Below are 144,179 nucleotides of genomic sequence, written 5' to 3'. Positions count from 1 at the left end.
TCATTCAGAGTAGCTGCTGCTAAGCTTTGGAACAGTCTGCCTGCCGACATTCGCCAAACTTCACAGCTCCTGCCTTTCCGGAAACGAATAAAAACATGGCTCTTCCCCTAGCTCCCCCCCCCTCCACTATCCCCCCCCTAATCAACTCCCATCGCTTCTAACCCAGGAGTAAGCTTTTCAGCGCCAGGATACCTGCCAGGTGACAGCCGCGCTCTATAAGTGTTTTAAATAAATAAATAAAATAAATAAATAATACTGGAGGGCAAGGGTCAAAAGGGGAACCGGATTTCATGGATAGAATTGCCTGGCGCGATTCTTCGAGGGAGATTGGTTTGAAAATACACATTCAAGTTTTGTCCAGATCTGCCGACAGATCTTTATTAGTGAAGGTAGGGATAGGCGGAGGGAAATCTTTTTGTAGTATGAACTTTCCATTAAAAAAAACTGCAATGTCATTACAGAGACTGTGAGAAGGGGCCCTCTGTGCTCTAATGTCCTGAGCTGGCTTTGGAGTTCTTTTAGAGCTTGCGAATACCAGGATGCCTTTTGTTTGGTCTGATTTTATGTGGAACCGGAGGTGCCAACCGATCTTTCAGGGCACACATCCATTGACCAAACAGCTGGGTATCAGTGAAGGGTCTCCTCGCAGATTTAGTCTACACTTCAGTGTTTCAAAGAGCAAATCTGGGTGAGATGTTAATTTCGTCCATCTGGGTTTGACCTGTTGAGGGGCCTTGGTATTATTTTCCCTAGATGGGGGCTTCTTTATTTACAGAATTTCTAAAGGGATGCATTTATGACCGGTCCATTTTTGCTCAAATGGGGATTTAACCTTAAGAGTATTCAGGTTAGAGCAAATACAGTCCAACGTATGGCCTGCACTATGTGTGGCATCTTAGGAGCATTGTTCTAGACCAGGTATATCCATTATCTCCTTGAAACAAGTTGCGCCTTGGTCATTTTGTGATTCCAAGTGCAGATTAACGTCACCTAACACCGTAAGGTTGGACAATCTAAGAGCTACTGTACTGTACTGATTACTACTCCAATGTTATCTAGAAAGTCTTTATAGGGTCCGGGTGGGCGGTAAAGGAGTACTCCGGCAAAGAAAAAGGAGTTATGTAGCTGAAGACAGAAACTGACGCCCTCTGCTCCTATTAAGTCAGATAGTTGAGCTATGGGACACCTGAGGGTGCTACGATAGATTATTGCCAGGCCTCCCCCACGTTGCTCTAATTTGTCCGATTTCTGAATGAGAGATATCCGGGGGAGGGCATTCGCAATATCTGGATTGCACCAGGCCTTTAGCCATGTTTCAGTCACAAAAAGACAATCAAGATTTTCATTAGTTAATAAATCGTAAATATGAAGTGTGTGTTTACTCATGGACCTAGCATTTATGAGGCCACTGCGCAGACTACTGAGCGGGGCAATTCTTTTTTCTAGGGGGGCCTGAGTGTGATCGAACATCTTTTTGCAGGTTTTGCAGCTGATTGGACCCTCCCATGTGGAAGCATCTAATATGTTGTGACACATGGTGCCTGCTGAATTAAATGACAGTAAAAACTCCCTTGTAAGTGAGGGGCCTTACAGAGGAGATGTAGCGTTTCTGGCCCTTGGCCCGGTCCAGGCGCGGACGGGTGCAGATGGGCTTGCCTTTGGCGCACCAGCGGCGCGCATACTGCATGCGTCCACTGCGCGGCAGGCGCCATCTGTAGTTAATATTGCTGTTAGGCAGCCGGTATGAGCAGGAGACTAGACCGTCTCTTTAACAAAATGGCCCCTGCAGAGTGTCCTACTGGAAGTAGGAAAATCTGCGTCAGGCGCTATGTCGCGTTCCCGCCTCCCTCCACACAAACAGCACAAGCTGTGGTGGACCGGGAAGAGGAACGATGGCCACAGTGCTGAAAGCAGTGAGTGTGAATTAAAAACACACAGTAGAATGAGTGAGCATGAAAACTTCCACACTAAGCAATTTTGACTGAGCAATTTAAAATATGCACAAGATCGCAATTTTAAAAGAAATGTCAAAAAGTACTGGTTTCCAAGAGTGTGTCCCCACCGTGCGAGCTCTGCTGCTCATCCCCGATTTAATGAAGCAGCTATTCCTCTGCGTGTTGGCGCCATCTGCAGTTAATGTGGCTGCTAGGCAGCCGGTATGAGCAGGAGACTAGACCGTCTCTTTAACAAAATGGCCCCCGCAGAGTGTCCTACAGGAAGTAGGAAAATCCGAGTTAGGCACTAGGTCGCGTTCCCGCCTCCCTCCACACAAACAGCACAAACTGTGGTGGACTGGGGAGAGGAATGACGGCCACAGTGCTGAAAGCGGTGAGTGTGAATTAAAAACACAGAGTAGAAAGAGTGAGAATAAAAACTTCCACACCAAGCAATTTTGACAGAGCAATTTAAAATATACACAAGATCGCAATTTTGAAAGAAATGTCAAAAAGTACTGGTTGCCAAGAGTGTGTCCCTGATGTCTGAATTCCTAATGCTGATTTTTGTAGTCATAGGCAAGCACAGATCATGCTTCTGCGCCATGGCATAAACCTGTCTCATGTATTGGAGTATTTGTCCAGGAGGGGCATCCAAAGCGCTAAACTCATAGTGGTGAAAGGCTATCACCTTCAATACGAGGTAAGTAGCACAAATGCAGTGGTGGCAGCGTATGGTGAAGGAGTGAACAGGTCCTTTTTAACCTGTGTCGCTGAAGTGAGCACTACAGGCTCACTCATTTGAAAGTTTTGATGCTCTATGCTTACCTCACCCTTGACCTACATCGGTTAAGTGTGTAGTGCTATGAAGTGCATGAGTAGTCTATCTGCGCTGGGTGTATGTGTGCCTTAGAAGGGTATAATGCAAGGACCATGCAGTACTATATGGTGTGCACATGCTAAATACATGTGCTGGGTTTATGTGTGTCTGTAAATGGTACAATACATAAAGAATATAGTGCTGTGCAGTGTGCGCATGTTCGAAACTTGTGATGGGTACATGCGTACCTGTAGGTGGTAAAATACATGAAGGATGTAGTGCTGTGTAGTGTGTGCATGTTGATGCATTTGCTGGGTGTATGTGTGCCTACGAGTGGTACAATACATGAAGGATGTAGTGCTGTGCAGTGTGTGCATGTTGGATGTGTATACTGGGTGTATGTGCACCTGGGAGAGGTACAATACACAAGGGATACAGTGCTGTGCAGTGCCTACCTGGTAAATGTAGGTGATGGCTATATGTGTGCCTATGAGTGGTACAGTATGCGTGGGATACATTGCCGTGCAGTCTGTGTATGCTGCATACATTCATTTGGAGTAAGTGTTACCTGCATATGGTATATTGCATGAAGTACTCTGGGTTCCATTTTGGGAGACCCAGGCCTGCATGGTAAAAACATGAGGAGGTAGAGTAATCCCCCCAGACAAATTTGTGTATTGTTGCATTTCTGTAAGCTGGATGGGACACACTGGGGAGGTGAGAGCCAGGCTTCCCATGTATACACTTCTAAGGGTGTTTATTAGTTCAGTGGGGGTCACGGGGAAGGGGCCTGGGCAAATCTCAGGAAGGAGATGGGGCTGATAAGGTGATCATAAAGAGTAGGCCTAGGGTCCCTGAACTAACCTGCAGATGCACATATCACTGTGACTGACATCTAGTTCTGAACTCTACTCACTCTCATGGTATATGTTATGGGGCTATCAGCTTTGAAATCTCTCCTGCTGTGCTACTTTTCAGGAGGAAGAGAGCACAGTGGAGTGGACACTTCAATAGAAGCAGAACCCCAATATAAATCTTCAAATATTCAGATTATCGTAATTCACATTTGGTATCTAGAAATGGATTATAAGAAGGGGAGATTGAAACCCCAAAATCCTCATATGTCAAGCAGTCAGATGGGCTGGGTGAGGAGGAGAAGCTCAACAGGCTTTCTGCCTGTGACTAGGACTGGGTGCCAAGTCCTGCTAGTTTCTGTGCTGGATGAGGAGGAATCAGCCAGTGAAACCAAGACCACCTGCCCTGGAGTCCAGAGCACCCATGCCTACCTGCCAGCTTGCCAAGACAAGTGTGCCCTGTGAGGAAGAGGAGAGCATTGGAGGGAGCAAGGTCCAGTGAGGAGCCCTGTCGAGTTGACTCCCTTTGTAAGGAAATGTCTGCTGCACCAATTCTGTTATTGGCTATGAGCAGGACAGAGTCAACGACCTCTGTATGCCAGGAGAAGATTGCTATGAATTGTGCTGTGTGTCTCGCTGCGTTGATCGGTCCAGAGCCGGTACATAGTGTTAAGTATGCCAGCAGGGGCTGCTGTGAAAGAAGACTGATGTGCAGTATGGGCCATAGTCTTGTGCAGTAGTGGGTGGTGACCCTGTAGGCAAAGGGTGCTACTGTGAAGGATTTCACCATGTAGATTGGGCATCAGCCCATGTACAATGAGTTACGGTGACCCAGTGTGCAAGAAGTGGAATTCGGGTGCACCAAGAACTGCAAACTATTCGGCCCCTTGAGGGAGAAGTGAGGATGCCGTATGAACATGTGTGCACCATCACCCAGGTGAGGGACCCAGTAAAGGTTTATCACAGCCACCCCCCCAACCAGGAGATGAACCAGACACCTACCCCACAGGAACAGCAGCAGAGAGCCGTGGGTCACTTTGGGAGTACGACTGCGAGTGAGAGAATCTGAATCCCCTGAGGAAAGACATCTGGGCTGCGTGAGGCCAACTCACCTGAACTCAGCTACAGCCACCACAAGAGTCCACGAACCACTATTTCTAGAGCAAGGAGAGAGGGGGTCAAGGAACCATAAAAGAAAAACTAGAATCCCGAACTCAGAGGGGACTGTGTAAATTTTGTGAATGTCGTGTTCATTTTTTGCAGTAGAGGCAGAAATACAAACATTTCCTTTTTTTCACAAAAGTGAGTATTTGGCTGGATTTGATTTATTTCTACTGCTGTGTGCATGTTGAGTAGTGAGCCTTTGTTCACTATACTGATTGCGCTCCCACCCGACGGAGTCTGGAACTGCTCGACCCTGCTAACTACTGAGAGTTTAAGGCATATGTGGGCAAATTGCTCAGGATCCATAGTAGGTCGGCCCCAGGACATCATGAGTAAAAGGCCTATCCTGGAACAATAACAAAATATGGGCATCTTTACCATAGAAAAAATCGCTACATGTATTATAGCTGCATGTGGTGGATGAACATGCTTAGTCCCTTTATCAAGTTTGGAGCTTTTTATGCTTGATAACCAATGTTCACTGAGGGTCCCTGAATCATATACCAGACAGCCCTGGATCTTTCTCTGATACTTCAACCATGCTTATCCTGTTTTTCTTGCTTTAAAATATTTTTCTATATGTAGAAAACATGACTAGGCACAAACACCAACTTAACTATAATGTATACACTTCTGGTTGAGCCATTTGAGGTACTTACGTCCCAGTCATATAGGATATTTGAATATATTGATTATTTTTCATGTTTCACTCACTTGAAATACAACATGTTTCTTGATATGTTTTCTATTTTTACATGAACGTGGTGATTACTTTATGTTATTATTGCATAAACTGCAATGTTGTTTAGTTGCTTTTGAATGAAAATGCTGCACATATATTTTGTAGAACTACCTTGTTCTCAGGCCAAGCTGCCAAGGTAAGGCAATGTTACCTGTACTGAAATGTGTTTGCTTTTGAAGGTGTGCTTGTTTGAGCAGTGTGAGAGGTCACTCGCAGTTTATATCACTGTGGCCTTTCTAGCCAACAGCCTGGCACTGAGTCTTCTTAAAATTGTGACTTGAGGAGCCTGCTTTTTACACTAGGCACACCCCTATCATGATAAGTCTTTCAATAGCCCTTGAATAAATAGCAATTTTCAAATATGTAGGGTAGTGAAAATAAAGTACATTGTGCTACATGATAAAATGGTGTCCCTGGCCAATGGTGGTATTCTTGGTACGCAAAAACAACAGTTGATGGACAGAATGCAGAACAATGTCATACATTCACCCCAGTACCGAGATCTGGGCCTAAATCCATCGTTTTTTTGCACTCCACACCACCCCAGTTCAGACATGGCCATATGCAAATCAGCCTTGACCCTGTGCCTCATGGGAACAGTCCAACCCAAACTGCCAAGCCATCTCTTTCCTGGACCGGAGTAAAGCATCCTAGGACCGGTTTCTGGCTATCAGCCGTCTTCAGCCAGGATAGCTTGACTCCAGTGGTGTGGAGAGCATGGGACTCACGTCTGAGCATACCCATCCCACTCGGGGTGACAAATGCAAAAACAACAGTTGATGGACAGAATGCAGAACAATGTCATACAAGGCAGTAGGCTGTGGCCTAAAGGGCTTCACAAGGCTGAATAGCCATCAGGCGAGGTCCTGGTGAAGCTATTCACTTTTGGCTGGAAAGCTCTGAGTGGCAACATTTTTAAGTTTGCAGCTAAGCAAGGTTCTTCAATGGCCAGATACTTTAGATGCCTTCACCCGGTGAACATGTCTACATTTGCCTGGACTTAGGGCTTCATTATGAGTTTGGCGGTCCCATGGACAGCCATACAGGCAGTAGCAGTCCGAGCGCCATGAGCTCGGTCGTCCGAATGATGTATTACGAGTTAGGCAGATTGCTTTGCGAAGACTGCCGCTGGACCGCCAAGACTGCCAGCAGACCGCAACCACCGGGTTTGCGATCGGGGAAAGGCAGCCACCAAAGGGTGGTACAGGGGAGCTGCAACCACCTGCTTCAAGGTGGCAGCGATGCAGGTTTCGGGTGTGCACTCACCCTTTTCTTCTTCTCCCAGGCAGATTCCAACGTTGAACCCTGTGTGCGGCAATCTACAGGTGAGTCCTTTTCATAACATATACCCAGTGCCAGGAATGTCCACATATGGGCCGAACCCCAGTAATGGGTATATGGTATTGTCCCTCATATATCATGCATATGTGTGCATCCGACACATATGCAGTCGAAATGCACACACAGGCATTAATGTATTTGGTAAAAGTAATCACCACTGCTGCAAGAACCCTGCCTCCACACCCCTTACCCCATGGTTGACTTGTAATACAGCTGTATTTGGATCGCCAGCCCCATGAACGGCTGGCAGGGGCGGATGCAGTCCTACTGCAGCCGGACCACCAAACTTGTAATAAGGCTTTTAGTCATTTATTTACAGCACAGACTTTCCAGCGGGACAAGGCTGCGAGCTATAGTCAAACAGAGCTCCACAAGGCTGGACACTTTCTCCACGACATCCCACTGAAACAGATTTGCTGCTTTGGAAATGCTCTATGTGGGAGCAATCTGAAACTTTGGCCCACTGGCAATGCATCTTTGCTGGCAGGTTTCTCCCATTCATCTGAAGGGCTTTGGCATTGAAAAGTTTCTAAGTATTTGATTGTTAAGGTCGTTAGGAGGTGTACACGTTGAGACAGCAAAGAGTCCCAGGGACTCAAGAACAGAATTTGGGGGTCAAGACTCACACCAGCTGGGTTCAGGGCAAGTCCAGTTGGAACTGGTCTGTGGGCTCTTCAGGAAAAAGGCACCTAGCAGCTTGTTGTGTCCATGTATCATAAATGGGGGTCAGAAATCTTGGAGTCCTCTGTGTTTGCCCTGGGTAGAAGTGAGCAGGCTCAGCTTTTAAGGTCTCTTCACAAGTCTCAAGAGCAAGTGAAGTCCTTCCGTCTTTCACAGGTCTAATATTTTCTAAAGAGGGTACCTAGGGGTGCCACATGTATGTCTGAAACTAGCCTGTGGGTGGATGTGATTCCTGGCCCCTCTATGACCAATAGGGAAAACGTCCCTGTTAGACCTGACATCATTGGCATGAGTCTCTCCTCCATTTTTTCTGTTTGCCTCCTCTGTTTACGATGTTTTTGCTGGAATATTGCTTTGGGCACTGTGCCACTGCTGATCAGTGCCACAGTGCAAGTGCTCCCTATGTGAAATTGATATTGATTGGATTCCATGTTTGGCTTATTTGGTTTACTGTCAGTCCCTAGTAGAGTGCACCAGGAGTGCCAGGGCTTGTGAAAACAAATGCTGCTAGTCGGCTTGCAGCACGTTTTGTGCCACCCACAGAAGCAGCCTGGTAAAATATGTCTAAAGGTCTGCCATTGCTAGACCTACGTGCAGTCTGGTACTGTCACGCGGGCTGCGCAAGTACACCTACTTGCCAGTCCCTAAACCTTCCCTTAACTTCATGTTAGTCGCCCCTATGGTAGGCCCAAGGGCAGGGTGCATTGTAAGCAAGCCCTGATGTGTGTGGCGTGTCCTAATAGTGAATTAGAGCCATCTTCGTTTTTCACTGTTGTAAGGTTACCTGCTCTCCATAAGTTAGAATGGGCTGCCAGGATTATTAACGCTATAATCCTAGCGGGCTCGGGGAGCATGGTACAATGTCGAGTTTGGTACCCCTGAACTCAGAGTTTAATAACGCATCCATTTGGGTGGATGGCTTTTAGACTGTGTTTGAAAATAGCACTTTTAGAAAGTAGCTATTTTCTTCTCCAACTGTCTACCGGTCTCTGCTGGTTCTGGTGTGTGTGACAGGAGCTGGGTGGCTCCAGAGGTCTGAATGGGTCCGTGTGGGGTGAGTGAGGCATTTGCATTGAGAGTAGGGGAAGAGTAGCTCCTGATGGCCTGCCCTGCCTGACACAATGCTGGCTCCACCTCCTGCCAGGCGACTGATGGCTCTGTGCCTGCCAGGGACAATCCTGGCTCCACCTCCTGCCGGGCGACTGATGGCCCTGCCCCTGCCAGTGACAATGCTGGCTCCACCTCCTGCTGGGTGGCTGAAGACCCTGCCCTGCACAGTGAATAGGCCTGGTGCCTCGGCCTGGCAACACCCACAACAAACCCAAGATGGGGGGAATTCCCCTGCATGGACAAAGGGATCAAAGCAGAAAAGGGGTATAAGGGAAGGACCCCTGATCCAAAGATTTAGATCAATTCTGACAAGGAAACCTGAACCAAGGACAAGAAGCCTGCTGATCCAAGGACTTGTCTACCCCTTCTGCCAGTGTGCTGTTTGCTGGGAGGAATCCTGCAGTCACTTCTTTATTTTTGCCATGGAACCAGGAGAGAGGAACTGAGTGTGTACTCTCAAGCTTTGCCAAGGAAATCTCCAAGGGCTGGAAGAGTGCCAGCCTCCTGTTGAAGTCACAGGGCTAAAGGACTTCACCATTTGCTGAAAGTGCTTGTTGCTGGAACCTGAAAGTCCAGCACCTCTGAAGAATCCAGCAATCCCGACGCCGACAGACGCCGCCGAATCCAGCTCGACATCGTGAGTGCAGCTCCAGTGTCCAGCACCTTCGATGCCGGCTGCCGGGCCCGATCGACGCTAGTAGCGAAGCCGCTACCGACGGCCTCGACACCGAGCCCTCTCGACGCCGTGAGCGCTGCTCACTCTTGCAACATCAACATCGACGCCGACGCCGACGCCGTATCCTGCTTCGCCTCGTGAGCGCTGCTCCTGCCTGACATCTGTCGGCGCCGCTGCAGATCGCCCCGACTCCGAGGCCCGATCGACGCCGAAGACTCGACGCCGGGACACCTCGACGCCGTAGATCATCGTTTCTTCGTTTTCCAAGGTACTGTGTTGTGGGGTTCTGTTTCGACTCTGGGCTCGACATATCGCTCCTCGCGGTCGACGCCAAACCTTTGGATTAACTTTGCCTCGATGTCGTGTGACTCCTGTGGGGGTTACATTGTTGCTAAGAACTGTGATTTAAAGAAGAAGAGTCGCTTTTGTTACTAAAGACTTTGTGCTAAGAAGAAACTACACTTGAACTATTATTTTTCCTTCCAAGAGTATTTATTAAGATTGTGGCATATTTTTGTCGTTATTTGGTCTTATGCTAAGCCTTACATAAACAGCCTTATTTTTATAATACTACTGTGTTGTGTCCATTTGTAGTGTATTCACTTTATTACTGCATGTGGTCATAAATGCTTAACGCACTGCCTCTGAGATAAGCCTGTCTGCATTGCCAAGCTACCAAGGGGGTGAGCAGGGGTTATCGGAGTGTGTGATCCCCTTGCCCTGACTAGAGGAGGTGGGTCCCTATTTGTCAGAAGTGTATACCTCTGCCAACTAGAGAGAGCCGATTCTAACATTGGTGGCAGCGGTGGGATTTGAACTTTGCATTTATGACCCAGGTGCAGTGATTAGTGTGCGCTACATAGTGAAAGCAGACCATAGCGCAGCCACAATCTATTTTGGTTGGATATTCTATTTTTGTTCTCCGCTTTCCTGGAGCTTGTTTTTGAACACTGCCAGTTTTTACCATGAGTGATGCCGGAGTCACTACCCCTGTTGTTGTGGAGGAGTTTGATAGGAGTAAGATAAAGGACTACAAGAGGAAGCAATTAGACCATTTTTGCAAGCAATTGAAAGTTCCTACCACAGGCTGCAAAAACAAAGAGGAAGTTCTCAAAGCATTAGAGGCCTGGTTAGAGGCCAGAGATCCCTCTGTTCCGGTGGTGGTACAGCCAGGGGAAGGGGAAGAGGAGGTGCCAGTGAATGGGCCTGGGTCCTCTCCCGGCAGCAGTGTTTCCTCTAAAGGTCTTTCTCCTGAAGAAATAGAAGACAGGGTGAAAGAGCGAGCATACCAGATAGAAATGGCAAAACTTAAGATAGAAGGGCAGTTGGAGTTAGAAAATGCAAGAAGCAGGAGAGAAGCTGATATGGAGATCAAAAGGTTGGAGTTTGAAAGAGAAAAGTTAGCTTTTGAACGTGAGAAAATGGTGAGGGAGATGGAGCTGAAAGCAAAGAGTTTAGAGCTGACTCCCTCTAGTGGCAGCATCCCATCTGTGCCTGCAGAAAGTAGGTTTTATTTTCCCAAAGATGTAATCAAAGATTTTCAGAAGAATGGAGATATTGGCCAATGGTTTAAAGCGTATGTGTTAGCATTGTTGGCCCACCGGGTCCCTGAGAAGGATTGGGGAGCAGTGTTGTGGGGTCGCTTTGTGAATGAGGGGAGAGATACCCTGTTGGGCATGCCTGTTGAGGATAGAATGTCTTATACTCATATGAAAGATGCTTTAATGTTAAGGTATGGCCTAACCCCCGAAAAGTACAGACAAGCCTTTAGAGAATGTAAGAAATTGCCTGGTACTACGTGGGTTTAGTATGTGTCATTTGTTTGCAGAGCCATGGATGGTTGGGTAAAGGGTAGCAAAGTGGAAAGTTATGATGTTCTTTATAATTTGTTTGCTTGGGAGCCCTTGTCTAATAACTGTTTTCCAGAGCTGCCAGCGCACCTTATTGATAGCAAGATATCTAGCCCTAGAAAACTTGCTGAGGAGGCGGACCGCTGGGTCAGTACCAGGATCCACAAGGGTCCAGTGGGAGACTCAGCCAAAGGCGGACAGGGCCCCCAGCAGAAGAGGGGGGGGACAAGGGTAAACAGAGGGAGTTTCAGAAAGGGCCCCAAAGTAATCCCCAAGGGTACCAAGGGAAGGGTTCCCAGCCTCCCCTAGTGAAGAAGCCAGAGGCCCCGACAGGTAAACCTGTTCATAGGGGCCCAATGACCTGCTATGCTTGTAAGCAGGTGGGACACCGTTTTTATGATCCCCAGTGTCCCATGAAGAACTCTAACGTACCACCACGTGCACCCCCCGTCAGTTGGCAAGTGTAGCCCTGGGAGGGGAGGAGATGGTTGCCCCTGGTGGGAGGGGCCCCGCAGAGATGTCCCTGGTCTCTTTAGGAGACATGGAAATGGTCCCTCCACCCTCCCTGCCTAGTACCACTAATAAATATAGGCAGTGGGTGACCATTAATGGCCATAGGGTGGAAGCTCTCAGAGACACCGGAGCAAGTGTGACAGCTGTCAAGTGTCACTTGGTGTCCAGAGAGCAGGTGGTCCCTCATGCATTCTACCCTGTCATAGCTGCTGACAACTCCCAGAGAGAGTGTGAGGTAGCTCAGGTTCCCTTTGAATGGGGGGGGGGTTCAGGTACTCTTCAAGTTGCTGTAAGGCCCGCCATGCCTGTTGATTGTCTCTTGGTCAATGATTTGGAGGACTCCCCTTGGGGTAAGGTGGAGCAAGAGACACATTTGAAAATGTTGGGTGTGCCAGAGTGGGTGTGTGCAACCACTCAATCAATGACAGCAAGTAAGGGTGTTGATGGGGTTCCGGAGCCTGAAAGTATGGCCCAGGATCCAGCTGTGACGAGAAGAGGCAGGGGGCGTGCGAAACCGTCCCCATAGTTCCCACGGTCCAGGAGGAAGCAGACCTTGAGGGGGATGTCCTGGAACCTACAGGGGTACAAGTTGCTGAACTGGGAGACCTGCCCGAGCTGACCCACTGGCAGCAGGATGGTGGTCCCTCCAGGGAAGAATTTTGTGCTGAACAAAAAGTGTGCCCTTCTCTTGTGGGTATGAGGCAGCAGGCCTCAGCCCAGACAACAGGTGATCAGTCAGGGTCACATTTGGTCTACTGGGAGAATGATCTCCTGTATAGCGATCCTAAGGCTGCTGAGCCTGGGTCAGCCCGTATGCTGGTGGTACCCCAGCGCTTCAGAGCCTTCCTACTGGGTTTGGCTCATGACGTTCCGTTAGCTGGACATCTGGGGCAGGACAAGACCTATGACACACTTGTCACCCACTTTTATTGGCCTCAGATGAGAAGGGATACAGATATCCATTGCAAAACCTGTCAAACTTGCCAGGCAAGTGGGAAAAGCGGGCGGAAGCAGAAGGCTCCCCTCCAACCTTTTCCTGTCGTGAGTACCCCGGGTGGGGATTGACATTGTTGGGCCCCTGGACCCCAAGACAGCCATGGGCAACAGGTTCGTCCTGGTCTTGGTGGACCATGCCACCCGGTACCCGGAAGCTATCCCTCTCAGAATAGTGACGGCCCCCGTGGTGGGACGGGCACTGATGGGTGTTTTCTCCCGCATGGGGTTCCCCAGAGAGGTGGTGTCAGACCGGGGCACCAACTTCATTTCCAATTATATGAAGTCTCTGTGGAAGGAGTGTGGGGTAACCTACAAGTTCACCACTCCGTACCACCCTCAAGGTAATGGGTTGGTTGAAAGATTCAACCGAACCCTTAAAGGCATGATTATGGGTCTTGAAGAACCAATGAGGCGTAAATGGGACGTCCTCTTGCCATGCCTGCTGTTTGCTTACCGTGAGGTGCCACAGAAGTCTCTAGGGTTCAGCCCCTTTGAGCTTTTGTATGGACACCCGGTAAGAGGACCTTTGAGTCTGGTCAAAGAAGGCTGGGAGCAATCTCCCAGGAAACCTCCCCAGGATGTATGATACATGCTGGCCTTTAGGAATCAGACTCGGCGCTTCAGTGATCTTGCTCAGGCAAATCTGGAGGCCAGCCAGGAAGAGATGAAGCGGTGGTACGACAGGAGTGCCACTCTGGTGGAGCTTCAGCCTGGTCAGAAAGTTTGGGTCATGTCCCCTGTGGAACCTTGTGCGCTCAAGGACAGGTGGACTGGACCGTTTGAGGTTGTGGAGCGATGTCACCTACATGGTGGACTTGAAGTCTCCTAGGAACCCCTTGCGGGTCCTGCATGTCAACCGTTTAAAGCCCCACTTAGAAAGGTCCGAAGTGGGCATGCTCCTAGCTACAGATGCTGGAATGGAGGAGGAGAGTGAGCCTCTTCCTGACCTCCTGTATGCAAGAAAGCAAGATGGGTTAGTGGATGGTGTTGTCCTCTCTGACACACTGACCCCTGAGCAGCAGAAAGATTGTCGCCAACTGTTGGGACAATTCCCTGATCTGTTCTCCTTGATTCCTGGTGTCCCTCAGTGGTGTGTCCATGATGTGGAGGCCTACAGAGTGACTGACAAGGTCAGAGCATACATCAAGGAGGAGGTCTCCAAAATGTTTGCCTTAGGGGTGGTTGAGTCCTCTAGCAGTCCTTGGGCCAGCCCAGTGGTCTTGGTCCTGAAGGCTGCAGCGCCTGGTGCTTCACCAGAACTTTTGTTCTGTGTGGATTACCGAGGACTCAATTCAGTCACCAAGACTGATGCGCACCCCATCCCAAGAGCTGATGAGCTCATAGATCAGTTAGGGGCTGCCCGGTACCTTAGTACGTTTGATCTAACGTCTGGGTACTGGCAGATCGCCTTGACTGATGGGGCAAAAGAGAGGTCAGCATTCTCCACACCAGATGGGCACTACCAGTTCCGGGTTATGCCCTTTGGGATTAAGAAAGCCCCTGCCACCTTCCAGAGGTTGGTCAACCAGGTATTGGCTGGACTGGAGGATTTCAGTGCCGTCTACCTGGACGACATAGCAGTGTTCAGCACCAGCTGGGAGGAACACTTGCGCCACCTCCAGGAAGTGTTGTTGGCCCTGCGCAGAGCAGGCCTCACAATCAAAGTCAGTAAGTGCCAGATTGGGCAGGGTTCAGTGGTGTACTAGGGGCACCAAGTAGGGAGCAGCAAGGTGGCCCCCCTGCAACCCAAGATTGATACCATCCTGGCTTGGGCACCACCCAAAACCCAGACTCAGGTGAGAGCCTTCTTAGGTCTCACGGGTTACTACAGGAGGTTTGTCAAGGATTATGCCAACATTGTGCACCCCTTGACTTCGCTGACTTCCAGGAAGCAGCCAAGACTTGTGATCTGGACTGACGCCTGTCAGACGGCCTTTGAAACCCTGAAAACTGCAATGTGCACAGCACCCTTACTCCAGGCACCCGACTTTTCTAAAGAATTTGTTGTCCAGACGGACGCTTCAGAGCATGGCGTATAGGCTGTTCTAGCTCAGGTGAATGAAGAGGGCTGAGACTTACCTGTAGCCTTCATCAGTAGGAGGTTACTTCCCAGGGAACAGAGGTGGAGTGCGATAGAGCGAGAAACATTTGCTGTGGTCTGGGCACTGAAGAAGCTAAGACCCTACCTGTTTGGGACTCACTTCCGGGTTCAGACAGACCACAGGCCCCTCAGATGCTTGATGCAGATGAGGGGTGAGAATCCAAACCTGTTGAGGTGGTCCATTTCCCTACAGGGGATGGACTTCACGGTGGAACACCGCCCTGGTATAGATCACGCCAATGCTGATGGTCTGTCCAGATTCTTCCGCCTTAGTGATCAGGACTCCCTAGGGTAAGGGTAGTCCTCCCCACATTTCAGCTGGAGGGGACATGTGTTAGACCTGACATCATTGGCATGAGTCTCTCCTCCATTTTTTCTGTTTGCCTCCTCTGTTTACGATGTTTTTTCTGGAATATTGCTTTGGGCACTGTGCCACTGCTGATCAGTGCCACAGTGCAAGTGCTCCCTATGTGAAATTGATATTGATTGGATTCCATGTTTGGCTTATTTGGTTTACTGTCAGTCCCTAGTAGAGTGCACCAGGAGTGCTGGTCTGTCCAGATTCTTCCGCCTTAGTGATGAGGACTCCCTAGGGTAAGGGTAGTACTCCCCACATTTCAGCTGGACATCATCCACTCCAACCTCATTGAGAGACTGGAGGAGATCGGGGTTACGGGGCCGGCCAGGGACTGGTTAGTCTCTTACCTTAACAACAGACAGCAGGTGGTGGCTCTGCCGCCTTTTAGGTCGGATGTGCGGAAAGTTGGGCAGGGGGTACCGCAGGGCTCGGCCATCAGCCCCATATTATTCAATCTGTACCTCCGCCCTCTGATCCAATTGATAAAATCTTTCGGTATCTCGGTGTTTAATTACGCCGACGATACCCAATTGGTCTTTTCTTTGGAGGGCAAAGACACTGTCTCTTTAGAGACATTCCACCGCTGTTTGACTGCTACATCGAACTGGTTGCGCTCCAACTTCCTCCAGTTTAATGGATCTAAGACGGAGGTGCTCTACTGCTCCAATGACTGTGTACCGCGTGCACTACGGATGATTTCTGGCCCCCTTCCTTCTCCGGGACAGTGACCGCTGCAGAGTCTGCTCGAAATCTGGGGGTCATGTTTGGCCCCAACCTTCAACTGGACCTTTTCGTTAACAAAACCGTAGCCACCTGTATGATGCTGCTTCGGATGTTGCGGAAGGTCCTACCATTACTCCCAGCGCAGGCTAGGCCAGAGGTAGTGCGGGGTCTGATCTTAAGCAGATTGGACTACTGCAACGCACTGCTCCTGGAGGCGCCTAGAACGCTGGTGGGCAAGCTGCAGCGGGTCCAAAATATGGCAGCCAAGCTGGCACTTTCTCGACCGCGCGCTGCCTCTTCTACCATGACACTACAGGATTTACACTGGCTGCCGGTTCATCAGCGGATCCTTTTTAAAGCATCTTGTCTGGTTTTTAGAGCTGTACATGGGCAGGGCCCAGTTTTGTTACAGAACCTTTTCTCCTGGTACTCTACATCTCAGAGCCTACGCTCCTCTTCTGCATGTCTGGTGACGGTCCCCAGAGTTCAGAGGGTAAGGATGGGAGGGCGGTCGTTCAGTTATGCGGCCGCCAGACTCTGGAACTCCCTCTCGCTCTTGTTAAGGAGTCAGGGTGAATTCCCAGCTTTCAAAAAAGGGCTGAAAACTCATTTGTTACCTAGAGTAGCCTGAGTTCCGCATCGGTGGTTCGGCTTGCTGAGTCAAAGCGCCAGGATACCCTCTGGGTGACAGAACAGCGCTATACAAGTATGCAAATACATACATACATACATACATCATTGGCATGAGTCTCTCCTCCATTTTTTCTGTTTGCCTCCTCTGTTTACGATGTTTTTGCTGGAATATTGCTTTGGGCACTGTGCCACTGCTGATCAGTGCCACAGTGCAAGTGCTCCCTATGTGAAATTATTATTAATTGGATTCCATGTTTGGCTTATTTGGTTTACTGTTAGTCCCTAGTAGAGTGCACCAGGAGTGCCAGGGCTTGTGAATACAAATGCTGCTAGTGGGCGTGCAGCACGTGTTGTGCCACCCTCAGAAGCAGCCTGGTAAAATATGTATAAAGGTCTGCCATTGCTAGACCTACGTGCAGTCTGGTACTGTCACGCGGGCTGCGCAAGTACACCTACTAGCTAGTCCCTAAACCTTCCCTTAACTTCATGTTAGTCGCCCCTATGGTAGGCCCATGGGAGGGTGCATTGTAAGCATAAGGTAGGACAAGCCCTGATGTGTGTGGCATGTCCTAATAGTGAATTACAGCCATCTTTGTTTTTCACTGTTGTAAGGTTACCTGCTCTCCATAAGTTAGAATGGGCTGCCAGGATTATTAACACTATAATCCTAGCGGGCTCGGGGAGCATGGTACAATGTCGAGTTTGGTACCCCTGAACTCAGAGTTTAATAACGCATCCGTTTGGGTGGATGGTTTTTAGACTCTGTGTTTGAAAATAGCACTTTTAGAAAGTAGATATTTTCTTGTCCAACTGTCTACCGGTCTCTGCTGGTTCTGGTGTGTGTGACAGGAGCTGGGTGGCTCCAGAGGTCTGAATGAGTCCGTGTGGGGTGAGTGAGGCATTTGCATTGAGAGTAGGGGAGGAGTAGCTCCTGATGGCCTGCCCTGCCTGACACAATGCTGGCTCCACCTCCTGCCAGGCGACTGATGGCTCTGTGCCTGCCAGGGACAATCCTGGCTCCACCTCCTGCCGGGCGACTGATGGCCCTGCCCCTGCCAGTGACAATGCTGGCTCCACCTCCTGCTGGGCGGCTGAAGACCCTGCCCTGCACAGTGAATAGGCCAGGTGCCTCGGCCTGGCAACACCCACAACAAACCCAGGATGGCGGGAATTCCCCTGCATGGACAAAGGGATCAAAGCAGAAAAGGGGTATAAGAGAAGGACCCCTGAACCAAAGATTTAGATCAATTCTGACAAGGAAACCTGAACCAAGGACAAGAAGCCTGCTGATCCAAGGACTTGCCTACCCCTTCTGCCAGTGTGCTGTTTGCTGGGGGGAATCCTGCAGGCACTTCTTTATTTTTGCCAAGGAACCAGGAAAGAGGAACTGAGTGTGTACTCTCAAGCTTTGCCAAGGGAATCTCCAAGGGCTGGAAGAGTGCCAGCCTCCTGTTGAAGTCACAGGGCTAAAGGACTTCACCATTTGCTGAAAGTGCTTGTTGCTGGAACCTGAAAGTCCAGCACCTCTGAAGAATTCAGCAATCCCGATGCCGACGGACGCCGCCGAATCCAGCTCGACATCGTGAGTGCAGCTCCAGTGTCCCGCACCTTCGACGCTGCTCACTCTTGCAACATCAACATCGACATCGATGACGACGCCGTATCCTGATTCGCCTCCTGAGCGCTGCTCCTGCCTGACATCTGTTGACGCCGCTGCAGATCGCCCCGACTCCGAGGCCCGATCGACGCCGAAGACTCGACGCCGGGACACCTCGACGCCGTAGATCATCGTTTCTTCGTTTTCCAAGGTACTGTGTTGTGGGGGTCTGTTTCGACACCGGGCTCGACTTAGCGCTCCTCGCGGTCGACGCCGAACCTCTGGATTAACTTTGCCTCGACGTCGTGTGACTCCTGTGGGGGTTACATTGTTGCTAAGAACTGTGATTTAAAGAAGATGAGTCGCTTTTGTTACTAAAGACTTTGTGCTAAGAAGAAACTACACTTGAACTATTATTTTTCCTTCCAAGAGTATTTATTAAGATTGTGGTATATTTTTGTCGTTATTTGGTCTTGTGCTAAGCCTTATATAAACAGCCTTATTGTTATAATACTACTGTGTCATGTCCATTTGTAGTGTATTCACTTTATTACTGTATATGGTCATAAATGCTTAACGCACTGCCTCTGAGATAAGCCTGTCTGCTTTGCCAAGCTACCAAGGGGGTGAGCAGGGGTTATCAGAGTGTGTGATCCCCTTGCCCTAACTAGAGGAGGTGGGTCCCTATTTGTCAGAAGTGTATACCTCTGCCAACTAGAGACAGTCGATTCTAACATTGGTGGCAGCGGTGGGATTTGAACTTTGCATTTATGACCCAGGTGCAGTGATTAGTGTGCAGTGATTAGTGTGCGCTACATAGTGAGAGCAGACCATAGCGCAGCCACAATCTATTTTGGTTGGATATTCTATTTTTGTTCTCCGCTTTCCTGGAGCTTGTTTTTTAACACTGCCAGTTTTGACCATGAGTGATGCCGGAGTCACTACCCCTGTTGTTGTGGAGGAGTTTGATAGGCGTAAGATAAAGGACTACAAGAGGAAGCAATTAGACTATTTTTGCAAGCAATTGAAAGTTCCTACCACAGGCTGCAAAAGCAAAGAGGAAGTTCTCAAAGTATTGGAGGCCTGGTTAGAGGCCAGAGATCCCTCTGTTCCGGTGGTGGTACCGCCAGGGGAAGGGGAAGAGGAGGTGCCAGTGAATGGGCCTGGGTCCTCTCCCGGCAGCAGTGTTTCCTCTAAAGGTCTTTCTCCTGAAGAAATAGAAGACAGGACGAAAGAGCGAGCATACCAGATTGAAATGGCAAAACTTAAGATAGAAGGGCAGTTGGAGTTAGAAAATGCAAGAAGCAGGAGAGAAGCTGATATGGAGATCAAAAGGTTGGAGTTTGAAAGAGAAAAGTTAGCTTTTGTACGTGAGAAAAGGGTGAGGGAGATGCAGCTGAAAGCAAAGAGTTTAGAGCTGACTCCCTCTGGTGGCAGCATCCCATATGTGCCTGCAGAAAGTAGGTTTTATTTTCCCAAAGATGTAATCAAAGATTTTCAGAAGAATGAAGATATTGGCCAATGGTTTAAAGCGTATGAGTTAGCATTGTTGGCCCACCGGGTCCCTGAGAAGGATTGGGGAGCGGGGTTGTGGGGTCGCTTTGTGAATGAGGGGAGAGATACCCTGTTGGACATGCCTGTTGAGGATAGGATGTCTTATACTCATATGAAAGATGCTTTAATGTTGAGGTATGGCCTAACCCCAGAAAAGTACAGACAAGCCTTTAGAGAATGTAAGAAATTGCCTGGTACTACGTGGGTTGAATATGTGTCATTTGTTTGCAGAGCCATGGATGGTTGGGTAAAGGGTAGCAAAGTGGAAAGTTATGATGCTCTTTATGATTTGATTGCTTGGGAGCACTTGTCTGATAACTGTTTTCCAGAGCTACGTGCGCACCTTATTGATAGCAAGATATCGAGCCCTGAAGAACCGGGTTTTCGTAGAACCCAGCGGTGCCAGGGACACACCCGAAGTCTTCGAGTTCTCCTGTCTTAGACTACAAAGACACGGAATACTTCTGGTTGGCGTCAGAGATCAATTTATTAGCTGCAGCTAGTAACAGTGAACCAAGCAATACAACACGGTGTACAACTCAGGAAACTGCTCAATTGTTGTAGAGCAAGACATCACCTTATATTGGCATTTTCAGCCCATTACAAATGCACACCCATTGCGGCAAATTCTGACCAACCAAGTACATTTTACATACATTATTACATTCCAAAAAGCTCACTTTACATCGTACCAACCCACAAGTTAATTATTAGGACTGTCCCAAATTCGATTACCGCAAGCCGGACAAACCCATAATTGAAAGCACTACCCATGTAATGGAAAGTCGTAAAGGAAAGGAACAATTCAGATGTTGAGTGGGATAAGATATGTGCAAGAGACTAAAGGGTAGCAATATCCTGAACAGTGATTGAAAAACTCAGACAACGATCTACTAAAGAAATTGGCTTCGTGGAAGGGTCAGTTTCAGGTGACTGGGTCAGCATCTTGCAGTTCACTCGCAAGTCGAAAAGGCCATGTTAATATGTACATGAGCAACGAGGCCCATGCAACTTCCACGGCCTACGTGAGGGCAACATAAAATGGCGTCTCGAGCAACGCAAAACAAAATGGAGTCCGGTCATGAAAACTACGGAACCTCAGCCCTCCTTTTGCCATTACGTAGGCAATCACCCAAACTCACGTCAATCTGAATCCAGGTCTATATCTATTCTCATCAGATCATCAAGGTGTTGCTGTAACATCATCTTATTAGCTTTCACTTCTCTCGGTACGGGTCTCACAGAGATCGTAGCACAAAGGCCACAAATGGCTCATTGTCTCATTGATAGTGGCCTCAACCACTCTCGTAAGCTGTCGAACAGCCCTACTATTAGCCATAGGACCACAAAAGGCAAGAAACCCTTAAAGAAGTCTCCAACTTCTTGTGCAGCAGTGTCTTCCGTATCGATAACACCTCTACCATATCTTGTCTTATGGTAGTTGAAAGCAGCTTTGTATGTAGGGGGGAAGCAAAAACGCCACATAACATGTGCCTGAAAAATCAGATGGCAATCATGTATATGCTCTGTCATAACAAACAAAATACGTGCCTTTGGCTGGCACGAACGGTGGAGATTTCTGGGACGTATAGACATAGGTGTGAACACACACACTCTTACCAAACTGAGCTCTCGGATTCTGACCATTGCCTTGCAGACAAAGATGACCTTGGTGGGGTACTATCCAAATAGGAGGAGACCTTTTCTGTCTCTCTTTTTCTGTCAGACTAATACTATATCTTGTCTTGTTCCAACCAACATATGCTCGTACCTCATCTTTAGGGATAGCATTATACGCGTCGATATCTCTAATCATATCGACTATTCCCCGTATCAAAGCATTGTTACTCACATTATCTTTGACGGAACGTACAGGAAATGCTGCATTCGCATAGATAAACATTGACTGGAGTGCCCATACTGACCCATTAGGTGAAAAAGGCAAAACCAAATATGGCATTCCCTTATCTGTTGTATGTGGCATAAGACCACACACCCAACAATTCGTGGTATTTACAACTAGCTGATGTTGATGCAATATCTGTATAAACGAATTATTCACAAATTCTGATCCTCGTGTCTGTTCAGGTTCAGGTAACGTATGAAACTCATGTGGGGGATCAGTAGGGAAAGAAAGAGTAGGTTGGGAGGTAGATGCAAGTGTCTGTTGTGTGACATAGAAAACCCAACCCACACAAGCTATCATAATATTCAGAAGCATTAGAAAAGCACATTATCAAAAAACATTTGTTACAGATCAATGTCCACATTTTTGCACTAAAATCAACTCTTTTAACACCCTTGTCGGACTCAAAAGACTCCATCCTCTAACGTGCTGCTCACGGCTGGTACCTTTTTCACTTAAGTGTGCGCCAAGATCGCACTAACGACCCTAAACCGCAGACCTTGTGTCAATACGCGGCTCACCCCTTAAGGCTGTACCGCGACCCTGCAGCTGAGTCCGACTCGAAAAAGAAAAAAAAGTAAAAAAGTCTCTTGATCTGACAAGGTGTATTTCACTACATAAAAAAATTCCATTTTATTATTCCGTTTCAAATGTCCTTTTTCGATCTCAGATTGTAACGTTCTTTGCCAGGCACAGTCTGATCCTTAAAGAGGAGTTCCGGATTCGTTGTGTCGATTCTCAAGGACGGAGGCACAGGAGCTTGCAGAACATCATCATCCTCGCGTTCTGACTGAGTCCATGTCAAATGTGCATCACTAAAAGGCCCGAATCTAGCAACCCTTTCGCATTCCGAGTCAGCTATTCCATCCCTCACCCACTTATCATACGGTAAGGGCAACTGAACTTTCTTAGTATGGGTGGCATGCACCCAATTCTTTTTACCAGCTACTCTAACAGCAGTCCTAGTGACCAACAACACCAGAAAAGGTCCAGTCCATCTTGGTTCCAAATTTTTGGATCGCTGAAAGTTCTTGACGAGAACTGAATCGCCAGGACGGATCGCGTGGCCTGGATCTGTAGTAACTGTCGGCAAACTGTCATAGACCTGTTGGTGGAGAACACGTAATTTAGCAGTGAAGTCATGTAAGTAATCCACCAACATAGGGTACTCAAGGTCACTATATTTCTTGGGACGAGGCACACTCCAAACATTCGCTGGACGACCAAACACTATTTCATATGGGCTAAGTCCCACACAAGAATGCACAGTCGTCCTTGTTGACAAAAGAGCCAACGGCAAAGCATCCAGCCATGTAAGACCAGTGCTCGCTTGAATCTTAGCTAATTTCAGCTTGAGTGTGCCGTTATAACATTCAACAAGTCCAGCTGACTGGGGGTGATTCGCAGCATGGAACTTTTGACTTATCCCTATTCCAGCGCACACTTTCTTCATGACTTGACCCACAAATTCACTCCCATTGTCCGACCATACAATTCTCGGCAAACCATACCTAGGGAAATACTCTTTGAGCAAAACCTTGGCTGTAGACAAGGCAGTATTATCCTTTAGGGGGTAGGCCTCTATCCATCTGGAAAAGGCACAAATAACCACAAGGACATACTTCAGATTGTTGCATCTCTCCATGTGAATGTAATCTAGCTGTATCACTTCAAATGGATACGTCGGAGGAGCAAAATGACCAGCTGGAGTTGGAGTTCCCTTTCCAGGATTGTACTTCAAACAAATCATACAATGCTTCACCACATTCTCAGCACATTTCGGAATTCCAGCATTCTGCCATACTGGAGCCAACAACTTACATATCCCTTTTGCACTGATATGAGCCATTCCATGAGCCATCGTAACCACTGGAAGCACATACGCATCAGGCAACAACCATCGCTGGTGTTCCGACAACTCAACCCAACAACCTGTCGCATCCAACATACCCGTAGTTTCTCTCCACGTACTCACTTCTTTCTCAGTAGCTTCAGCCTGAATCAACTTCACACTTTCTATTGTGTCCTCGCACATTCCTCTTTCCACAACCCATCTTGCAGGACCTGCCACATACATTCGGCTCATCATGTCTCTCGCCGTTTCCTTCGCAACTTCATCCGCAAACGCATTCCCTCGACCAACATCATCTACAAATTTCTTATGCGCACTACACTTCACAATTGCAATCTGCTTTGGGAGAGTAAGAGATTCGAAAAGTTCATTCACTAACTGCCCATGCTGAATTTTTGTGCCATGGGAAGTAAGGAATCCTCTCTCTCTCCACAAACGTCCAAAACTATGGGCAACACCAAACGCATACTGGCTATCAGTATATACATTCACTCGCTTTCCTTCTGACAATACACACACTTGTGTCAATGCAATTGGCTCTGCTGCTTGAGCTGAATTCTGTGCTATGCGCGCTGTTTCAACAACTGTATGTAAAGTTGTAATAGCATATGCAGCAGTCGTCTCACCATTCGGAAGCTTGAAACACGAACCATCTACCCATAAAGTACCATCAACATTCTCAAGAGGAGTATCTTTAAGATCGATCCTAGCCTTCGTTTCTTCCTCTGTTCGAAGGAAGCAATCATGCTGTTCTTGAGCATCTGTCTCTACAGAAATCGGCAACAGTGTAGCTGGATTCAACACATTACATCTTTTGATGTGTACATGGCTAGCCAACAGTGTCAACTCGTAACCTGACAGACGTGCACCAGTAAGGTGCTGTGCATTTGTTCTGTTCAATAAGGTATTCACTGCATGTGGGACCATCACAATCAACGTATTATCCAATACCAAACCAGCAGACTGTCGGATAGAAACAGCCTCTGCCGCTGTAGCTCTCAAACAACTCGGCAACGCTCTAGCTACTGGATCTAACGTCGCTGAAAAATACGCACATGGACGTTGCTTGTCTCCAAATCTCTGTGTCAAAACTGACAATGCACAACCTTCCTTCTCGTGCACATACAACGTAAAAGGCTTACTGTAGTCCGGAGTACCCAACACCGGAGCCGAACACAATGCATTGCGTAATTCGGAAAAACTTTTCTCACACTCATCAGACCAAGGAAGAGGATACAGAGTATCTTTAAGAGTCAGTGCCAACAAAGGTTTCGCTAAAAGGGAAAAATTCGGAATCCATTGCCTACAATATGAAGTGATACCTAGGAAAGCACGCACTTCTCTCTGTGTGGATGGCACACTCATTTGCGCAATTGCTTGAATTCGTTCTGGGGTCAACCTTCTTCCCTCCTTCGACAAGAGATGACCTAAGTAGGTTACTTCTTGTCGGCAATACTGCAACTTCGAAGGTGACACTTTATGATGAATGTCAGACAAATGTCGTAACAAAGAAAGAGTAGCCTTTTTACAAATCTCTTCCTCATCAGCAGCAACCAACAAATCATCAACGTACTGGATAAGAGTAGCACCAGTAGGCAACACAAAACTATCAAGCTGAGTTTTCATCGCCTGACTATAGATGGAGGGACTTTCACAATAACCTTGGGGAGCTCTCTTAAACCGGAAGCTTCGTCCTCCTAAAGAGAATCCAAAAATATCTCCACTCTCCTCGGCAATCGGAATACTAAAGAAAGCATTCTTTAGGTCGATCACAGAAAACCAAGCTGCCGAAGCTGGAATTAGAGTCAACAAAGCAGTGATATCTGGAACAACAGGAAACTGTGGCACAACAATTTTATTCACTTCTCGAAGGTCAATCACAAACCGATACACATGTGGCTTAGAAGCATCAGTACGCTTAAGGACAGTGTGGAAAAGTAAATTTTGCCATGTTCTGTGTCCCTACGCTTCATCCATCATATGTTATGTGTGCATGACCAATATGCATATGTTATTCCCCATGTCCGATTAAAGGCGCAATTCCAGTTGTGTCCACCTCTGGTATGTCATTTTCCAGTCCTCGTGAATACTACGAATATCAGGCCTATGTAAAGTAATGTTGCCACGTTTCTTAGTATGCACGTTATTCCATTATAAAATCCCCGTTTCCAGGCCTCAAAAGGGCCCGGACCACAGATTCAGCTCCTGTCTCCTGAAAGCCTCGCTGAGGAGCGATACAGCCCCCACCTGTATCCTCGACCCTTCACTTACTTCCTGCCTCGCAGTGCCCGGTGCAGCTTGGCCCTGCCTCTGAGTCTGCCAAAAGTATGTTATAGTTCCAGTTATCAGTTCAGTCCTCCTCCTCTGCATTCCTAAGCTACTGAACTGCATCAATAGTTTCCGTCATTGTCTAGCCTTCTCGTCTCCACGTTAGAGAAATACTGTATTAATGGTCATTTAGTATTCTTCATCACGCACTTCATGTAGAATAATGCATGGTCCAGTCTTAGAATCAAGTTAGCTTTTCCCCTCATGACTTCTAGTTTATATCAACATGTTCCCTAAACATCAGATACCAGATAGGGTTTAGGTACATGTCGCTCCGACCCTTCAGACTCTAGTCTCTGCTCCTAGCACAGAGTTCATAGCCCCCAGCTTCTCCTAGTAACACGTCATTGCCAGTTTTCGCGCACCATTAGGTTAGAGGTCCCGGCTCCTTAGGTAGCCCCCTCCAAAGTTTCCGCCCATTCATGACATATTCTGTTACGTTTGCATCACATGTCTATGTATACTCCCAGTTACACCTCTTTTTACTGTTATCTCTCGCGACTGCTACGCGTCACGCCTTCTGCTCCACCCACTGCTACGCCTACTACAATGTAATGCTATGTGTTTGCGCTATGTATATAAATCAATGTTTTGTTATTGAATGTTAGCGCGCTCATCCCAGACCCAGCCCCGGCAGCTGCCGGGCCTTATTGTCCTATTCCCATGCAGGTTGTCCTGATCCTGTCCTTATGCTGTAATAAACCTGCAGAAACTCCTACTACCTCGAATCTTGACTCTTATTTTATTGAGCTATCTGTTATGCTATAAGTCTAGTCAAAAATAGGGTATTATTTATTTATTTACCACATAATGGCGCCCGAATAGGGACTTGCCCTTTCCCCACGCGTCGGTGAAGCCACGCCGACCCCCTGACCCTCTGCAGTCGTGACGGAACCATACCGTGCACTGGCAGATATTTCTGCTCCAAGTATCCCTCAGGCCCACGGAGGAGACGGAGGAGGCGGTCCAGCATCCAAACGAGACGGTGGAGGAACGCGGCGAGTCCCGACCAGAGCCCAAGCCGAGAGTCCAAGGTCCGAGGTATCCGGAGGCCCACCCGTAACTGAAGTCCGAAGTCCGAAGTCTGTCGTCGTCCAGTCCAGTCCGAGGCCTTCCGTTCCGTGCTGCCCGGTGAGTACCATTGCTGGGGTAGTATCTAGACAGGACCAATCTAAATTGACTCCTGGTCCGTGGGTTGGTGGTACCCAAGCCCACAAACGAAGTGTTCACCTAGGTGGATACGGGTCTTGATGCGTTCCTTTATGGGACCGGTATGTTCCGTACTGTTACAGCAGTGCATCCAGTAACTCTAGTCTGTTCCGTTCTCGAGAATTCTGTTCTGTTTCTGTTTTCAGTATTTTCAGGTAGTATTCTGTTCGAACTGTTATGTTATGATATTGTTTAATGTATTTCCAATGTCGTGGTATGCCTGAATTGTTTTCCCAATTGTTATTGTTCTTCGTGTATTGTATTGTGTTCCGATTCAAGTTTACAATGCCGCTCTTTTCCAAGTTACGTCAGTTAAAAACTAGAAAAGGTCTATTAGAGGAAGCGGTTCCTGTCCCGCCTAGGGACAGTCCAGGTCATTTTATGTATCAGAAATATGGCATAAGCGCCATAATGTATCTAGATTTATGGGTAGAGTATACCAAACAGTTAGAAGAAAAGTATAGATGGCCCGTATCGGGTACATGGGATGCCGAATGTATCATGCGAGTAGAAGAAGCATTATGGAAAAAGAAAGCCAGACAGTCACAGAAAGATGCCATCGAGTTATGGCGCAAGGAAGCGCATAGAAGAACGGAAAAGGAAGTCAGAAAGTCAGAGTTAAGTAGAGAATCCCAAGAACGAGCCCAAGAAAGAGAATTAATCGAGATAGGTGAACAAGTCAAAGCCGAACAGTCAGACAGACAGAGGCATGCCCTTATTAAGGGTATGTATCCTCTTCTTGCCGAAGGAGTGCCAAAAGCGACCCCAGAGGCATCCAGTAATTTCCCGCCGCCATTAATTCCGACCAAGCTACGTCACAAACCGACCGCAGCTGATATTTTTATTTCGTCCTATTTGGACGACACAGTCCCCGAATATGCAAATCCTGTCCGCGCTCCGCCAGTCCCTGTAAACCAGGTAATTCATGCTTCTCCAGACACCGGAGTACCTGTTACGGTACCCCCGGTCCAGCCTACAGTTCCATTTCCCACTCTGCCAGGACGTAGAGCCTCAGTAGACGACTCCAGTCTAGGGGCCGCAGGAGGAGCTACTCCTCAAACCCCGCCGCCACACAAGCGTTTATCAGCACTCGAATTACATGCTCAAGCATCACAGCGTACTCCTAAAAGTAATAAGTCTGTTACAGAAATCAGACAAGCCCTTAACGAATGTGTCTATGATCCAGTCCCAGGCGAATATACTATGGTTTTATATTCCTTACGTGTAAGGAGAGTGACCGAGTATCTAGTCACCTTGCCGAATATGAAAGAAGATCTAGACAGAATATATCGTTTCATCCGTACAGGGGATGATCCAGAAAGTATTGGCGAGATTATGTCTCAAAGGAAAGCCGAGATTCAGCTCATGATATTAAAGTTCCTGATCAATTGTCTAATAAGAGAACAAGATTACCCGTCTAAAGATCCCGCCGAAATGAGAATCCTGACAAGGTGGAGTGATAATATAGCCGAGGGTAAGCACAAGACCGTCAGTGCCATGGAGAGTATGTACAAGAAAATTCGTAAAGAAATAATAAGGTTACACGACCAGCGTAAAGCAGCACAAGTAAGCGAGAAAGAAAGTATCTCTGATCCTGAAGAGGAAGAGAACGAGAATCCCGCCAGAATAGCGTATGTAGGAAAATCTAGATTTCCAGATCGCCATTTACGTCTAGAACCCAAGTCTATTTTTCAACATCTAGCACCAGAACAAGGTTCCCTAGAACAAGTATTTCAAGCTACCGATCACATTCTGAAATCACGAGTCGGTTACAGTGAACTAAGTACTATGCATGAACAAGAACTAGCCCGATCAGCAGTCCGATGGATTACTGATTCTACCACTTTTCCAGACGAAATAGTGGCACAAATGTTTCTGAAATTGCCCCCAGCCGAGCAACGACTGGTGGGTATGTATATGATCCAGCACCTCATTACTCAGTATGAGGGTCAACATTCTGATCCAGGCCCGTTGCACGATATCCTGAACGAGTTACTCCAGTATAGATGGAGAGGTCTAGGTACCGATTTAGTTAGTGTCATTCTAGAACAGCGTCACAAGTATAGAACGTTTTTGAACCCGCATTTTGTTCATGTCTCACCCCCAGAAAGTAAATCATTCTACATAGACAGACAGAATCCGTTACGAGAAGTCCACCCAGTCCAAGGGGCGGGTGGCGTAATGCAACAAGTGTTTGTATACACTCCAATATCAAAGATGGAACTTCTTGAAATGAAGAAATTAATTCCCTGTCATGACAAAGATCCAGCAGGGTTCCATAGAGAATTAAAAGACATGCTCCGTATGGGAGAATACACTTACCCAGATATCATTAAAATGTTAAAGGTCCTGTTACCCGCAGGGGTGTATGAAAAGTTAAAGGAGAAAGAATGGGAGGTGGGAGAGAAAAAGATCGATTGGACAGCTCTAGAAGCTGAAGACAAGGCACGAGTACCAGGTACTGGTCTCGGAGATAAATGTAAAGAATTACCAGAATTATTGATTCAAGTTTTACCCAGATTATTGACAACAAGGAAAGAAGACTGGGATGCAATCTCAGCCTGTAAACAGAAGCAAGACGAGGATATTAGTGATTTTTATTCTAGATTTGAAAAATGTTTCAGTATCAACAGTGGTCTCAAGACAAGTAGTGAGTCATACCCTCATCTTTTCGTCACCAAATTAGTTGAGAATTCAAGTCCACAAATTAAAAATCGAGTTTTGAAAGTCGAAAGCACCTGGCAAGCAAATACTCCGTCCCAGATGCTCCAGATGCTCCAGTATCACCAGAATAGAATCAGGGAAGAGCAAGAACACGAAAGAAAACGTATGAAAGACACAAAAATGAAAGTGCTAGTTGCACAATCTGTTCCTCAAGACAGTCAGAAGAGGGGTCCGAATCAAGCCAGTCATCCTGCAGCTCCCGTTAAAGGGAACTGCAATTATTGTAAACAGCCAGGTCATTTTATAAACGAGTGTGCAGTTCTGAAACACAACATAGCTACTGGTAAGACTAAAGAAAGACCACGTCCGCCTAGACAAGAACAAGTTTCACAGATTCCTCAGCTACAGAATGCACCACAGACAGTTACAGTACCGCAGCCTATTGCTGCAACACAGCATGTTACATCGCAGATGTACCAGTATGCACAGTCTGAGTATCCAGAGTACCAGTCATATTCATGAAACAGCCTAGAGAGGGAGGTAGGCTTGCCTCTCATCGAGATACCGGTAGATCAAGAAGGTCCCTATGTTCACAGTCAAGTATTGGGGAAAGACAGAAAGTTTTTGATCGATACAGGGGCAAGTAGGACCACAATTAGTCATGCCGAAGTTCCAGGGGCTCCACTCTCAGGCTCAAGAAATGTTTCCCTTGGATTTTCAGGAAAGCCAATAGTTAATGAAATATCTAAGCCAGTTACTCTAGAAGTAGGTCCATTGTCCCGTACTACTGATCTGTTACTTACTAAGTCATGTCCAGAAAATCTATTAGGTATTAAGACACTGAAAGAGTTAGGTGCAGTTATTTGCTGTTCCCCAGAGGGAATACGTCTGTTCCTACGTGACTTTAAGGGTCACTATGTGTTACGAGATTTTGATTCAAGATTGTCTAATGTTCCACAGCATTTATGGGCGCAAGGTCCAACTGATGTAGGTTACATGCAAATCACACCCCATCGTGTGACTCTCAAGCCAGGTGTAGTGTTACCACGAATCAGACAGTACAGATTGCCACCTGAGGCTGTAGCAGCCTTATCCAAAATTATTGACGAGCTCATGGCTCAAGGAGTAGTTGTAGAAACTGACTCCAATGTATGTAATTCTCCGATCATTCCAGTCATGAAACGTTCTGATCCAAATGCACCCCCAGTATATCGATTAGTGATTGATTTACGAGAGCTTAATAAATGTATTATTCCTCAGTACCCAGTTGTCCCAGATATTTCTTCCCTGTTAACAGCCATTGATTCCGAAGCCATGTTTTTCACTGTCATAGACCTCAAGAATGCATTTTTTAGTGTTCCAATTCATCCAGACAGCCAGTTTCTTTTTGGATTTTGTTTAAATGGAAGGAGCTATATGTTCACACGCGCTCCTCAAGGTTTCACAGAAAGTCCTAGTATTTACAGTCAGGCACTCAAGAGACAACTAGACAACATTCACATGCCAACTGACACTGCCCTGCTCCAGTATGTCGATGATCTACTGATCACAGCCCGTTCTGAACGTGCTTGCGAGCGAGCATCCCTTACAGTTCTGTATTTTCTAGCTGAGATGGGGCACAAGGTGTCACCTTCGAAGCTTCAATTCTGTGTCCAGCAAGTGGTATACTTAGGACACTTGCTGTCCAAGAGGGGTAGGCAGTTGACACCAGACCGTATCCAGTTAATAGCGAGTCTTCCCCAGCCCAGAACCCAGAAGGAGGTACGTGCTTTTATCGGCCTTACTTCTTATTGTAGACAATGGATTCCCCAGTATGCATTTCTAGCCAAGCCACTGATACAGTTAACGACACAGGAGGCAGCCGTATCGACTGTCCTCCCTTGGACATCTGGACATACACTTAGTTTTAACAAGTTAAAGAAAGCTTTATGCCAAGCTCCAGTTCTAGCTACACCGAACTACAGTAAGCCTTTTACACTTTTTGTTACTGAACGCGAAGGTACAGCATTGTCTGTTCTCACACAAGATCAAGCAGGACAATACAAGCCCTGTGCTTATTTTTCGAGCACATTAGATCCAGTCGCCCAGGCGTTGCCTGCGTGCCTCAAGTCAGTTGCAGCCACAGCACTAGCTATCAGACAAAGTGATTCCATAGTTTTAGGACATTTCTTGACAGTACAAGTCCCACATTCAGTAGAAGTTCTTTTAAACCGAACACAAACTCAGCACTTGACAATTGCACGTTTAACAGGTTATGAATTGACACTGTTCCAGCCACACATAGAAATCAGACGCTGCAACGTTCTGAATCCTGCTACACTGTTACCATCAGTTAATTCAAATCTAGACCCACATGACTGTGTGGAAGTAGTTAACATTACGACAAAGCCAAGACAAGACCTGACAGACATTCCGTTACCAGATCCTGACCTGACACTTTATGTGGATGGTTCATGTATGAGAACTAGTACAGGAGAACTAGTCGCCGCGTATGCAGTGACTACTGACACTGAAGTTATTGAAACACACCGTATTGACACCCTGTCCGCTCAAGCAGCAGAGCTAGTCGCTCTGACACAAGCCTGTATACATGCCAAGAACCTGAAAGTTAATGTTTACACAGATTCACGTTACGCATTCGGAGTTGTACACGACTTCGGAGTGCTCTGGCAGGAGAGAGGTTTCATGACTTCTCATGGAACCAAGATTCAGCATGGTCTCCTTATTCAAGCCCTGTTAGATGCCATACATTTACCGACATCTATTGCTATCATGAAATGCAAAGCACATACGAAAGTCACTGACATTATTTCCCAAGGTAATGATCTAGCAGACCGCACAGCCAAGCTTACAGCACAGACTCCAGACATTCCAGTTAATATGACACATACTCCAGATCCGATTACATGCATGACAGTTAAGGACCCTACACAAGATGTCATAGATATACAGTTACATGCTACTCCCGATGAAATCAAGAAATGGTCCGAACAAGGAGGGGTCCAGACAGATCAAGGATGGTTAACGAAGGGTAGAGCCACATGGTTTCTCCCCGATTCTATGGTTCAAGTCATTATCAATACCGCACATAGTCCAGCCCATTTAGGAGAAAAAGCTATGTTAGACAGTATCCAGAACATTTGGTTCAACAAGCATTTACGAGCTGCAGCCAAGCAGAAAGTCCGTACCTGTATGATATGTTGTCAGTTTAATCCAGGTAAAAGTGTCCCGGTGGAACAAGGTGGTTTCCAGCCCCCTGACCACCCTTTTGAGGTCCTCCAGATGGATTATATTCAGATGGAGCGATGTCGAGGTTTCAAGTATGTCCTTGTAGTAGTATGCGCTTTGTCCAGGTGGACAGAAGCATATCCAGTCCCAGATTACACAGCCGCGACCACTGCCAAGCAGTTGGTTCGTGAATTTTTCCCTAGATACGGACTCCCTAGAGTCGTATATTCTGATAACGGTCAGCCATTCTCCTCAGAGTTAATGAAGCACGTTTCCCTGTTGTTAGGGTACCAGTGGAAGTTTCATTGTGTACGCCATCCAGAAGCAGCTGGACTAGTCGAAAGGCATAATCAGACTCTGAAAATCCGCATTGCAAAAGTCTGTAAGGACAAAGGTGTGGACTGGTTAATAGCTCTGCCAGTCGCTTTATTTTATATGCGTATGGTCGCACATTCCAGATCAGGTCTGTCCCCGTATGAGGTCGTATTCGGCCGCCCCCCTAACATGTGGGGTACTCCTAGACCCCGAAGTATTACCGATGTTTCATGTAATATGCTGACAGATTACCTAGCTTCCTTGATGTCTGCCCTCAACTCATGTCGTTCACAGGTTGCCGCCGCATTTCCAGACAATACCGAGGTGGCACCGCACGAGATCGTTCCAGGCTCCCTTGTGATGATCAGAAATTTCGACAGATCAAGTCCGCTGGAACCACGTTGGAAGGAGCCACGCCAGGTCCTCTTGACCACCCGTACTGCCGTCAAGTTGGAAGGCAGGAAGGGGTGGGTCCACCTTTCTCATGTAAAACTTTTCAATCCATTGAAATCAGTCTCCAAAAACATTTCCAAGGATTTCCAGGATTCAAAGGACTGCCAGAACATTGTTTTAAAGGACTGTCCCGCACAAGACATTATTACAACCCCTCCCTTGTTAGAGAAAACTCCGCAACAGGAGTATAAGTTGAAGCTCAGGTCTAGTAAAATAAGTCAGTCAGTTTGATTGTATAAGTCCTCCCCTAGGTGAAACGGTTAGATTGTTTCTGACATGTATAAAATAGACCCCCATAGTGAGAGAGTCAGTCAAAGTTCAATCAAATGTATCGTTTTTCTGAGTTTCATATTATTTCTCAGCATAATGATTTCCTGCACCAGCTACGCACTTTTCCTGTGTTTTCCAGTTCCTCATGCAAATATGTCTGCTAATGCTACAGTAGAGCACACGTTTAGTGATCTGCCTCCTCACGAATATTCTTACCGCCTCGCTATGCGCAACAACACATTTATCCGTATGTTACATTATTCACACCAGACCAGCAATGCCACTAATTGTTGGGTGTGTGGTCGACTCCCCCCTTTCCAGACACCGAAGGGAGTTCTGCCACTCTTTCCTTATCCATTCTCACACAATGGTTCGTGTGGAGCATGGTCCACGTTAACGTCATCCTCAACAGATATGTCTTTTCTTAACAGTACATGTTTTCCAGACAAGTAAGGTCTCCCCCACAGAACAGGTTTAGATCTGAAAATGAAGTATATAATTTAGGTAATTATTCGTCGAATTTCATGGTCCTGAATGTTCAGTCTGATACTACTCCAGACTTACCTGCTATTTCAGTACTACCAGTCAAAGGCGAATTATGTGTCCGTAGTTATGGTTCTGTACACATAGGTCATAGTGAATGTACTACTGTTATCAAGTATAGTGACAGTGGGAAATCTATTTTCAAAGCTTCACGTCATTCTTATTTTATTTGTGGTCAAACTGCATATGTCCGTCTGCCCCTCGATTGGGAGGGAACCTGTTACATTGCCTTCCTACTGCCACCTGTTTTCCTAGCCCCACCTGACTATCATAGGAATTCCTTCCTAGTACATACCAGACACAAGAGAAATCTCCCGATTGTCGATTATACTGAAACTGCTGCAGAGCAATTCATTGATATTGATAAAGGTGTGTTCCCTTATTTAGGCACAGTTGTAAACAGTAAGCTAATCCGTAGGTTAACAAGAACCCTTGAAGCAGTAGTAGATGAGACTGCCTCCGCTCTAGGTAACTTAACCGAAGAGCAATCTGCTATGAGATTTGTCGTTTTGCAAAATCGTCTCGTCCTTGACGTCATACTGGCCGATAGGGGCGGGGCCTGTAGAGTCCTCGGATCCAGTTGCTGCATTTTTATTCCAAATAACGCGCCGTCTGTTTATTCAGCTATAACCAGACTCCATAAAATTGCCCATCTGTTACATCAAGATCCAGGCACCTGGACATGGTCCGGTTGGTTCTGGAATATAATTTCCGCATGGGGATGGAAAGTCCTGTCCTTTTTAGGTATTGCAGTAGCGATCATATTTAGCTGCTGCCTCTGTATACAATGTGGCCCTGCGATTTGCAGCATGTGTGCTACCTCTTGTATTCCTAGTCCCAAGCCCCGTTCTAAATCCCGTTCCAAGACAATTCGAGACGAGCAAATGATACTGTATGAAATGATAGATGGTATCATGAAAATTGATGTTTCCTGATGGAAACGTAGTGACAAGGAGGGAATGTGGAAAAGTAAATTTTGCCATGTTCTGTGTCCCTACGCTTCATCCATCATATGTTATGTGTGCATGACCAATATGCATATGTTATTCCCCATGTCCGATTAAAGGCGCAATTCCAGTTGTGTCCACCTCTGGTATGTCATTTTCCAGTCCTCGTGAATACTACGAATATCAGGCCTATGTAAAGTAATGTTGCCACGTTTCTTAGTATGCACGTTATTCCATTATAAAATCCCCGTTTCCAGGCCTCAAAAGGGCCCGGACCACAGATTCAGCTCCTGTCTCCTGAAAGCCTCGCTGAGGAGCGATACAGCCCCCACCTGTATCCTCGACCCTTCACTTACTTCCTGCCTCGCAGTGCCCGGTGCAGCTTGGCCCTGCCTCTGAGTCTGCCAAAAGTATGTTATAGTTCCAGTTATCAGTTCAGTCCTCCTCCTCTGCATTCCTAAGCTACTGAACTGCATCAATAGTTTCCGTCATTGTCTAGCCTTCTCGTCTCCACGTTAGAGAAATACTGTATTAATGGTCATTTAGTATTCTTCATCACGCACTTCATGTAGAATAATGCATGGTCCAGTCTTAGAATCAAGTTAGCTTTTCCCCTCATGACTTCTAGTTTATATCAACATGTTCCCTAAACATCAGATACCAGATAGGGTTTAGGTACATGTCGCTCCGACCCTTCAGACTCTAGTCTCTGCTCCTAGCACAGAGTTCATAGCCCCCAGCTTCTCCTAGTAACACGTCATTGCCAGTTTTCGCGCACCATTAGGTTAGAGGTCCCGGCTCCTTAGGTAGCCCCCTCCAAAGTTTCCGCCCATTCATGACATATTCTGTTACGTTTGCATCACATGTCTATGTATACTCCCAGTTACACCTCTTTTTACTGTTATCTCTCGCGACTGCTACGCGTCACGCCTTCTGCTCCACCCACTGCTACGCCTACTACAATGTAATGCTATGTGTTTGCGCTATGTATATAAATCAATGTTTTGTTATTGAATGTTAGCGCGCTCATCCCAGACCCAGCCCCGGCAGCTGCCGGGCCTTATTGTCCTATTCCCATGCAGGTTGTCCTGATCCTGTCCTTATGCTGTAATAAACCTGCAGAAACTCCTACTACCTCGAATCTTGACTCTTATTTTATTGAGCTATCTGTTATGCTATAAGTCTAGTCAAAAATAGGGTATTATTTATTTATTTACCACAACAGGCAAAACAGGACTGTTGCACACATTACTTCTCGTTTCTTCAATTACACCCTTCTCAACCAAATCATAGATAATCGCCAGAAGAGCTCTCTCGCCATCACTAGATATTTTATACTGTGGTATACGAGGTAGCCTAGCATTCGATTTGAGAGTGACAACATACAGTGGAATTTGCAAAAGGCCAACATCATTTGGACCCGTAGCCCAAAGTGTATCAGGAAGCGAACGCAATTCCAGTGGAAGACAATCTTTAGACAAATACATCGGAGAAATCACTCTCTTACCTAAGGTAAGATGTACTCCTGAAGGAGAACAATGTAATGTTGCATACAATCTTTTCAGCAAGTCCAATCCCAACAGATTCTCATTACAACCAGTCGTTAGAATAAGAGAAGTTTCCAATTTACAAGGGCCAATAGAAAGAGGCAAAGGATTAGAAATCGGGTTACAAACTGGGGCACCTGAAAATCCTACGGAAACATTGGTCAAGCCAGACAAAGGTTTAGAGTGCATGATAGAACTCTTCATCGCACCAGTATCCAAAAGAAAAGGTTGTACCACACCTGATGTAGTCACTTCAACATAAGGTCCACTCTGATCTACTGGAACTCACACTACTCAACAATATATACGTTTTCTTATTGTCATACTTTGGTATTCTGGATACGAACCTGAAATCGAGTAAAAAATACGTGCCTATGAAACGCATTACCGTTCGATTTTTAAGGTACTCATTTGTTTATTTGTTTCTCACTCGTTTTGGACCTTGTTCTTTCAACACACATCTCCTTCAGATTGCTTTGATTGAATCGTGTCAACGACATTCATATTATTTTTTTTGTATATATTTTTTTAGTATTGACCAGTATCCCTTGCTAAAGTATCATTTAACATTTATTCGAAATGTATCTATATATTTAATGTCACAAGGCACCGTGAGGGTTATAAGGTTTTACCATTGGTGTAATGCATTAACCAGGATACACAGAGATTGCAATTCATCATGATCGATTAACATGTGACTGTTCATGAAGATTGATGTTTACTTCCTTTGTTTGTACAGAATTTCGAGCCCCTGAAGAAGGGCTTAGAGCCCGAAATGCATTGGCCATATAAATAGAAAATTGACACAAATGCTTGGATGTGATTGTAACATCATAAAGAAAAGATTGGAAATATGAAAACATAACCACAAAGAACTTTGAATAAAACTTTATTTGTGCTAATCAAATTACAATACTCTCACAAATCTTCTTTACTGTGTGCGTTTGGGGACATTACCCTCGATCAGGATAATGCTACAGTGAGCAACCACAACTAAACCATTTCCTAAATTGTAAGGACAATCTCATCTTGTACAAAAGATACATAGATGATATTTTCATTCTATGGAAGGGATCTGAACAATCTCTACTTCAAGCCATATCAAGACTCAACCAAATCAATGACAGGATTCAATTTACCCATCAGATACATACCAATCAAATACCATTTTTGGATGTAATGATTATCAAAGACCAAAGAAAATTGAACACAAGTGTATATACCAAAACTACCGATAGAAACAACCTACTCCACTTTCAAAGCTTCCATCAACATTCACTAAAAAAGCATCTACCGTACTCTCAATTGCTCCGTATCAAACGAATCTCATCGACCGAAGATACCTTTCAAAAAGACATGATCACCACCATGGACAAATTCAGAGAGCGAGGATATCCCCAAGGCATCCTTCAAGATGCAATGGAAAAGACAAAAAAAGTTGATAGAGTTACTCTATTAAAAACCAAAGATAAAAGTACCAGCCACGAAAGAATGGTGTTTATCTCGAAATACTCCACTGAGAGTTACAACATCAAAAGAATTCTATTGAAACATTGGTCGTTACCGTCATTAGAAGAAGATTTCAACGGCATTTTTTCCGCGCCACCAAGATTTGCCTACCAACGTTCTAAAAACATCAAAGAATTGTTGAACCAACCGCAAAACTTTCAAACACCAACATATAAAGGTACGTTACCTTGCCACAACTGCGGCAATTGTAACGCTATCATCAAAGGAAAGGAGTTTCGACATCCAAGCCAAGGAACACCCATAAAACTGAAAGTCAATGCTACCTGCGACAGTAAAAATGTCATATACATGATTAAGTGCCCATGTGGCCTAGCATATGTGGGCAAAACTGAAAGAAAAATCGAGACGAGACTAACAGAACATAAGAGTAACATACGGACCAAAAGTGTTAAATCCCCCTTGGCAGCCCATTTTAACACGCATAATCATACTGCCAGTCAAGTGAGATTTCTGATTTTGGAACAACCAGTAATTTTACCGGGGAGAAACAACAGTCAACATCTATTAAGAAGGGAGATATTTTGGATGAGCTTTCTAAATACCATTCAGCCGAAAGGACTCAATGATCGTTGTGATTTAAATTGTTTTCTATGACATGTTCTATAATACAACATCTATACAGACTGTAACCAGTGTTTATCTGTTATTTTATTTCTTATTTTATTTTATTTTACTCTTTAGACTTGTACAGAGTCGTTTTTTGGATGAGGCGTACAGCGGTTCTAGAACTCATGTATATAAACTTCACATGTTTCATAAATACATACTTTTAACCTTCACACACACATAATAACCGAGTGCCGAGTAATTTATTATTTTTTCTATCGATCTCCCTCGCGTTTTTTCACACGCCCGCACTTAAGTCTTTCTTTCGATGCTGGCACCCATTCAGTGAGTCTATTGTCGACATTCATTGTAAACAGACGTATTTACATCCGTCTCTCACCACTATCATACACTTCAGGGTCACGCTCTCGTGGATGGGATGGCGGCGCCTGGCACTTAATTTTGGTAAGATACGGAGCTTCCGCATGTATACTTTGGGTTATCGTAACGTTTAGCTTACTCGGATACTTATAGGGACATTTTCATGTTTACTTTTACAGAATCCACCAGGGTTCTTTTTCTTACGAAAGCACCAGATGGACGTTTAGACGCTTTAAGGTATTGCTGTTTACATTTTGTGTTTGGCCAGATAGCGGCGATAATCGGTTTTCTACGTTATCTTTCCTCTACGTTTTCTTATTGTCATACTTTGGTATTCTAGATACGGAGCTGAAATCGAGTAAAAAATACGTGCCTATGAAACGCATTACCGTTCGATTTTTAAGGTACTCATTTGTTTATTTGTTTCTCACTCGTTTTGGACCTTGTTCTTTCAACACACATCTCCTTCAGATTGCTTTGATTGAATCGTGTCAACGACATTCATATTATTTTTTTAGTATATTATTTTTAGTATTGACCAGTATCCCTTGCTAAAGTATCATTTAACATTTATTCGAAATGTATCTATATATTTAATGTCACAAGGCACCGTGAGGGTTATAAGGTTTTACCATTGGTGTAATGCATTAACCAGGATACACAGAGATTGCAATTCATCATGATTGATTAACATGTGACTGTTCATGAAGATTGATGTTTACTTCCTTTGTTTGTACAGAATTTCGAGCCCCTGAAGAAGGGCTTAGAGCCCGAAATGCATTGGCCATATAAATAGAAAATTGACACAAATGCTTGGATGTGATTGTAACATCATAAAGAAAAGATTGGAAATATGAAAACATAACCACAAAGAACTTTGAATAAAACTTTATTTGTGCTAATCAAATTACAATACTCTCACAAATCTTCTTTACTGTGTGCGTTTGGGGACATTACCCTCGATCAGGATAATGCTACAGTGAGCAACCACAACTAAACCATTTCCTAATTTTGCTAAGACCAGGCATCTTATGGCTCACTAATCTAGCTTCAAACTTCAAGGGGTTATCAACTGTCGATACACTCGCAAATATACAAGCCCCTCGGCTTCGATTGCTGCAGCATTCGAATCAAACCAAACTAAGAACCAAACAAAGTTGTGGGAGCGACCCACTTATACTTAACCAAAGTGTCTGTCACGTCACCAGAAGACCGTGTATCGTCTCGCTCAACAAAGGATCAATCAAGGGTCCAAGACAGGGCGACAGTCAGGGCAGCAGTCCTTCGTAGCCGTCGGAAAGCAGGAGGCCTCGCAGCAAAGACTTTCGGTCCACGTCGACATACAGGGGTCGATGAAGTGGCGGCCTTCCTCCAGAATTTCCTTACGTGGCTCCTCACGATACTCGGGCTTGGACCGGTACCGCTGAAGTCGCCCCATGTTGGGCGCCAACTGAAGAACCGGGTTTTCTTAGAACCCAGCGGTGCCAGGGAAAAACCCGAAGTCTTCGAGTTCTCCTGTCTTAGACTACAGAGACACGGAATACTTCTGGATGGCGTCAGAGATCAATTTATTAGCTGCAGCTAGTAACAGTGAACCAAGCAATACAACACGGTGTACAACTCAGGAAACTGCTCAATTTTTGTAGAGCAAGACATCACCTTATATTGGCATTTTCAGCCCATTACAAATGCACACCCATTGCGGCAAATTCTGACCAATCAAGTACATTTTACATACATTATTACATTCCAAAAAGCTCACTTTACATCATACCAACCCACAAGTTAATTATTAGGACTGTCCCAAATTCGATTACCGCAAGCCGGACAAACCCATAATTGAAAGCACTACCCATGTAATGAAAAGTCGTAAAGGAAAGGAACAATTCAGATGTTGAGTGGGATAAGATATGTGCAAGAAACTAAAGGGTAGCAATATCCTGAACAGTGATTGAAAAACTCAGACAACGATCTACTAAAGAATTTGGCTTTGTGAAAGGGTCAGTTTCAGGTGACGGGGTCAGCATCTTGCAGTTCACTCGCAAGTCGAAAAGGCCATGTTAATATGTACATGAGCAACGAGGCCCATGCAACTTCGTTCGTTCTTTTACTTCCACGGCCTACGTGAGGGCAACATAAAATGGCGTCTCGAGCAACGCAAAACAAAATGGAGTCCGGTCCCGAAAACTACGGAACCTCAGCCCTAGAAAACTTGCTGAGGAGGCGGACCGCTGGGTCTGTACCAGGGTCCAGTGGGAGACTCAGCCAAAGGTGGAAAGGGTCCCCAGCAGAAGATTGGGGGGGACAAGGGTAAACAGAGGGAGTTTCAGAAAGGGCCCCAAAGTAATCCCCAAGGGAACCAAGGGAAGGGATCCCAGCCTCTCCCAGTGAAGAAGCCAGAGGCCCCGACAGATAAACCTGTTCATAGGGGCCCAATGACCTGCTACGCTTGTAAACAGGTGGGACACCGTTTTTATGATCCCCAGTGTCCCATGAAGAACACTAATGCACCGACACTTGCACCCCCCGTCAGTTGGCGAGTGTAGCCCTGGGAGGGGAGGAGATGGTTGCCCCTGGTGGGAGGGGCCCTGCAGAGATGTCCCTGGTCTCTTTAGGAGACATGGAAATGGTCCCTCCACCCCCTCTGCCTAGTAACACTAATAAATATAGGTAGTGGGTGACCAATAATGGCCATAGGGTGGAAGCTCTCAGAGACACCGGAGCAAGTGTGACAGCTGTCAAGTGTCACTTGATGTCCATAGAGAAGGTGGTCCCTCATGCATTCTACCCTGTTATAGCTGCTGACAACTCCCAGAGAGAGTGTGAGGTAGCTCAGGTTCCCTTTGAATGGGGGGGGGTTCAGGTACTCTTCAAGTTGCTGATTGATTTCTCTTGGGCAATGATTTGGAGGACTCCCCTTGGGGTAAGGTGGAGCGAGAGACACATTTGAAAATGTTGGGTGTGCCAGAGTGGGTGTGTGCAACCACTCGATCGATGACAGCAAGTAAGGATGTTTATGGGGTCCCGGAGCCTGAAAGTATGGCCCAGGACCCAGCTGTGACGAGAAGAGGCAGGGAGCACGGGAAGCCGTCCCCCATAGTTCCCACGGTCCAGGAGGAGGCAGACCTTGAGGGTGATGCCCTGGAACCTACATGGGAACAAGTTGCTGAACTGGGAGACCTGCCCAAGCTGACCCACTGGCAGCAGGATGGTGGTCCCTCCAGGGAAGAATTTTGTGCTGAACAAAAAGTGTACCCTTCTCTTGTGAGTATGAGGCAGCAGGCCTCAGCCCAGACAACAGGTGATCAGTCAGGGTCACATTTGGTCTACTGGGAGAACGATCTCCTGTATAGCGAGCCTAAGGCTGCTGAGTCTGGGTCAGCCCGTGTGCTGGTGGTACCCCAGCACTTCAGAGCCTTCCTACTGGGTTTGGCTCATGACTTTCCGTTAGCTGTACATCTGGGGCAGGACAAGACCTATGATAGGCTTGTCACCCATTTTTATTGGCCTCAGATGAGAAGGGATACAGATATCCATTGCAAAACCTTTCAAACTTGCCAGGCAAGTGGGAAAAGCGGGTGGAAGCAGAAGGCTCCCCTCCAACCTTTTCCCGTTATCAGTACCCCCTTTGACCGTGTGGGGATTGACATTGTTGGGCCCCTGGACCCCAAGACAGCCATGGTCAACAGGTTCATCCTGGTCTTGGTGGAGCATGCCACACGGTACCCGGAAGCCATCCCTCTCAGAACAGTGACGGCCCCCATGGTGGGACGGGCCCTGATGGGTGTTTTTACCCGCATGGGGTTCCCCAGAGAGGTGGTGTCAGACCGGGGCACCAACTTCATTTCCAATTATATGAAGTCTCTGTGGAAGGAGTGTGGGGTAACCTACAAGTTCACCACTCCGTACCACCCTCAAGGTAATGGGTTGGTTGAAAGATTCAACCGAACCCTTAAAGGCATGATTATGGGTCTTGAAGAACCAATGAGGCGTAAATTGGACGTCCTCTTGCCATGCCTGCTGTTTGCTTACCGTGAGGTGCCACAGAAGTCTCTAGGGTTCAGCCCCTTTGAGCTTTTGTATGGACACCCGGTAAGAGGACCTTTGAGTCTGGTCAAAGAAGGCTGGGACTGGGAGCAATCTCCCAGGAAACCTCCCCAGGATGTATACAGTTACATGCTGGCCTTTAGGAACCAGACTCGGCGCTTCAGAGATCTTGCTCAGGCAAATCTGGAGGCCAGCCAGGAAGAGATGAAGCGGTGGTATGACCGGAATGCCACTCTGGTGGAGCTTCAGCCTGGTCAGAAAGTTTGGGTCATGTCCCCTGTGGAACCTTGTGCGCTCAAGGACAGGTGGACTGGACCGTTTGAGGTTGTGGAGAAAAAGAGCGATGTCACCTACATGGTGGACTTGAAGTGTCCCAGGAACCCCTTGCGGGTCCTGCATGTCAACCGTTTAAAGTCCCACTTAGAAAGGTCCGAAGTGGGAATGCTCCTAGCAACAGATGCTGGAATGGAGGAGGAGAGTGAGCCTCTTACTGACCTCCTGTATGCAAGAGAGCAAGATGGGTCAGTGGATGGTGTTGTCCTCTCTGACACACTGACCCCTGAGCAGCAGCAAGATTGCCGCCAACTGTTGGGACAATTCCCTGATCTGTTCTCCTTGATTCCTGGTGTCACTCAGTGGTGTGTCCATGAAGTGGACACCGGGGACAGCAATCCTGTGAAGCACAAGGCCTACAGAGTGACTGACAAGGTCAGAGCATACATTAAGGAGGATGTTTCCAAAATGTTTGCCTTAAGGGTGGTTGAGTCCTCTAGCAGTCCTTGGGCCAGCCCAGTGGTCTTGGTCCCGAAGGCTGCAGTGCCTGGTGCTTCACCAGAACTTCGGTTCTGTGTGGATTACCGAGGACTCAATTCAGTCACCAAGACTGACGCGCACCCCATCCCCAGAGCTGATGAGCTCATAGATCGGTTAGGGGCTGCCCGGTACCTTAGTACGTTTGATCTAACGTCTGGGTACTGGCAGATCGCCTTGACTGATGGGGCAAAAGAGAGGTCAGTATTCTCCACACCAGATGGGCACTACCAGTTCCGGGTTATGCCCTTTGGGATGAAGAATGCCCCTGCCACCTTCCAGAGGTTGGTCAACCAGGTATTGGCTGGACTGGAGGATTTCAGTGCCGCCTACCAGGACGACATAGCAGTGTTCAGCGCCAGCTGGGAGGAACACTTGCGCCACCTCCAGGAATCGTTGTTGGCCCTGCGCACAGCAGGCCTCACAATCAAAGCCAGTAAGTTCCAGATTGGGCAGGGTTCAGTGGTGTACTAGGGGCACCAAGTAGGGAGCGGCAAGGTGGCCCCCTGCAACCCAAGATGGCTTGGGCACCACACAAAACCCAGACTCAGGTGAGAGCCTTCTTAGGTCTCACGGGTTACTACAGGAGGTTTGTCAAGGATTATGGCAACATTGTGCACCCCTTGACTTCGCTGACTTCCAGGAAGCAGCAAAGACTTGTGATCTGGACTGACGCCTGTCAGACGGCCTTTGACACCCTGAAAACTGCAATGTGCACAGCACCCATACTCCAGGCACCCAACTTTTCTAAAGAATTTGTTGTCCAGACGGACGCTTCAGAGTATGGCGTGTAGGCGTGTAGTCCTCCCCACATTTCAGCTGGAGGGGACACGTGCTAGACCTGACATCATTGGCATGAGTCTCTCCTCCATTTTTTTCTGTTTGCCTCCTCTGTTTACGATGTTTTTTCTGGAATATTGCTTTGGGCACTGTGCCACTGCTGATCAGTGCCACAGTGCAAGTGCTCCCTATGTGAAATTGTTATTGATTGGATTCCATGTTTGGCTTATTTGGTTTACTGTCAGTCCCTAGTAGAGTGCACCAGGAGTGCCAGGGCTTGTGAATACAAATGCTGCTAGTGGGCTTGCAGCACGTGTTGTGCCACCCACAGAAGCAGCATGGTAAAATATGTCTAAAGGTCTGCCATTGCTAGACCTACGTGCAGTCTGGCACTGTCACGCGGGCTGTGCAAGTACACCTACTTGCCAGTCCCTAAACCTTCCCTTAACTTCATGTTAGTCGCCCCTATGGTAGGCCCAAGGGCAGGGTGCATTGTAAGCATAAGGTAGGACAAGCCCTCATGTGTGTGGCATGTCCTAATAGTGAATTACAGCCATCTTTGTTTTTCACTGTTGTAAGGTTACATGCTCTCCATAAGTTAGAATGAGCTGCCAGGATTATTAACGCTATAACCCTAGCGGGCTCGGGGAGCATGGTACAATGTCGAGTTTGGTACCCCTGAACTCAGAGTTTAATAACGCATCCGTTTGGGTGGATGGTTTTTAGACTCTGTGTTTGAAAATAGCACTTTAAGAAAGTAGCTATTTTATTTTCCAACTGTCTACCGGTCTCTGCTGGTTCTGGTGTGTGTGACAGGAGCTGGGTGGCTCCAGAGTTCTGAATGAGTCTGTGTGGGGTGAGTGAGGCATTTGCATTGAGAGTAGGGGAAGAGTAGCTCCTGATGGCACAATGCTGGCTCCACCTCCTGCCAGGCGACTGATGGCTCTGTGCCTGCCAGGGACAATCCTGAATCCACCTCCTGCCGGGTGACTGATGGCCCTGCCCCTGCCAGTGACAATGCTGGCTCCACCTCCTGCTGGGCGGCTGAAGACCCTGCCCTGCACTGTGAATAGGCCAGGTTCCTCGGCCTGGCAACACCCACAACACACCCAGGATGGGGGGAATTCCCATGCATGGACAAAGGGATCAAAGCAGAAAAGGGGTATAAGAGAAGGACCCCTGAACCAAAGATTTAGATCAATTCTGACAAGGAAACCTGAACCAAGGACAAGAAGCCTGCTTATCCAAGGACTTGCCTACCCATTCTGCCAGTGTGCTGTTTGCTGGGGGGAATCCTGCTGGCACTTCTTTATTTTTGCCAAGAAACCAGGAGAGAGGAACTGAGTGTGTACTCTCAAGCTTTGCCAAGGAAATCTCCAAGGGCTGGAAGAGTCCCAGCCTCCTGTTGAAGTCACAGGGCTAAAGGATTTTACCATTTGCTGAAATTGCTTGTTGCTGGAACCTGAAAGTTCAGCACCTCTGAAGAACCCAGCAATCCCGATGCCGACGGACGCCGCCGAATCCAGCTCGACATCGTGAGTGCAGCTCCAGTGTCCCGCACCTTCGACACCGGCCGCCGGGCCCGATCGATGCTAGTAGCGAAGCCGCTACCGACCACCTCGACACCGAGCCCTCTCGACGCCGTGAGCGCTGCTCACTCTTGCAACATCAACATCGGCGACGACGCTGTATCCTGCTTCGCCTCGTGAGCGCTGCTCCTGCCTGACATCTGTCGACGCCGCTGCAGATCGCCCCGAGGCCCGATCGATGCCGAAGACTCGACGCCGGGACACCTCGATGCTGTAGATCATTGTTTCTTCGTTTTCCAAGGTACTGTGATGTGGGGGTCTGTTTCGACTCCGGGCTCGACGTAGCGCTCCTCGCGGTCGACGCCGAACCTTTGGATTAACTTTACCTCGACGTCGTGTGACTCCTGTGGGGGTTACATTAATGCTAAGAACTGTGATTTAAAGAAGAAGAGTCGCTTTTGTTACTAAAGACTTTGTGCTAAGAAGAAACTACACTTGAACTATTATTTTTCCTTCCAAGAGTATTTATTAAGATTGTGGTATATTTTCATCGTTATTTGGTCTTGTGCTAAGCCTTATATAAACAGCCTTTTTTTTATAATACTACTCTGTCGTGTCCATTTGTAGTGTATTCACTTTATTACTGTATGTGGTCATAAATGCTTAACGCACTTCCTCTGAGATAAGCCTGTCTGCATTGCCAAGCTACCAAGGGGGTGAGCAGGGGTTATCGGAGTGTGTGATCCCCTTGCCCTGACTAGAGGAGGGGTGTCCCTATTTGTCAGAAGTGTATACCTCTGCCAACTAGAGAAAGCCAATTCTAACAGTCCCCATGGGTAACCCTACCCATTTTTGCAGCAGTTCCTGTGTACCCTACTGCAAACAACCTAAATCCAACATGATTAAGCTTTCTTCCCCACTGCAAAGCTCCTGTGCCAGGGAAATGAAAACCCCCTCTCCTGTGGACACCAAAATAGTTCTGGGGCAGCTCCTCTCTGACTGGGATTGGTGTCTGGCTGCCTAGGTGGACACAAAGTGTGCTGTACAAGTGCACCTAACATTTGCCTGTGACAGGGTAGGCCTCTTTGAAATAATTAGGTTTCTGGGCACCCCCCAGATTGTCCTCCTGCCAGAGGAATAGAGGAACCTCTACACACCCAACACCTTTTTCACAGCTCTAGGTGTAAGTTCACACCTCATCAAGGGGCTATTCAGGTCCTGGGTTACAATTGAAAGCTCATGCAAATAGATTCTACAGGATTTAAGCAGGACAAAGGTGACTTTCTAGAAGTTCCTAAAATATTTATTACAAATATGACTTTACCTATAAATTGTGCACCAGAAAATTCACTTTGTAGCTGTGTCCTAGGCAGAGATAACATTATCCGATTTAAAATGGCTTCCCAATGTTTTCCTATAGTTCACTTATCCCTGCTGCAGTACAAATAGCTGTGATGCCTTTTTACTGTAACAACATGTGTATTATTAAACTTTTACATGTCCTGATTTCAATTATGACATACTTTTAAATACTATTACGTATTTAAGGCATACCTAGGGGTGACTCATTAATATTTGAAAAAAGGGTTTATGCTTGCCTGAAGGGATTATTTTGAAAGGTTGATTTTGCAGAGGTAGGCCTGAATTCAGGTTTGCACTGTCACTGACTTGGGTGGCATAGTGGGTGCTGCAGTCCGCAGTTGTCATTTAACTTACAGAACCTCGGTATACCATATATTAGGGACTTTTAGTTACGTTAAATATGTCAGTTAGTCAATGCCAGACTCAAAACAGCAACCATCCCTGGCAGATTGCTGCTCGCCCGGCCCTGGGAGCCGGGTGAGGGGTGTGGGCGAGCTAGTGAGAAGTTCCGTTCCCGATTCTGTTACTGGGGGTTAAAAATGCAGTACTGCTGCAAAACTGGCCACCACAGCCAGAAAACCAGCCCACCGGTGAAATGCCCGGTGCCTGTTACAGCCAGTCCTGCCCTCCAATTAGGAGTAAAGCTAATTTTAAAATGTTGTTAGGGATCAGATCACATGTACTGTGTCCAGGTTAGCAGAGTACTAGTGCGCAGAGTCAAAAAACTAGCAGCATCAGTCCCAAAAAATGTGGGTGATCATCTAAAAAGAGCAATTGTCCTAAAACCACAAAATCCATCAGGGCAAAAATGTTTGGCTTTGCTGCTTTCTTGTGGAATATACTGCGAATAATAAAGCTAATTTGCTTGAATCTAGATTTTTTTCTTATCTCGGACAGTTGAACAAATGACAGTACAATTTATAGGTGGAATTTTTCAACCAAAGGCTTCAGAGGCACCTTACTCTTGAATTAGCAGCACATTCATTAAAACACTTAATGGCGGTCTGTGACCTTGTAACCCTTTATTCAGTACAATGCCATCAGCCATAATGGGAAGATTGTTCAAAGGCACTTCATTTTTAAGTAGAGTAGCGTTCAGACAATTTAGCTGAAACACTGGAATGAGCCAGACATATAGCACCTTCTGTCTCCTCCACAAACGGATTAACCTTATCAGACAGAGACAAATTATTTTAGACATTCTTAACCTATGTTAAATATAGAGCCGGAACAAACCTCTTCTCTTGTCAGCTAACCACATATTCAAATGTGTGAGGTGTTCTCAGCTCACATTAGTCAGCACTCTACAGCTGTCAGGCCCAGAGGGAATCTCTGTTACTAGGAATATGTGAAACGGATTAGAAGCCCTGCAGAAAGGCATGCGCCTGCACTTAATTTCCTTTTCATTGAGTATTCGTCTATTTATTGAATTTGTAGAACGGTTTCTGATTTTAATTTTTTTTTATGGCTCAACAAGCGCCTATATTGTTTAAGACGGCATGTGTTTTAACCTAAATGGCAAACGGGATTTGTGTTTTTCTAAAATCTTTGGAGAAAATATTTTTTGTTGTTCTCTCTCTGACGCCTTTCTAGCGTCACAGCTTCCTTTTTCAGTCAATGCAGAAAATAGTGGTCATTACTGTATGTGGAAGATTAAGAGGCCAACATGTTTGCCTCGAGGGGAACAGCCATGATAAAGCAAGCTGATAATACGAGCACCCATATGAAGAAGCACTGACAAAGCCTATTAGTCTGTATTATAATTGAAAGTGCCTAGATATTGGCATCCATGCAGTCACCATCCGTCCATCCATCTGGTTGCACAACGTGCAGCAGGAGTTTAATAAAAGGGCCTAGGCGTATTTGTACCCAGCAGCCTTCGGGGAAGTGTCTCCCAGGGCTTTAAGTGGGCCAGGTCCCTCTGGGTCTCAGACCTGGTTGCAATTAAAAACGGATGTTCGATTAATGCACAAGAATGTATGATGTTACAACGTGTGTTAGTACAACGCGTGCTGTTACTTCGCGGTCGTTACAACGACTGCGATGTTCCTATGCTATGCCATTACAATGCAAAGTCTTTACATCGACTTACGCTAGATGGCGTGCTATGATTAGAAAAGTGTAATTTACTATTCCAACTCCAGTCCACTTATCAGTAGGGAAGTTGTTGGGATAGTAAACTACACTATTTGTAATGTTAGCACGCCATCTAGCGCAAGTCGTAAAGACCTGCGTTGTAATGGCATAGCATGGTTACATCGCAGTTGTTGTAACAACTGCGATGTAATAGCATCGCGGTGTACGGTCCGCGATGTTAATGATGTTTCCCATGCAGAATGAATGTAAATGTGTTAATGTAATCCTTGTCAGTGGTTTACTTCCCACTTATATTTCACGTTTTATTTAATCCTATATTCTCTTACAGTTTGAACTAATTCAAGGACCTTGTGTTTCTGCATTTTTTTTCTGTGTAGCATATTACTTACGCTTGTAAAGCTCATACTTCGAACTGAGTTGCCTCCAGGTGTTTATAACAGGCCACGATTGAGAAGAATGGAGTTGAGGCTAAAGGTGGTGCGAGTTTCCAGCAGTGCCCATCAGTGGGTCACACAGGGGTTCCGAGTACATGTGGCCATACAATTCTGGCCTCTCTGCAGAGCTCAAAGGCCTCAGTAATGTAGGTTACCTGTTTAAACCGCACCCTTAATTACATGGGCGTAGGGTACACAGGGGATATATCCCTCCCCCCTTGGTTTCTTGTAGTGGGTGAGACACGGGTGACAAGGGTGGGGAGGACGTGGGGACAAAATAATTTCCCCTCTCTCTTCTGTCAGTCGAAGGGCCATTTGCACTTCAAAACACTACCTACAATAGCCCTGCACTTGACTTGTGACCTTCCTTTTTGTTGTGCTGCAAACCTCCAGGATTTCTGCCTGCAGTCTGCACTTCCAGAACAAAGGGAGAGAGGTAGTTTGTTGATTACTGTCTGCATTCTGCCCCGCCTCAGCCTGGCCCTACCTTATTTGACTGGTTCACACTGCCCAATTCAGCCACTCAAAAGCTAATGTTTTGTTGAAATGTTTATTTTGAGCAGTTGAACCTGGCCCCCGAAATAAGAACAATTAATATCAGACATAGTCTAAGCACACATCTTGGGTAATGTTGTGTTGGTCTGTCCTAGTATTTATGCAGATAACAATTAAAATATCACTATTTTGTCATTTCTTTTATAGCGCTACTCAACCCCATCCAGGGTGCCGGAGCGCTGTATATCATACATACACATTCTACGTTGACAATCAATAATATGTGTTAAACAAATTATAGGATGTGTTACGTAAGATAGTGAGGCGTCACATATCCTTTCCTTCAAAGTTCAGCTACAGTTAGCGGTAATGGAAGACAGAAGCAGGATCTCGGTCCTTGAAAAAGAGCTTCTGCAGTTACAGACAGGCTTTAAAGTACGGGCTGACAAGATAAATAAGGATAAGTGGGAAGTAAGTAAGCTCCGTAATTTTGAATATGGAGAGAAGTGTGGCTCACTCCTGGCATGGAAAGCCAGGATCGAGAGGAGCAGGAACAACATTAGTTCACTAATCCAGCGAGAATCCGGGCTGCCCATAACAGAAGACCTTGAGATCAGGAGAGAGGCTAGAGGATTCATGGAAGATCTATACCGTGAGGAAAACAGGTGTGGGGTGGAGGAGCTGGAAAAATGGTGGGCCCTGAGAGAGTTACCCAGTTGAGTGAATCCGATAGAGCCTCTTTAGTCACGGAGATTACGGAGGGGGAGATACGGGCCCAGTTAAAAAAGATGTCCAGGAATAAGGCCTCTGGTCCGGATGGCCTGCCAGCGGAGGTGTACAAGGATAACTTGGAAGTAGTTATAGCCCCATTATTGGTACTCTTTAATAAAATTTTCTTGGAAGGGGAGTACACCCCATCCTCTTGGTCAGAAGCTACCATCACCTTAATAGCAAAATCCAATAAAGACCCTAAAAAAATAGAGTCATATAGACCCATTTCTCTCCTCAATTCTGACCTGAAAATCTACTCTGGTATACTCTCATCTAGGCTGGCAAAAATAATTAAATCAATAATCCACCCTGACCAGAGGGGTTTCATCCCAGGCCGTCAACTTAACGAACTTACTTTCCAAGTTGTAGGAGCAGTGGACATGGCAATGGACAGAGGACTGCTGCTTGCCATCGCTGCGATCGATGCAGCAAAAGCCTTCGATGATGTTAACTGGCTATTTCTATGGAAAACCATGGCAAAGTTTGGGTTTCCTGATATGTTCATCAAAGGGATTGCGACATTATATAGGGGTCCCCGGGCCAAAGGTTTGGTTAATGGCTGCCTAACCGAATGGTTTAACATCTCAAGGGGAACGAGGCAGGGCCGCCCCCTGTCCCCTGTCCCCTCTTCTCTTTGATATTTATATCGAGCCCTTTGTCTGCTCCCTGAGATCAGATCCGGTAATCTTACCATTCAAAGTGGGTGATCTGGTGCTTAAGACAGCATTATATGCTGATGACCTTCTCCTCTACACGTCCAACCCTGCAGAGGCCATCCCCAGATTATTCGAATTGGCTGAAGATTTTGGTACAGTGTCTGGGTATAGAATTAATAAAGATAAAACAGACATTATGACTTGGAACAGCTTAACCCAGATACCAGAAGCCAAATTAAAAATCAGATACTTGGGAATTTACCTTACCCAAAACTTAGAAGACATTCCGAAAGTAAGTTGGCAGGAGGTGGTAAAGGAAGTAAGGAATCTATTGACTAGATGGAACACTCTACCCCTTAACATCTACGGTAGAGTGAACCTAGTCAAGATGATAATCCTGCCAAAAATTACTTTTCTATTTAACTCCATCCCCCTAATCTTTAATAAAAAGGACATTTCAAACCTTCAAGGAAGGATTGTCTCTTTCATCTGGGCGACTAAGTCACCAAGGATTGCCTGGAGGAAACTAAGAAGGGGATTGAAATTAGGCGGACTGGCTCTTCCCGATTTACTTTTTTATTGTTATGCTTTTCAGTTTAAGAACTTTAGACTTCTGGCTAACGTGTTGGACTTTTCATCCCATGGTAGACTTTTTCAGGCTATGCTATCGGACTTGCCACATGGTTTAGACTTCTTTCTCTATAAATATGGGGATCAGAAGTTTTTTAAAAAGGTCAGTTTGAATCTTTTAAAGACAGCACTCAATACTTGGCAGTCAATGCGTAAAATCTTTGACATACCCTACTACCACTCTCAAGCCCCAATTTGGGATTCCCCTGGTACACCGGATTGCTTGTTAGATAGACTGGCTCTCCCTTTGAGAGCGGCAGGCCTTACGAAGTGCGGGGACCTGTGTAACAACTCGGCACCGTTAAATTGGGAATCCTTATCGAACATAACGGGGGCCTCCATTACAAGATTCAAATATTATCAGTTGTCTTATTGGTGGGGGAGGCAGCGTTGGGTTAATGAAGAGGAGATTCCACATTTGGAATTTATCAATAGGGTGGGGGGGTGGAAAGGGGAAGTTGCGCTCTGGTACAACACACTTGTGGGAGCAAACGACAATCTAGGAGCTGAAACCATCAAGCTTTGGGACAATCTTATAGTGCAAAATCCAGGGGAGGTACTGAAGGTGTGGACAGACTCATTTACACTTTCTCAAAATATCATAAACCGTCCAACCTCAGAAGGAATCACCTATTCACACTCTATAGGGTTTATTGGACTCCAGCGAAGCTCTCTAAGCTCTCAGCAGAAGTATACTTTTGTCCAAGATGTAAGTTTCCAGCTGCAGACGACAGACACATCTTTGTCGATTGCCCTGAAATTACGAGTTACTGGACTGAGGTGTGTGAGTTCCTAGAAGAGGTTATACTATCCCCAATTATTTGCAGCCCTAGATTGATTTTTTTTGGCCTTCCCCCTGATTATGATATTAGAAATTGTACTGTACAGTTTATCTTTTACGTCATTGTTATTGCCAGGAGGGAGATCTGTAGGGAGTGGAAGTCCGTAAATCCCCCCAGATTCGTAGACTGCTTAAGAAATATCATGGCGGTTTGTTGTTTAGACATGTTATGTGGAGGGGAAAGTGCCATTAAGATCTGGTCTGCCTTAAATGCATGGTCTGAGAGATAACATCCAATGAGTCCAATGATTATGCCAGAGGTTAGTGGTCCTGTCCTCCCTAAGTGGCAAGATACATCGTGAATGGGAGTTGGATTAGGAAATAACCTACCTCTGGGCAATCTCCACTGGCTATCCACAGACTCCAGGGAGGGATCGGCTGGTCTGTGATAGTGGCCTGGAGAAAGCCTATTTAGAGTTGATATTTTCTGGTGGCATTTATGAGGACAAAAAAAAAAAGTTCAGTGTGCATTATTAGAAGGATTACAATGTATGAACTGCAAGTAACTAAAGGATCTCTGTGTTAAAAGCAATAACCCACTTATCCATCTACATAAAATAAAAATCTGTCATTTGTGTGTCACGTGATGTGCTTTGCAACAGATATATTAATCCTCTATGCTACTTTGATTCAAAACTGGGACTAGACAAAACACCTGTCTCTTCAGTAAATGCATTGTTATCTTTCCATTATTATTATTTTCTGAGATTTAATAAGGAACAGATATACTAACATGTTTCACCTTGTTGCCATTTTCTTTCTGGCATCTTAATAAATAAATGTATAATTGGAAGCCTAGATCTTGCGCTGGTGTTGCTTCACTTTTTTGGCATTACTCTGAGGCCAGTGTAGCTTGACAGGAATTAGGGTAATGTGATAAAATTTTGGAGATAAAGACATAAGTCTAGTTTGGGAAGTAGGACAGTTTTCAGTGGCAAGCGGCAGGCTTGTGAGGCACCCATATTGATGGCGTGGCCGAAATCCATTCATGACATTATTTTTTGTAGAAAAGCGAATGGCTTAATGTTTTCAGGACCCAGAAGTAATAGTTAGCCAATTAGAATACTTCATTCACTTCCATTGGTCACTGTACCTCGGCCCTCATGGTTGTGGGTTTCGCTGTTCCCTACCGCATCATAATTGGGTCACTGTCTCTACTACAGTGTTTAGTCTTGCCTTGAGCAAGCACTTTCCACCTACGACGGAAGACATGGAGGTCAATGTCAGTCGGTCGACTCCTTGCTCACACAGGTAGCTAATCACATCGGACCTATTAAACATAAAGATGTTGATTCTTCAGGAAAAAGACAGTCATCCCCTTGGGCTAGTGAGGAACCTAAAGTGCTTTGTGAGCACAGTTAGAAAATGGAAAGGGACTGGAGAAGTCATTACCTTTGTAATGACAAAGCGCTCTAGAAGAAGGCTCTAAATATCTACCATCATGTAATTAAGAATGCTCAGTCTGACCTTTTTACAGATCAGATTGACATTTTTCAAAACAAGTTTGGGGAGATATTTAAGAACATTAAAAGGTTTATGATCCCAGAAGCCTTGTTTCAGCCTTTAAAACCTTCTCTTAATTCATGTACCCAATTGTCCAACTACTTCAACACTAAATTCCAAACCATTTTGGATGCTTTACATCTCCAGGATGCATCCTAAATGAAAATCAGTGACCACATGGCACTGCAGGTAGAAATAGTGCCCTCTCATGGCCAATTGCTACAGGAATTTGCCTTTATTTCACTTGAGGAATCTGCTAAGGCCTTGAGTGCATGAAAATCATGGTCGCTAGATGACTGCTGTCCTCCTTACATTCTTGCCACCAATTAAACAGCCATCAACCTTGTTCTAAACCAGCTTCGAAATCAGTCAATTTATTTGGCTACTGTGCCCAGTGGTTGGAAGCAGGCAAATAATGGTTCCCTTCTTAAACAAACCCTAGGCAGGCAAGACCAATCCTGTCAATTTCTGTCCCATTTCTCTGCTGCTATTTTTTAACAAGATTTTAGAAAAGCTCAGTAAACAAGCGGCTCTCTTCTTTTTGAAACAAAATTAGTTTCTTCACCCAACCCAGTTGGGTTCTTCCCAGGTTTAGCACAGAGACCACAATGTTAGAGGCCTCAGATACAATTAGGCTAGCAGTAGATCAAGGAAAGCAGGTGGCTCTGATCCTCCTTGATCTATCTGCTGCTTTTTACCTAATCTCACTTTCAACTCTCCTGCAGCACCTGGAAGCAATAGGTGTCTGTGGTTCTGCTTTGACATGGCTCTGTTCCTTTTTGACAGATTCCAGTCAGTCTGGATGGTCCCCTTTGCCTCTGTCCCTCAGGGGTCTGCACCAAGCCTGCACCAAGCCCCACATTGTTTTCAATGTGTATATGACCCCTTTTGCACTCCTAACTGAATCCTTTGAAATATATACAATATCCCAGGTAATTAATAGGCAGCTGTTTCTCACATTGACAGAAATTCGTCTAATGCACTGTGTAACTTCCTGACCTGCTTGACGTCTGTGTTTCAGTGGATGTGTGGTAGTTTCCCTTAATTTGATACTAGCAAGACAGAAATTCTGCTCAGCTGGGACAATTACCATCCCAAGAGATGCCACATTCAGCCAGGCGTAAAGAAACTGCCCTGGTTGCCTATAAAAGAATATGTGAGGTTCAGAGGTTTGGTTCTGGCACACACAGTGTTTTACCACAAATGACATCAGTATTTGTGAAAAGATTCACACCTTACCAACCATCTGGTTCCCCTTCCACTTCCAGTTCCTTGCTGCTAGTCATTCCTCATTTCCAGCAAAAATTGGAGAAGTAACTCCTTTTCTTAGCCGGCCCCCAGGGAGTGGAATGCCCTCCCAGTTCGGCTCCCTGCATCCGGGCACATTCGGACCTTTAAGAGACTTCTAAGTCCATGGCTCTTTGGTTCTGCCTTTTACTACCTCATTTATTTAGAGCTCAGACCTGCTACTTAGCACTGGGACACTCTATTGAGTAGCTGTTGTGCTTTACAAATCTTTTAATAATAATAATGCAACATTTCTTCAGCAGGTTAGGGTTGAAAGACTTTTTGTCCTTGGAGACAAACAGGATGAATTATTTTTGTGTGGAATTAGAATGTATAAATGTTTACACGTACATAACAAGCATATCCAGTGGTGAAGACGTGTTAAGATAGATGAGGGTGTGGTCTAGGTATTGTTGGATGGAGAAATCTCTTTCCACCAGTAACATAACTTGGTGACAATGGGTTAAAATGCAAACATGTAAAATTAGACCCCACTCCAACAGATAGCTCTCCCAAATCATCAGCGATGCTTGCTACTCTTTAACCTTCCTCAGAATTTTACACACAATTCTGTCTGTCACAGGAGGTGACAGTAGTTACATACCTTTACTTATGATTAGATATAATAAATGTCACTGCCAGCCCATCTCATTGTCTGTTGCTATTAGTGTTCATGATGGCTCCGGTTAGCACAAAACCATATTAAACACAAGCCCCATTAAAACATAATTTTACATTCTAAACACAGTCCAAACAGAGTACCCCACTATAGCACTTATGTGCTATATTTCTAGAATCCTATGTGAATGCAAGTTTGCCTAGGTTTACACTATCCAAAGGCGAGCAGTAGGACACACTTTGTTGACCGTAACGCTGTAATGCTCATATGTTCTCATTTTCCACAGTGATACTTTAAGTTCACATTTGCCAATGTCAGTTAACCCATTGTGGTGTTCTTCATTGCTTTTTCTTTGTGTAGGCGAAACTACCCACTTTTCACCAGCATTCGATTATCTGCACAGTTGAGAAGAAGTTATATATTTGTTTAAAAATAATACGGTGTGTTGTGCAACAGCTCCTCCTCAGACAAATTCATATTTTAGTTGCTCGCTACCAAGACAACGAATGTCATTTCTCTTGACACCTGAGAGTTTTCCTTACTCGTCTCTGTTTGTGTCTGAATAATGCTGTGCTTAATGAGAGGTAAAGGCAAGAACTTTACTACAGCCAGTGTGAGGGCAAAACTTTTTGTTCTAATTCTGGTTCCCCTTCCACTTCCAGCTCCACTCAATGTAGTGTGGTTAGATACATGTCGTTCAATTTAACTTAGCATTAGACACTCCTAAAGTCTTAGAAAGTGGATACTAAGAGGCACATATAAAGTGTCTTTTAGCTCCCCCTTACTTACTATTGGTTGGCTTCATTGTCACCATTTTGTTTCCTGTCCATTGATGAGTGCATTTCTGTGTATACCAGCTACAATTTGTCTCCATGTTTTTGTTTTCTTCACTGAAGCATGGCCCAAGTACTGTTTCTCAATGTCTTCTTATCCCAACCTCCCCTACAAACAATTTTGTGATGATGACACAAATCATTAGTCTAAGTGCAGCACATACAGTTCTAAGAAGAGGAGGTAAAATACATAAGGCCATCAAGCTCCACAGCCACAAATGAGAAGTTATTTAGTTGTATCTATAATACACTATTCCATAAAATATGGCAAATTGTGTTTCGCATTGGCATAGTGAATCAGTAACCCCTCCATTGCTCAATTGTTTGCATTCTGCCAGATCAAGGGCACCTTCACTCAAGCTTCTCCAACCAATCAAAACATGCATCTCTAAATTCTGTAACCTTTGGCCAAATGCTGTCCTCAAAGAGGCCAGGCACCAATAATCCTCCCCCTCAAATCCCAATACTGTCAATGTTCTCAGACAAACAAGAAATACCAACCATACATACGCTTTGAGAAAATGATATCCATATCAGAGCTACCAAATCAGATAACTCCTTTTCTTGGTAGCAATAACTATTCCCCAAAGATTACTTCACTGTTAATATGCAGCTCTCCAAATGTCATTTGAAAAAACAAATAATCATATTCTTGAGCAAGGCTCCAAGCCTTTAATCATTTTTTCAGTTAATTGCTCAGTATTTTAGCTCGAATAATCCTAGCACGAGGCACATTTTATAATTTTTTGTGAGCCTTCCATATAACAACGTTTTTGTGCTCTAGTGCACCCAACATACTACTCTTTCAGGACCTTCCACCCAATGTATTAATTTGTAAGATTCACAAAGAAAAACACAATGGGCAGAAATACAAGCCCCTTGCAACACTTTTGCACCGCCGTTGCATCACTTTTTGTAACGCAGCTTCGGCGTAAACAATGTGACACATTCCGGCCCATTTAAAACGTGACACATCTACGGAGATGAGTCACCTTGTAAAGCCCTGCGTCACATAATACCTGGGTCAGGTATAATGTATGCAGGGTGGGTGTTCCCACGCAGAAAAGCCTCATAGAAGTGACGCAGTGAAATCTACAAGATTTTACTGTGCCACTTCTAGGACGCCACTGCGTCAAAACTCACACCTGCATGGAGCATGCGTAAGGAGTGATGCAGTGTATTGGGAATAGGCCTCCTCATGCATTGCTGGAGTTGTGTCATGCTTGTTACATGACTCCAGCAATGTGTGACTTTTGCGCCAACAGATGCATCAGAATTTCTGATGCATCTGTCAATCCTTGCGCCATGGTGCACTGTATTGTAAATACGGCACATCCATGGTGGCTCAAGGGTTTCGCAAGGAGGGTCAGGGAAACTCTACAGATGTGTCAGTTTCTTGTAAATCTGCCCCTGTGTTTCTGGTGTTCATCACTAACACCTCATGTTAGTGATGAGCTTTGCCCACACACCTAATTCTGCATATCTCACTATGCCTATCTTTTGTGAGTGTCTCATATGTGTCTCGCACAGCACGCTTTTTTACATTGGTAAGCATCTCTCTTCCACACAAACACTGTACATCTCATTTTTATGAACATCCCACATGAGGCTAACTCTTTTTGCAAATTTTTCTCATAGGACGTCTTATATTTTTGTGCAAGATAATGTGGTTTGAGTGCACTATATACTCATGTCATCCATCTGCAATAACACTTCTCATAGATTAGACAGCAAAAGTTTCTGTATTGTGTTGCTATCTTTTAAATGCATTAAGGGTTTCTCCACCCTCCAGCTACAGGAATGCAGGCTATAAATGTGCCCATTTTTGTGAAACTATTATCGATCTCCTTCTTGTGCCCTGCTAAACCAGGGACTTCAAAAAGGGATTCGACTTACTTCAATACTCAAAGCGACACACAGAAACATATACCACACTATAAGACCTACCATCCTTAGGGTTGTCTTCCTCCAAACCTTTTGTCTGCTTACCTCGTCTTTCTGCTAAATCTTTTTGTTGGCTTTAGGGCTCTGAGCACTTTACCAATGCTGACCAGTGCAAAAGTGCATGTGCTTCTCCCCTACTCATGGTAAAATTGGTGTATACACAATTGGCATATTACATTTATTTGTAAGTAGCTTGTCCAGTGGAATACCATATACCCAGGGCCTGTAAATGAAATGATACTAGTGGGCCTGCAGCACTGATTGTGCCACCCACACGTGTAGCCCTTTAAACATATCTCAGGCCTGCCACTGCAGAGCCTGGGTGGGCACTTTTACTGCCATTTCAATTTGGCATTAAATAATATCCCATCTCAAACACAAAAGGGTGGGGAGAGGATGTCTATGATGAAGCATGACACTAATATGTGTGTGAGACATCTTCTTCCATTAGGGATGGCTTCCCTCATGTGACACCCAACCCTTTTCCCATTTAATACCAACTGATAAGACCCCCCCTAATACCTAGAACAGAGTCCTGTTTCTGTATCCGCGATACTGGCACCCGTATTTTTGTGTTAATTGTTTCATGTACTGGAGGAACCTGTGGGTGCTTTTTCCTTCCGCTCTCCCTTTTTGATATGGGCAAACTATTCCTGTGCCTGTCAGACACCGGAAAGACCAATGACTATGATGCAGCAGTAGAAGTATTGCAGGGGCACTTCAAGCCACATCTTTAGGGCATTACAACCAGTGCGACTGTACTGGGCAATGGCCTCAAGGGGGCTCTGACCTCAGGCGGGCGATGTAGTTTTACAATAACATAAGATATAAAAGCACCTGCTGCAGAGTTCCTTGTGTGTTTAGCTTGCAGGCAGCAATAACAATGTCAAGATAACTCTTGTAATTAATGTTCCTGCTAGAAAGAGAGAACACAGTGTTGTCTAGTGGCAGTTTGGACTCGTCGTAAAGGTGTGCTGCAAAGAACAGCTCTGTATTTTATGTAGATAACTGAGTGGATTAGTAAAGCCAGCTTTTATCAGTGATTTAAAACAAATTAAATGCATGTGAGAGAGGGGTTATGGAGAGATGAAGGGCACTTTTGTCAGGTGGTTGTGCGGGAAGCTGAGGAAGAGGTCATGGGAGGGTGGGGGCAACAAAAAAACCTATTTTCGCACAGGGCGCCACCAGCACTAAAGCTGGCCCTGACAGCTCAATCCTGACTATGCACATGCTGTTCTCCAATAGTCGAAACAAAGAGAAAGAGAGTCCATCAACATCTTTTATGCACACCTGCGGGAACAAGTAAGCATGTGCAGTTAGGACAATGGCAACAAAGGAGTGGGAATACAAATCATCCAAGGCTGCTGGTCGGCATGCCTTAGGCAGTGGACCCTCCAGAAGTTACACAGTCAGCCTCAATGAAATCATGGCAATGAGCGGGTCACATGAGCTAGCAGATACCCATGCCACTACGATGGAAACAGCTATGGCTAAAACAGAAATCAAACATAGCGACCTATCAAAACATAACCAAATATTGCTCTCCACGATAGACCATTGCCCCCTCATATGTCCTCCTCGTCCCAGTTCTTACAGAAGTGAGGCAATCCTGCCTCCAGACAGGCTAGTCTCATTTCTTCTATGTTTACTATATAAACCCCTCCCACTGACTGCCATGCCTGTTTTTTTTTCCTGTCTGACCTGCTGTCGAAGTTTTATTCCTCTGTGTCGTAGATGCGGCGAGTGTTTGCTACCTTCTTTTGCTTTTGTCATGCTTATTGTGTACTTTGCAAAGCTGACTTTACTGGTGTTACAGTCCGTTGCTTCACTGCTCTGTTCTCCACGTGCTCCTCATGCATGTGCTTGGCTGGGCAGGGAGCTTTCTCTGCGGTCGGTTGGCAGGCCGTTCCGGTGATGTGGGCTTCCAGCAGCACCCGGACCCCACCACCATGTTATGTGTGTATGTGGCTGTGGGGGAGGTTGCAGGGCTGTGTTTTTTAGCAATTCAAGTCTTGTAGGTTTTGAGACATGGTTGCTGGGAGATTATATATTTGGTAGTTGCTGTGCACTTTCTCTTTGTCTGCTGGTTCCTGTTTGGTGCTTGTTCCTTCTACCTTGGCCATGGGGGATGAGGAGTCCGTCCTGGTGCCTGACAAATCTACTTCCAAACGGAAAAATGTGCAGGACCTGCAGAAGGATGACCAGTTGCAGATTTGCAGGATTTGATTGATTCTGCTGTTTAGGCTGCCCTGATTGAGGCTTATGCCGAGAAATCTAAAGGGGAGGAGGATGAGGATGTGGAAAATTCCCCTAAAGGAAAACATATCCAGGGTAAAGTCTTTTCGGACATGTTGGCCCATATTCGTGAGGTCTTGGAATTTGATTCCAAATCTTTGGTGGATGATATTTTTTATTCCCAGTATAGTCCCTTTTAACCCTGGGTGGTGAACTCCGCTGGCGGAGTTTGCAGAGTTTTCATCACTCCGCGTTATGCGGAGATCGCTGAGTTCCCAAAAACTCGCTCGCGTTCGTCAACGTCAACTTGTCAACCGCGAGGAAGGAAAATCAACCTCCGTCGAAATTTTTTGTCATTAGTGATCATCAACATCAAGTTAGAGAGTGTGAGCGTGTAAAATCAACATCCCAGTGAGATTTCTTAACACGGGGGGCCAGGTTTCTCATTGCGAGCGGTCACATATGCTCGCAAGCTTCCGTTGAGAAACTGCCTGCTCGCGTTGAGAAAGCTGCCGCTCGAGTCAAAATCTACTCGAGCGGCAGAAAAAGAAAGCAGGGACTGCATGCACTGTGCATGGTGCAGTTCGCAATGATTTCACAGTGCAGACAAGCATCCAGCACTGTGTAATCACCGCAAACGGCATTTTTATATCATACTCCGCCGCTTGCGGAGCTCTGCTTAGTGCAGCGGAATTTTATTTGCACTTCGCAGAGTTCCGCGACGTGCAACTCCACGAATTCTGCCCAGGGCTAGTACCTTTGTGGTGGATGACTTGCCTTTGCATGAAGTCATTAAGGATATTCTTGCTAATGGATGGCTTGAGGTTGACAAGCAGGGGAGTTCTTGCTTTCTGGGCAAGAGGTTTCGCTTGGCGGAGTTTGATGTCAGATTCCTCAGGTGCCTAAAATCAATTCTATTTTGTCCTTGATGGCTTCTTCCTCTTCTTATCAAGTATTTTTAGAAGTTGTTAAACTGCCTTCAAGATCAGGGGGACTCCACTCCTATCTGCGTGCAGATGGAGGTCTTGGCGCAGTTTCTGCCGGTTGCCACTTTTCATTCACTGTGAGCCTGCTCCTCAGCAGGGGGGGCAGTGGTGGCTGGTAGATGGCTCCTATGGACAAAGCCTTGATGTCTTGAGGCTGCGCAGAAGGCCTTGATTATAAACTGCCTTTGCAGGGTCTCTTGATTTTTGGGGACAAATTGAACACAATGGTGCAGCGTTCTGCGGAAGAGAAGAAGTTGTTGAATCCTTTTCAGTGTGTCCAGAAGAAGTCCTTTTTCCGTAAGCAGAGCTTTCAGGGTGTTCTCTCCGTTTCTCAGCCCTTTCATGGACGGGCCCATAGTCCAGTACTGCGTTCCATAACAGGTCCTGGCCTCAGCTGCAGCCACAGGGTGCTGGGCAGATGTGCCTATATCAAGGTGCGGGTCCGTCTCCATTTATTCCTGGATCAAGGGTCGACTCTGACCAATGTGTCCTGTCAGTCATCAGTTAGGAGTACCAGATACTGTTCCCGGGCCCTCCCCCTCAGACCTGTTATCTGGTCACCCTGTTGTCAAAAGACCCAGTGAAGAGAACTGCTATGTTGTTTGATGGGAGCATTTTGCTGGTGAAGAGCGCTGTTCTCACGGTTCCAGAGGTGGAATAGGGCCTTGGTTTCAATTTCACGCTCTTCTTAGTCTCAGAACCAGATGGTTTGTACTTCCCGATTCTAAATCTCAAAGGCTCTGAACAAGTTGGTGTTGCGGGCTCCCTTTCGGATGTCCACCTTTGCAGTCCATCATGCCCCTCATCCAAGAGAGCAAATTTCTGGCTTCCCTTGACTTGAAAGATGCCAATTTTCACGTCCCTGTCCATCCTCTAGCCACTAGGTCATTGTTAAATGGTATTGTTCACATAGTACACAAGGCAAAACCTTTACTACTGTATTTGTCAGAGAATAGACAAGGTTAAATCATACAAGACCACCAGAGCACTCTAATAATTGCATCGGTTCCCTGTTCAACAAAGAATCACCATATGTGATACATACTCAGGTCAAAACGTTAGTAAACCTGGGCGTAATTGAACATGAGGAGAGCTCTTGTATCCAAACTATGCCGAACCCACTGGCCTTCAGGAGGGTAATGAAAACTAAACACCTCAAGGAAACCTCTGACTCCAGAGTAACTGGGCCTTTTTCCCATCCCAGCATAGGGATATACATATAGATATATATATTCATTGGAAAAAAACAAAGGTTACAGGGAAGTTGTAGTTAGGTACAGATTTTGCACAGAAACATAGAAATTCACCAGGTGTGGATATACTTAAGAAACTGTAACTTGCGTCCTTGCCATGCACAGTTTTCTCGTCAATAATTCTATTATAAATGCTACAGGGATATTTTCAATGATATCTTATAAGTTGTAATGACTGATGTAATATGTGGAATAATTAGCACTGCACGGTGAAGGCGCAAGTTATAGTTACCTTGGGGCACAAGTTGAACTTCTATGGTTTTGTGCTTGTAAAATCCGAACCTAACTATAAAGTCCCTGTAACCATTGTTTTTTCCAGTGAATTAAAAAAACAAATGAATTCTATTTCCTAAAAATTATGTTACTGTAACCTTGTGATTTTATAAGTTTTTTTAACATTAAGTATGATTAGATTGCCTTACATTAATCCAACCCTCACGTTGGCCACAGGGCCTGCAGTCAACCACCTGTCGGCATCCAACCTTGGGCTATGCATTGGCCTTTGGCCTAGCAGAAGTAAGTGCCTGAACTTAGTATAATAATCATTTGCACTGACTTGCTGTGCTATGAAATTTGCTGGAGAACAGTCATGAATGAGATCAATCAGCTTATCTTCTGAGCTGCCTGCCTGACTATTACTGAGAACTACAGTCATGTCTGTCTCCTAACTGTGCTCACTGTAGTTATCAGCTGCATTAGATCACTAGTTTAACTTGTTTTGGGTAAGGGGTGGTGGCGAAGGCTTAGCCACTGTTATAGTGATGCATCTTGGCAACTACTTAACAGAATTGAAGTAAACTCACAGGTAGTGGATGCCGCGGTGCACCGGACCCTCACTCACCTAATACTATCAATGATCAATAAGTGACTAAGGTATGTAAAAGTCATTTTAAAATAATGAGACTGGTGTAACTGAACTCGCAGGTAGTGAGCAGTGCGCCGGACACCAGGGCAGATGGCCACTCACTTAATAATTATTTTCATGCTGTGAGATGTGACTCTTTTGAAACAATACAGCCTGCCTGCCTGGGACCACTATGTTTGCCTCCTCACAGACTCTCCTCAGGCTTGCCCAATCATGCTATGCTGACTGTGACGGCTGGAGTCTGCGAGACAGCTGACTCCCAAATTAATTTATGATATACGCTGAGGCAGCTTAGACAGATATGTTTCTCTCATCTTCATTGCTTGATTTTGCTCATGAGAAAGTGTTGATGGAGCAAGGACTTGTAGAAAAGAGACTTGCTTGGAAGAAATCCTCTCATTTAACTCCCTAACCTGTTACTAACTATGTATTGTGTAAAACTAATATGCACCACATAAAAAGAATGGTTATAGATGCTTGTGTATGTGTTTGCTAATATGAATAACTCGAGTGGCTTTGAAAATGGCTGCAAACGGGAAATCTTTATTGCGCATGTGTCAATTGCATCTACGCAGTATGACGAGCTCTCGTTTGGAGGGAAATTCTTGCGCATTAGCAGAAGTTACTAATATGGCTTCTTGAATACTCACATGCTTTGCATCTGCAAGCTTGAGATTAAATGGAGTGAATTTACTGAGGTGTAATGAGTAAAGGGAATTAGAGTAGAGATGGGTGGTATACAGTGAGACCATTTATTCTTGAAAGTAACATCTGTCTTTCTGACTTTATTATTAGTGCGCATTTGGGGCTTTTGAGTATGTCTGGAGTGGGCCGTGCCACGTGATCCTGGCGCATGGCAAGTGGAAGTTTGTCCGGAAGGATGACGTGTGGTTCAAGAAGAGTGCAAGGCCACAGACTGCCTGAAGCCTGGGAATCTGCAGTACAAGACCTGAATGAATAAAACACATATTAAAGTTAAACAATTGTATCAAATGTCATGTGAATGCAGGTAGGAAAATAAAGTTTGAATACAAATTAAGGGCATGGGTTTTTTAACAAAGGGCTAACAGAAAAGAGTGATATATAAGCATGGTGTGATGATCTTCCCCCCTTGCCTGACCAATCAGAGTTAGTGTTTTACTTGATTGAAACATTAATAATAATGATAATAATACAGACACTTATAGAGCGCAACAGCTACCTCAAACAGAGATGTCCCGATGCTAATGGGTGGTACATGAGAAACGAAAAGGTGTAATTGAGGTAGCTTTAGTTAGTTAATTAGAAGAGACCGGGATGCAGTCTGAGAGAAGTTAGAGAGACGTTGATGCTGAGGTGCTGTGAGCCAAGGGTGCTGTCAGAGTAGCGAGAGATGCTGATGAAGAATCAAATGCAGAGCTTAATATCCTAAATTATTAGGATTAGAAAGAAGATTGCGGAAGAATCTCGAGGAGGAAGAGAGTGTTAGAGACGGGCGCGACGTCTCCATTGGTGCTAGAGAGGTCATCTATCCTGTCCTGAATCCTGCCCTGAAGTCTTTGTCTCCTGATCTACCCCGGGGGACCCATATCCAGCATTTTGGCCAGGGGGTTGGTCGTCACACCATCCTAGGTACATATACATTTTGTGAATGTGCAGGTGATCTATTCTCTCTGTCCTCTCGTTTCTGAGGATAAGTCATTGAAAGTTTGAAGTATGTGTTGATGTTGATTAATTGAACCCTCTCTCCCATGAGTATTGGTGAATGTGCTGTACTTTTGAAGTGGTTCACATGCAAATAATTTAGATAAAGACTTTCCTGAGTCTGTGGTTATTTACTTCAAGGTACAAAGATTAGAATTTAGTTAATTTTCTCCATCAGCTAGTTCAACTAATGGTCTATCGACCAGACGAAAGAACTTTTGTATCAGTCAAAGATTGGTTAGGAATAAGGAATAATCTTGAGGTATGTAAATATAAAAAACTATGACTCCAGCGGTTTACTCAAAGTGTGTGTGTTTATGGGCCCAGGTGAGTATATGGTATTAGAGTATCTGTTGCTGGCACACCGCTGGATCAGTTTTCTGGTAGCAGAGCTATGGTTTTTATTGACTAGTTTGGTGATAAATATTGATTTTTGATTATTGATTTATGTTTAACAAAAAGAGTTAGCGTCTTGTTTTATGTTGTCTGGAACATTCCCGGGGAATGAATAGCAGGTGGTGATAGAAGCCACACTGTAATGAGGTTACTAGTCTGTTGAAATAGCATTGAGAAGCTACGCAGTGCCGGCAGGGTTAAATTAGGGACTATTTCGTATAAAGGTTGAATGTGAGTAATAGAGGAAGGTTCGCTGGTGAAACTTTGGTCTTATATCACCTAGTAAGGGTAAGACTGAAGAAGTAGCAGGTTCTCTCGAGCTTGAATGAAGGGTAAAACAGAGGTTTTTACTTGCAGTAAGAGAAGGAGCAATTCTGAGACTCCAGAATAAATCGAAGATCTATCCTTTGTTTAGTGGAACAGGCAGAGTAGCGAATGTTTTTACGTTTTAACTAACAGATATTATTTTAAGGAAAATAGAGAAATATGTTTTCGTATTACCTTGTGAAGGGAGGGTAAGTTGCTGGAGTAGTACTGACATCACAGGGAGCCGCACTGGGATTGGTTGAAGCAGTGGGCGTGAGATAGAAGCAAATTGTAAAGGAGGGTTCAGTAATAAGGAGTGAAACTGACGTCACAAAGGCCGCGCTAGCATTGGTCAGACCACGAGAGTGAGCCTGAGTCTAGTTGGTTGTTAGATAGAAACCACACTAGTTTTGGCTAATTAAACTGTGAAAGACTGTGTTTTAATTGGACATCATCTAGAAGATTTGCTAGCATTGGTTAAAGAGAAATTATACGTCAGATTCTGATTTGACTGCTAGTGTGGATCACACTGACAGGAGACTTCAAAAGTTTGTGGAGTATTCTTTTAAATATAGTTTATCGAAAATGTTGGAGGAAAGAGAGAGATGTCATTAATAAAGAAAATTAAGAATTTCTTTAAGAAAACTAAACCTGTGATGACTAGAGGGGTAATTCTTATTCCACCACCGAAAACGACCGCTTCTTTAATGATGATGGGAAAGAGGATATCATACTTGTGTGTGGATGGAGCATTGGATAGAACAGACCAAAGGTGATAGAGTTCTAGCTTTCCCAGAAAATGGTACGTTTAATGGAAGAATTCTTCAGAATTTGAGATTGAGAAGGAATGACCTGGAACAAAGACCTAGGTTAACCTAGTATAAGGCTTTAGAAGAATGGGAGACTGAAACGAGAGAGAAACAGGAGTGGGAGATATTTAGGACCTTTTCCTCGATATTTACGTATGTCACAGGAAGATCAGATGAAGCAAAGGATGAGAGCTATGGTATCAGAAGGTTTATTTCCACTGTTAATGGCTGAGGAACAGTCAAGGAGCGAGTGTAAGGAACAAACAAAGCATATGAATGTGACAGAGTATGGTGAGTCAGATGATGATTTGTTGGAGGACATTTTAAAGAAAACCCCTACACTGTATCAAGATGGACCTAGTAGTGTCACCTGAGTTCACCAGTAATGGGAACACCGTGAATTCCACACATGTTGCATGGTACATCAGTTAATAAGGTGCTTCAAGACAGAGAGAGAGAAGTGTTAAGTAAAAATTGGGAAGAATTAATACAGAAAATAGGCCAATTAAATTTGGTCTGTGGAGCATTGACTGTACCAGTGACTATAGGTCCTGTTATTCCATTATATGGAGATAAAACAAATTGACCAAAACCCCAAGTTTTAACAACTCCTTTGAATAATCCTGGAAACTAAGTAATAATATCTGATGGCCAAGCGAGAGTGATTCAGTAATTTCATTAATGGATCTACCGATAAGAGAACCAAAAAGTGAAACCCCAAAAAGAGCTACACCCAGTAGTTCATAAGTGAAAAGATCTGTGATATCCTAAGGAACTAGAAGCTCAGCAACAGTAACTCCAGAAGATTTGGAGAGATGGGCACAGGGAATAGAAAAGTAAAGTACACCCCAAATACTTTAGATATTTGCAAACTGAAAGTAGAAATGGAAGAGATGATAGCTGGAAATGTAAGAATAGACATTTTGAATCATTACAATGAAGAAGAACTGTGGTTTGTGTGCAGGAGTATAACTAGAAATGCAAAATTGTTTCATGAGAAATTGACAGAGCTTGCTTCAGAGATGGGAATAGATATAGGAGATCAAAAGTATTACAAAAACCATATCAAGTAGAAATTACTGATAAGGATTTGGAGAATAAGAATGTGGCTGGTAAGAAACTACAGGTTAATAAGTTAATGAATATTTAGCAACAATGGGGAGACTTTGACAAGTGGAGAACTAGGTGGACAAGAAAGAAGGAGGAAGTTCAGGCGAAGGAAGCATCGTCTGCATTTTTGTTAAAAGAATCAGAAAAGGCAGAAAGATTGTGTCCCATGAGAGAGGTACCTGGTGGTGGATATGTTACATGTTCCATGGATCAGACAGGATATTATGTCATTTACAAATGATTTTCCTAGATTAAGAGGGAAACCAGTTGATATGTGAAAGTTTCGAAGGTTTTGTTTAAATATTTGGATGGTTTGTTTGACATAGTGGTACCTACTGATTTGTGGACGGAATGTAAGATTACCATTGATTGGCCAAGTGAGTAGTATCCAAGGGACACGAAAACAGGAGAGCCCTCAGGTGATATGATGAAGAAATATCATCAAGTGATTACTTTTCTGAAAGGAAAAATTCCATCCAAAGAAACAGATTGGGTAAAGATAGATAGAACAACTCAAGAGCCAAATGAGTCTGTACATGTGTATTATGAGCGACTGCCACAGGTGTTTAAGTAGTATAGTAGATTAGAGAATATTGGAGCTAAGGATATGGGATATTTTGTGTATCGGTTTGTGTATGGTCTTAAACCAGAGATTAGTCAGATGATTCAGCAGCACATGTTGTGCTGGCAGGGAAAACCGATAGATGATATTTTGAAATACGCAAAATATTGTGGAGATGATATTGAGGCAAGGTATAGAAAGTTAAAAGAGAAGATTATGTGGGTATAAGTAAAATTGGCAAAACAGCAGGAAATTAAGTTGAATGGTCAAACTGATGGTCAGATGAAAGAACAGACTCTGAATGATCAAGTGGCAAATGGCAGTAAAATGAGAGGACGAATGAACTGAGAGGATGCAAAGAAAAAGTTTCCTTGTCATGCATGCGGAAAGCTTGGACATTGGAAGAACAAGTGTAAGAGTATTCAGAATAATAATGGACCAAATCAGAATTTGACTCCACGGACACAGAATGAAGTGCTTATGAATCAACCACAGCAGGTAGTTAATCCACATTGTCAGGTGCCACCAGCCCCTTTGCCAAATTTTGTGAACCAACCAAAGTACTGTGCGGATACCGGATTCCAAGAAGGAAGTGGGAAGAAAAATTCTGTGGTTTCACAACATCTTTTACAGAATAATGATGATGAAATTAGTAACTTGCAATGATGGTGCATGAGGAGGGAGGAAGAGGAGTGCGTACTTGGCGCATCCTTGCTGGTAGATCAGTCAGGTCTATTTGTTGATGGGAAAGTGGAAGGTAATGATATCACTTTTCTATTGGATAATGGTGCTACCCGTTCTACTGTGAGAACAGCAGACATCTCAAACCTACCCCTCTTGGGAGACTCGATCCAAGTTGTAGGCGTGTTGAATCAACATATTAGAACCGCAATCACAGAACCAATGGAAGTGCATATTGTAAATTTTAAAGACATGCATAGATTTGTAGTTTGCGACTCTAGTCCAGTAAATCTATTGGGAAGATATTTGTTGTGCAAAATGAATTGCGCAATTTATTGCACACCGGATAGTGTTGCATTCCAAACCCCTGATGAAGATATTGTATATAAAATCATGCTAGCTAAACAAGGCACAGAAGAAGACAAAATGTAGTGAACCCAGAAGTATGGGATTTCACAGGAAAAGAAATTGGATTAATGTCAAACGTAGATCCAGTGAAGGTGACATTAAAAGAAGGTGCAGTTTATCCCAACACCTGACAATATATAATGAGTCCAGAGGTGAAAGCAGGAGTTATTTCAGAAATTGATCGAATGACTAGACAAGGCATTTTGAAGGAAATAATGAGTAGTCCTGTAATTTGCCTATGATGGGACTTAAAAAGCTTAGCGGAAAATACAGGATAGTGCAGGATCTGAGAAAGATAAAAAAAATTGTAGTACCTTACTGTCCTGTAGTACCAAATCCAGCAGTGATCCTTTATCAGATACCCTGGAATGCAGGCTAGTTTACAGTAATTGATTTATGCCAAGTCTTCTTCTCTATTCTTTTGCACCCAGATAGCCAGTACCTTTTTGCTTTTTAAGTTTGAAAATCGTATTTTGGCATAGTGACGAGTTCCTCAAGGGTATACAGAGAGTCCCTCAATTTTCAATAAGATTCTGAAAACGTGTTTGGAAACATTAGTCATGCCCAGAAATTCAGTCTTAGTACAGTATATTGATGACCTACTCGTGGCACCAAAATCGTAAGAGGATTGTGTTACTGATTCTATTGCATTACTGAACCATTTGGCTGATGGAGGACACGAGGTGTCACCAGAAAAGTTGCAATTCTGCCGAACAGAGGTCAGATATTTAGGCCACAAGATTGAAAGAGGAGTGGGAAAAGTGACCCCAGAAAGAATTAAAATTATCAAGCATATGCAGTTACCACAAACGTAAAGGGAGATAAGAATGGTTCTCAGAGTGGTTGGATACTGTCGGCAGTGGATTGTTGGGTTTTTCCTGCTGACAAAGCCATTGCTTCAGATGACACGAAAGAGAGTGAAGGATCCAATTGTCTGGACTGATGAAAGTGTGGAAGCATTAGTGAGATTGCGAAATTCTCTGTGTGAGGCCACTGCCTTAGGTATGCTGATTATGTGAAAGAGTCTGCACCATTCTGTTGTGAGAGAAAAAAGGTGTGCGCTTTCAGTCTTGACCCAAAGGCATGGATTAAGCCGATGTCCAGTGGCATATTTTTCTGCTACTTTGGATCCTGTTGCTTCAGATTTACCTGGCTGCTTAAAAGCAGTAGCTGCTACCTGTGTGAGCCTGGAGCAGAGTGAGTCAATTGTGATGGGACATCCAGTTAAAGTCTATGTCCCACATTTAGTCGAGATTCTTTTAACAAGAACTCGAACACAGCACCTTACCCCTAGTCGGATGACTAAGTTTGAAAGAGTGATTCTTGGAGTAGAAAATATTACAATAATAAGGTGTACAATGGTAAACCCAGCCACAATATTAGCAGACCCACGTTGTGAAGAAGTGAAAGATGAGGTAGATCATGATTGCTTGGATGTAACTGAGATGTGCACCAAGCTCTGCCCTGATATAAAAGAAGAACCTCTGAAAGACCCAGACCACAAATTATTTGTAGATGGCGGGAGGACTCAGTGCAGCGTATGCTGTATGCAAAATATCTGGGGTTGTTGAAGCATCCTGTTTACTGGGAGTCAAGTCTGCAAAAGTAGCTGAATTGGTGGCCTTAACAAAGGCATGCAAAATTGGGAAAAGTTGGAGAAAAACCGTATTCACAGACAGTCAATATGGTTTCGGGGTTGTGCATGACTTTGGCCAGTTATGGATTCAGAGGGGATTTCTGACTTCTTCAGGATCCCTTATCAGAAACAGTAAAAAGGTTGAAAAATTATTGGAAGCAATACAATTGCTAAAAGAAGTAGCAGTGGTCAAGTGTGCTGCTCACTAGTCAGGAAATGACTATGTGACAGCAGGTAACCGATATGCTAACCAGATTGCTCAATATTGTGCAAGAAATATCATGCAACTTAACAGACAAATTGAAACAAGTGAAATAAGCTGCCAACTTATGTTTTTCCCAGCTTTAGAAACATGGGATGAGGTGACACAATTGTAGGATGAGGTGGATCTTAGCACGAAGGAAAACTGGATAAAATCAGGCTGTGAAAGGAGAACAGAGGATGAGGTATGGGTGTACACTGATGGCAGATCAATCAATGCAGACTGCTTACCCTCTCAAATGGCAAGAATGTATCATGTAGACACACATGTAGGTAGGGGCGCCGTGATCGGACTGTTCAGACAGAAGTGGTACAATCAAAAGTTTAGGGCAGTTGCAGAGAGCCTTTGCCAGAGATGCTTAATTTGTCAGCAGCAAAATCCAGGTAGGAAGACAGTGGTCATTTGGGGAAAAATTGGAAAGGCAGAAGGACCATTCACAAGATTACAGCTGGATTTCATAGAATTGCCCCCAAGCAATGGAATTAAGTATGTCCTTGTCATAGTGTCCTTGTTTTCACAGTGGGTGGAAGCATACCCCACAAGGAGAAATGACAGCCTCACAGTTGCCAAAATAATGTGGAGGGAGTTGATTCCCCGATTGTGTTTTCCATTACTTTGGAATCAGATGGTATAGAGTCAAAATATCGAGTCCATAATATCGACTAGACACAATATCGAGGTAAAAATATAGTATGGACATAATATCGACTAGACGTAATAAAGACTACAAAAATATCGACTAGAAAAAATTAATATCGAATAGAATGAACATAATATCGAATCAAAAATATAGAATGGACATAATATCGACTAGACATAATATAGACAACAAAAATATCGAATTTAAGGTAAGTTAATATTATTTTTAATTGTTTGTGTAATATAAATCTGTAGCGGGTTGTGGGTTTATAGGGGAATAGGGTGGGAAGTAATTTAATTATAATTAATTAACCCCTTCAGTGGTAATGACAAGGGTAACTCGTCATGGAGTTTCCATTGATTTCAATGGAAATTACATGAAGAAGAGCAAATACCCTTAGCATCCAAGTGGTTAAACATGTAAATTTATTTATTGATATTTATTTAGAATTAATTGTTAATTAATTAATAATTGGTAATTAATTAAAATATAATTGGTAATTAATTAAAATATAATTGGTAATTAATTATAATTGAATAATTGATAAATATTTTAAATTTTGTAATTTATTTTCTGCAGCGGGTTTTGGGTTTATAGGGGAATAGGGTGGGAAGTAATTTAATTATAATTAATTAAACATGTTAATTTATTTATTGATATTTAGTTAGAAATAATTGTTAAATAATTATTAATTGGTAATTAAATAAAATATAATTGGTAATTAATTATAATTGATTAATTGATAAATATTTTAATTTTAGTAATTTATTTTCTGTAGCGGGTTGTGGGTTTATAGGGGAATAGGGTGGGACGTAATTTAATTATAATTAATTCAATTTGTTAATTTATTTATTGATATTTATTTAGAAATAATTGTTAATTAATTATTAATTGGTAATTAATTAAAATATAATTGGTAATTAATTATAATTGAATAATTGATAAATATTTTAATTTTAGTAATTTATTTTCTGTAGCGGGTTGTGGGTTTAGAGGGGAATAGGGTGGGAAGTAATTTAATTATAATTAATTACATTTGTAAATTTATATATTGATATTTATTTAGAAATAATTGTTAAATAATAATTAATTGGTAATTAATTAAAATATAATTGGTAATTCAAATTAATAGATTAATTTTTAAATTGTAAATTAATTTATTGTTAATAGTTCATTAATTAGTATTAGTAGGTCATTTTTATAATTAAATAATTTTAATTTGTATTTATAAATAATTATTTAATATGTTTTATCCAATTGTTAAATATTTTAATTAATTTGTAATTGGTATTACTATTTATGTTATTTATATTTATACATAAAGTATTTACTTTCCCTACTATTGCACTCTCTGAAGTTGGAATAGTAATTTTTACCCCTACGCTATCCAACGCTTTCCCTACTGTTGCACTCTCTGGACTTGGAATAGTAATTTTAACCCCTACGCTATCCAACGCTTTCCCTACTGTTGCACTCTCTGGAGTGGGAATAGCAATTTTAACCCCTACGCTATCCAACGCTTTCCCTACTGCTGCACTCTCTGGTGTGGGAATAGTAATTTTTACCCCTACGCTTTCCCTACTGTTGTACTCTCTGGAGTTGGAATAGTAATTTTTACCCCTACGCTATCCAACGCTTTCCCTACTGTCGCACTCGCTGGAGTTGGAATAGTAATTTTTACCCCTAAGCTATCCAACGCTTTCCCTACTGTTGCACTCTCTGGAGTTGGAATAGTAATTTTAACCCCTACGCTATCCAACGCTTTCCCTACTGTTGCACTCTCTGGAGTTGGAATAGTAATTTTTACCCCTACACTATCCAACGCTTTCCCTACTGTTGCACTCTCTGGAGTGGGAATAGTAATTTTTACCCCTACGCTATCCAACTCTTTCCCTACTGTTGCACTCTCTGGAGTTGGAATAGTAATTTTAACCCCTACGCTATCCAACGCTTTTCCTACTGTTGCACTCTCTGGAGTGGGAATAGTAATTTTTACCCCTACGCTATCAAAATCTTTCCCTACTGTTGCACTCTCTGGAGTGGGAATAGTAATTTTAACCCCTGCGCTATCCATCGTTTTCCCTACTGTTGCACTCACTGGAGTGGGAATAGTAATTATTACCCCTACGCTATCCAACTCTTTCCCTACTGTTGCTCTCTCTGGAGTGGGAATAGTAATTTTAACCCCTACGCTATCCAACGCTTTCCCTACTGTTGCACTCTCTGGAGTGGGAATAGTAATTTTTACCCCTACGCTATCCAACGCTTTCCCTTCTGTTGCACTCACTGGAGTGGTTACAGTACATTTAAACCTCTTGCTATCCTACCGTAAAAATATTGTATATGTTTTGTTAATAATATGTATATATATATATATATATATATATATATATTCAAAATAAATTACTATTTTTAAAGTTATATTATTTATTTTTTAATGTTATGTATATTTAAGTATTTTAAATAAGTTAAAATTAATTTTATTTATTATTATATTACTTTTAAATTACTTTTGACATTTAAAAAAACGATATTTTGACAGTCTATATTTTTACACTCGATATTTTAAAGTCGATATTTTTGTACTTACCTGTTTGAAGATAGGAAGTCGATATTTTGTCAGTCGATATTTTTACCTCGATATTTTGACATCTCGATATTATGACAGTTGATATTATGTCAGTGATCCGAATCAGATAGAGGACCTCATTTTAATAATGAAATAATTTGTCCTATCTGTGAAGCATTTAAAATTGAACAAAAACTACACTGTGCATGCCGCCCAGAGGCTTCTGGGGTGGTTGAGCAATTGAATGGCACAATCAAGTCAAGGTAAAACAAAGTGTGTGCATCCACATCATTGAAATGGCCAGATGCATTGCCTTGTGTATTGATGGGACTCCAAAGTATTCCTGACAGAAAAACAGGATTGAGTCCCCATGAAATCCTCATGGGAAGAGCAACGAGACAAGCATTTATTCCTGTTCACAAATTAATGAATATAATTGATGGTCTGGTATTGGATTATTGCAAACGATTGGCTGACCTAGTGCGTTCTGTCTCTCACCAGGTTGGAGATGATGCAGTTGGCAGGCAGCCAGCACAAGTGCATGATTTGAATCCTGGAGACTGGGTGGTAGTGAAGAAACATCCCAGAAAAACGTGCTTAGTACCCAGGTGGGATGAACCACGACAAGTCATACAGGTAACTACTACTGCAGTTAAGTGTGCAGGTTTACCCACTTGGATTCATCCCAGTCACACCAAAAAGGTACCAGGCCCCAGTGAAAAGAGACAACAACTGAATGAACCAGTTGAAATAGCTGAAGGTTGTGACGTCGAAGAATCTAGAGCAATAGATTCTGAACTAATAGACGAGGAACAACTGAGCACAAATCAGGAGGGCTGGATACCAATAATAATAATAATAATAAAGAGCTTATAACGCCATCTCGGCGTGTCCCCGCGCTAGGAGCTCCTAACGATCACCAATATGAGCCTTTGTCCCTACTCAGTGTATAGTTGTGTTTTTAGCTTTGCCCTGAACATCGCTTCACTGCTCTCCAGTCTCAGAGCAGGAGGGAGTTTGTTCCAATGTTGAGCTGCTTGGAAAGCAAAAGATCGTCCACCCATTCTGGCCTTCCTTATCCTAGGAATTGTCAGCAACCCGGTACCCACCGACCGGAGGGTCCTTGTTGGTTCGTAGCGGCTGACTAAGTCCCTAAGGTAGGCGGGCGACCTGCCCTTGACAATTCGGTGACAGAAGAGGAGGCATTTGAACAGCACGCGTTTCTTCACAGGCAGCCAGTGAAGCGCATCCAGAGCCTTCTGAGAATTTGCTCTCCTGGGTCTTCTTAGCACCAGTCTAGCGGCGGAATTCTGGATAACTTGCAGGCGACCAAGGCAGCCCTCGTTTGACCCTAGGAACAAGATGTTTCCATAGTCCATCCGAGAGGTCACCAATGCCTGCGTCAGTGTCCTTCTGGCCGCTATGGGTAGGAGGTCTAAGGTTTTGTTTAGGGTCTTCAATACTCCAAAACATTTGCCCACAAGACGCCTTATGTGGCCATCACAGGAGAGGGAGGGGTTGATCCAAACTCCTAGATTCTTAGCCTCTTCACACGGTACAGGAGTAGGGCCAAGACACGAAGGCCACCACTCGGCTGACCAGCTTCTGTTTTTTCCCCCCACTACCATCACCTCTGTCTTAGAGCCATTGAGTTTTAGGCAGTGGGAGTCCATCCACTCAGCTAGCGCCTGCATACAGGACTTAAAGTTGGTGGGGGTGTTGGTGGTGTTCTGCGATAGAGAAATCAACAACTGGGTGTCGTCGGCATATGATACCAATTCCACCCCGAATGATTGTACCACCTTCGCCAGGGAGGCCATGTAAAGATTAAAAAGAGTAGGGCTCAAAGCTGAGCCCTGCGGCACTCCCTGGTCTAGTGGCATCTCTACCGAACGACATGAACCTTGCTGTACCTGGAAACATCTTTCTGTGAGAAACGATTGTAACCAGTACAGCGCGGGACCAGCGACCCCAGCTTCATTCAGACACCGTAGCAGGATGGAATGCGCTACGGTGTCAAAAGCCGCGCTGAGGTCGAGCATGATCAGGGCCATTGTATGTCCTGCATCCGCCCCTGCTCTTAAAGTCTCAGTAGCACGTAGGAGGGCTGTCTCAGTTGAGTAGCCTGCTCTAAATCCTGATTGTGAGGGATGAAGTAGGTTCCCTCTCTCCAGGTGCTCAATGGGCTGAGCGTTGACCACCTTCTCAGCAACTTTCGCCACATATGGCAATAAGGAAATAGGTTGGAGGTTTTCCAGCACCTCGATGCTTACATTCGGTTTTTTCCTTATTGGCAGTACTATGGCCTTTTTCCACTCCTCCGGGACTCGTTGAGTGGAAAAAGAGATCTGTAAGACATGTCTGATATATGGTTCCAGGGCTACAAGACCCTCTGAGATGACCCAGGCCGGTGCCGGTCATACCAGTGGTTGACATACCAGAAGTTACTAGATAGGTATAGAAGAACACACTCACGAAGAAGTGAATCAGATTACTTAAGACCCTGAGCAGGACCAGACAGGGAAAGAAGAACATACTCAGGTGAAAAGACATACCAAGGGTCCTGAGCAGGGACAGACAGGAGAAGAAGAACACGTTCAGGCAACAGAAAAGTCAATTGTAGTAAGACCTGAACAGGATCAGTTAGGAGAAGAAGAACATGTTCAGGCAGAAAAAGATCAATTTGAAATAAGACCTGAACAGGGCCAGATACAAGAAGAACAACAACTTCATGTGAATGAAACAACAAAACCAGGACCTGAACAGGAACAGGTAGGTAGTGACTCTGAAGAAGAGGAAGAACGGATTGTGCCTAAACATAACGAAAATAAAAGAGCGCAAGAAAGAGACAAAGACGGTGAAAGTGCAGTACAAGTTAAAAGGGTCAGAAAAGGTGACAACTGGCCAGGTGGAGTCAAAAGATTAAAATACTATCTGTGAAAAACAAATGAAATACCTGAGCAAGTAAATGAGGTTACTAGTCGAACTCAGTCTAAACAGTCGATTGTGAGCAACACTCGGAGGAGTCCACAACTGAGAATAAATTCAAGGGTCCTGGGTGGGTCTATGTAATATTGGAAGAATTCGAAAATTTAGATGTGAGTGAAGAGACAGAGGTAGACATAAATGCTGCACAGATTGATGGAAAAGTGAAACCCCTTGAAATCCAGAGTTTGAGCTTGCAAACAAACAAAAGAAAAGAAGAGAAATTGTCTTAGACTAAAATGGCTAAAAACAGGGTTACTGAATGACCAAAACAAAATTGCATACGAAATTGCTGTAGAGTTTGTGTATGTAGCATTTTGTTAGTAATTACAGTATGGATATCTCTAACAGTAGCAGTGCCTTATTTGATGATGGCTAACAGAAAGAATGAGACAGTTAATAGTGGAAAGATAGATACAATAAAAGGAGATAGGGTAGAATTAGAAGCAGCAGATGAGATAGATATACATCACACAGTAGCAGACAATGACATAATTAAATGTCTTCACAAAGGTGTTATTCCAACATGTAGATACAATGGAGATTAGTGATTGTTATGTATGTATGAAATTACCAGCTTTAGTATCAGAAGGTGTCAATACCACCATTTACCTCTAACATATAGAATTTCATGTAGTATATTAACAAGTTTGTTCTATAGAACAGGGAAACTTCAGCATTATTATTCAAACTCAGATGTAGTATTTTCAGAACTTCCTATTCGAAAGAATAGGAATCCAGTACTTAATAGTCAAGATGCACAATTTATGGGTTAATTTTTTTTAACAATGAATTCAATAGATTTAGTTAAGGCACACAAAAATACTCTAACATGCATATTACGTGAAGAAGAGAAGGTGTTTTTGAATTTAGTTGAGGAAAGGAGACAGGATTTCCAAAAGAAGGCTGCTGAACAGAAAACCCATGTACCTCCATGGGCTGGGAAAGAAGGGATTCATGCAACTGGCAAGGCTCATGCTGCAATGTCTCTAGACTTTGAAAAAAAAGGGAAAACCTGCCTCCATAGGTTAAAGACAGATTATAATAACATATTCATTGGTTCCAGTGAATGTGAACAAAATGTCCTAATTTTGAGAGGTTGGGGACTAAAAGGGGGTACTGATCCGGTATTTCCTGGGGTTTACTACATGTGTGGAAATCATGCTTACTATAAGCTGCCTGCACCGTTGTACGGAAGTTGCTACTTTGGCATAGCATTTCCAAAAATATATCACGTAAAAAGAATCACAGGAAGCAATTAAAGCACTAATGAATTAACACGAAGAAAGAGACCTAGTTTTTCAGAAATAATAGGTGACATTTTTGGTGCATTGATACCTTCGGTGGGAGTCATTCTAAATTCACATATAATTTGCCAGTTATCAACAGTGGTTGATCGTCTCTCGACTGATACTGCTGCGGGTTTCTTGATGATTAATACAGAAAGGGTTACAATTACATCTATAGTTTTGCAAAATCGACTTGCTCTTGATATTTTATTGGCAAAAGAGGGCAGAGTCTGTAGAATGTTGAAAGTCCAACATTGTTGCACTTACATACCTGATAAAAGCAGAGAAATTAGAGGGTATATTAAGAATTTTACCAAACTTCATGAAGATTTGAAACCACTGGAGGTTGACAGTGTATGGGAAAGACTAACAAAGAGTATCTCTTCAATATTTTAGGTCAAATCATTTTTCCATTAGTTGGTATAGCAATAATAGTTTTAACAATAATGCCATGTTGCAAATGTTGCAGAAACAAAAGAAAGGGAATATATGAAGTGAATGAAAAAGGAAAGAAAAGGAGTTATGAGGAGATTATGCTGTACGAAATGAAGGGAAAACTGTATAAAAGAATGAAAGATGGGATTAAGAACGAAAAAGGAGGAAAAGAAATTGAGATATGCTAAAGTTGGCATCTGATTGGGATGGGTACTTTGTGATGGCTCAAAATGCCATCATAGAGGGAATTGATGGAGCAAGGATTCTTAGAAAAGAGACTTACTTGGAAGAAATCCTCTCATTTAACTCCCTAACCTGTTAATAACTACGTACTGTGTAAAACTAATACACACCACATAAAAACAAAGGTTAGAGATGCTTGCGTATGTGTTTGCTCAAGTAGCTTTTAAAATGGCTGAAAATTGGAAATCTTTATTGCGCATGTGTCAATTGCATCTACACAGTATGGCGAGCTGTCGCTTGGAGGGAATTTCCTGCACATGAGCAGAAGTTACTAATAAGCTCTTTGAAGACAAACATGCTTTGCATCTGCGTGCTTGAAATTAAATGGAGTGAATTTACTAAGGCAAATGTGGAGAAAGTATTAATGAGTAAAGGACATTAGAGTAAAGATGGGTGGTATACAGTGAGACCATTTATTCTTGAAAGTAACATCTGTCTTTCTCACTTTATTATTTGTGCCCATTTGGGCCTTTTGGGTATGTCTGGAGTGAGCTGTGTCACATGACCCTGGTGCATGGCAGGTGATAGTCAGTACGGAAGGATGACGTGTGGTTCAAGAAGAGTGCAAGGCCACAGCCTGCCAGAAGCCTGGGAATCTACAGTACAAGACCCGAATGAATAAAACCACATATTAAAGTTAAACAATTGTATCGAATGTAGTGCGGGTGGGAAAATAAAGTTTGAATAAAAATGAAGGGGATGGGTTTATTAACAAAAGGCTAATTGAAAAGAAAGATATGTAAGCATTGTGTGATGATCTTCGCCCCTTGCCTGACCAATCAGAGTTAGTATTTTGTGAAATTGAAACATTAATGGGTGGTACATGAGAAACAAAAAGGTATAATTGAGGTAGCTTTAGTTAGTTAATTAGCAGAGACCTGGATGCTGTCTGAGAGAAGTTAGAGAGACGTTGATGCTGAGATGCAGTGAGCCGAGGGTGCTGTCAGAGTGGCGAGAGATGCTGATGAAGAATCGAATGCAGAGCTTAATATCCTAAATTATTAGGATTAGAAAGAAGATCGCCAAAGAATTTCAAGGAGGAAGAGAGTGTCAGAGAGGGGTGTGACGTGTCTGTCGGTGCTAGAGAGGTCATCTATCCTGTCCTGAATCCTGTCTTGAAGTCTTTGTCTCCTGATCTATCCCGGGGGACCCCTACCAGCCCTTTGGCCAGGGGTTTGGTCTTCACACCATCCTAGGTAAATATACATTTTGTGAATGTGCAGCTGCTCTATTCTCTCTGTCCTCTCCTTTCTGAGCATAAGTCATTGCAAGTTTGAAGTATGTGTTTATGATGATTAAGTGAACCCTCTCTCCTATGAGTATTGGTGAATGTGCTGTACTTTGAGGTGGTTCACATGCAAATAATTTATATAAAGACTTAAAACTCTCCAGAGTCTGTGGTTATTTACTTCAAGGTACAAAGGTTAGAATTTAGTTAATTTTCACCATCAGCAAGTTCAAATAATGGTCCATCGACCAGAAGAAAGAACTTTTTGATCAGTGAAAGGTTGGTAAGGAATAAGGAATAATCAATCTTGAGATATGTAAATATAAAAGACTTTGACTCCAGCGGTTTACTCAAAGTGTGTGTGTTTATGGGCCCTGGTGAGTATATGGTATTAGAGTATCTGTTGCTGGTACGCCGCTGAATCAGTGTCACTTATAGTAGTTGAATTGTCACTGACACTTACACTGAAATTATGAAAATAACACACTTAGCAATCTGAAACCTTCTCTGTCCTGAGGAACGCATAGAGAGACTCAATGCCCCCGCCCGTGGACTATGCTGACACCCTGCCTTCAGTAGGAGCCAGCATTGCTTCCGCAAGCATGGAGCAGCTAAAAATACCCAAAATGCTGCTCCCTGCATGTGAAGTCAATCCTCTCATCTGTTTTCCTGCCCACTGGTAGTGCACTTATAGGTTTAAAGATTTCTCTTGCTTGGCGGGAGCTGTCTAAGCTCCCGCTAAGCGAAAGCATATTGCTATCTTCTGAGTCTGGGCACCTCAGGAGATAGGGAGCCGACCATAGGGGGTGGCGGTCTCCAGGGCCATTAATGGCTCCGGGAAGAGGGTCCGCTGCCCCCTTTCAGTTTGCATGGGCCAATTGCAGGAGGTGGTGGTCCCTGGGGAAGAATATGGCCCCAAGAGGGTGGGACTGCATGGCCCACCTCCCCCTTTGTCTGGATTTATTTCCCTCTGGGCATTAGAGGGCCAAGAAGAGGGGTCCACAAGGCCCTCCTCCAATTTAGTTGTAAAGCCCCGGGGAGGTGGTGTTCCCCCGGACTCTTCATAACCACAGAAGAGGGATCCGTGTGGCCCCCTTCAATGTATCACAGACCCACCTGGGCACTCATGCACTCACTCACATACCCACTCATGCACCACTTACAGACTCACTCAGTGTCATGCACCCATGTACTAACCCACTCAGAGACTCCTGCATCCACTTACAGACCCACTCACACACTCATGTATATACTCAGAGACCCAGTGAGACCCTCATACACCCACTCACACACCCATACAGTAACTCCCACACTCAGTCACAGACCCTCTCAGAGACTTATGGACTCAGTCAGTCACTCATGCACTCAGAAACACACACACCCACTCACAAACTCACTTAGATATACATGCACCCACTCACTCACCCAGTCAAGACTCATGCATCCACTCACAGACACTCACCCTCCCAGACCAATTCAGACACTCATGTTTGCACCCATTCATTCCCCACTCAGAGACTTATGTTCTCACTCACAGACCATTAAGACACTCTACCACCTACTCACAGATCTACACGGACACTCATACATCAACTTACAGACCCACTCATACACTCACATACCCACACAGTTACTCACACAGCCACTGATAGACCCACTCAGAGACGTATGCACCCAGTCACTTATACACTCAGATATTCATATACCCACTCTCAGTCACACTCAGAGACCCAGGCACCCATTGACAGAACCACTCAAACAGTCATGCTGCCAGTCATAGACCCACTGACATGGAGGCTGTCGATTCGCATACCTGGCTCCACAATTGTGGAACTCACTCCCCTTGGAGATCTGGTCCTGCACAGAACTATTGAGTTTCAGAAAGCTGCTTAAAACATGGCTATTCGAACAAGCACATAACTAATACTTCTCTTTGGCCTCGAGCAGTTACAGAGTAGCGCCATGAAACCTCTTGGTGTACGTGTGCTTTATAAGTTTCTTACAACATTAACATTAACATTAACTGAGAGTCTCATGCACTCACTCACAGATCCACTCAGGCACTCATGCACCCACTCACTCACCCACTGTGAGACCCACTTAGACACTCATGTATCCACTCACAGTTTCAGTCAGTCATATACTATATGATGCAAAAAGGCACTCATGCACCTACTCATAGATTGAGTGAGAGACTTACGCAACCAATCAAAGACCCATTGTGATACTGATGCACCCACTCATAGATGTGCTGAGGCAAACACGCATTTTGTTACAGAAGTATTGCTAGAATGATGCATTGTCTCAAAGATACTTATACAGTGATTGAGAGGCTTAGGCGCCGATTAAGATCTTGTTAGGAAGGCCTCCAGATGGGTTCCTAGGTAAAGCTCAATTAAATGTGCTAGTTCTGACGTGAAAGACCTGAGTCCTCAGGGTCTGTACACTAAGACCTCAACAAGTGAAATGGTGGCCAGGATTTTTATCAAGAAGTGCAGAGCCTCATACTGGGTCAAGCTCTGAATAGACTCCATAAAGCAATGGTACTTTGTCTTATGAATGATTTCAGGACCTCCTCCTAGTCTGCCTGTTCTATCATGCCTATGAATCGTTTACCCCAGGGGATGTCACTGGGGTCAGACTAATTTTTTGCCCAGGTTTCAGTGACAAACATCCAATCTGGTTCATGTGCCAAAATGAATTTGGCGGACTCAATTTTGCCTTTGATCAATGATCGTGCATTGATCAAACAGCTCTTATATTTGATCTCCACAGGACCCGTCTCTTCTTCAAGGTGACCTGTCACTGAGGTCCTATGGGAATTAGTGAGCAAGCTAGAAAAGGGTACAGGGGTATAGACCTTAAATCCACACAAAGTACAGATGCATCCAATGTTCTGATAAAGTTGTTGAACCCAAAAGGGGAACAGTATTGTAGTGGTTTACCATAATTTTGCAACCCCTGAAGTTGTTCGCTCGAATAGGATAGGTTTGGACCCTCTCCTGGGAAAAAAAGGCCAGGGGTTCTGACACAGGGCACAGACCATGTACAGACAGGCTTACCTTTGGCACACCAGCAGTGTGTTCATGCACTCATATGAATTAAATAGGCATTTCCATTCGAGGAGACCAAAGTCTAGCCCGCTGCTTTCCAGAAAATGGCCCCCGGAAAAGTCAACCACAGTAACTCAACTCCCGCTGCAACAATTGGCTATTAACAAGCTGTGGCAGACCAGGGAGTAGGTGAGTAAGTGGGAGTTCACCCTCCTAATTGTTAAAATGCTGCACGATTAGGTAAATGAAAGACAAAACCCAGCACAAGATTTTTAAAAATAATGAGGAGGTTGATGCACGAGTTGCACACCGGGAGACTGAGAGCGCATCCACGCACTCATGGGAATTAAATAGGTTTTTCCCTATGAGGAGAACAAAGCCTAGCCCCCTGCCTTGGCCAAAAGGGTGTCTGTAAAAGTCAACTGGAAGTGAGCACCAACTCAACTCCCTCAGCAACAATCAGCTATTAACGAGCCATGGCAGACCAGGGAGTATGTGAGTACGTGGGATTTCACCCTCCTAAATGTTAAAATGCGAAAAACAAAACCTAACACAAGATTTTTTTTAAATAATGAGGAGCTTGGTAGACGAGAAGCACACCACGTGACTGTCTAAAGTTCCTGACACTGTCTTGGAGGATTGCATAATCCCTATCAGCACATTCAGTCACAGTCATGTGACCCAGGACACTGGCAGAAGGTACAAATAGTTAGGACTGGAACACGCCAACTTTCTAAAAGTTTAAAGACAAAAATGGTTCTGTCGGGTGAGTAAATTGCTTTTGCGTGAAGGCTAGGTTAGCTCATAACTCCAAGTGATTCAAGCCGGTATCCTGCTCCTGTGGAAAGCGTTCCTCCACGTGAGATTGACCTATTGGCCTTCCCACAGTGTGTGACTTTTGCCTCCTGTGTATCCGAAAAACCCCCCTCCCCTCATACCCCTCTCTCCTCCTCCCCCCCTGTCTTGATAAAGATCCGCGTGACCACCAATCGGGGCACATCAGGATCGAAACGTCGACGCACAATATTGGTCAAGAACCCTCCGGGAACGGGCATAGTCATCATCTGCTTCCTTGGAGTACTAACTTAGAACTCTGACCGCTAAAAGTCTTTCCCCCCGTCCATTTTTCCTTGTATAAATTTTGTATATAATTGTAAATATGTGTCACTAAATTTGTTGCACTATTCACTTTGCTCACTAATAGTCACCTTTCACTTATAGTTGAAATTGAAATGGAATGAAGTAATTCCGGTGTTTTAATGTGACTTTGCTTTTTCATATAAAAGTTTTGAACTATATTTGTTGTCAGAGAGGTCTTCTCATTTTATTGATTATACTTTGTTATGAGCTAACCTAGCCTTCACGCAAAAGCAATTTACTCACCCGACAGAACCATTTTTGTCTTTAAACATACATACCCAGGTTCTGAGGGACACAGGGTTACCCCTTCTTGGTAAAACCAACTTTCTAAAAGTGGCATTTTCCAAATTGTGATTTATAATCTAACTTTAGCAAATAAATTGGATTTTTAATCACAATTCACCTGTGTCTAAACATGGCCTCTGCATTTGTTCCCAATCCAGAGTTAACACGTATCATATGTAATAAGGTAACCAAGTGTTAGTCAATGGGAGAGATAGGCCTTAGAGTAGTTAAAAATGACATAAGGAGTTTTTCACCTCGGGACATGACAAAATAAAGTACTTGTGTCCAACTTTTTAAATTCAATTCACCTTGCTCTATAGCCTTTAGAGCATAGCTTAGGGGTGACTTATATGAATTAAAAAGGAAGGTTTAGGCCTGGCAAAAGGTTAACTCTGCTAGGACATAATGGGGTCATGTCATGTCATGTCATGTCATGTCATGTTATGTTATGTTATGTTATGTTATGGTATGTTATGTTATGTTATGTTATGTTATGGTATGTTATGTTATGTTATGTTATGTTATAGTATGTTATAGTATGTTTAGTATGTTATGTTATGGTATGTTATGTTATGTTATGTTATGTTATGTTATGTTATGGTATGTTATGGTATGTTATGGTATGGTATGTTATGGTATGTTATGGTATGTTATAGTATGTTATAGTATGTTATAGTATGTTATGTTAGATTGATTTGTGGAGTGCACATTTTTGCTGAAACTGTTCCTGCAGACACAGCACAAGCAATGTTGTTGAAAAAGTATTGCTGGTTCGGTTGCCATATCAATGTAAAACAAAAAGGAGCAGGGGAGCCCCCATATCCACCTAGAGCTTAAGCTTCACCTCTGGACAATAAACAGTAGAAAATAGCTCTAGCAGGATGGATACAGTGAAATTTCACGAGGAAGTAAACTTATTATTTGTAACCTCACTGGAACTGAAATCACACATTAAGATTGAATCCTGTATATTAAAATAAACAAAGTACAACCATTATTAGTGGCATTGCTGTACTACAATCAAGAAGAACTCTGACTCCAAAAAACAGTTCATAACACAATGTTTACTTATGCCATGTGACTTACATTTTTTACAAACAGATTGAGGTGTAGGCTCTGGGAAATATGGGTCGGCGTGTTTCAGCCTTGTAATTTGTTGCCTGTTCAGGACTATGCGGAGCATATGTCACCACAGCAATTGCTACATCTAGTGCAACAAACGGTGGAACTCTGCTAGCGAGACTGGGTAAGGAATGCGCCATTTGCGCCTTCAGGGTGATGACCTCATTGTGAGACTGAACATCCCTTCTTAGATATTTGGACCTGTGTTAAAGCGGTAAACAACAAATTAATATGGGGGAAGGCCATCTGGTAGAAACAGGCCTAAAATGAAAAAGATTTTAAATTCCAAGATGGTGTGTGGTCGTCGGTCAGTCTAAGGTGTGGGTCGGAGCGATCCTCAAACCAGCGTGTAGCAAAGTTCACCACACCATGTTGAGCTCTTGCCGGCTTCCTGACAGGAAGCCGGCAGGAACTCAACATGGCATAGCCAGCTTTGCTACATGCCGGTTTGGGATTTGCGGGTGGGTTAGTGAAGCTCCAAGGACCAAGCATGGAAGGCAGGAGGGGTGATGGCAAAACAATTGGCCATGTAGAGCATTGGGTAGGTGACAGAGGCAGCAAGCCAACCATGCTGGACAAATGAGAGGACTGTGGCAGTATCACAAACCATGGAGGCCAGGAGGGAGGAGGGAGGAGTAGTGGCAGCACCACAGATCGTGGAGGGTAGGAGGGACGGGTAAAAGCACTGACTCGTACAATGAATGGCAGGAGAGTGGGACAGCAAACTAACCAAACAGAGTAGGTGGCAGGAAACAGTGGCAGCACAACAGACCACACAGGAAGTGGTTTTCTTTGAATGACGGCAGACGCTTCACACGTACTCTGCCGTTAGCACTCCCATTCTCCATCCCCACCCCCTAGCAAAAGGCAGTCGAACAGGCAGCCAACAACCAACTATGGAGGCCAGCAGGAAGGTGCCGTTTTGAACAACAGGGCTCTTATGAAGGTCCCACTTCCGAGGGGACTTGGAATGTATCAACAAACTTTTTTGGTCCATTAGTGTGCGGACACATATCAGACTATTGGATGACCGCGGGGGCTGGCCTGCCTGCTCGAGAGAGACGCAAGCGTTGTTTGGTACTGGGAGGCCACGAAGTGAATGGATGGCTGAGAAACTGAAGGAAATTGAAGCATCACCGAAGCCTGTAGCCCTCAGGTGCTGACGCTTGTGGGTGCGTACGAGTTGACTTTCTCCCCATTGCTGCCGCTTTTACCCCTTCGTCCTGGCTATTAGACCTGAGTTCAGGGGGAGAGAAATAACAATGAGGAAATACAAAAACATTGACTAAATAAATGACACTGATTAATGTTAAGAGTGTGCCTGAGTTTTGCATTTGGAACCCTGCAACACACAGAATGTGCCTGATCACGGCCCATGGAGCCTTGTAGTACACAGAATACCCACTCAGCAGGTCAAAGTGGCAAAAAGTAAATATACAATGCAAAATCAGTCCACCTCAACTCTAGCTCACAAGATGAAACGCAGGGCACATCGCAAGGCACAACAAAGTATGGAGATGAAGGCAAATGATCACACAAGAGGGATATATAGAGTTTGAGGGGAGACTATATCTTCAAACCCATGGCACTTCCATGGGTAGTGTTTTTGCCCCTAGCCTTGCAGGACTTTATGTTGGGGCTTTTGAAGGACTTACAGTGCTGAATACCAGTGGCCCATGGACGAACCTGAGGTTGTGGAGACGTTATATTGATGACGTCTTAGTGATATGGAGGGGCGAGAGAACATCTGTTGACCTTTTTCTTGACTGGCTCAATGCCCAGAATCCGTTCCTCCATTTCACTTCGACCATCACTAGGACCAACCTACCCTTCCTGGACCTGGTTATTGACCCTAGTGGCGGTACCTTAAGAACAAAGGTCTTTCATAAACCCACTGATAAGAACGCTCTACTGGCATTCGAGAGCTTCCATCCGCGATCCCTACGGGAGAATTTACCACTAGGACAATTTTTCCGGATCCGCCGGAATTGCTCTGAAAAAGATGATTTTACTGAGGAAGCGGAAGCCCTGACTACAAGATTACAACAGAGGGGATACCCAACCTGAGTCATCAAGAAAGCCCGCAAAAGAGCGTTTAATGTCATCCGGGACGCTCTGCTGTCTAAGAACATGAGACCCCAAACTAAGAAACCGGTGTTTGTATCCACCTTCAACACCGCATCACACCAAATTAAAAAGTTTGTTCTGAAGAATTGGAAGATACTCAATAAAGGGGGTATGAACGTAGAGACACCTCTGTTTTCCTTCAGACGCAGTCAGAACTTGAAGGATCTTCTCATACACACCCGACCCAGGGATCTGAGACAAACAAGAGAGAATACTACTGGGACAGGTTTGCCCAAACTGATCGGACACACACGTTACGGTTCATGTAGTGTCTGTCACTTGACTAACAACTCTACTTCTCTTGATCTAGGGCTCCACACTCCCTTGGAACAGAGATCTCACGCCAATTGTAATTCCCAGGGAGTGATCTACTTACTAACCTGCCCTTGTCAAAAAAGTATGTAGGGATGACAAGCAGAAAGGTGCGCACTAGAATCACGGAACATCGGAGCACAATAAGATGTGGCAAGACAAACACGAAACTCACAGCCCACTTTTTTTAAACTGGACACAGTATAGAACCCCTTAGATGGACCGTGATAGAGAAGGTAAAACCTGGAAGACATCAAATAGATGACCAAAGGGTGTTACTCCAGCGAGAACAGCGATGGGTGTACCGCCTGAGAAGCCACCTAGTGGGATTAAACGATGACATTCCATGGCAAGCATTGGGAAGACAATATACGTAACATTTTGATGTAATACTGACATGGATATTTTGATCATCGTCTAATTAGTATGAACTGAAGATACTCTCTATACACTAGGCTCCTGTGGGAACTTCTGGTGCTTATTCTCTTTCACCACATATGGCTTTCAGTAGATTCCAGCTGTGGTTAGGTTCTACCATCTATATTGGTTTATATCGCTTTCATGTTATTGTCATAACAAAATTATTATCGCAGAGAGGACCGCCCGATGTGCCCTTTGTTTTGACATTGGACGAGAGTGACTATTCCAAGGGGACTGTACTATTGAATATCTGCCCCACCTGGTTGGGCAGCCCTTACGATACACCCCGCTTGGGACTCCCTATATAGTAAAGTCACACTACCGGCATAATTCTCGGCTGGTACTCATGGTTAGATATAAACCTTAGGTGAAGCAATATGAAGTACGCCCATCAAACATCCCCCATTCCTCCCAGCCCCGGGGCACCTATATTGATCGGTAATGCCCCCTTCACATCATCTATGCATTAATTTTGAGTGCGGGTCCAGACATTCGGGGCTTGGGGTAATTGGACTTCAAATAATCGAATGACGAGCTCTCTTAATATCAACTTATCACTGTAAACACTCTCATTGAACTTTACCGTGCGAGCAAGCTTGATTATGGAGATTTATTGACCTTGTCCATGGGTGATAACGGGGTGTGCTTTGTATACCAGCCCCCCGTGCTTTGACAGACTGGCGATATAGTCGGGTACTACATTTCCCGACAGCACCCAAAGGATTACCATGCCTCACGTCACGACGTCTTGGCGCGTGTGACGTCCGTCGTCAGGGGCGGAGTAGGAAATGATTTTTCCTCTCTTTTCTCAGTAAATACCCTACCTGACACCGCGTTCTTCATCTACGCGGTGCTCCAAGGTACAGGAACTTTCGGCAGGGCTAGCCTCAGAGAACGGTAAGGAGGACGGGTGAGGGTTGCAGAGACCGGCTCCTCGATTTGAGATTTGAGCGATGCCGGTACAGCAGAAGGATTGACACTAAATATCCTCTACGCTCTATTCCTTCGTAGATTGTGTTCGTAGGCAGACCCTCCTGGCGGACACCAGTTCGAGTTTGTGTAATACATAAACTCGGTGAGTTTGATCTACGAGTGGGTCACTAGCCTAGATGGAGGTTTTTTAATGATGTGCCTGTTTTTTAGAGTGGTTCACACGTGGGGTGTGTGTGGGTTCACGGAAGTCCAAGGCTTGGCTATGGTAGCAAGAGTGTGTTGCATATATCATTACAAAATCACTGATCAAATGACATGAATGAAGATTAAGTGATTGAAGCTATATCACCTGGAGTGTTTGAAGTAAAGAAACCCGGGCTGCAACACCATATACATGAGTTTTATAATGGAACTTTTGTGAGCATATTTCATTTATTTTGAGTAATACCGTATTTAGAGAAACAGAAATCTAATGTGATGAGTTGAGTGAAGGGGGACAGAATATGTATCTCTAGCATCACTCTTTGCTCTTTTCTAGTGAATGTCTTCCCCGCATTTTGAGGTCTAATCTCCACTGAATGATCAGAAGAGCTGGAGGAGTACGGATCTGCTAGACCTACTCTAGTCTGGAGGCCCTGTGACCGAACTACGACAGGGCGTTAAGTGGTTCTGATCGCGACAGTCCTGATGAAGACCGAAGTGACCTTTTGAGGCACAATTGAAGCGGTCGAAACATGTTGACTTCAGCAGTGGTAGGAGGGAAGTCTTGAGGAACCTCATTTTCTCAATAAGGCATTTTCCCATCCTTTTCTTATTTTTAATCCTGATAGGTGTATCAAACTGTGTCTAATAAAGTAATTCTTTCTATTGGCACCCTTAATCAGTTTTAATCACATCCTTACTGCACTTTTTTGTCGCACTATCAGTTAATCCACTAGGTGTTCACTGCACGTTCTATTATTCATGTGTGTTACTCATTGTACGTATTGACTTATTTGGTTGTACGTCTTGTAGTGTGGAATTTATAATTTTTTCCACCTCCCTAATGCTCCGCCCTGGATGTGGCTACACCAGGGCGTCTGTAGCAGGGCCCTATGATGAAGCATGTCACATACCTCGGTATGTGAGTGAGGGCAGTTTTTCCGAATTGGATAATTTTCCCTTGTTGTGCTTGTGTTGTGTACTCTATATACCCCTCTTGTGTGATCATTTGGTTTATACTAAGGGGCCTGGGGTATTGGAGTTTAAACAATATTGGCCCTCCCCCCTCTTTTGTGTTGATGAGATGAAGGCAAATGCTCTATTGGAGGCTGAGAAGCAAGAGAAAGCAACCAGCAACATCGAAAATAGGATGACACTGGAGTCAGAAAGCTCAGTAGAAATATCCGAGCTGCAGTCGTTAGACGCGTTTCCAAATTCAGAACCTGTAAATAATATGCAGAACAGGAATACTGACCTTATAGAAAAAAGCAGTACCACCTGCTCTGAACAATATCCACTTTTTTTTTTTAAAAACAGGTAAAACTACAACACAAGATTCAGATTGCTCCTCACACTTCTACACTGGCCCAGATCCAGACTCAGTCTTCGGTGCAAACGGCAAAGTCTAGTCAGCCATGCCCTGCCTTAAGTCTATATATGAACCAAAACACTCCTTCTATAACTACCATACCCCCCTCAAGGGAAGAAATTAGTAGAAGCATACAAGATCTAACACTAGCAAAGGGAGTACGTATGGAAGGGGAGAATTTAAGACAAGCATCAGACAGTAGAGGTAGCAGAAGGATAAACAGAAGGTGAATCAATTAAAGATATGTAACAATCATATTAAGAGAAATCAGAGACTTGAAAACACCAGAAGCCCAAGAGATGGCAATGCTTCACAAAAGACTCTCAAAACTGGAGAACAATTTCTACGCTACGCCAAAAAGAATGAATGAAGCTGAGAATCGTATCTCAGACCTGGAGGGCAAACTGATCAGCATTCAGAAAGAGGCAAGTCAAACAAAGAAAGATACAAATAAGATGTAGATCAAGTTACAGGACTTGGAGAACTACAATAGACAATCTAATCTTCACCTGGTGGGCATACCTAAAGAAAGCCATGCCCGAACTGGAGGTGGATCTAACAATTACAAGGATTCATAGAGTCTTGGTGCAGAGGCAGATGAATGCATAGCACCCTGGTACAATACTTCAAACTAAGGATCACATTTTGAGTATGGCAATAGTAAGGAGAACCTTCTCATCTCCAGAAGTACCGCAATTAAAAATAAATCTGATATGTCGGCAGCAACGGCTCGGAGAAGAAAATAATTTGTGAAAATGATTCAGTTATTAAAGGATAAGGGGGCCTAGGTGTGGATAGGCCAACAATAAGAGCACAAAGTACTTGTAAAGGGTCAATTTTTCTTGGTCTTGGATACAGTAGAGGCTCAATCATTGGTTATGGAATTGTCCAATGAGAATACTTACTACTGATCTAAACACTGTATGGAGATCTAAGTTGCTGGTAGTTAGGCTTGATATATCGTAATGGGTCATTGTGGGGGCGGGAATCTGGAATCAAATTCTAGACGGGCCGAGACTGAGCGCAGAAAAGGTACACTATAATGGCATCCAGGCTAAAGCTGGGGGTGAAGAGGGAAACGTGGGCAATCCTTCTTCAGGGGAGGGTAAGAGGTAAACAGGGTGGTGGGTGAATGGGGGTGTCGTAAAGTGAAAATGGAGAGTTAAAGTCTATGTTTCTAAATAATTGTCAGAATCACATTAAGTTTTACAACTGAGGCGAAAGCAATTGCAAGATTGCAACAATGACAAAGGTAAAGAAGGATAAGAGAGCCAGTAAGAAAATGAAAAGGTACCTAAAAGACACAAAATGCACCTTAGGTTACGCAATACTAAACTACTTGTATAGGCCCCATTAGAATAACAGGCAACTTAATGCACACAACACTCTCTGGGTAAACAGAGAATCACACTTTTAATCTTTCTATTCTCTCTGTCAATACATTTGTCAGATAGAATATATGATGCACTTTACAGTGAAAAATATAATATACCAAGGCACAAGTCACTTTCTTTGTATTATAGAAAATATTAATCAATGATTTTTTTTCCAGCAAAATTTAGGGGGTAAAAGTATAGTATTTACATCATATGCAAAAGTAAGATGCATAAAGAAGCTCTGAAGGTAATACTGTTTGATGTCAACGGCCTTAACAACAAGCGCAAAACTCAGACAATTGATATCTGGTTGAGAGGACATAGCCCAGATATTGTGCTCTTGCAGGAAACACACTTTATGAATAAAAACAAAAACAGCTCTAGTAAAATTCTGCGACAATGAGCCAGGGCCCAATGCCTATCAAATGCTAGTTGCGCACACAGGGTTTTTGGGATACATATAGGTAAGCACATACCCTTTCAGATAAAATCTATGCAGACAGATTCAGAGGGGAAATGGGTGTTTATTAATGGAATTTTAAATAAAACAATGCTAACTATAGCCACAATTTATGCACAAATATCAGACAATCCTCTTCCCTTGAGAGGATTAAACAGGTTTTAATTAATATCCCAGGCCCAGGTTATTTTGGCTGGAGATTTAAATTTTTTTCAAGACGTGATATTGGACCATATTGCACAACTCAGAAACAAAATAGGTCACAAATGGCCAAAGCCTTAGCCAATTGCAATAGACAATCAGACCTGATTAATCTATGGCATACACATTATCCTAAGAAATGTGAATGTTCATGTTTTCCTGAATAGATTATTTTCTTGCTTCACATAACTTGAAGTTGATTAGTTACGAATATATACCAAACGCTTTTTCAGATCATGCCATGGTTAAAATAAGAGTGACAGTAATTAGGATAGAAAGAGCACCAGGAAAATGTTTTTTTAATAGAGTCAACTTGGAGACTGAGGAGTGGTGTAGAGGGCTCCATGATGAGAAGAAGATTTTTTTTACGGCCAATAGTAACACTGCTTGCATACAGAATGTATGGGAATCCTTCAGGGCCACAATTCGGGGATATATCATTACTAAAGAGATACAGCATCGAAAAGAGGCATTCTTATAAAGGCGGGAACTGGAAGCTGAGTTGGATCATGCTAGTACAGCACTTCTGCAAACTAGAAATAATGTAACTAAGCAATTGTTCAACCAAGCAAAAACAGATATGCAAGAATATTAATATGTACAAGGTAATACTGCAAATAATGCGTCTCTACAAAAGGTCTATGAAGAAAGTGAATGTACAGGCTACTGGCATGGCACGACAAGTAAGAAATAAGACTCATCTTTGGTAGACATTGAAACTAAGGCTAACTTAACCGAGTCATTAGAAATTCAGAAGACCTTTTTAAAACACTATAAAACAATCTATAATTCACAACAGCAGATTGGTGGTGGCCGACTTAGGCTGTTTTTAAATAAACTTCCAATTCGATGCCTATCAAATGAACGTGGCCAGATGATGGCCACTTAATTTTCACTGGAACAAATAGATTGAGCAGTGAATTTGTTATCTAATGGTAAATCAGCAGACGAAGATGACTTTCCAGCATAACTATAAAACAAAATTTGCACCAGTATTAAATACAGAAATCTTAAAGCTTGCTAATCATATGTTGGAAGGAGGGGAGTCCCCGCGTTCTTTCTGCATTGTGGTGGTAGTCAGGTTTTTAAAGAAAGATAAAAACAAGTAGAATTTTAACTCCTATATGCCTATTAGCTTATTAAATGTAAACTAAAACATTTTTACCGAGCTTTTAGCAAATAGAATCAACAATATCAGAGGATGAATTATCCGTTCAGATCAATGTGGGTTTGTGGCAGGCAGACAGCTGTTTACTAATACTAACTTTTGATAGAAGCCTTGAATTACATGGCACAGAATAAAATACCAACACAGGTGATGTTTTTAGATGCTGAAAAAGCTTTTGATTTGGTGTCTTGGGAAAGCTTTTTTATGATTCTTGAAAGACTCGGATTCCCGAAAAGTTTTATACAAATTATAACCAGTCTATATAAGGGTGCCACAGTGCAAATAAATATTAATTCCAGTAACATTTGTATATGTAGAGTAAAGAGATGTATGCGCCTGGGCTGCCCACTGTTGCCTATACTCTTGCCCTGTTCATAGAGCCAATGGCAATAGCCTTTAGAAAAAAAGCAACTATATCAGCGCAAATGAATGAGATATCAAACATAAAACTCTATGCAGATGACATTATTTTGTTTCTTAAATATGCAGAAGGAAACGTTTGTGATTTCAAGGGAATTTCAAGAATTAGGTGGATATAAAATAAATAAGGCAAAGACTGAAATCTTATTATGCAATTGGGCACAAGACTCTTATTACCTCGATTTTAGACTTTAATTAACACAAGACCAAAGTGTTACCTAGGAATATATGTTTCCGAAAAAGTGATAGATCTGTATGTATTAAATTATGTACCTCCTCATATAAAAGATTAAGCTGCTATTCGCCAAGTGGACTCAATTGCATTTCTCATTAATTGGGCGTGTGGCTCTATTCGTATGTCAATCTTACCCCTCTGTAATTTTTTATTTTCAGCAATTCCATATGCATTACAGATGACATTTTTAGAGAACTAGAAGGTTTATTTTCAACTTTTATATGGGCGAATAAAATTCCCAGACTGGCACCAGTTACTATATACAAACCAACTACGGGAGGAGGTATGTCGCATACCAATTTAGGTTAATATTACTACACAAATTTTGTACATACAACATATAGATTTGTCAGCAGCTCTTGCTCATACAGCATAGACAACTTTTTCATGATAACATTTTGTAAAAATTATATAATGTTAGATCTACTGAGACTAATAAAAAAAAGTATGATATAAGGTACTGCAATGGCTACTAAAACATAAGGCACACATGTTTAAGTATTATAATATACCCTTGATAGATGGATCTACATGCTTATCAGATATATACATAGGTGAACAGTGTTTGGTTGGAGCAAATATTTCATATAAATGGGAAAGGAATGGATATTCTATGGTAGTCGATTTTATCAATTTAGGTGCTTGAAAAACTGGAACAAGATTGAACATGGCATTAGATGTCATAAATACATATTACAATGGTCTTTCCTCCAGATTAGAAATTTCCTGAAAAATATAGATTTCATTTTACTCTCTACAAAGCTGGACCTCACTGAGGAGTTGATCGAATCAACTACATGCAGATCTATTAGCGGCTGGATATCTATTCTTAGAGGGAGTACTAATAATAAAACGTATGAAAAGGCTTGGGATAAATGGCAAACTAAAGAGCCTTCATATATCAATTGGAGCTTGGAATAAGATTAATAAATTTAACGCCACACTATTAAGAGGAGCCAATTTTCGGAAAATCCTTACACCAAATGACTACTTTAGAGAACCCCCGCCTTTGTAAATAGTAAATTTCCCCCGATACAAGGTAGATGCTTTAGATGCACAGCGGAAGGTGGAGGTAGTTGGTCCCATTTTGTGTGGGATTGTCAAAGATTAAACAATTCTGGGGCGACATCGAGAAAAATTGCAAGCACAATTTAGGCTGTCATAAATATTCATATCACAAATATAGGATATTCTCCGCATATTACAGCTAGCTCTTTTCAGGAGAAATTATTATTTCTTATTGCCTTAGTAGCCAGATCATTGATACTTCAGAACTGTTGAAGAGAAAATATTCCAACATTCCAGCAACGGCTGAATAAAATGTGTAGAGTTCGAGATCTGGAAAAAAGATATGCCTTAAGGTTTGACTCTTATGCTAAGTTGAAGGCACTATGGGAATTCCTTTGATGTTTCTTGGGGGATAGAGGAGTCAAAATGAAAAAGTGTTAATATTGGAAAACTAGAAGGCCTGTTGGGAATGTGCAATATTTGATTTTGTTAATTGTTTGGTAATATTCTTTCCCAAATGTATGATTAATGTATACACTTCTCTCGTCTTTTTATGCTTTTATGAATATTGTTAATTCCGACAAGATTGTATATGTGTTTTCTTTTTAATGAGCTCTCTGAAATAAAATATATAGAAAAAAATAAAAGGAACAGACCACACAGGGCAGGAGGAACAACAGTGGCAGCAAAATTTGACATGGAGGGCAAGTGGGAGGGGGCAGGAGCATGAACATGAACAACAGAAAGCAGGGATAGGCAGGGAGGGGCAGCAAGCTGACTATGCATGGCAGTCGGGAAGGGCAGTAGCAGCACAATGGACCATGGAGAGCAGGAGGGGAGGGCAGGGACATATACATGAACAACAGGGCGAGAGAGGCGAGGGCAGCAAGCTAACCATGCAGGGCAGGCATGAGGGGCAGTTGCAGCACAACAGACCATGGAGCCCAGGAAGGATGGAGAAGGGACATGCCAATAGACATAGGAGGTAAGGATGGAGTGGATAGGGGCATGGACTTTGACAGCAGATAACAGGAGGAAGAAACAGGGGCAAATAGATGATACTGCAGTGCAGATGGGAGGTGTTGGCAGCACAGTGGGCCATGGAGGGCAGGAGGGAGGGGCAGTGGCAACACAATGGCCCATGGACCATGGAGAGCAGGGGAAAGGGGGAGGGGACAGGGGCAGCAAGCTGACTACTCCGGGCATGCCATGGAGATCAAGAGGAAGGGGTAGGGGCATGCACACATACAATGGGGAGGCAAGGGAAACATGCAGGCCAAGCAGGATGGCCTTTGGTAGCACAAAGGTCCATGGAGGGATGGGCCGGGGCCCACACAGGGACAACGGAGGGCAGGAGGGAGGTAGTCAGAGGTACGTGTAGCCAGCTGACCATATAGGGCAGGTAAGTTTGCCAGTGGCAGGAAAAAGAAGCTGATCATGCATGACAGGTGGAAGGGGTAGTGCAAACACAACACAGCATGGTGTGCAGGAGGGAGGGCATAGAGGCACACACATGAACAACGGTGAAAAGGTAAAAGATGGTATGGGGCAGATGCAGCTACCTGACCACGTAGGGCAGGTAGGAGGGGCAGTGGCAGCACAACAGACTCATTATGACAGGAAGGAGGTTTAGTGGCAGCACATTAGATCATGATGGATCAGGGGCATGCACAAAGGACCATGTAGGGCAGAAGGGGAGGAAGGGAAGGTTAGGGGCTAGATTTAGATAATAGAGGGAAGGGAAAAGGAACATAGGCAGCAGGCTAAGCACACCGGGCAGTTGGAGGAACAGTAACAGGCCACACAGGCCAGGCAGAAAGGGCAATGACAGCACAACGGACCATGCATGGCATGAGGGAGGGGCAGCACAATGGACCTTTGAAGGCTGGAGTGAGGGGGGCACAGGTTTGGACTCAGACAACAAAGGGCAGGGTAAGGGAGAAAGGAGGAAGGACAACAAGATAACCACAGAGGGGAAGAGGGAGAGGCAGTGGCAGCACATTGGCCCATGCCGGGCAGGAAATAGGGGAAGGGGCATGGACTCAGACAACAGAGGGCAGGGATGAGTTGGGTTGGCCCAGAAAGCTACACATTGGGGGGAAAGTAGAGGAGGGTGGCAGCACAAAAGACCACACTGGGCAAGATGGGATACATGTTTTCTGAGTGTTTTGAAAAAAAAATGTAAGCATTTTTTTTTCAAGGCACTCAGAAAACATGTATTGAGTCTTTCTAATAATCTTCTTGCTACAAAATGCAGCCATAGAACCAACCACAAATGATCAATGCACTCTAGCTGAGAAGCTAGAAGCTCCAGCTTGGACTGTTTCAGAAAAGATGTTTAGCTCTCCTGGGGTTGTGTGCTCTGCTGCGTTTCCTGCAGCCCCCCAAGAATTGCTTTTAAAGTGATTGGTGGCGTCCCTGCCCCTTCCTTGGGCAACAGCAGGAATGAAAAACAAACATGAAAGCCCTCGCAGGCCATTATGGAGTGCTTTCAGCAGGAAAAGTGAATATAAATTGAGCGGCTACTTCACTCATTTCATATTTTTTTTTCTCGCTAACCCCGTCCCACCCTGAGCACCCACAACATTAAAAAACTTTGGAGGCTAGGTGAGGATACCTGTGTGTACAGGAGATGACATACTTTAAGTTGGGTGCCCCATTCACACTCTGGGTGACAAATGCAAAAAGAACTATTGATGAACAGAATGCAGAACAATGTCATACATTCACCCCAGTACAGAGATCTGGGCCCAAATATATATTATTTTGCTCGCCATGCCATTCCAGTTTGGACCCAGCCATATGCAAATCAGTCTTGACCCAGCGCCCAATTGGAACAGTCCCGCCCGAACTGCCAAGCCAGGTCCTCCCTGGACTGGAAACAAGCATCCTAGCACCGGTTCCCGGGTTTCACCCCTCTTCAGCCAGGATAGCTTGATTCCAGTGGCATGGAGAGCACAGGACTCACGTCTGAGCATACCCGTCCCACTCTGGGTGACAAATGCAAAAAGAACTATTGAAGGACAAAATGCAGAACAATGTCATACATTCACCCAAGTACAGAGACCTGGGCCTAAATCCATTTTTTTTGGTCTAAACTGGGGTGGCATGGTGAGCAAAAGAATGATGGATTTAACCCAGATGTCTTGATTGGGGGTGAATGTTTTGATTTGTTCAGCATTCCATCCATCAATTGTGTGTCTTTTCCATTCACACTCTGGGCACTCAATATCTATACAAAACTTTGGGTCTGCGGGGGGAAGCCCTCGGCCTCAGCAGCTCTGCAGACTCCTCTGGCAGCACCCACCCTGGGTGCCAATGAAGGTAGGACATGGGGCTTGATTCACTAAGGGCCTTCACACTCTTAGCAGAGGCCCAGCAATCATGGAGGAGCCCTGCACTTCTGGTAGAATCTACGCAGTGAGAATTCTCATTGTGGAGACTCCGGTCGCACGACTGAGGGGCCTCCGCCACAAGTGTGGAGGCCCTTTGTGAATCAGGCCCATGGTTTTGTTTTTGGTTGATGCGGTGGCACTCACAACTTTTTCTAACACTGGGGACCTGAGGGGAGGCCCATGGCCCTTGTATCCCAGCCATCTCCCCTGCCAGCACCCATCCTGGGTGCGGCGAGTCAACTTGACTTGTTGCCCATGAGAACACAGAGATACAGCAATTGAGTCTTTCTTGTCTGTGTTCTCATGGGCAGGGAACAGTTCCCCACGGGATGGAGTCCCTGGGACACCAATAGTTGAGATGGGGCCCCCAGGGCCATAACATGGCTCATGGGAAGGGGCCCACATCTCATCCCCAAAAATATCTGGTGGGGATCCAGTTAATTTGGACACCAGGGAAAATGGATGGCTCAGGGAGGACAGCGCATGCACATCCCCTTCCCTTTTGCTAATGGAGGATGAGCTGAACCCTAAGCCTTGGCCAATCCCGGGGTACTTCCAATTAAAAGAGGTGGTTACTTTTTACAATGAAACTGCGTTGCTGTACAATATATGTATTTTTTAAATTTTGCCCTCAACTAGACAAAGGAGCTCAGCTTTCCCCCTATATTTGTTTACTTTTTTTTCAAAACGGTGACTGAGACTCTGAGTGCCAAAATGACTGCTGCATGACTGCAATGACTGTTGATATTTATGACGGCCAATCAAATCTAATCTTTGTTCCCTTGGGCCTGCGGATCGTCAGCTGCCTGAAATATCAATACATTTCAGATCTTAATTACTTAAAAACGATTGAACGGATTTACTCCAAATCAAAAAAGCACACTTTGTTGGTAAAGATCTAGCTTTCTGCCAAATGTGATAGAATTCCATTGAGCCATTTTTTATTACGTATCGCAGTTTAATTTTCCCATGGACTATTGCATGGGGAAAACATGTTCCCCCCTCCTTTTTCTCTGCCCTTCTTGACGGATCATCCAGAAACTTTCCAGAACGGAGCTGACTTGGATGGCACTATTTTGGGAAAGTTTCAAGATGAATCCTCAAACAGCGACCAAAATTATTAGGATAACAACAAATTCTTGGCCCGTGGAAATGTGATCCTAACTATGACTACTCAGAGGTGGCCAGCACTGGGATGGATATATATATTTATATATCCCCATACCAGTGGCGGTTGCCACTGGGTAGTTATACTTAGGTCAGCATTTCGGTAGGAAATTTATTTGTTGCTAATAACTTTGGCCCCTTTTGACAAATCTCCATGAAACTTTCCAAAACAGGTGCTTCTTTTTTACTAGTTTGTGCATGGAAAGTTTCAGGGTGATCAAGCGGGCAGAGGAAAAAGGGGATCCCAAAACGCAAAATCCCCATGCATTTTCAATGGATTTCTTTAGGCCGGGCTACAGCAAAACTGCTGAATGGAAATACACCAAATTTGGCACAAACCTAGATCTTGATCCGCAGATTGTGCTTTATGTGATTTGCTGTAAATTGGTTCAGTAGTTTTTGAGAAATTAAGGTACAAGAATATTGGTATTTCTGGACGGCTGAGTTCCAGGGACTCTCCCAAGGTTTAAAAAAATAATGAGCTCCGATTGGTACAGGGAGCTTTTTTTTTACTTGGGCTATCTCATTCCTATGAAATTCAAACTCCTACAAAAGTAAGTATTCTTATTGGCTGCCAGCAAAAATGTTGCAGGCAGGCATTACAGTACTCGGGGACCGTCTTAAAGGTATTTAAAAAAATATATATAAGTGGGTAGAATAGGGATACCCTACTCCCCTAGTCCCTCAGAGGGACCCTCCTGGAGGCCAAAATTGAAAAAAAGGCAATTTGTTTGCCAAGATCCAGCAGTCCCGCTTTTTTTAGTTAAGGGGAGAGGGGTTGAATTCCCCCCTCCCAGGCCGTTTTCGAACTCAGGAACCCCATTCCACATAGCCCTAAGCATATTTTTAGTGGATCTGGGGTGTATTCCACCCAAACCCTTTAAAAGGCCCTGGGGACCCCATGCTGCCATGGCAGCTACCTTCAAAAAAGGGAGGGGGCCAGGCATCCCCCATAAGCCTTTATAAGCCCTATATACACCATTCCTCACATGCCAGGTCACTAGCTGTGCCCCTGGGAGGCCATCCCAGGACACAGCAGTTTCAACTTGTGTTTGCACCCGCCTGGGGGAGCATTTTAAAAACTCTTGCCAAACCAGAGCAAACACAAAGTCTGCTCCGAGCTGGTGGGTGCTTTAAAAATGCTCCAGTCGGCTGGGAGCAGACTTTTGATCTGTTTTCCTGCTCGCATCAATGCAGGCAGGGAAATAGCTCAGGATATTGATCCCACCCAGAGGAAGCAGCATTAATAGCTGCTCCCTGTGGGTGGGAGGGAGCAATGCCGGCTCTTGCAGCATGTGTGGAGCTGGCTGGGACCACATGGCCCTTGGGCTCTCCCCCAGCCCCCATTGTTGTGCTTGATGTGTACCCAGGGTGCGCACCCACCTTTAATAATGGAGGCCAGAGGCCCAAAAACGTCTCATGGAAGAGGGCTGCGTGGCCCACCTCCCTTTAACTTAACTAGTGGCCTTGGGGATGGGGTTCCTAGGGCCTTTTAAAGGATTGGAGAGAGGAGTTATGGCCCGTTCCCCTCAAAATGTACTTTGAGTCTGGGGGGATGAAGTTCCTGGGCTGAAAATGGCTCAGAGGTGGGCAGCTTGCTCCCCTTACCTTGAATATAAAAACAGCCCTGGGTATGGGGTCCCCAACCCCCAACCACGTGCGATGAAAGGCTGTATGCAGCATGGGATTGACTACCTGCAGGGATGGCTGTATCAGGGTGGGCTGGCCACAGGTCCTGGCTGGAGGCCAGGCCATGTTCTCAACTTCCTGCTGTGTACGGTTCAAGGGCCGTGCACAGCCTAGAGTTGGCTGCGTGTTATGTAAAAAAAAAATAGAAATTCACTGAAAAAACAAAGGTTAAAGTAACATTATAGTTAGGTGTGATAAAATCATCTTTTTTTAATTTAGAAATTCACTGAAAGAACAAAAGGTTACAGTGACGGGATAGCTAGGTACATATGTCAGTGACACATTAACATTTTGAACTAAAAAACACTGAAGTTCACTAATTATAGTTAGCAGAGCCATCACCTCACATATTACATCGATCATGACAAATGCAATTACATAATTTATGACATCACTGGTGACATCTCAAATGACATCATTGATAGTGCAGTGGCGTAGACTAGAGCATTATAGAGTTGAGCAGCATAAGGTGGAATAGTGTACAGTGCTGTTGCGTACCGAGGAGTGTGTTTCAGCGGAATGCTGTACAGTGGAATGGCATAGAATGGAGTGGCATACAGTGGATTGTTCTAGAGTGGACTGGCATAGAGTGGAGTGAGATACAGTTTAGCGATGTACAGTGGAATAGTGTAGAATAGAGAGGCTTAGAGTACAGTGGCGTAAACTGGAGTATTACACAGTGGAACAGTATAAACTGGAATGGGGAAGAGTGGAATGGCACTGAGTTGAACAGTGTAGAGTAGAGTGCCATACAGTGGAGTAGTGTAGAGTAGAGTGACATAGAGTGGAGTGAGATACAGTGCAGAGGTGTACAGTAGACTAGCTTAGACTGCAGCGGCAGACAGTAGAGTGGTGTTTAGTGTAGTGGTGTAGATTGGAGTGTTGTAGATTGGAATACAATAGAGTGGAGTGTTGTAGAGTTGTGTGGGTATAGTGTAGTGGGATTGACTGTAGTGGCATACAGTGTAATAGTGTACTGTGGAGTGGCATACAGTGGAGTGGTATACAGTAGAGTGGTGTAGAGTGGAATAATGTTGATTCTTACTGGTGTACAGTGTAGTGACATAGATTGGAGAGGCATATAGTGGAATAGAGGACAATACATTGGTGCAGAATGGAGTGTCGTACAGTGGGAGAAGGTAGAGTGTAGTAGGGCAGAATGGAGTGGAGTATAGTGGAGTTGTCTAGAATTGAGTGAAGTACAGTGTAATTGAGTACAGTGGACTGTTATAGAGTGGAGTGGTGTTTAGTGAAGTGGAGTACAGTGCAGGGAGGAAGACTGGAGTGGCATAGTGGGGAGTGGTATAGAGGGGTGTAGAATAGGGAGGAGTGCCATAGACTGGAGTTGGGGTAGAGTAGAGTAGCATAGATTGGAGTCGTGTACAGTGGAAAGGAGCACTATAGAGTGGCATTCAGTGGAATAGCATATAATAGAGTGGCATACAGTGGTGTGGCATAGAGTAGAGTGGCATAAAAAGGCGTGGCATAGAGTAGAAAAGCATAGAGTAGAGTGTTGTACAGCAGAGTTGCATACAGTGAAATACTATAGAGTGTACTGGCATACAGTGCAGTAGTGTAGACTGCAGTGGCGTACATTTGACAACCTACAGTGGAACAGTGTACAGAAGAGTGGTGTATAGTGCAGTGGTGTACTGTGGAGTGTGTAAGAGTGGAGAGGCGTATGGTGGAATAGCATAAAGTAGGGTGGCGTACAGTGAACTGGCATAGAGTGGAGTGGGCTACAGTGGAGTATTGTAGAGGAAGGCTAAATCGCTGAAAGACATAGTATGTTGAACCCTGACAACCCTGAACCAAGATAGAACTAGCATACAGGGATTCTACACTTGTGGCACATGCAAAGCTTGTAAGAATTGCCACAACTGTAAAACTGACAAGTTGTCAGAAAATTCACAACCATTTAAAACCACGAAACATCTCAAATGCAATTCTGACCATTAAATCTTTGCACTGCGATATCCTTGTGATAAATATACCATACAAAAGGCAAAAAAGAGTGTTGGAACATCTGAGGGCAATAAATAAAGATGACAAGCAAGATCCCATAGCGGGGCACTTTAAAACACAACACAATCAAAACAATAACAATCCTTTTGTGTTCTTGATATAATTCCAATCCGAGAAAGAGGAGGAAACAGAGTACAAGAACTTAGATGCCTTGTATCAAGATTGATCATCAATTATCATACTCTATACCCCATCAGGCCACAATTTCGATGAAGAATTAGCCATACATTTAGGGTGATTGCACCAGCAAACTATCTAAAGACTGCTATAATGATACCTCGCCAAGTAATGCAAATGGCTGTTGTTATTACATAAGAATATGTGTTTTTATTTTTTAACAAGGATTTATATCTTTTTATTACAGATGTACCAATTTTTCTTTAGACGAAAACAGAAGGAACAGCAGCTAATAATATTGTACGGTTGAACGAGCATTGACTTTTGATCAATACACTGATATTTGATTTGCAATGATTTATATGGTTTAGCAACATTTTGTACACCAATGTGTTGTGTTAATTATGTGACCAATAGTGCTTTGGTAGATTTGTGTACAAAAAAATGTAAGCCCACTTGGGCAGAATTGTCCTGTTGGTATTCTGTGATGACAACATAAAAAATGGAAAATAGATTTAGCAATGAATCTATTGTAAATGTATTGATTAGCACTAATCATTTAATGATGCAAAAATGCTCACGTACATGTATATAATGTCGCGTTGGTGTTTTCAATTTAAAATAACATTTAAAAATAGGATTGAAGTTAACCAACCCATATGAGCTTAACTCACGGAAAATAGTCAACAACTAAAACTTTATTGAAAATTTCAAATAGTCATGACACAGCAGGCAATCACACCGTTTCACAATTGAAAATTTATTGTTAATGCCAAATAGTCAAGACTGAGTGCGAAATTCCATTGAGGAAGTAAAAAAATATCAACTATGCCAAAAAGTGACAATTTTATTTTAGATAATTGAAATCAGTTTGACGCTTGTAACATTGCATTATCGAATATCTGATGTTATATATCAATTTCGGTACAAGTCTGTTTTCTATGACATTTGTCTTTCACAATCACGTGAGATGGTATATAGAAAACAGCAACTGCTGTGTAATTTACTTGTGAACAAGGAGCGTCACGCTACGAAACAATTAAAGAAATGTCTTTGCACAATTAAAGCACGCTTGAAAATGCAGTTAGGCCGCGGTGTGTTTTGTTCTTTAATAAACTTCGACATTACTTTTCGATGTATTGGGGTTCGCTACCCCAATGCGGAACACCGTAATTAAGAGGCTTGGGACAGAGTGGCTTTGATCGATGGATATATATATATATATATATATATAAAGCATTTAAAGGTACCTAAACAATTAAAAAGTTAAAAATACAACACAATAGAACTCTCAAATCCCATTTAAAGTTACTTTAGGGCATGAGTTAAAATTACTTGATATAAATGAGTGAATTTCAGTAGTTTTGTTAGTTTAAAACAGTATATTTTAAGTGAAATTTTCACCTAACAATACCATCCCTTTAACCTTTATTGTTTTTGTTTTTTGTGACGTTCTAAACTTATTTTATTATAAAGTAAGATATTATTATAATTCCTAACTATAACGTCACTTTCATCTTTGTTTTTACAGTGAATTTGTATGACTTTTTTAATGTAAAGTAAAATGTCCATCTGTGGAGTGCTGGACAACCAAGATTTACATATTTTTTGACTGACAAAACAAATGTTAAAGTGATGCAATAGTTAGGTGACACAACATAACATTGAACAAACAAATTACCACTGAAATGTGTCAGTTATAGTTCAGTGAGCTAACTATAACATGCGTCCTCACCATGCAGTGATTATGGCTTCATATATCACATCATCCATGACATCATCAAAAATACTCCTCTTCAAAGTAATCTTGAAAAACTTAGATTGTTTCTAGAAATAAAAAGCAGGAGGTAAAGGGCCTGCAATTATATACAGCGTTTATTTAATATATATGCATTTTGTAGGCATGTACAAAATGAAAATAGTGTAGTCCTGCAGACAGTCTGATTAAGTATGGTTAAAGTTATTTGGTCGACAGTTTTGTCTGAGGCCATGATGGCTTTGGATTGCATTTGTAGATATTCTTTAATTAACTTCACCACAGGCCACAACGTTATGAAGGTATCTGCTGTACATGCCGAAATTATACAAGTTCTCCTCACTGTGTTGATCCTCTTCTAGGAGTCCCTGCATAGCAGTTGGTTCTTTTTCTACAGCTCACTTATTCTGCACATCTGGACATGCTCTTCTGTTTGGGTGCATAGTCCTCAGGTGCTTCCATTTTCAATCAAGTAGTATTTGTATGGTGCAGTTAATCATCCCAGGGGGTATCCAGGTGCTGAGCTGCAGTTGTCAGTTGAAGAGCCAGGTTTTGAGTCCCTTCCTGAAGTGGTTCAGCAAGGGTCAAGTGCAGAGGTGGAGGGGGAGGGTTTTACAGACTTTGGCGATGCGGTTGGAGAAGCGTCCTCTGGAGCGGGTACCGCAGATATGTGGTGTCTCAGCGAGGGCAAGGTGTGCGGAGCAGAGGTTTTTGGTATGTTGGTGGAAAATCTTGCATGATTCATGTAGTCTACTCCTTAATTGTAAAGTGCTTTGTAGGCATGGGAGACGAGCTTGAACTGCCATCTTTTCCGAACAGGGAGCCAGTGGAGGTCTTTCAGGTGCCCAGTGATGTGTGTCCTCTTGAGCAGGTTGAGGATAAGTCTGGCTTCTGCTTTCTGGATTGTCTGGAGTCTTTATATGAGTTTGGTGGAGATGCCAGCAAAAAGTGCGTTATCATAGTTGAATCGGTTGGTGGTGAAGGCCTGCGTCACTGTTTTACTTGTGCGGATGGGGAGACATCTGAAGATTTTGCGAAATGTGGGGAAGTAAGCTGAGGTCCTGGTTTTTGCTTGACTTTTTATGGAGAGTTCACTGTCCAGTATGATGCTGAGGTTGACGGCCTTGGGTCCGTCTGAGCTCCACTGGCCACCAGGATTCATTCCATAGGGCGGTGTGTTGATGTCATGCAATCTGATAATGTCTGCGAGTGGTGTCATGTAGATGTTGAAGTGGGTGGGGCTGAGTGATGAGCCTTGGGGTACTCCACAGGTGCTGTGCTTGGTTAGCAGGGTGAAGGAAGGGAGGTGGACTCTCTGGGTGCGTCTCGTGAGGAAGGATGTCATCCATCTGAGCGCATTGTCCAAAATTTCAATCTGGCATAGTCGATCTATGAGTGTGTGGTGGATGTCGAAAGTTGCAGAAAGATCCAGCAGGATGAGGATAGCTGATTCTCCTCTGTCCAGTTGGGCTCAGATATCATCTGTTGCTGCGATTGTGGCTATCTCTGTGCTGTGTTTGGCTCGGAAGCCGGATTTGGAGGGGTCCAGCAGTTGTTTCTTTCCAGATGGTTGTTAAGTTGAAGGTTGTTGGTAGGGAATGGGAATGAGAGGATGTGACCTAATGGCTAGGTCGGTCGACCTCAAATCTGGGGAACCGGTTCGAGTCTCTGCAGTGACGCTCAACATCCTGTGATTTTGGGAAAACCACTTAAGCTCCCCATACCTAACAAAAATGAATGTTTCCTTATGTAAACCAACTGGTGCTCATGTAAAGCGCTCTGATACCTTTGTGGTACTATATAAAACTCAGAAAAGAAATGGGAGGATGGAGCTGGGACAGTAGTTCTAGAACTCTCTGGGGTCTGCCAAAGGTTTCTTGCGAAAGGCTTCCAATGGTTCCCACGGAATACTGTTCAGTTTTCCCACAATGCAACACCTTATGGCACAAAGTGCACATAGCTTCCTGCACATGATTTTTTTTTTGTCAACTAAAATATCAAACAATGCTACACAAGTGTTTCCTTCACTGGCTTTGCTTCTTCTGTTACTGTGAAAGTGCTTAGGAGACCACGGACGTCACCATCATTAGATAGTGTACCTTGCATAGTTCTGGTGGATGATGCACTTGGTATTTGCCGGTCCCCAGTTCTGTCTGAGGTCATGATTGCTATGGATTGCATTTATTGCAAATTGTTGCCAATCTAGTAGTGGTGGTTATCATAGGAGGATGTTTCTACAATGTGTTTTTTACAAGTAGTGTCTCCTGAATGGCTGCTTTCATTTTTCTTGTTTGACCTCTCAAATGTAACGCATGCAGTACATTTGTTCCGGGTCTCGGTGGAGAAACGCAACACCTGGAAATTCTTTTTAAAATGTGTGTTCACTATGAAGGAATACTTTATTTAACTTTGAGACTGTAGGTTTACACAGTGAGAAATGTTGGTTATATTGTTAAACTGTGTATTTGTATTGGTATTGGGTATTTATAAAGCACACAAGTCATCTGCAGAGGGATATCCTGGTGCTAGACTTTATCATTGCTGGTTCTGATCATGGACCTAGAGTCCGTATAGCCATGTCCTCAGTTTTTCCCAAAATGTCAGCAGATCGGACACAGTGAGTAAATTCTGAGGGGAGCTTGTTCCAGTGAGTGAAGGCTAAAAAGTTAAAAGAACGGCTGCACATCTGGAATTTTTCACATTCTTTTGCAAGATATTAGGGCCTTATCGGCTGACCTGAGGTTCCGTATCGGGTTTAGGAAAGTTGAATCTATTCAACAATAAAGTAGGGTGGTTTCCATAAAGCGCTCTGTTTGTATGGCACATTAGCTTAAGAATGGCTCGTTTAGTGACCGGGAGCTAGTGGAGCTGGTCAAGGCATGCCGATGCTGGGCTCCTATTGCTTTTATTACAAATCGTTTTTCAGCCATTTTGAGTAGTCTGGAGCCGTGTAAACAGGTATTCAGCCATGCCTACATACAATGCATTTCCATAATCGAGCCTACTCAGAACTAAGGCTTAGATTATGTTCCTTCTCCAAACTACCAGAATCCATCGGAATAATTTCCAAAGGATACGTATCAACCCAACACAAAGCTCTCGAACCCTGGTTACTTGTTCTTGCAGGGACAGGGCATCGTCAATATGTAAGTCCACTTTTTTTTACCACTTTCTTGTGCGGGCCTAACTTTGTTGCAAACCATAAATCGCTTTGAACATTTTCAGCACCCCCAAACAGCATCTGATTTGTCAGCATTTAGTTTAAGACAGTGAAAATGCAGCCACTCTGCTACCTCAAAAAGGTACTCAATTAGATTACCCTTTGCCTCATCATATCTGTCGCCGATGGAGATAATCAGTTAAGTGTCATCTTCTGTTAAACTGTGAGGTGTCAGACATCTGCCTTTGAAAGTAGGGGTGAGTGTCTTCACTTTTAGATATCCTTGTCTTCTATCCTGTAGACCACTATCATGCCAATCTCTCTATTATTTAAATTAAAATTGTCATCATCATCATCAATCAAAATTGTTATTTATGAAATATTTGGGTACCACACTAAGGCCTGATTTAGATCTAAACGGGACTACTGTCGTCCTGCTGAGGAAGGTCCAAGTAGAGGATCCAAGAAGCAGAGGTAGGAAGATGCCGCGACTACAAAGAAGGGCATTGGCAGTATGGTTAATCTGAAGCCAGGCCTTACACACAACCTCACACAGGAGGCCATTTTCCCATGGGCAGTTAACCCACCGCTGCACATGGCATTTGCCCAGATTCTTCTGCTGAGCATGGCCTTCTGCCATGTGCAGCATCGGTTTGGGCAAAGTGCCCTGCAGCTAACATCCCACAGGGAGATGTGCCACGTTGTAAAGCCCTACACCACATTATACCTGCGTCAGGTATTAATGTATGCAGGGTGGGCTTGCCCACGCAAAACGCCATGTAGAACTGATGCAGTGAAATGTACAACATTTCACGGCGTCACTCTATGCCGTGAAATGTATAACATTTCACGGCGTCACTCTACGCCTTCACTGCGTCAAAATCCCCAGGCCTGCTCAGACCAGGCGTAAGGAATGACGCAAGGCTTTTTAAATGGGACTCACCTATATGTTGTGGCACATTGCTGAAGTTGCGTCACTTTCATGAGCAACTCCAGCAATGCGTCACATTTGGGTCAACAGATGAGTCAGAATTTCTGGCGCATCTGTCAAACTTTGCACAATGGTGCGCTGCATTGTAAATACGGCGCATCCATGGCGGTGCAAGGGTTTCTTGTAAATGAGCCCCTATTTGTTTATGTCACTTTCCATTTAGAATTACATGAAGTGCTGTGTCTCTTTTCACCTACTCCAATGTACTATTAACGGCATATAAACGTTTCCAACCATATGTTTAGGTCTTACATTCAGACACCTCCTACACCACGAGCTCTATAATATTTGTAAATGAAGTCTTAGCACGTGGCAAAAGATAAACCCAGAAAGTGACATGAATGTTCACTACAGCAAATAGATATTGTTCATTCTGATGAAGTGCACAGCAGGCTATTCCCATCAAAAAGACACGGCTACCATTATTAATTACCAACACGCATCAACATCAGCTTTGTTACAGTAAAGGAAGCTAGACCCTGCCAGTCAAACCCGGAAACAAGAAGCCCTGTCATTGAAGGCTCGTTTTCAAATCTATGTTTATTAATGAACTGAAGATTCAATTCCACAGAGGAAGAACCCCACCGGAGGACGCAGACATGAGCGCGCGCATCCGTCTACAACTTGGTATGCATCAAAGGGCGGAGATCACCATGGGAACGGGAGCGGAACGTGACTTCGTCATCGAGAGCGAGAGCAACACAGGCGGTCATGCGCGTTGGTCCAATTAAGCTGGACCATGCACCAAGAACAGATTGAACCCTGGTGAACCCCGTCTCAAACCAAGCTACCCCGGGGCGATCAATTAAACTAACCAGCTCGAGCTCCCCTGCAGAAATCCGGGGGATGGGTCTTGCAGAGCCCCATTGCGGAGGTAGCAAGCATGCACCGGCGCCTCCAGTATCAATTACAGCAGCATTGTAAAACATGCAGAGGCCAACCCGGGCAATAGTGCCATGGTGAGGTCAAGGGGAGAAAAAACTGGAATAAGGAGGAAAAAATGGAAGCGAAATACTTCAGCCCTCAAAAAAATGGCTGTCATAGGGAACAGTAAATTGCTTTTTCTAACTAAACATTGTTTTACAGCTGTGCTTTGAAATGCAGCATTAGAATGCATATTTTTCAGATGCAATAATCTGGCGCTGGCCACGAACCCCTGGAGCTATCTTTTATTTTAAGTAAAAAAAGAGGGCAACGGCTACCAATCTTGGAAAAAGGTATCAGGTTTGAGTCGCGGTCTCGGCTCAGCATCCTGTGATTCTAGGAAAATCACAATCTGGCTGCGCCTAAAAAATGTGTAATGTAATCTGGCGTTCATTTAAAGCAACTGGCTACATAAAAGTGCAAAAACATAGCAAACAAAACAGCACTGTCACTCGCATCACCAGCAAGTTGGACTATGGGGGTCTCATTTATGAAAAGTGACGCATTGTTGCGTGAAAACAGCGATGTGTCACTTTTCATTGCGCCCTCATTGCGACACCAATGATGCGTCATATTTACAGTATGACGCATCATTGCGCAAGGAGTTACAGATACGTCAGTATTTCTGACGTATCTGTATGGCGCAAAAGTGACGCATTGCTGGGGGGTGTCACAAAAGTGATGCAACTCCAGCAATGTGTCCTTTCACATGGGGCAAGCCCCATGTGAAAGGGCCTGCGCCAGTCTTACGCGTGCTGTGAGGCAGGCGTAAGAAATTGACGCATTTGAGTCCTAGAAGAGGCGCAGTGAAATCTTATAGATTTCACTGCGTCACTTCTATGACCTTTTCTTGCATCAGAACGCCCTCCTGCATACATTATTCCTTGCGCAGGTATAATGAAGCGCAGGGGTTTACAAAGTGACGCATCTACCTAGATGCGTCACTTTGTAAATATGGTGCAACAAGGCACATTTTTAACGCTGCTTGTGTGTCACTAAAAGTGACGCACGGCCTCATAAATGAGGGCCTGGAAATCCATGCCAGGGTCACCAAGCAACTGACTAGAAGACTACAGAGCAGCCACAATTCCACAGCCAGACTCATCCTCAACCTCCTACACAGAACTCACAACACTCCACACCTCAGGGAGCTCCACTGGCTCCTTGTACCCAGGTGGTCTCATTTCAAGCTCCTCACTCACACTTTGTAGGCACTACACAACTTAGGCCCCACCAAACTCTGCTGTCTTTCTAGTTTATCTTGTCTGATAAATAGCACCTATTTCAAGTCTTTGGGGAATAATATGAGGAGGATGTTAGTGCTTACGGATAATGAAAATCTGCGTGTTCTAGTAATCACTGTGTATTTCCCCTAATAAACGTAGACAGGTCTGTCTCTAGACACATAGGCAAAAAGTAAGATACTTTGAAGACCAACTCTTTGTGCCATACAAAAATGTATATCAGACAAGCTTCAGACAAAAAAAAAAGCTACCTTTTTGATGGCAGAGTGGACTTGAATGTCCTAAATGGACATTCTGTCTACGAATGTGTCCAATGCTCATGCTACAGGTGAGTAAAACATTTTCTAAACGGAATCAAAGTGTACAAAATATTGGGGGGGCGCTAGAGGGCGCACTGCGGAATGGCTGGCTAGTGTGACAGCTCTGCCGGACGGGCGCGCTTCTAGTGGCCTTTGACCCCTTCAAACCGCCGCTATTGCCAAGGCGCAACAAGATTTCGGTGTCGGAAGACGGAACCGATGCATCCATAACATATATGGGACACTACAAGGACTACAACGAGACTTTCGGGTCGGAAAGTCCAGCGATGCCGGAGAGATCACAAAATGGCTGCGCCTGACTGTCGAAATAACCGCTGTTAACAGACGAGCGGAGGAAGGTGCGATCGTTTGCCTGCCTAGAACCAAGCGAAAAGGAACCATTGCAAGTAATGTGAGGAGTTGAGGAGTCTGGGACCTGCAGATGAACAAGAACACGCCGCGTTTCGCCGTGCGTTCCAGCGACAACAAAATGGCGGCGACGCTGGAACGCATCTGACCTGAAGCGGCGGCTGCCCGGGGGACAGGCGAACGGAGCGGAAACTGCAGAGCCCTTCACCTGCGTCTGGCGGACGGAGGGGACGCTGCAAGTAATTGCGGAATGAGTGCACCACCGGGCTGGGGCCAGGAGGGCAGTACTGCGACCCTCGGGACGGCGCGCCTGGGGCGCTGTGTACACTGCGAGCGGAGAGAACAGCAACCTTTGAGGGGTGAGTGGCGCTCATGCTACCAGCGGCACACGAGACAGCTTGGCGGGGGTTCCCTACCTCACTATGACACATGCCCAGCTCCCTGGCGGATTTCTCCTGTCCGGTGGGCATTGAGCTAGCGCGCCTTGACATACGTATGCACCAGGGGGTCCCCGGGCAGCGGCGACCTGTAAAACGATCAAGCGCACTCCAGATACAGGCCCAGCGGTAAAACGACGCGGATAAGTCGGCTGATGTATAAACGTACTGTGAAGAGGGGAACCGCGAACTCAGCGCATACCGCCACCTCACCTAACAGCATTCCAACGGCAGGCAGTCCAAGGACACACGGACACAACTCGCCTCCGCAGCACGGGGACATGGGGAAACCTGACAGGCAGCAGACCAAGCTCCCGTTCTAGGCAAGGAAACAAGTTAAGAATAACGCAACAGACCCAGAGGGAGAAGGCGACCGAGTACAGACAGAGGGAAACGGCATGGAATCGGTACTGCGGGCGATCCAGCAGAGCCTGCAGGAGATGAATGGTAAACTAGATAACGTGATGCAGAGAGTGGACAATATGGCGGCGAAGATTGAAAAGCACGACGGGCGGATTGTAGAGGCGGAACAGCGGATATCCAAGGTGGAAGATGACCAAAGAACCACATCGAAGGTCTGCGGTGGCCTGGAAAAAACGGTGGAGAGCCTGCGAGCTAAGGTAGAGGATCAGGAAGCCAGGTCCAGGCGCAACAACATCCGAATTTCGGGCCTGCCGGAGTCCACCAACACTGGGAGGATGGAAACCTACATTGAGACGCTACTGAAGGAGATCTTTGGTACAGAAAAACTGTCCTCGGTGTTCTTAATAGAACGCGCACATCGTTCTCTGGCGCCTCTGCCGAAACCTGGAGCAGCCCCGCGCATGATTATAGCCCGCGTGCTAAATTATAGGGATAGAGACACAATCCTACGACTTGCCAGGGAAATGGGTACGGTCACTCATCAGGGAAACAAACTGGAGTTCTATCCTGATCACACCATGGCGGTGCAACTAGCACGGAAAGAATTTGCTTCGGTAAAAAAGAAATTGCGTGAACTTGGTCTGGAGTACGCCATGCTATACCCGGCGAAACTTAAAATTACTAATGCAGGGAAACCCGTTATTCTGCAGACAGTGCAGGCTGCACAGGATTACCTCAAGAACCAGGCAAAGCGACGGAGAGCACAGGATCGAGATGAACGAACGAGCGACGTGGACTGATCAACCATGTTCATGTCAAACCACGGACGAATCTATGGATCAGACGGCATTGCTATCGGCCCGAAAAAGCCATGGTCATGTGCGGTGACTGCTAAATGATACGAACCTGCACCTGAAATCAACAAGAGCATGGCAGTGAACTAACTATCACAATGTGCAACCTAACTTTGATAGAGTCATGCCGCTGATGGGACAATTACACAGTGAGTAACCGGAGAGCATGCACAAATATGGGAGGGAGAGACAGGCCACAGGACACGGGAGGTAAGCTGTGTACCTCTGAAAGACACCTTGGTTGCACACATTGTCGAACTAGCTGTCCAGCAGGGCACAAAGTGTGAATAACACGGGTACAATATACTACAAGACTAGGTAATTGGGCCGTTGTTGACCTGGAGGACTATGGTTGCATTGCTAGACACCGTTTACTTTATTTGGCGGGATGGGGGAGGGGAGAAGGGTTACTATATACACTACATCGATGATTACACATGCGTCCGTCCACATCCACTATGTGGATGGAGATGTGTGAACCTGGTGTCACCCCCAGGCGGGTGCGCCCCAAAACAAGTTCTCTATGGGGGTTAAATGCTGTTGAGGGATGGCTTTGGCAAAGTTTGGGAGCTAAAGTGGGTGGAGGGTGGGTGGGGAATCAGGGTTTTTATAAGCTACAACCTCTGTGTCTGAGAAGCATGGCAAACTCCTTAGTCGTGAAATATCATGCAAATAGTGAATTACGTCATTTCAAACCATTGTTGCTGTTGAATTGTACATCACATGATCATGCAGATCTGACCTATCGGATGCATAGACCACAACTCACAAGTAATGTAACCATGACCAAACATGCTCATGTCGCGTAATACTAATACGCTGAAACTCCTCACATGGAATGTTCGAGGCCTGGGCAACCCGAAAAAGATCAGGCAGATATTTGCATACCTTGACCGACTACATATTGACATAGTCTTCTTACAGGAAACGCACATGGCACACAACGGCACATCCACATTAGGCGCTAAATGGGCCGAATCTGTGGTTAGCTCGAACTACTCATCCTATTCCAGGGGGATAAGCATTCTAATACGGAAGGGTACGCACTTTGAGATCACACACACACACAAAGGTACAGAGGGAAGATGCGTAGTGGTGGCAGGTACGGTTAGAAGACAGCGAATAGTATTGGTCAACACTTATGGTCCGAACACAGATGACCCGGGTTTCTTCAGGGATGTGTGGCAACACATAGCTGCGGTGAAATCAGATCACATAATATGGGGGGGCGATTTTAACGTGACACTGCAGAACACTTTAGACAGGTCGAAACACAAGTTGGAACAACATGGGAATGCTAGGGTAATGCTCCAGGACGCTATGGACGATTTGCAACTGGTAGATATGTGGAGGGTTGGTAACCCGGGGGAGACAGCAGCAACGCACATTAATGCGGCGAATAACAGTTGGTCCAGACTGGACTACTGGCTGGGCACGCAAAAAGTACTAACATGGGTTAAATGTATTAAGCACATGCCACGAACACTGTCCGACCACAATCCGGTGATGCTGGAGGTTGACATCCCGCTATACGAGCCACCACCCTTCACTTGGCGTTTCAACGCAGCCGCGTTACGAGACCCCTTATATGTCACCGCCATACACAAGGCAATAATAGATTATTTTGATCTGAACTGCCCGACAACTGAGGACCCAGGGCTGCTTTGGGAAGCCTTTAAAGCCACGCTTAGGGGGGTGTGTATTAGTACAACCTCGGGGATCCTAAAGGATATACGCCAGCAGCTACACGTGCGAGAAAAGGCCATACAAGTATTAGAACAAACATACACTCAGACAGGAGACACCAAAGTACTGGGGGAAATTCAGGCCCTCCTAGTTGAGCACAGAAAATTTGCATCTGACGAGCTTAATTATGTGTCCAAGAGAGCGACCGCTCGGCGATATGGGGAGGGGGGCAGGCCGGGCAGGGCATTGGCAGACAAAATATGCTCAGGGAAAACACCGCAAAATGTGACGTCCATCAGTACACAGACAGGAGAGGTGGTAGGTGACATCAAAGGGATAATGAAAGAATTTATGACAACATACGGTGCACTGTATGAAGAGCGCCCGTCGCCCTCGCAGGCAGAGTTACTTGCATACATGGAAGATGTTGAAATCGCATGGCTGGCAGACGGACATAGGGAATACCTAGCGCGTCCTATAACTGTAGAAGAGGTCACTGATACCATTAAGCGTTTGCCTAACGCCAAAGCACCAGGGCCTGACGGCTTCGTGACGGAATTTTATAAAACGTTTGCAGACTTGCTCGCTCCACACCTAGTGAGGCTTTATGGAGCAGCACATGAAGCCCAGTCATTGCCAGCATCTATGAGAGAAGCCTTACTCATTGCACTTTTAAAGCCAGGCAAAGAGGAGGATAAATGCGATTCATATCGCCCCCTATCGCTATTAAATGTAGATACAAAGATCATAGCCAGTTTGCTAGCCGATAGGCTGAAACCGCTTATGCCCCTATTAATAAGACCTGATCAATCCGGATTCATACCAGACAGGGCCACTACACATAACACTCGCACACTATTTGCATTGGCGCATTATCTGGCGCCTGAGACAAAGGCAGTTGCAGTATTGCTGGATGCTGCTAAAGCATTCGACACTATTAACTGGTCCTTTATTCAAGCGGTTTTGGTACGAATGGGTTTTCCCCCTATCTTTCTAGGATGGATTTCAATGCTGTACACTAACTTAACAGCGCGCATCAAAATAAACAAGTATATTTCGGAACCTATTCAGATATGTCGAGGCACCAGACAGGGTTGCCCGCACTTACCGATGCTGTTCGCATTAATATTAGAACCGCTGGCTTGTAAAATCAGGCAACACAACCACTGTTCGGCCCTGCAAATGCCTACGCGTCCCATACACATTTCGCTATACGCGGATGATATGGTGCTATATATTAAAAATCCAGAACTACACTTAAATCCGCTTCTTAGGGAATACATAAAATACGGTCAACAAGCTGGGTTACAGATCAACTGGAATAAATCGCTTATCTTATCACTAACAGATAGCACGCACCCAACACAATTAGACTACCCACTGGAATGGCAAGACGAACCGACAAAATATCTAGGTATATGGTTTCATAGGGATCCTGAATTGGTCATCCGAACTAATTATGGAAGAGCCATAACGGCCCTTGAAGGAAAAATTAGAAGATGGAATACACTTCCCCTATCCCTAGCGGACAGAGGAGCGATTGTCAAAATGGTACTTCTACCCAAGTTCCTATATTTGTTCAACAATATCCCGATAAAACCTCCAGCTGCAGTATTTCGCAACATAAATACGCTGGTACTTAATTTGCTGTGGGCAGGAAAACAGGCGAGGATGGAACTGCACACCATGACACTGCCATATGCTAGGGGTGGATTCAAGGTTCCGGATTTCTACCTTTACTATTTAAGTGCTCAGGCACAATTCGCACATTTCTGGTATCACGAGATACCTTTTTTAACACACGTGGCTGTAGAAGCGGGGGATGCTGACCCGATCCCGCTGACTAACATACTACTACATAGGCGCCCTAGGCTACACGATCACGACATTAATACAGTAAACACCACCACGGAGGCGTGAAGACTGATTGGTAAGGTGACGAATAGTCTGCCGCTCTATGCACCTGCTCTTCCACTAGCACACCACCCAGCTATATCGGTTACACAAGAGCAGGTTGGCATGGATCTGTTGAAGCGAGCTGGCATAGACACGCTAGGCGATGTATATACCAATGGAGGTTTTCAGACCCTGGACAAGATACAGTACATCAGTAACCCGTCCTTGCTATTTAGTTTTAACTACTACAGATTGCAAAGGGCGCTTAAGGAACACTATTCTACACACCCAGAGGAGCCAAAGACACTTGCACCACTACAGCTACTCCTCACTACGCCTACAGCGTCTCACCTGGTATCCAAACTGTACACGAGTATACAAGAGGCTGTGGGAGGCAACACGGACAAGGCTAAGGATAAATGGAGTGCGAGCTTGGAGACGCCTCTGTCTGACGAAGAAAGGGCTGCCTCTTGCACACTTACCAGCATGTTGACACCAAACGGTAACCTCAAAATCATACATTATAAGTATCTACATCAGGTGTACTACACGCCTCAGAGACTATACAGATATGGATTGAGGGAGGACTCCAAGTGTATCAGGTGTAAACAAGAGAATGCAGACTTCATACATCTGGCCTGGCACTGTCGTAAGGTAGCGGGTTACTGGGAACAGGTCATACAAGTACTGAATGAAATGCTTGGGGAATCCATGATGTGTGAAGCGAAAGTCTGTTTATTGGGTATCGAACCGCACTTGAGAGCTCTGAAGCGCAAATTCTGTGCTGTGGCACTGTTGTTGGCAAAACGAAGGGTATCACTACACTGGAACAGTAGGAAAGGCCCGGAGGTAAAAAACTGGCTAGAAGACATGACGTATTGTCAAGACACACTGAATACATATGAAGAAGAGTTGCCGGTCAGGTCTCGGCCCAGAGACTATTGGGGGTTCTTACGAGCCTATTTGCTGACACATGGCGAGACAGAATCAGATTCAGATAACGGTTAATGGTTGGGTCAAATGGTTAACAAGCATACAGGAACAAGGTATGGTAAAACGGTACTGAGGGGGGAGGATGCAGTGACACAGAGCACTTGTAGCTTGAAGATACTTATAAGTTATGTTGAATGTTGTTCGGTTAAGTTATCTTATGCAGACGAGGGGAAAAACAAGTAAGAACAATAACGTATTTGTAAACGAGTGTAGCACTGATCGGAGTTCCCGAGATCTTCAATAATGACGCCGCCGGTCCGCTGGATGTCGGCTGAAGGGTTGTGTACAACTAACAGTTTTTTCTTTCTGATATACAAGAAGACAGCCGGCCCGTTGAGGTTGTAGGCGATACACATGTATTGTTTTTCTCTGGCAAGTGCAATAAACTTCTTACACCCAAAAAAAAAAAAAAAAAAAGTGTACAAAATATTAACAAAACTGCAAAATGTAGAAACCTGAAGACATTTGAACACCCTAAATTAACAATCAAAAAGTACTTTCTACTCTTGATATAAAAAATCACCCCTCTTTGGTAGAAACATACTGTCTACGAAGGCCTGTTTGAAACGATTTTTAGCTAAAACTATCAATACTTTTAATACTGTGCAGTACAGGCAGAGTAGAATTTGGGACAGCCCGCTTCAGCCATTGACTCTCATGTAGTTTTCAAGGTTCGCAATTGGTTGGATGGGCAGTACATCAAGTTTGCAGCATGAATATTTACTTTGTCCCACTACAGTTCACATTAGGTTTTGAGGATGGGGTTCAAGCAGCAGTATTATAATCATGTTTCTGTCAATCTGCGTTACCTCACATGGACCATATTCCTTGTCTCAGTTTTTACACTACATGTGCACAGGGCCTGCCAATTAAATGCTACTAGTGGGCCTGCAGCACTCCTTGTGCCACCCACTTAAGTAGGCCTTTAAACATGGCTCAGGCCTGCTATTGCAGAGCCTGTGTGCACAGTTTTAAACTGCCATGTCGACCTGGCAAGTTAAACCTCTTGCCAGCACCAAACTTTCCTTTTCAATACATATAAGTCACCTCTAAGGTAGGCCCTGGACAGCTCCAAGGGCAGGGTGCAGTGTATTTAAAAATCAGGACATGCACTTTTAAGTTTTCCACGTGTTGGTAGTGAAAAACGACTACATTCGCTTTTCACGACTGACAGCCCTATATCTCCTATAGGATACCCCTATAGGAAGACCTCAGAATAGGACCCTTTGAAGTCGCCCTAAAGTGCTTACCTGCAGTACCGACGCATCTCTCTGCTGAGCAGAGCATCCTTGAGCTGAACCAACACATCTCCTCGACTGAGCTACGTATCCTTGAGCAGAATCGATGCATCGTCACTGCTGTGTGTGTGTGGATCCGCATTGCCCTCGCAGTCTTTGGAATCGATGCAGAGCCGATGGCACAGTGCATCTCCAATTCAGGTACTTGCATCTCTCGTCAATGGCAGCCCAATGATGAAGCCAGCATTCGCATCTCAGCCTTACAGCTCCTCGGAACAGATACATTGCAAGCTCCGCTTGCTGTTTTGGTTTTGTTTTATTAATTCAAATCTATTCTATTTACCTAGACCTCGTGTGGGATCTTTTTGTGTAGTTATTCACTGTGTTACTGTTGAAGTGTTCCAGAAATACTTTACACATTGTCTTCAAGTGAAGCCTGACTGCTCTGTGCCAAACTACCAGAGTGTGAGCACAAGTTAATTTGGGATTTGCTGGTGCCCTACCCAAACTAGGATTGTGGTTGCTGGTTGACCAGGGCTCACATCCCAGTCAACCAACAGCCAATTTATAACAATGTGCTGCAAAGACAGAGGTCAAATATCAGGCTATGTCTTCTGACAAATTGTTGCCTAATTATTTAACACTGGGGTTGGTGTTTACAAACTCCTCTCATTTTGCAGTCAGCGAAAGAAAGGTAAAGTGAATTATGTGACAGTCTTGCTGGGTACAGAAAGTGTGAACTGAAAGGCTGTAGGATGTCATTTTTATAACACAAAACAAATTTAAATATCTGTATATTAACTGTACACATTGAACAGTTATGAAAGCAAAAACTAAGCCCAGTCTTAGAAATGGGGGTCTCTATTTGGGAGAGGTAGGTACCTTTATCCGAATAGGGACCCTTGCTTCTAGTCGGGGTAAGGGGGATACACGCTTTAGAAAACCTATGCGCACACCCTGAGAAGCTTGGCACGAGCAGACAGACTTATCCCAAAGCCAATGTGTAAGGCATTTGTACTCAAAACGCACAGTAATACAGTGATAACACCACAAATAGACACCACACCAGTTTTGAAAAATAAAGTATCTTTTTCTGAAGTCAACAAGACCCAAAACAACAAAAATCCAACATACACGTAATAAGAATATGACTTTAAAAAGGTTTCAGACATCTTGGTCCATAGAAAACTATGATGAGAGATTTCTCTCAAAGTACCTGTAGTTGGGACAAAATTCACAAGGCCAAACAGCCGCAGAGATGGGAAGCATCGAAAAACAAAGAGATATGTCAGTTCCTGAGAACCTTGGGAAGCGATGTAACAGTTCTGCTGCACGCAGGGGAAGTGATGCGTCGATTCCGAGATGTTTCTGGTCTGTGGGTGATGCATCGGGAAAAATTTGCGCACAGGTACGATGTGTGGAAATCCGCGATGCATCGGCAATCGATGATGCGGCTTCGAGTGGCGCTGCATCCATTTCTGCAGCCACGATGCCTCATTCTCGCAGGGGCGACAGGCGCTGCGTCAGTTTCTGCAGTGGTGTGGCGATGCTTGGAGATTCTTCTAGCACTGTGCTGCTGCGTTGGGAAAACTGCTGCAGGAAGGGCGATGCATTGATTTTCTTGTAGTTGCATTGCTGTTCCAGCTCTCAGCAGTAGGAACACCCTCCAGAGGCCCACACAGTCACAGGCACCTCTTGGCAGGTCAGATCTCCCAGAAAGGAAGTTCAGGGGAGCTGGTTGTGAGGTCTTTGTGTCCCTGAGACTTCAGAACAGGAGGCAAGCACACACAGGCCCTTGGAGATCTTCCTCAAGGAAGGGATACAGCACACAGCAAAGTCCTTATCATTTCCTTGACCGAATCAGCTGCTGCACCCAACCCCACACAGCAAAGGGGCAGTAAGTCTCCTTCAGTTTCTCCAGCTCTTCTCCTTGGCAAAGGTTACTCTTGGATTTTAAGAGTATATAAAGTTCAGAAGTATAAGGTCTAATACTTATATCCCAAAATGGATTTGTTCTCTTTGTGCAAGGGTCTCTGTGCCCAGTTTAAACCTGTTCTGTCCTCAATGGTGCGGTATGACCAGAGGGTGGAGACAGCATTGTGCAAGGGAGTCCGGCCCTATTCAGGTGCAAAGAAATCTCCTCCCACTACTCTAAGTTCAACCAAGGTTTATTCTGCTTGCTCTGAGTTATCTAGAAAGAGTCAGGCACACCTCAACCCCCTAGTGGCTGTCTACAGAGAATGCACATCCCCAGCCCCTGTCACTTCAGACAGTCAATACACAATCAGGCAGAGGCACACAGAATGGTTAAACAAGAAAATGCCTACTTTCTAAAAGTGGCATTTTCAAACACATAATTAAAAAAACATCTTTACTAAAAGATGTATTAAATTCTGAGTTCAGAGAGCCTAAACTTTATTTCTCTATCTTGTCCCAATAAAAATGTATCCTTGTAAGATGTTACAAAGCATTCCTCATTCTATCCTATGGGCAAGATAGCCTTTCAATAGCAACAAAATGAAATTGGCAGTATTTCACTATCAGGACATTCACACACACCAGCACATGTCCTACCTTTCACATAGACTGCTCCATGCCCAGGGGTGGACCTTGGGACTACCATAGGAGTGCCTTACAGGTAAGAAAAGGGAAGGTTAGGTTCTGGCAAGTGGGTGCACTTGCCAAGTCGACATATCAGTTAGAAAACTGCACACCACAGTGGCTGGTCTGAGTTACCTTTTCAGTTCTACTCATGTGGGTGGCACAATCAGTGTTGCAGGCCCACTAGTAGCATTTGATTTACAGGCCCCAGCACACGTCAGTGCACTTTACTAGGGGCTTACCAGTAAATCAAATATGCCAATCATAGAGAACGAATCGTAACAACAATTTACACAGGGAGCACTTTCACTTTGACACTGATCAGCAGTGGCAAAGTGCCAAAAGCATCTAAGCCAGAAAAACAAAATGCAGCACGGCATCAAAATACAGGAGGTAGGCGGAAAAATTCAGGGGAAAGCATGTCGAAGATTTAATACAGTACAGTAGAAAGGCGGTTGTGGTAGTAACCTATTACACATAAAAAATGAAAAGGCATTCACCACTCTTGCTTTTTATGGTGCTTGAGTAAGATTTAATTCCGTATATGTAAGGCACCGAATCAATATAACGTCAAAACATTACTTAGTGGCAACACAGTTGCTCCAACGAATTCTCAGTGCAATAAATATTTACAGTGCTCTTGGTATGAAGGGAGAAAAAGAAAGGGTAGGATAGATGGTGGTGCGTTTGTGAGTGAAGGACAGGGCAAAGGTATTGTGACATATATACATCATTTATGCATAGAGTACAATCTTTCCAGCCTAACATAGGTCAATTGTTCCTGGATGTCAACATAGCGAAAATGTACATATTATTTTTTATCAGTCTATTATTCGAGCTTGTAGTGGGGTTGTATGTTGTCAACGTTTCGACCCCTAGGGTTGAGGGTGAATTCTGTCCTCACGTTGGGGTCTTCATCAGGACACAAATGAGAAGAGCACCTTAGAATTAACAAACAAAAAAATTGTAAGATGCTAGGTGGTCTATACAGAAGGGTGAGTGTCTATGTAAGTGAGGTAGCAAATACCTACTTGTGGATGGTGCATGGTCAGTGTGCAATTCCAGAAGGAATGGAGTGCGTACGTAGCTCCTAAGATTAAAGAGGGAGAGACTTGTTCAGGTTAGATTGACTATTGTGGCTACTGAAACAATGCTCTAGCCCACACGTGGCAACTTACTATGTTGGGGAAGGAAATATGATGAGGTAGATAATTCTCTCACAACAGGGGACCAATCCAACCAATGTCTAGTCCAGGAAGGAAGAGGGGGGTCAACATGTTCGCTGCTACATTATTGGCATCAAGACATTTAATACAATCATAACAAATCAAGACACTTAAATTGGTGATGCACAAATGATAACTATTCAATGAAACCCGGTTTCCATACATTATCATTTGTGTTCAGTATAGTTTTAGAAGTAAAACTGTATGTCTGTGCTAATCTAGTGCCCATTTTAATAGAAGTGTGCTTTTGATACATTAAAATATTGCCAGCCTCATATTCAATAAAGCTAAGTGCATCGCAAATGTTTGCTGTTCTAAAAACTGGATTGTGGTTCTAAAATGTTTGGGGAAACAATGCATTAGGCTTTCATTGAATGGAAGAAGTGGTTCAGATGGGGTTTACCCAGGTTGCAGAACATCCGTGATCAGTTTTCATCTCCATGGAAAGTATTTGAAGGTTGAAGACTCCGCAGCCATCCTTATTAACATGGCGAAAGATGCTAATTCCACTGTAAATGGACAAGGTGGTGAATTCAGGACAGTGTAAGGGGACATATCTAGCCCAGTAGCATCTTGGAGGTCAACGAAAAGATTCTCCTCATCTAGTTGGGAATCTTGTTGGGAATCATCATCCCCATCATGACCCTTGTTGTGTGGCTCTGGGTCTGAAAATCGAAGGGGCAATGGCAGTGTCCCATCCTTTGCCATCAGCGTAACCTGCATTGAAGTGAAAGGAACTAGCGAGTATCTCAGCACTGCAGAGATGTCAGAAAAGGTGTTAGCCCCGGAGTTGGGGCAGACCCTGCAGTCTGTATCCACTGGTAGAGAACTGACTGGAAACATCCTTGGATCATTGGTGCCCACGGGCACAACATAAGGAACCAGTAGAGTGTCAAAAATTTCCAACATACCCTCTTTGAAGGCTTTGCATTGTAGCAACATCACAAATTGACCCAAGAACTCAGCTTGGATCAGGGCTAGCTGACAAATCAATTCCACAGTTGAGGATGGGGACCGGGAGGCACACTGACATCCGCGCAACTTCTCTTGATGAGAGTGGCAGCAAGAAGAGGAATATTGTACGGACTTCTTGTGCTTCCTGTTTGACTTTAACTTACCTGATAACTTTCAGTGAGCTGAAGTCCTCCCTCAGGGTTTCTCTCAATGAGTTTCTTTATTGTGTCCAATAGGCTCTTTGGAATCCAAGAGCTGCGAAGAAATCTATTCACAATAATCCATGGAGAAAAATCACCATAAAAAGAAAAGTCTTATTTCTTTCTGCTTTCTCCTGGAAGATATGGAAGCAAACACAAAGTCACCTCAAAGGTGCAAAATATCCCTGCACCAGTCTGGGATGGTACTGAAAGGGGCTTACATATCATATAGCTGGTTTTCAGCTTAGGATAGTCTTGTGGGAAAAGAGGCAATGTAAGTTCTGGCCAATTTAACTTTGGATATCAGCGTTGCTATATTAGCGTACAACTTTAACCACTATGACATTAATTTCTTTTATAATGATGTCCAGTGTGTCTCGAGAGGACGGCGCGGCCATCGTTGGATGTGATGTTTTTGGGTCACTGACGGCTTCAAGGAAGAGGAACTGCTGAAACTCATTGAAGAGGATATGACACGGTAAAAATGGTTTATCAGCTCAACTATTTAAGAATCTCAGATGATTACTTTTTCAAGGAACTTTACAAGCTTTCACGTTTTGTATCCTATAGAAAGGCAAGTCTGTGAAAGCAGTACAATGAACAACGTTTTTGGGCAAGTCAGAACAGGATCCCAGCACTTTACAAGACTGTCTATTATGTAACAGCACTGCTTGAAGGACATATGTGGTGAGTGAGTGGGAGTGAGGGCATTATTAGCTGAAGTGGATGGTAGTCCTTTTCAAGTAATAATCACATTATTCCTTACTAGGTTAAGTCGGCTGATGTATAAACGTACTGTGAAGAGGGGAACCGCGAACTCAGCGCATACCGCCACCTCACCTAACAGCATTCCAACGGCAGGCAGTCCAAGGACACACGGACACAACTCGCCTCCGCAGCACGGGGGCATGGGGAAACCTGACAGGCAGCAGACCAAGCTCCCGTTCTAGGCAAGGAAACAAGTTAAGAATAACGCAACAGACCCAGAGGGAGAAGGCGACCGAGTACAGACAGAGGGAAACGGCATGGAATCGGTACTGCGGGCGATCCAGCAGAGCCTGCAGGAGATGAATGGTAAACTAGATAACGTGATGCAGAGAGTGGACAATATGGCGGCGAAGATTGAAAAGCACGACGGGCGGATTGTAGAGGCGGAACAGCGGATATCCAAGGTGGAAGACGACCAAAGAACCACATCGAAGGTCTGCGGTGGCCTGGAAAAAACGGTGGAGAGCCTGCGAGCTAAGGTAGAGGATCAGGAAGCCAGGTCCAGGCGCAACAACATCCGAATTTCGGGCCTGCCGGAGTCCACCAACACTGGGAGGATGGAAACCTACATTGAGACGCTACTGAAGGGGATCTTTGGTACAGAAAAACTGTCCTCGGTGTTCTTAATAGAACGCGCACATCGTTCTCTGGCGCCTCTGCCGAAACCTGGAGCAGCCGCGCGCATGATTATAGCCCGCGTGCTAAATTATAGGGATAGAGACACAATCCTATGACTTGCCAGGGAAATGGGTACGGTCACTCATCAGGGAAACAAACTGGAGTTCTATCCTGATCACACCATGGCGGTGCAACTAGCACGGAAAGAATTTGCTCCGGTAAAAAAGAAATTGCGTGAACTTGGTCTGGAGTACGCCATGCTATACCCGGCGAAACTTAAAATTACTAATGCAGGGAAACCCGTTATTCTGCAGACAGTGCAGGCTGCACAGGATTACCTCAAGAACCAGGCAAAGCGACGGAGAGCACAGGATCGAGATGAACGAACGAGCGACGTGGACTGATCGACCATGTTCATGTCAAACCACGGACGAATCTATGGATCAGACGGCATTGCTATCGGCCCGAAAAAGCCATGGTCATGTGCGGTGACTGCTAAATGATACGAACCTGCACCTGAAATCAACAAGAGCATGGCAGTGAACTAACTATCACAATGTGCAACCTAACTTTGATAGAGTCATGCCGCTGATGGGACAATTACACAGTGAGTAACCGGAGAGCATGCACAAATATGGGAGGGAGAGACAGGCCACAGGACACGGGAGGTAAGCTGTGTACCTCTGAAAGACACCTTGGTTGCACACATTGTCGAACTAGCTGTCCAGCAGGGCACAAAGTGTGAATAACACGGGTACAATATACTACAAGACTAGGTAATTGGGCCGTTGTTGACCTGGAGGACTATGGTTGCATTGCTAGACACCGTTTACTTTATTTGGCGGGATGGGGGAGGGGAGAAGGGTTACTATATACGCTACATCGATGATTACACATGCGTCCGTCCACATCCACTATGTGGATGGAGATGTGTGAACCTGGTGTCACCCCCAGGCGGGTGCGCCCCAAAACAAGTTCTCTATGGGGGTTAAATGCTGTTGAGGGATGGCTTTGGCAAAGTTTGGGAGCTAAAGTGGGTGGAGGGTGGGAGGGGAATCAGGGTTTTTATAAGCTACAACCTCTGTGTCTGAGAAGCATGGCAAACTCCTTAGTCGTGAAATATCATGCAAATAGTGAATTACGTCATTTCAAACCATTGTTGCTGTTGAATTGTACATCACATGATCATGCAGATCTGACCTATCGGATGCATAGACCACAACTCACAAGTAATGTAACCATGACCAAACATGCTCATGTCGCGTAATACTAATACGCTGAAACTCCTCACATGGAATGTTCGAGGCCTGGGCAACCCGAAAAAGATCAGGCAGATATTTGCATACCTTGACCGACTACATATTGACATAGTCTTCTTACAGGAAACGCACATGGCACACAACGGCACATCCACATTAGGCGCTAAATGGGCCGAATCTGTGGTTAGCTCGAACTACTCATCCTATTCCAGGGGGATAAGCATTCTAATACGGAAGGGTACGCACTTTGAGATCACACACACACACAAAGGTACAGAGGGAAGATGCGTAGTGGTGGCAGGTACGGTTAGAAGACAGCGAATAGTATTGGTCAACACTTATGGTCCGAACACAGATGACCCGGGTTTCTTCAGGGATGTGTGGCAACACATAGCTGCGGTGAAATCAGATCACATAATATGGGGGGCGATTTTAACGTGACACTGCAGAACACTTTAGACAGGTCGAAACACAAGTTGGAACAACATGGGAATGCTAGGGTAATGCTCCAGGACGCTATGGACGAATTGCAACTGGTAGATATGTGGAGGGTTGGTAACCCGGGGGAGACAGCAGCAACGCACATTAATGCGGCGAATAACAGTTGGTCCAGACTGGACTACTGGCTGGGCACGCAAAAAGTACTAACATGGGTTAAATGTATTAAGCACATGCCACGAACACTGTCCGACCACAATCCGGTGATGCTGGAGGTTGACATCCCGCTATACGAGCCACCACCCTTCACTTGGCGTTTCAACGCAGCCGCGTTACGAGACCCCTTATATGTCACCGCCATACACAAGGCAATAATAGATTATTTTGATCTGAACTGCCCGACAACTGAGGACCCAGGGCTGCTTTGGGAAGCCTTTAAAGCCACGCTTAGGGGGGTGTGTATTAGTACAACCTCGGGGATCCTAAAGGATATACGCCAGCAGCTACACGTGCGAGAAAAGGCCATACAAGTATTAGAACAAACATACACTCAGACAGGAGACACCAAAGTACTGGGGGAAATTCAGGCCCTCCTAGTTGAGCACAGAAAATTTGCATCTGACGAGCTTAATTATGTGTCCAAGAGAGCGACCGCTCGGCGATATGGGGAGGGGGGCAGGCCGGGCAGGGCATTGGCAGACAAAATATGCTCAGGGAAAACACCGCAAAATGTGACGTCCATCAGTACACAGACAGGAGAGGTGGTAGGTGACATCAAAGGGATAATGAAAGAATTTATGACAACATACGGTGCACTGTATGAAGAGCGCCCGTCGCCCTCGCAGGCAGAGTTACTTGCATACATGGAAGATGTTGAAATTGCATGGCTGGCAGACGGACATAGGGAATACCTAGCGCGTCCTATAACTGTAGAAGAGGTCACTGATACCATTAAGCGTTTGCCTAACGCCAAAGCACCAGGGCCTGACGGCTTCGTGACGGAATTTTATAAAACGTTTGCAGACTTGCTCGCTCCACACCTAGTGAGGCTTTATGGAGCAGCACATGAAGCCCAGTCATTGCCAGCATCTATGAGAGAAGCCTTACTCATTGCACTTTTAAAGCCAGGCAAAGAGGAGGATAAATGCGATTCATATCGCCCCCTATCGCTATTAAATGTAGATACAAAGATCATAGCCAGTTTGCTAGCCGATAGGCTGAAACCGCTTATGCCCCTATTAATAAGACCTGATCAATCCGGATTCATACCAGACAGGGCCACTACACATAACACTCACACACTATTTGCATTGGCGCATTATCTGGCGCCTGAGACAAAGGCAGTTGCAGTATTGCTGGATGCTGCTAAAGCATTCGACACTATTAACTGGTCCTTTATTCAAGCGGTTTTGGTACGAATGGGTTTTCCCCCTATCTTTCTAGGATGGATTTCAATGCTGTACACTAACTTAACAGCGCGCATCAAAATAAACAAGTATATTTCGGAACCTATTCAGATATGTCGAGGCACCAGACAGGGTTGCCCGCTCTCACCGATGCTGTTCGCATTAATATTAGAACCGCTGGCTTGTAAAATCAGGCAACACAATCATTGTTCGGCCCTGCAAATGCCTACGCGTCCCATACACATTTCGCTATACGCGGATGATATGGTGCTATATATTAAAAATCCAGAACTACACTTAAATCCGCTTCTTAGGGAATACATAAAATACGGTCAACAAGCTGGGTTACAGATCAACTGGAATAAATCGCTTATCTTATCACTAACAGATAGCACGCACCCAACACAATTAGACTACCCACTGGAATGGCAAGACGAACCGACAAAATATCTAGGTATATGGTTTCATAGGGATCCTGAATTGGTCATCCGAACTAATTATGGAAGAGCCATAACGGCCCTTGAAGGAAAAATTAGAAGATGGAATACACTTCCCCTATCCCTAGCGGACAGAGGAGCGATTGTCAAAATGGTACTTCTACCCAAGTTCCTATATTTGTTCAACAATATCCCGATAAAACCTCCAGCTGCAGTATTTCGCAACATAAATACGCTGGTACTTAATTTGCTGTGGGCAGGAAAACAGGCGAGGATGGACCTGCACACCATGACACTGCCATATGCTAGGGGTGGATTCAAGGTTCCGGATTTCTACCTTTACTATTTAAGTGCTCAGGCACAATTCGCACATTTCTGGTATCACGAGATACCTTTTTTAACACACGTGGCTGTAGAAGCGGGGGATGCTGACCCGATCCCGCTGACTAACATACTACTACATAGGCGCCCTAGGCTACACGATCACGACATTAATACAGTAAACACCACCACGGAGGCGTGAAGACTGATTGGTAAGGTGACGAATAGTCTGCCGCTCTATGCACCTGCTCTTCCACTAGCACACCACCCAGCTATATCGGTTACACAAGAGCAGGTTGGCATGGATCTGTTGAAGCGAGCTGGCATAGACACGCTAGGCGATGTATATACCAATGAAGGTTTTCAGACCCTGGACAAGATACAGTACATCAGTAACCCGTCCTTGCTATTTAGTTTTAACTACTACAGATTGCAAAGGGCGCTTAAGGAACACTATTCTACACACCCAGAGGAGCCAAAGACACTTGCACCACTACAGCTACTCCTCACTACGCCTACAGCGTCTCACCTGGTATCCAAACTGTACACGAGTATACAAGAGGCTGTGGGAGGCAACACGGACAAGGCTAAGGATAAATGGAGTGCGAGCTTGGAGACGCCTCTGTCTGACGAAGAAAGGGCTGCCTCTTGCACACTTACCAGCATGTTGACACCAAACGGTAACCTCAGAATCATACATTATAAGTATCTACATCAGGTGTACTACACGCCTCAGAGACTATACAGATATGGATTGAGGGAGGACTCCAAGTGTATCAGGTGTAAACAAGAGAATGCAGACTTCATACATCTGGCCTGGCACTGTCGTAAGGTAGCGGGTTACTGGGAACAGGTCATACAAGTACTGAATGAAATGCTTGGGGAATCCATGATGTGTGAAGCGAAAGTCTGTTTATTGGGTATCGAACCGCACTTGAGAGCTCTGAAGCGCAAATTCTGTGCTGTGGCACTGTTGTTGGCAAAACGAAGGGTATCACTACACTGGAACAGTAGGAAAGGCCCGGAGGTAAAAAACTGGCTAGAAGACATGACGTATTGTCAAGACACACTGAATACATATGAAGAAGAGTTGCCGGTCAGGTCTCGGCCCAGAGACTATTGGGGGTTCTTACGAGCCTATTTGCTGACACATGGCGAGACAGAATCAGATTCAGATAACGGTTAATGGTTGGGTCAAATGGTTAACAAGCATACAGGAACAAGGTATGGTAAAACGGTGCTGAGGGGGGAGGATGCAGTGACACAGAGCACTTGTAGCTTGAAGATACTTATAAGTTATGTTGAATGTTGTTCGGTTAAGTTATCTTATGCAGACGAGGGGAAAAACAAGTAAGAACAATAACGTATTTGTAAACGAGTGTAGCACTGATCGGAGTTCCCGAGATCTTCAATAATGACGCCGCCGGTCCGCTGGATGTCGGCTGAAGGGTTGTGTACAACTAACAGTTTTTTCTTTCTGATATACAAGAAGACAGCCGGCCCGTTGAGGTTGTAGGCGATACACATGTATTGTTTTTCTCTGGCAAGTGCAATAAACTTCTTACACCCAAAAAAAAAAAAAAAAAAGTGTACAAAATATTAACAAAACTGCAAAATGTAGAAACCTGAAGACATTTGAACACCCTAAATTAACAATCAAAAAGTACTTTCTACTCTTGATATAAAAAATCACCCCTTTTTGGTAGAAACATACTGTCTACGAAGGCCTGTTTGAAACGATTTTTAGCTAAAACTATCAATACTTTTAATACTGTGCAGTACAGGCAGAGTAGAATTTGGGACAGCCCGTTTCAGCCATTGACTCTCATGTAGTTTTCAAGGTTCGCCATTGGTTGGATGGGCAGTACATCAAGTTTGCAGCATGAATATTTACTTTGTCCCACTACAGTTCACATTAGGTTTTGAGGATGGGGTTCAAGCAGCAGTATTATAATCATGTTTCTGTCAATCTGCGTTACCTCACATGGACCATATTCCTTGTCTCAGTTTTTACACTACATGTGCACAGGGCCTGCCAATTAAATGCTACTAGTGGGCCTGCAGCACTCCTTGTGCCACCCACTTAAGTAGGCCTTTAAACATGGCTCAGGCCTGCTATTGCAGAGCCTGTGTGCACAGTTTTAAACTGCCATGTCGACCTGGCAAGTTAAACCTCTTGCCAGCACCAAACTTTCCTTTTCAATACATATAAGTCACCTCTAAGGTAGGCCCTGGACAGCTCCAAGGGCAGGGTGCAGTGTATTTAAAAATCAGGACATGCACTTTTAAGTTTTCCACGTGTTGGTAGTGAAAAACGACTACATTCGCTTTTCACGACTGACAGCCCTATATCTCCTATAGGATACCCCTATAGGAAGACCTCAGAATAGGACCCTTTGAAGTCGCCCTAAAGTGCTTACCTGCAGTACCGACGCATCTCTCTGCTGAGCAGAGCATCCTTGAGCTGAACCAACACATCTCCTCGACTGAGCTACGCATCCTTGAGCAGAATCGATGCATCGTCACTGCTGTGTGTGTGTGGATCCGCATTGCCCTCGCAGTCTTTGGAATCGATGCAGAGCCGATGGCACAGTGCATCTCCAATTCAGGTACTTGCATCTCTCGTCAATGGCAGCCCAATGATGAAGCCAGCATTCGCATCTCAGCCTTACAGCTCCTCGGAACAGATACATTGCAAGCTCCGCTTGCTGTTTTGGTTTTGTTTTATTAATTCAAATCTATTCTATTTACCTAGACCTCGTGTGAGATCTTTTTGTGTAGTTATTCACTGTGTTACTGTTGAAGTGTTCCAGAAATACTTTACACATTGTCTTCAAGTGAAGCCTGACTGCTCTGTGCCAAACTACCAGAGTGTGAGCACAAGTTAATTTGGGATTTGCTGGTGCCCTACCCAAACTAGGATTGTGGTTGCTGGTTGACCAGGGCTCACATCCCAGTCAACCAACAGCCAATTTATAACAATGTGCTGCAAAGACAGAGGTCAAATATCAGGCTATGTCTTCTGACAAATTGTTGCCTAATTATTTAACACTGGGGTTGGTGTTTACAAACTCCTCTCATTTTGCAGTCAGCGAAAGAAAGGTAAAGTGAATTATGTGACAGTCTTGCTGGGTACAGAAAGTGTGAACTGAAAGGCTGTAGGATGTAATTTTTATAACACAAAACAAATTTAAATATCTGTATATTAACTGTACACATTGAACAGTTATGAAAGCAAAAACTAAGCCCAGTCTTAGAAATGGGGGTCTCTATTTGGGAGAGGTAGGTACCTTTATCCGAATAGGGACCCTTGCTTCTAGTCGGGGCAAGGGGGATACACGCTTTAGAAAACCTATGCGCACACCCTGAGAAGCTTGGCACGAGCAGACAGACTTATCCCAAAGCCAATGTGTAAGGTATTTGTACTCAAAACGCACAGTAATACAGTGATAACACCACAAATAGACACCACACCAGTTTTGAAAAATAAAGTATCTTTTTCTGAAGTCAACAAGACCCAAAACAACAAAAATCCAACATACACGTAATAAGAATATGACTTTAAAAAGGTTTCAGACATCTTGGTCCATAGAAAACTATGATGAGAGATTTCTCTCAAAGTACCTGTAGTTGGGACAAAATTCACAAGGCCAAACAGCCGCAGAGATGGGAAGCATCGAAAAACAAAGAGATATGTCAGTTCCTGAGAACCTTGGGAAGCGATGTAACAGTTATGCTGCACGCAGGGGAAGTGATGCGTCGATTCCGAGATGTTTCTGGTCTGTGGGTGATGCATCGGGAAAAATTTGCGCACAGGTACGATGTGTGGAAATCCGCGATGCATCGGCAATCGATGATGCGGCTTCGAGTGGCGCTGCATCCATTTCTGCAGCCACGATGCCTCATTCTCGCAGGGGCGACAGGCGCTGCGTCAGTTTCTGCAGTGGTGTGGCGATGCTTGGAGATTCTTCTAGCACTGTGCTGCTGCGTTGGGAAAACTGCTGCAGGAAGGGAGATGCATTGATTTTCTTGTAGTTGCATTGCTGTTCCAGCTCTCAGCAGTAGGAACACCCTCCAGAGGCCCACACAGTCACAGGCACCTCTTGGCAGGTCAGATCTCCCAGAAAGGAAGTTCAGGGGAGCTGGTTGTGAGGTCTTTGTGTCCCTGAGACTTCAGAACAGGAGGCAAGCACACACAGGCCCTTGGAGATCTTCCTCAAGGAAGGGATACAGCACACAGCAAAGTCCTTATCATTTCCTTGACCGAATCAGCTACTGCACCCAACCCCACACAGCAAAGGGGCAGTAAGTCTCCTTCAGTTTCTCCAGCTCTTCTCCTTGGCAAAGGTTACTCTTGGATTTTAAGAGTATATAAAGTTCAGAAGTATAAGGTCTAATACTTATATCCCAAAATGGATTTGTTCTCTTTGTGCAAGGGTCTCTGTGCCCAGTTTAAACCTGTTCTGTCCTCAATGGTGCGGTATGACCAGAGGGTGGAGACAGCATTGTGCAAGGGAGTCCGGCCCTATTCAGGTGCAAAGAAATCTCCTCCCACTACTCTAAGTTCAACCAAGGTTTATTCTGCTTGCTCTGAGTTATCTAGAAAGAGTCAGGCACACCTCAACCCCCTAGTGGCTGTCTACAGAGAATGCACATCCCCAGCCCCTGTCACTTCAGACAGTCAATACACAATCAGGCAGAGGCACACAGAATGGTTAAACAAGAAAATGCCTACTTTCTAAAAGTGGCATTTTCAAACACATAATTAAAAAAACATCTTTACTAAAAGATGTATTAAATTCTGAGTTCAGAGAGCCTAAACTTTATTTCTCTATCTTGTCCCAATAAAAATGTATCCTTGTAAGATGTTACAAAGCATTCCTCATTCTATCCTATGGGCAAGATAGCCTTTCAATAGCAACAAAATGAAATTGGCAGTATTTCACTATCAGGACATTCACACACACCAGCACATGTCCTACCTTTCACATAGACTGCTCCATGCCCAGGGGTGGACCTTGGGACTACCATAGGAGTGCCTTACAGGTAAGAAAAGGGAAGGTTAGGTTCTGGCAAGTGGGTGCACTTGCCAAGTCGACATATCAGTTAGAAAACTGCACACCACAGTGGCTGGTCTGAGTTACCTTTTCAGTTCTACTCATGTGGGTGGCACAATCAGTGTTGCAGGCCCACTAGTAGCATTTGATTTACAGGCCCCAGCACACGTCAGTGCACTTTACTAGGGGCTTACCAGTAAATCAAATATGCCAATCATAGAGAACGAATCGTAACAACAATTTACACAGGGAGCACTTTCACTTTGACACTGATCCGCAGTGGCAAAGTGTCAAAAGCATCTAAGCCAGAAAAACAAAATCCAGCACGGCATCAAAATACAGGAGGTAGGCGGAAAAATTCAGGGGAAAGCATGTCGAAGATTTAATACAGTACAGTAGAAAGGCGGTTGTGGTAGTAACCTATTACACATAAAAAATGAAAAGGCATTCACCACTCTTGCTTTTTATGGTGCTTGAGTAAGATTTAATTCCGTATATGTAAGGCACCGAATCAATATAAAGTCAAAACATTACTTAGTGGCAACACAGTTGCTCCAACGAATTCTCAGTGCAATAAATATTTACAGTGCTCTTGGTATGAAGGGAGAAAAAGAAAGGGTAGGATAGATGGTGGTGCGTTTGTGAGTGAAGGACAGGGCAAAGGTATTGTGACATATATACATCATTTATGCATAGAGTACAATCTTTCCAGCCTAACATAGGTCAATTGTTCCTGGATGTCAACATAGCGAAAATGTACATATTATTTTTTATCAGTCTATTATTCGAGCTTGTAGTGGGGTTGTATGTTGTCAACGTTTCGACCCCTAGGGTTGAGGGTGAATTCTGTCCTCACGTTGGGGTCTTCATCAGGACACAAATGAGAAGAGCACCTTAGAATTAACAAACAAAAAAATTGTAAGATGCTAGGTGGTCTATACAGAAGGGTGAGTGTCTATGTAAGTGAGGTAGCAAATACCTACTTGTGGATGGTGCATGGTCAGTGTGCAATTCCAGAAGGAATGGAGTGCGTACGTAGCTCCTAAGATTAAAGAGGGAGAGACTTGTTCAGGTTAGATTGACTATTGTGGCTACTGAAACAATGCTCTAGCCCACACGTGGCAACTTACTATGTTGGGGAAGGAAATATGATGAGGTAGATAATTCTCTCACAACAGGGGACCAATCCAACCAATGTCTAGTCCAGGAAGGAAGAGGGGGGTCAACATGTTAGCTGCTACATTATTGGCATCAAGACATTTAATACAATCATAACAAATCAAGACACTTAAATTGGTGATGCACAAATGATAACTATTCAATGAAACCCGGTTTCCATACATTATCATTTGTGTTCAGTATAGTTTTAGAAGTAAAACTGTATGTCTGTGCTAATCTAGTGCCCATTTTAATAGAAGTGTGCTTTTGATACATTAAAATATTGCCAGCCTCATATTCAATAAAGCTAAGTGCATCGCAAATGTTTGCTGTTCTAAAAACTGGATTGTGGTTCTAAAATGTTTGGGGAAACAATGCATTAGGCTTTCATTGAATGGAAGAAGTGGTTCAGATGGGGTTTACCCAGGTTGCAGAACATCCGTGATCAGTTTTCATCTCCATGGAAAGTATTTGAAGGTTGAAGACTCCGCAGCCATCCTTATTAACATGGCGAAAGATGCTAATTCCACTGTAAATGGACAAGGTGGTGAATTCAGGACAGTGTAAGGGGACATATCTAGCCCAGTAGCATCTTGGAGGTCAACGAAAAGATTCTCCTCCTCATCTAGTTGGGAATCTTGTTGGGAATCATCATCCCCATCATGACCCTTGTTGTGTGGCTCTGGGTCTGAAAATCGAAGGGGCAATGGCAGTGTCCCATCCTTTGCCATCAGCGTAACCTGCATTGAAGTGAAAGGAACTAGCGAGTATCTCAGCACTGCAGAGATGTCAGAAAAGGTGTTAGCCCCGGAGTTGGGGCAGACCCTGCAGTCTGTATCCACTGGTAGAGAACTGACTGGAAACATCCTTGGATCATTGGTGCCCACGGGCACAACATAAGGAACCAGTAGAGTGTCAAAAATTTCCAACATACCCTCTTTGAAGGCTTTGCATTGTAGCAACATCACAAATTGACCCAAGAACTCAGCTTGGATCAGGGCTAGCTGACAAATCAATTCCACAGTTGAGGATGGGGACCGGGAGGCACACTGACATCCGCGCAACTTCTCTTGATGAGAGTGGCAGCAAGAAGAGGAATATTGTACGGACTTCTTGTGCTTCCTGTTTGACTTTAACTTACCTGATAACTTTCAGTGAGCTGAAGTCCTCCCTCAGGGTTTCTCTCAATGAGTTTCTTTATTGTGTCCAATAGGCTCTTTGGAATCCAAGAGCTGCGAAGAAATCTATTCACAATAATCCATGGAGAAAAATCACCATAAAAAGAAAAGTCTTATTTCTTTCTGCTTTCTCCTGGAAGATATGGAAGCAAACACAAAGTCACCTCAAAGGTGCAAAATATCCCTGCACCAGTCTGGGATGGTACTGAAAGGGGCTTACATATCATATAGCTGGTTTTCAGCTTAGGATAGTCTTGTGGGAAAAGAGGCAATGTAAGTTCTGGCCAATTTAACTTTGGATATCAGCGTTGCTATATTAGCGTACAACTTTAACCACTATGACATTAATTTCTTTTATAATGATGTCCAGTGTGTCTCGAGAGGACGGCGCGGCCATCGTTGGATGTGATGTTTTTGGGTCACTGACGGCTTCAAGGAAGAGGAACTGCTGAAACTCATTGAAGAGGATATGACACGGTAAAAATGGTTTATCAGCTCAACTATTTAAGAATCTCAGATGATTACTTTTTCAAGGAACTTTACAAGCTTTCACGTTTTGTATCCTATAGAAAGGCAAGTCTGTGAAAGCAGTACAATGAACAACGTTTTTGGGCAAGTCAGAACAGGATCCCAGCACTTTACAAGACTGTCTATTATGTAACAGCACTGCTTGAAGGACATATGTGGTGAGTGAGTGGGAGTGAGGGCATTATTAGCTGAAGTGGATGGTAGTCCTTTTCAAGTAATAATCACATTATTCCTTACTAGGTTTAGTTAGTTCTCAATAATTTAGATCTGAGCTCAAATCTTGGCAGCTTTAGCACAGAAAGTGCCAAAGCACCAAAAAAGCACAAAGCGCCAATCATTGATATCTGGTCATGCTAGACCGAGTCAAAATTAAAGATGGAGCACAGGTTGGGTACATTGTCAAGGATCAGCTTAGTGAAAGGTTTACCTGTTTACTAAGTAATTTTTCTAGAGAAAGCCCTATTTGATGAGGTAGTTGGCAGGTTAGGCTGGTGTCTGGACCTGAATTGGGGCTCAGTGACAGTGACCAACCGAAGCGCAGGTCCTTAGTAGGATGCTGGTGGTAGCTTTTAGTTCTTTCGGACAAAAAATCAAGAAAAGTTTCTAAGTGTACTGTAATTTAAGTTTGAAGGGGGAGGTGTACACTCTAACACCAGCCAATGGCCCTGGACCTTTAGGCAACTGCTTGGGAGTTAGAACTCAATGTGAAAGAAATCACCAGCAGAGTCCTGGGCAAATTCAGGTAGAACAGGTCAGCAGGGCTCAGCAGAGATTTGGACTTCTTTCAGCTTTTGTGTTCCTAGAGTTGAACAGGAATCTAGCCAACTAGCACTTGTAGTCCACTCCCCATAGGTTCAACAGCAGATGCCAGGTGACAGATGGTGATTAACTCCTAAAAGGCTACAAGGGGCTTTAGGCAGCAAAATGCCAACTTTCTAAGAGTGACATTTTCAAAATAGCAATTTACAACGGAATTTGACACGTACATTGGTGTGAGAAATTGGATTACTAGTTGAGGGGATTCAAACCGTACTCAAGCAGCAACCATAATCCTTGACAGAGTGAGGCACAAGCAAACCCCAAATTAACCTGTGCTCAACACTCTGGTAGCTTGAAACATGTGGAGAGTAATTATGCAGAACTTCAAACAGGCATAACGTGAAAACACCACACAAGAAAGATCCCTCATCAATTTAGTAACATAGAGTACATCTTAATAAATAAAACAAGATCAAAAAGGCACAAAGGGCCAATGGTGGATATCTGGTCGCACCAGACCGGAATAAAGTCATAACTTCAGACCAACTGCGGTGGCGCTGAGGCCAGCTAGAGGGACCACGATGGGCTCTACATGCAAGAGTACCTTAAATACTTGTTGCAGAGAGTTGCGAGGAATCCTATGTCACCGTCAAAGATAAAACATTAGGGGGTAAACCACGCCAAGGATGTCAGGCCTAACAGGGACAAGAAGGACATTTTAAGGAAGTTGGAGGACTTTCAATATGATAAAGAATACATGGTCTTTGCTACACTAGATTACACCAATTTGTATGGACCACCAACACATAGGGTGCACCAGGCTCAAGAATCTTAGGCTCACTATAAAGGAGACTGTTCTCCTAATAGATTTGGGATCACCGTGCAGAGCTCCTCCCAGGTAGGAACCCTTTCTTTCTGCCGGTTGGTCACTTCAGGGTGGCAATGTCCTCCCTTGGAAGGCTCTGGGGTGTTGCCTTCAGGGTCAGCCTCCTCCTAGACCATTGGAGTTTCAGGAGCATGTTCCATGAACCCCTTATCCTTCCTCTTTTTAGCAGGCACTTGGGCCATTCTTGGAGGCTCCAGGGCCTCTTGACATCCCTCTCGGGCAGCCATGGACCGTGTGGCCAAGCACACCCACTCAGGCAACCCTAACATCTCCTGGTGCAATGTGAGCTTCACCTCCTTCCAGATGGTGTGCTCTAGGTCATTGCCAAGCAGAAAATCCACAGCCTTGAATAGACTTATACCTACCTTCAAGAAACCTGAGCCCACTCCACTCAAAGGAAACCAGAGCCACTGTGGTGAAATTAATTAGGACCTGCTCTGAGATCACCAGATGATATCTACAAGTTGTGATGCTTGCTCCAAAGTCTCTCACAACCTCCATACTCCATACTCCATTGATGGTGACTCACTGCCTCTATTTCTTTAGTCTTACTAGGCATGTGAGTTCCCTGCACCATCTCTCCATCACCAAGGGACACTAGGGTAAACCCTGTCCACCCTTGTGGGGATCTCTTGGATACCTTTTTGTGGACCTTGATGCTGGGCCGGCTGTCTGCATCTTTATTGAGCTTCATGGGAACACACACAATCAACCCGGGACTGCTGGGCTAGCTTCTGGCTGTCCTTAAACTTCTGCCAGTACTTCTCAGGGATGAAGCTATATTTGTATAGAAGGATTGCTTTTATATACTGTCCCCTTTCTCTAGGGAGAGTAGGGCCTGTCCCTACACGACGAAGGCAGGCACCAGACCCTTAGGAATATAGACCCTCTTGTCTCAAGAGGGCATTTAAGGTACACTACCAACATCACTGCTGGACTGTCCTTGTCTGGCCTTGATGTCCAGCTCCCTGAGACTCAATTCAAGAGCCATCATCTTTCTCTCTTCTATAGCCAATTTTTCACCTGCTAAGGCCCTCCCAGTCCCAGCCTTTTTTTGTTCTGCCCCCATGGCCAGTTTCTTATCCTCCTTTTTCAACTGGGCCATCTGCAGCTGAAACACCCTCTCCACCTTCCTGTTTGCCAGCTCCTCTGGGGATTGGCTTTGAGAAGACACACTGTTCTCTGATCTGGCAGGGAGTTCCAACCCAGGGGTCAAATCATCCTCCTAAGCTGACTCCTGCATCACCTAGCCCTCCACATCATCTTCTCCATCCTGGATGTCTATTGTAACTCCCAATTGGTGGGCCAACATGCCCTCAGAGCCTTTTGAAGCTGTGTCTTCTTGGTGCGCCTTTTGGCGGGCAGAC

The sequence above is a fragment of the Lissotriton helveticus genome, chromosome 2_2 (assembly GCF_964261635.1).
Source record: "Lissotriton helveticus chromosome 2_2, aLisHel1.1, whole genome shotgun sequence".
NCBI classification, from domain to species: domain Eukaryota; kingdom Metazoa; phylum Chordata; class Amphibia; order Caudata; family Salamandridae; genus Lissotriton; species Lissotriton helveticus.
The sequence above is the reverse complement of the archived record's forward strand: the minus strand, read 5'-3'. Positions refer to the sequence as shown.